General features: G+C 42.4%; 6 protein-coding genes across 12 annotated transcripts; 3 read left to right on the top strand and 3 right to left on the bottom strand.

Moving 5' to 3' along the window:
* The first annotated feature begins 3,664 nt into the window (after positions 1 to 3,664).
* SPOUT1 (SPOUT domain containing methyltransferase 1) lies at positions 3,665 to 13,074 on the top strand. 2 transcript variants are annotated; one of them, XM_074284927.1, is made up of 12 exons: positions 3,665 to 4,720; positions 5,325 to 5,367; positions 7,021 to 7,143; positions 7,789 to 7,948; positions 8,231 to 8,320; positions 8,568 to 8,617; positions 9,236 to 9,366; positions 9,522 to 9,594; positions 10,028 to 10,126; positions 10,999 to 11,101; positions 11,908 to 12,055; positions 12,703 to 13,074. In XM_074284927.1, exons 1-12 carry the CDS (start codon positions 4,661 to 4,663, stop codon positions 12,772 to 12,774), a joined length of 1,152 nt encoding a protein of 383 aa, XP_074141028.1. In that variant the 5' UTR covers positions 3,665 to 4,660; the 3' UTR covers positions 12,775 to 13,074. The 2 variants fall into 2 exon arrangements, with proteins under 2 accessions (XP_074141028.1, XP_074141029.1); XM_074284928.1 differs by lacking the exon at positions 3,665 to 4,720 and adding an exon at positions 4,941 to 5,023.
* Positions 13,075 to 18,270: 5,196 nt separating this feature from the next.
* ENDOG (endonuclease G) lies at positions 18,271 to 36,193 on the bottom strand. The gene is made up of 3 exons (XM_074284929.1): positions 35,485 to 36,193; positions 34,725 to 34,834; positions 18,271 to 19,276 (listed from the first exon to the last, which is right to left on the bottom strand). Exons 1-3 carry the CDS (start codon positions 35,983 to 35,985, stop codon positions 18,994 to 18,996), a joined length of 894 nt encoding a protein of 297 aa, XP_074141030.1. The 5' UTR covers positions 35,986 to 36,193; the 3' UTR covers positions 18,271 to 18,993.
* A 1,523-nt stretch (positions 36,194 to 37,716) lies between these two features.
* Positions 37,717 to 59,401, bottom strand: TBC1D13 (TBC1 domain family member 13). Of its 3 annotated transcripts, XM_074284924.1 has the most exons (13): positions 57,856 to 57,944; positions 55,958 to 56,031; positions 53,918 to 53,958; positions 53,138 to 53,199; positions 52,790 to 52,889; positions 51,698 to 51,780; positions 51,190 to 51,349; positions 49,188 to 49,398; positions 47,791 to 47,954; positions 46,623 to 46,783; positions 46,223 to 46,280; positions 40,995 to 41,060; positions 37,717 to 39,309 (listed from the first exon to the last, which is right to left on the bottom strand). In XM_074284924.1, exons 1-12 carry the CDS (start codon positions 57,876 to 57,878, stop codon positions 40,995 to 40,997), a joined length of 1,203 nt encoding a protein of 400 aa, XP_074141025.1. In that variant the 5' UTR covers positions 57,879 to 57,944; the 3' UTR covers positions 37,717 to 39,309. The 3 variants fall into 3 exon arrangements, with proteins under 3 accessions (XP_074141025.1, XP_074141026.1, XP_074141027.1); XM_074284925.1 differs by lacking the exon at positions 57,856 to 57,944 and adding an exon at positions 58,131 to 59,401 and having other exon boundaries at positions 37,717 to 41,060; XM_074284926.1 differs by lacking the exons at positions 53,918 to 53,958; positions 57,856 to 57,944 and having other exon boundaries at positions 37,717 to 41,060.
* A 100-nt stretch (positions 59,402 to 59,501) lies between these two features.
* Positions 59,502 to 80,927, top strand: ZER1 (zyg-11 related cell cycle regulator). Of its 2 annotated transcripts, none has more exons than XM_074284907.1 (16): positions 59,502 to 59,690; positions 65,547 to 65,809; positions 66,517 to 66,667; positions 67,800 to 68,236; positions 68,622 to 68,798; positions 69,449 to 69,563; positions 69,883 to 70,029; positions 70,662 to 70,835; positions 72,125 to 72,340; positions 72,759 to 72,800; positions 73,044 to 73,163; positions 74,458 to 74,573; positions 74,701 to 74,889; positions 76,371 to 76,468; positions 77,533 to 77,635; positions 78,870 to 80,927. In XM_074284907.1, the coding sequence occupies exons 2-16, from the start codon at positions 65,652 to 65,654 to the stop codon at positions 78,925 to 78,927; spliced, it is 2,301 nt and encodes a 766-aa protein (XP_074141008.1). In that variant the 5' UTR covers positions 59,502 to 59,690; positions 65,547 to 65,651; the 3' UTR covers positions 78,928 to 80,927. The 2 variants fall into 2 exon arrangements, with proteins under 2 accessions (XP_074141008.1, XP_074141009.1); XM_074284908.1 differs by lacking the exon at positions 59,502 to 59,690 and adding an exon at positions 60,711 to 60,793.
* A 112-nt stretch (positions 80,928 to 81,039) lies between these two features.
* ZDHHC12 (zDHHC palmitoyltransferase 12) lies at positions 81,040 to 84,994 on the top strand. The gene is made up of 5 exons (XM_074284930.1): positions 81,040 to 82,331; positions 82,659 to 82,810; positions 82,993 to 83,073; positions 83,554 to 83,720; positions 83,962 to 84,994. Exons 1-5 carry the CDS (start codon positions 82,232 to 82,234, stop codon positions 84,272 to 84,274), a joined length of 813 nt encoding a protein of 270 aa, XP_074141031.1. The 5' UTR covers positions 81,040 to 82,231; the 3' UTR covers positions 84,275 to 84,994.
* A 408-nt stretch (positions 84,995 to 85,402) lies between these two features.
* On the bottom strand, positions 85,403 to 106,228 carry PKN3 (protein kinase N3). 3 transcript variants are annotated; one of them, XM_074284899.1, is made up of 22 exons: positions 105,867 to 106,228; positions 102,601 to 102,883; positions 100,460 to 100,596; positions 97,177 to 97,291; positions 96,919 to 97,058; positions 96,215 to 96,398; positions 91,748 to 91,891; positions 91,296 to 91,405; positions 90,948 to 91,091; positions 90,258 to 90,333; positions 89,986 to 90,151; positions 89,423 to 89,549; positions 89,221 to 89,288; positions 88,821 to 88,884; positions 88,484 to 88,575; positions 88,132 to 88,308; positions 87,310 to 87,372; positions 87,027 to 87,103; positions 86,477 to 86,619; positions 86,257 to 86,364; positions 85,997 to 86,077; positions 85,403 to 85,770 (listed from the first exon to the last, which is right to left on the bottom strand). In XM_074284899.1, exons 1-22 carry the CDS (start codon positions 105,882 to 105,884, stop codon positions 85,558 to 85,560), a joined length of 2,730 nt encoding a protein of 909 aa, XP_074141000.1. In that variant the 5' UTR covers positions 105,885 to 106,228; the 3' UTR covers positions 85,403 to 85,557. The 3 variants fall into 3 exon arrangements, with proteins under 3 accessions (XP_074141000.1, XP_074140999.1, XP_074141001.1); XM_074284898.1 differs by lacking the exon at positions 105,867 to 106,228 and adding an exon at positions 104,360 to 104,455; XM_074284900.1 differs by lacking the exon at positions 105,867 to 106,228 and having other exon boundaries at positions 100,460 to 100,651; positions 102,601 to 102,845.
* Positions 106,229 to 106,541: the final 313 nt, after the last annotated feature.

The following is a 106,541-nucleotide window of genomic DNA, read 5'->3' as shown; positions in this document are numbered from 1 at the left end:
GATATTTTCCAAGATCTCTTCCAGGTCTAAATCTGTATTCCCATAACCCCAATATAAATGGTTTCTCTTAGAGGGGCTATTTTCATTTTTGTATTTTTTAATATTTAATATTTTCCCCAGTGACATGTAACTTTAAAACTTTGAGTTCCTGAAGGCATATGTGAAGTTATGCAAAACATTTCCATACAAGTCATGTTGTGAAAGAAAAGTGTTCTACCTCCTCCCCAAAACAAATATAAAAATCCACAAAATAAAGATTATACTGAAATCTGTATTCAGACATAATCAGTTCTTTCTCTGGGAATGGATAGCATTTTTCATAAGTCCTTCAGAGTAGTTGCGAATCATTGTACTGCTGAGAATAGCAAAGTCATTCATAGCTAATAATCTCAGAATATTGTGTTATTACTCTTTACACTGTTCATTTCATTTTGCTTGAGTTCATGGAGGACTTCCCAGGTTTTTCTGAGAGTATCCTGCTCATCATTTCTCATAGAACAATAATATTCCATTATAATCACATGCCACAGTTTATTCAGCCATTCTGCCAATTGATGAGCATCCAAATGGGGCTATTTTAAAATATACTGTGAACCTAATTGTCAACAAACACAAACATTTCAATATACAAAGAATAGAAAAGGATTTGTCTAAGAAACTATGGACTTTAAATAAAAAAGAAACTATGGACTTCTGGTACATTATTCTTGTTTTTTAAGAAACATATGTCAAACTTAACAAGATAGAAAAAAAATTGCTATGTTCCCTTCCACATTTTTTGTTTTCTTCAGTGCATTTTTAAAACTTTCTTATTAATGCTATAAATCACTATTGAGTAGAGAAATGTAAATTAAGACAACCCTGAAGTACTGCCTCGTACCTCTCAGATTGCCTAAGATGATGAGAAAAAAATGATGAATGTTGGAGAGGATGAGGGAAAACTATGACACTAACACATTGTTGGTGGAATTATGAAATGATCCAAATATTGTGGAGAGCAATTTGGAATTATGTCCAAAGGGCTATATACACTTTGATCTCACTACTGGGTCTATATCCCAAAGAGAAAATAAAAAAGGTAGAAGGAACCCATATATGGAACAATGTTTGTCATAGCTCTTTTTGTAGTTAGCAAGGAACTGAAAATTGAATGGGTGCCCATCAGTTAGGGAATGGCTGAATAAGTTATGGTATGAAAATTTAATGGAATATTATTGTTCCATAGAAAATAATGAGCAGGTTGATTTTTTAAAAACCTGGAAAGATTTACATGAAGTGATGCTGAGTGAACTAACTAGAACCCAGAGAACATTTTACACAGTAATAACATTATGTAATGATCAACTGTGATAAACTTGGTTCATGAGCTGACTTGGGTGGAAAATGCCATCCACAGACAGAAAGAGAACTATGGAGAATCATAGCATTTTCACCTATTTGCTTGTTTGTTTTTCCTTTCATGTGGGTTCTTTTTCTTTTTGTTCTGATTTCTTTTGAATAACATGACAAATAAAGAAATATATTTTAAAAGATTGCATGGATTTAACCTATATCAAATTGTTTGATGTCTTGGGGAAGGGGGAGGCAAAGGAAGAAAGGAGAAAAAATTAGAACACAAAGTTTTACAAAAATGTATGCTGAAAATGATCTAGCCATTTGAAGAAAGCAAGACTCAAGGCCAGATTCAAAAACCTGCCTCTGACACTTAGGGGCCGTGTAACCAGATAAATAATTTAAATTTATCTCCAAGACACAAGAGTCTAAGAGACCAACTTACAACACAGAGTTGGTTCCTTTGCATGAGAGTTTTCTAAAACAGATTCTACTCCTCTTCCTTGTTTTATCACTAACCATGTCCTTCACCTTCAAGTAGATTCCTTCTCTTTTAACAAAATGTACAATGAAGCAAAATATAACAGGATGGCTTTCTCTGAGCCTGGCTGAATTTGTCATTCTGTTCCCCTAGTCTGGAGGTATCGAACATATAACTTACAAGATACCTACAGCTAATATTTCTAGAGTGTCTATTGAGCACCAGGCACTGTGCTAAGCAAATGTTACTTCACTTGATTCTCACAACCACCCTGGGAAGCACATGCTATTATCATACCCATTTTACAGATATGGAAACTGAGGTTAGATGACCTACTCAGGGTCATACAGCTAGTACCCAAGACCAAATTTGAAATCAGGCCTTCCTGATTTCCACCCAGCACTCTACCTACTCGGCCACCTAGTCACCATATGAAGTCCAAAACACTATCAAGTGAGTCCCTCCTACCCCTTGCCAACCAAACTAAAATATAACTGGAAAACATTTAACAAATAGTTTTCTAAGTCAATCTGAGGCCTGCAACTGCCTGCCATCTAGGGAAGGGGGTGGAGGGAAGGAGGGGAAAATTCGGAACAGAGGTGAGTGCAAGGGATAATGTGGTAAAAAATTACCCATGTATATGTACTGTCAAAAAAAGTTATAATTATAAAATTAATTAAAAAAAATAAATTTAAAAAAATCTGAGGCCTGCTTATTTCTCCATCTCTTTTGCTGGATCATCCTCCAGGTCACACCTTCTGACTGTCATTGTCCCTCAGGGTTCTGCCCTGGGCCCTCTTCTTTTATCCTTCCATACTACTTGGTCACTTCATGAGCTCCCAGGCATGTAATGACCATCTCTATGCTGATCATTCTCAGATCTGCCTAACCTGCTTCAGATTCAGCTAATCTCTAACGGGGCCTTTCAGATATCTTGAGCTGCATGTCCAGCAGACATCTTAAAACTTAATGCAGTGGTCCTCAAACTTTTTAAATAGGGGCCAGTTCACTGTCCCTCAGACTGTGGGAGGCCGGACTATAGTGAAAACAAAGGCTCTCACTCTGTCTCCACCCCTCAGCCTATTTGTCAAACGTGGGCCTAGTTTGAGAACTCCTGAGAATGTATCTAAAGTAGAACTTACTCTCTTTCCCTCTAAACCCTCCTTCCCCACTACTACCTTGCAGGTTACTACAGGGGACCTTCCTCCCCGTCCCTTGGGACCCGCAAGAGGAGCCACCCTGGGTCCCCCTGTTGAGGGCGGTAGCCCCTTGATGTTCCTTGTTTGATCTACAACTTCCTTTGGGACTTGGGACTTTGATACAAGATCTGGTCAAACTAGTCTGGGCTTGTACCCAGCCCCCCACTGGATCTGAGCTGGCTTGGATAAAGCCCGCCAAAAATCTGGCCTTCTAGGAATTAACCTGAGCTCCGCCCATTACTTCTTCAAGCAGATAAAAAGAGCAAAGCTATAATCACCTTTGGTTCAGAGATTTGAAAGATGCCAGCCAAGATGCTTGCATCAGAGATTCTCTGACCCTGCCGCTTTCGGCGTTTATCTTCCTCTATCTAATGCCTTTTACTAACCAGACCTTAACCTTGCTTCCAAACCCTGCAATAAACATCTTTTACCCATCTAGGTTTTCGGGCCTATAAATTCATTTACAGGGGACTCTCGAGGCCACTAGACCTGATTTAACTTTGTATCCTTGCGCCAAATCCTAAGGGGGTTGCAATCCTGCCACTAGACCTCACTTAATCCTATTGAGGTATATACCTCATTATTAGGTATTTACCTCATGATTTGGTTCAAGTTACTTCATCACCCCCATCCCGGATCCTAGCTGTTGCAAAGATCTGTGCCACATGTCTCAAGCACGCTCCTTCTCTCTGACACCGCCCCCTCGTAGTAGAGGCCCGATGGTCTCACAGAAGGATGACTGGTGGGCCTGCCCGTCTTAAATATCTCCCATCGGTTCACCAAAGGAGCCAATCATGTCCGCCCTCTACTAAATAACCTCCAGTGGCCTCCTATGGCCTGCAAAGCAAATGCGGACTCCTCTGGTGTTCAAAACGCTTCTGCGTTCTTGCTCTTAGCCCCTGACTTCTCACACCCTCTGAGCCGCTGTCCCCGGCCTGCTGGCTGTTCCACAAGACCTCTGTCAGCTCAAGGCAGGCTCAGGAAGATTTTCGGAAAAACATCATTCCTCAGTCCTGGTGAATTTCAGCCCCTTCTTCTGAGCTTCGCAAGTAGTCCGTCCGTGCGGGCCGCATGGAGAGAGACCTATCACCAACAGGGCCCGTGTAACTCCGGCGTGTGCCTGAAGGTCTGGGGCGGTCGACGCTCAGGTGCGGGCGGTGAGCGGTCTGCCTCATTAACTGCCGTGGCCGGGCCGGCCGCCACACACAGTGAGTGAGCCTAGAAACAGTCACGTCTGGCTCTGTCAAAACTTGCGACGCCTCAACCCAGACCTCCAAGCTGGCACTCTGCAGGGCAGGGGACCCAATGAACTGATGTCCCCAGGAGGCGGCTGGGCAGCACTAGCAGCAGCAGAGAGAACTTTCTTTATTACAGCTATTTATATACAAAGCATATACACTGACCCTTGCAAAACGTTCGGTTCCAACTTTCCCCCCCTCGCCCGCCCCTCCCCCAGACGGCAGGGAGTCCATACTTTAACCCGTCCCGTCACTGCTCGGGAGGCTGGGAGTCCCAAGACCTGGTCGAGGCTCGGCCACTAATGTCTTCCTGTGATCCCGGACAAGTTGTTTCCTTCCTCTGAACCTCAGCGGCCTCCCTGGAGAGACGGGATGAGAATGCGGCCCACCCCCACTGCAATGAGGAAGAAATGAGGAAAATCTGGAAAATGGGATTTAGTTCCGACCTTGCCCACAAATACAACGGACAGGTATTCCGGAAGGCTGACGGAGGGTGGTTGGGGGTGGGGCACCAGCAAACGCTAGGTCTGCAGCCGAACAGCTCCGGACATCTGGAACAGTAGGAGAGCCGGTCGCTCCGAAGCATGCTCCTCCGACCCGGTGCCGTCCCTGCCTACGCACCCGCCCTCGCATCATCTCTAGATCTCTGATTGGGCGGCCGAAGGGAAGGGGGCGTGGCCTTCAGTATGCGCCGCTGATTGGCTGGGGGGAAGGGCTCCCGAGATTCAGTCTGGAAGATGGCGGAGTTCCTGGGGAAGCGGCCCCGGGCTCAGGTGTGCTGGTTGGCTTGGCCGGGTCCTGGGCTTCGAGGGGCCTCACGGCTTGGGGACGAGCCGCCCCCCAGAGGCAGCTCACTGTAAGGGGTCTCTAGCGGGCTTGCTCCCTTGGGGCTGTAGGTGAATCCGGGGCCCCGCGTGTGGCGGCGAGGAGCTGAGAGGGAGCGGGGCGACGGGAGGCGGGGACCGGAGACCCGAATCCGCTTGAGGCTGGGTTCGGGCGTGGAGCGGCCCGTGCTTGCCCGAGCGGATGGCCGTACGGCACGAAAGCTCAGGTTTTGATTTGCTTCCTTTCCAGGGAGAAGTACGAAAAATCGAGTGGCGGAAATTGAAGAAAGAGAGTAAGAATTTGAGGGCGGGAGTACTTTAGAGAGATGAGCTTTTAATTAGATTAAATTGATTAAACTTATTTAACTCCTTAAATTTAATTAATGTTTTTGATTAGTTCTCTCATACTATCTCTCCTCCTATCTCTCTCGGCGTCCTGTAGAATGTCAGAACTTAATGAACTCGAAGAGACCTTAAAGACATCTTAGTCTCAGGTTGCATTTTGCAGAAGAGAAAACGGGATTCTGGCAGGGCAGCTACCCCGCGGATTACTGCGGTCTGGGCCTTTTGGTGGTCTTTGGCACTTACTGTTTTTTCATTTTAATTTTTATTAATATTGATGGATTTATTTACAGTAATTCTCATTACCACCTTTTGGTTTTGTATTACCGTCTGTTCCCATAGTTCCCTTTTCCCTCCCCTTCTTCCCATCCTTTGTAACAAAGAAAAAAAGCAGCTCAGCAAAACTAACCATCATAACCAAGTCTGGTAATGTGTCACACCCGGAGCCTCCCACTGCTTCTAGAGATGGAGGGGAAACCTTACCCCGAGCTCCGTCTGTGCCAGGCAGTGGGCACCACCAGTAAGGAAAAGGAAGCTTCAGTCTGACTGGGGAAAGTGTACTGATCCATTGGAGAGAACAGTGAGCTGGGAGGCTTAGGGCTGATTAGATGACTATTTCAGTGTTAAGGAGGGAAGATGGGCAGAGAGTGCTTAAAAATGCCCCGGAACCAGACCATGATTACCTTGCTACGACTGTCTAGGCCGCTTAGGTGAATGCTCATCAGTCAGAAGCCCAGGATCCCAGGGCCAGAGTTCAAAGGGGAGGCTGGAATATAGGAGTATGGCCACAGGAAGATGGCCATCTGAAAAATCTGTGCAGATGTATATCTGTATAGAAATAGCTGTTCTTAAAGGCCAGGAAGAAAAAAATGTGGATGGGAGGAAGGATGGGAACGGAGCTAAGCTAACTTTATAGAATACTTGATTTTTTTTTTTGTTTTCCATCTACTATAAGATGGACTAAGTAACTGAATATTTGTGAAAATTCACTAATGAATAAGTTGGATTTTTTAAAAAAAGTTTATAATTTCAAAAAAACTTAAGCATTAGATAACCTGGTATTTGCTTAAGGAATCTCATGCAGGCTCTGTTAGGTTTAACAAAACCATTTGGGTTTTTTTTTTTTTTTAAGTGCTAAAGGTTTCAGTGATCAATGTTTTTAGGTATCCTTGGTTCTTTTACATTTTGCCAGCATTTTATTTTTAAGCAATTTTAAATCTGATAGTCACCATGTTAGAGTGGGGAAATTACTAGACTGGCGAGTCTCCATATTTGAGTTTGTGTCAAAAATATACTAGCCATATAATAATGGAAAAGTATGAATCTTTCAGAGTTTCAGTTTCCTCATCTGTTAAAGATAATTGTGTTTAAGCCTTCCATCTCAAAGAAACCAAACGGCAAAGCATCATATAAAAATGAATTTCTCTATTCCATAGAATTTTCATATTTGGAACTTGCTGTTCAGTTTTCTACATTTCCCTCAGGATTTTTCCTTAGTCCCCTGCTTTCAAAAATGTTACCTTTAGGCCAGTGCTACATTGGAGTGTCCCCACTCCAAACCCATCTGATTATCCTCATCCCCCATTTGAAGATCTTCCTTACAGGGAAAGAAGAGAAGAAGAGATGGAGGGAGCTGAAGATGATAAAGAAGTTGGAGAAGCAGCGAGCTCAGGAAGAGGCAGAGAAGCAGAAAGAGGAGGCTGAAGAAACACAACAGCAAGCAAATGGTATCCCCCAAGAACCTTTTTCTAGGAAGGAGTTGTGCCCCAGGAAGTCAGCCAGGGGCCTGGTCTTTAGCGCTGCCGACTTTTTGTTATCAGCGCTAGGCTGTGGCCTGTGAGGTCTCCTTCTGGGGATGTGGACAGGGTTGTTCAGTGATCACAAACATGTAATAGGAGCTAAGCATCGTCCCCACAAAATGCACCCCCCCCTTGTCCTACACTGAGTAGTCTCCAGGGTTAGATTCCACCACTAGAAAATCATAGAAGCACCACCTGTCAGGTTGGCAAAGGGCCAGTGCCTGCATTTTACCCCATTGGAAACCAAGACCAAGAGAGAGAAAAGTGGTTCACTGAGGTCACACAGCAAGTGAGTAGGGCCAGGAGTAGAACTTGGATTATAGAGTTACTACATTAAGAAATTGTCCTTGCCTAAAAAGTCCTTGAAGGCATTTTCAGTGATTAACACCTTTCCAGTGGCATAGCAAACTGAACAGTACCCTCAGAAAAGAGATTTGGAGAAGGGTCTGGAGTGGGAAGAAGGCAGCCTTGATGCATGCAGTCCTAGAGCTTCCATGAGGGGATGGTTCAGGAAATGTAGGTTCTTGGCCCCATTCAGGAATATTCACTGTGTCCCCTCTTTGGCTCCTCCAGGGCGAACGTACACCCTGAGTGTGGCCCTACCTGGCTCCATCCTCAACAATGCGCAGTCTCTGGAGCTTCGGACCTATCTGGCTGGCCAGATCGCCCGGGCCTGTGCCATCTTCTGTGTGGATGAGATCGTGATATTTGATGAAGAGGGTGAAGACGTCAAGTAAGGGGCCATCTGGTTCAGGAGAGAGGGGACAATGTTGAGAGAAGGGTGGGGGGGAAAAGGGGCTTTGCCTGCTTAGCATATATTGCAGGGGGGAGGGGAGGGGACAGATCCTAGAATCCCAGAATGTTCCATGAAAATGGAAGGGTGACTGAGTGCTATTCCCTGGGCAGAGAAGGCAAAGGATCTTCACTCTTTCCCTCCTGCTCATGGAACCAGCTGCTTCAGAAGCATTTGGAGGAACTGAATATCTGAATCAGCTAACCCTTTATTCCCTTCCAGGAGTGTTGAGGGGGAATTTGTTGGCATTGGCAAAAAAGGACAGGCTTCGGTACAACTTGCTCGAATTCTCCAGTACCTGGAGTGCCCACAGTAAGAAGCAATTTGGCTGGCTGGGAGTGAGGGAGAGGGGGAAACAGGAGTGTAGGGTGGAAAGTCTCTCCCCAGAAATCCCCCCCTTTATCCCCAGACCCTGCCTCTTTTGCTGGGAAAGGTCCCAAACCCAGAATGAAAGGGGAAGGGAGGATTGGAGAGCAGGCCCAGGAGGAGGGTAGGTGCTTAGGACTGGACTGGAGAGGAAATCTTTGCCCTGGGAATTTATTAGAGAACTGTATCCTAGGTACCTGAGAAAAGCTTTCTTCCCCAAACACCAGGATCTGCAATTTGCAGGTAAGAACTCAGCTGTGTTCCCTTATTTTCTGTGTCATCACTCCTGTTCTTTAATCTCCCCCTGCCCCTGGGCCTGAAAGTACTTTTATCCTGGAGTCATGTTCCTCCCCTTTTAAAAGAAGACTCCAACACTGCACAAATCAGGTTCTAGAACCTTAGTTTTCTCCACTGTAAAGTGAAGTATTTTCACAGGCTTGGGAGTAAAGTGCTTTGTAAACCTTCAAGCTTTACATAAAATGTGAGATTATTATTAGGATCTAAATGACAGGTATAAGGTGAATTTACTAAAGGAAGATTGGGAATGTTCATTTGACATGTTTAATTTGGGATATATCAAAGTCATGGGAGCAAATGCCATCTTCATTCATTTGTCCAATGTGAACCTCAGTTTCCACCTTGGTTAAAATGTTCAACTTGGTCTTCAGAGTTTTTTCCAGCTGTGGCAGTCTCTGGCATTTTCCCCAATCACATAATTCAAAAGTGACCAAGCAGGAACTAGAACCAGGTCTGGTTCTGCCAGTTCCCAGGCCAGGGCCCTTTCCTCCATCCCACACTTCTCTCTGGCTTCTCTCCTGGTATCCTATGGCCACCTTCAGTTCCTTTCTCCCCTTTCCTCAGGACTGCTGAATCCTTTAGACAGCCCTCACCACGTGCGGCAGGAGGAAGTTTTGGAGTACAGGGAAGGGATTGTGTTAGACCGGCCTACCCGGCCTGGACGGGGTTCCTTTGTCAACTGTGGCATGAAGAAGGTACCTGGGGCTTCCAGGCTTTCACTGGCTTAGCACAATGTCTTGCACATAGTAGGAATTTAATAAATGTTTCTTGACTCCAGGAGGCAAGGCTCTCAGGATGGGAATGGGGGAGATTGCTTGCTCAGGCCTAAACCCAGCCTCTTCTTCTATAGGAGGTGCAGATAGACAAGAACCTGGAACCTGGTCTAAGAGTCACTGTGCGGCTAGACCAGCAGCAGATCCCAGGTATCTTGACCCCCAGCCCCTCTCAAGGGACAGACACCCAGATGAAAGCAGAATCTTCCTCCTTAAACTGTCTCTTGCAATTGTCTGGATTTCCTTTGCTTCTGTTATAGTTCACCTACATATTAGACATATTAGTTCCTCCCTATTGGACTATAAGCTCAATTTACCAGTGCCTGGTACATAATGGACATTTAATCATTGATTGTTGCTTTGTGCAATGATGCCTTTTTTATCCTTTTTTTTTTTTTTCCCCCTTTTTTTCCTATCTTTTTCTATCTCTTTCAGTGACTAGTCCTCTCTACACAGGAAGCACTTAGCAAATGCTTATTGAATAAATTGACTCTGACTGGATGCCTTTCTTAGGGTTGGGCTTGCAGAAGGGGCCTATGGTTCACAGTAGGAGAGGTCCCACAGTCTCCTTTTTTCTCTCCAGAGAGCAAAAGCCTCAAGGGACGCGTTGTATCAAGCCAGGAGCCCCGCACCCATGCTGGTCTCTACTGGGGCTACAGTGTCCGCCTGGCTTCCTGTCTCAGTGAGTATTTGATCCTCCCACCCCCAGAGGCCATCGGTTAATGTGCCTGACAAGCGCTGCCAAGTTTAGTCCTGGCTGTGACCCTTGTCTTTGTGAGACCTAGGACAATTCATACCCCCACTTTGGGTCTCTATTTCCCCATTTGTAAAATTGGGAGGATGGGGTTGGAGGTGAACTGTTTGTATAGCAGAAGGAACACTGGACTGGAGTCAAGGCTGGATCTGAATCTGAATTTGGTTATTTACAGGCTGTTTGCTAGGCAAATCAGCCTCCCTCTGTTGACCTGGGTTTCCTCATTTGTAAAATGAGAGGATTTGGCCAAGTCAGGGATTCTTAACCCAAGTTCCTTGGGTCCCTTGGCCATACTGGCAAAGCTTGTGGATTTCTTTTCAAAATAATGTTTGTTACAAAGGAATCCAGTTATATTAAAATAGTTCAAATATATTTTTAAAAGTTCACAAACCTTAGATTAAGAACTCCTGGACTTACTCATTTGTTTTAGTCATGTCCAATTCTTCCTGACTCCAGTTGGGATTTTCTTGGCAAAGTTTACCATTTTCTTCAGCTCATTTTACAGATGAAACTAAGGCAACAGGGTAAAGGAAACTTGTCCAGAGTCAAATAACTGGTAAGTGTCCGAGACTGGATTTGAATTCAGGTCTTCTTGACTTCAAGTCCAAAGACCTATCCATTTTGCACCGAGCTGCCCTTCCAGCTTTAAGATTTAGTGGTTGTAAGGTTTTTCTGCTTGGCACAGGATGGGCATCACCTAGGAGTGGGTCTCAGAATTAGGTGTCCTTCTCAGAGTGGGAGGGAGAAGAAGTTGCCTGACTTGAATCCCCACTCTAGCTAAGCTGCACTTTTCTGCCCAGGTGCGGTGTTTGCTGAGGGTCCCTATAAGGATGGCTATGACCTGACCATCGGAACCTCAGAGCGAGGAGAGGATCTGTCCTCAGTCCAGCTTCCTAACTTCAAGTGAGCTACGGAAAAAGACAGAAGTATCTAGGGGCGGGCAGGAAATCAGGGGTCAGAGAAAGAGAGATGCTGAGGAGCCAGGAAATTGGTTAATGTCCCAGAATTTGAGTTACTTTTATTCCCTTCTCTCTTATCCCTTCCTACTTCATATGCAGAAAATTTGAGTTGTCTTCCTGCCCATTCTAACCATCATCATACGACCTCCAAAGCATGGACCCAGGAGTAGGACTGACATTAGTTGTCGATTGTCAGTTCCCTGCTGTGAGCCTGGCTCTGAGATAAGTCAGAAAACAGTGTCTGATGGGAAAGGTGGATGACAGAACAGTTAGGAGTTCTCAGAGGCCAACTGCTCTGATACATCCTGGAGAACCCACAATTTATCTCTTTTGGTTTTTTTAAAGACAACTTTGAACAACTTAAGAACTCTGATCAGTGTACCTACTAACTACTTCTTTCTGAGTTTTTCCTTAAAAGCCAAAGTCTGCCTTGCTGTAGTTTACATAGGAGCCTCTGGTTCTGTCCTTTAGGCCCAAAGTGAGCAGTCAGCCCTTCTTCCCCAGCAGCCCTTCAGATAGCCAAGGGCTACATTGAACTTGTCTCCAGGAAGCTTCTCTTTGCCAGTGTTGAGGCTACATGTGTAGGCGGCTTTGGTCATTTGTGAGCTTCCTGAAGGAGGGTAGCATGTGAGCTGGGCTGTGAAGGCCGAGTAAGATTTGAATAGACATTGGAAGTGTTGTGAACACTCCACTTTGAGCACCCAATTTCACCCTCCCCTAACTCTGCTCATCTTCTTTCTCTCCTTCTAGCCATGCTATTGTGGTGTTTGGGGGTCTCCAGGGGTTGGAGGCCAGTGTTGAGGCCGATCCCAACCTAGAGATCACAGATCCCAGTGTTCTCTTTGACTTTTATTTCAACACCTGTCCAGGACAAGGCAGCCGCACCATTCGTACTGAGGTAAGAGTCTTAGGGCCCTTTCTCCTAAGGCTGCCACTTTCCCAGGACACCACTTCCTTCCCCACTGGCCAGGGCCACACCCTGAACCTGTCCTGAAAGCCCTTACCTCTGAAGGACTCCTCTTGCCTCCTTTTCTTTTGAACATTATGGGCCTGCACTATGTATCTCAGTGCTCTTCCAGAACTTTGAGACTTCTAGCAGCAGCTTTTGGGGGGAGGGGAGAGGAGGGAAGAGTTTGTTCCTCTTATTACCATGCCTCACCCCTCCCCAGGTGTCCTTTGCCCATCTTAAGCTGGTACCCCTTGGCTATAGATGGAAAGATAAAGTCATAGAATACTAAATGTTAGACTAAGGAGATCCTTGAGAAATGAATTAGTCTAACACCATCGTTTTACATTTTACAAAATTGGAAATGTGACTAAAAAAGTTATTTAGATAGAAACTTGATACCTTATAGAAAATGCTTCCTTCTGTGTGAGTGGGGGGGGTGTTAGATCCCAAGAGGATGAGATTGCCATCTCCCGAGCATACTATACTTTGAGGGGGGTTGTGGGAATGATGAGGGGATGATCCCTATACCAGAGATCTGGGAACTTGGCTTCTGCCTATCAGCACTGCTGGATGGTTATTTCTACTCTTCTTTGCAGGAAGCTATCCTCATCTCCCTGGCTACCCTTCGATCTCCCATCATTGCTGCTGGGGCTCCCCAGCCTGACTGAAGACACCTCCAGACGCAGCACTGACTTGCCTGGTGCTGGCAGCTGATCTTCTGGTTGAGACCTCCGGATGTGATTTGCCATTTGCAAGATGGATGAAGAGTGACCCCAAGCTTGGAACTAGTTCTTGGGGACCTGACCTGACCCAGGGACAAGAGAGATGGAGGTCCTAACAGACAATTGATCAATCAAGTAGGGCAGTGACCCTTCCTTTTCATAGCTTGCTTTTACAAATCCTTGATACTCTGGTTACATGCTGTGCCTACCAAGAACAGCCCTTTATAAAACACATTTATAACCACATCTCGACAGCCATTATTATTTTTCCCCCCCTTAGGCTGGGGTTAAGTGACTTGCCCAGGGTCACACAGCTAGGAAGAGTTAAGTGTCTGAGATCAGATTTGAACTCGAGTCCTCCTGAATTCAAGGCTGGTGCTCTATCCACTGCGCCACCTAGCTGCCCCTCAACAGCTATTATTAAGTGCCTAATGTGTGCAGAGCACTGTGCCGGCTAGAACATTCAGATGGTCCTCATGCTCCTGCCTATGAGGTACGGGCTGTGATTGTCCCCACTTAGCAGGGGATGAGGCAGCTCTCTGCATCGCTGCACTTGCCACCACATCATACTGTCTACAGAGGCGGCAGAAATGCAGGAGGAAAATAATAGCTGCTTGTCCTGGTTCTCCAAGCCCAACCATAGAGTGGCAGCACCAGGCCTTTTAGTTAGTTCCACTTGGTTGTCTCCTGGGAGAATTTCACATCTTGTCCCAAGCAAGTCCCTGCTCCTGGGACCCTGAGGATGTTAGTACCTGATAGCAGGGGGGAGAAACTTCTGCTCCCGTCCCTATCAATCACCCCCCAGCCTGTCTTCCATTCGTTTCTCAGATATCCTCCTGACCAGGGCAGGCTTTCTTCAGTTAAAAGCCCTGGAAGGGGGGCCCAAATGTCAAACAGTTGTGGTTTTGGAGAGGCAAGTTCTGGCAGATGTTGGAGACAGATCCTTTTAATCCCCCTTAAATTAAAAGGGGATTAAAGGGAAGGAAGGACATTGAGGTAGATGATGCACTTCAGGAAAGATGCAGGATGAGGAAGTGAGGGACAGGAGCCAGAAGAAACCAGACATATAAGGGACCAGAATTTTCTCTTTTAAGATAAGGAAGCAGAACTTTTTGGACTAAGGGGCATGAAGCAGGAAAGAATTGATAATGGAAACAAAGAGGCAAGAAATGGAAAGAGGGAAGATATATTTCAGTGGATTTATGATCTCCCCAATGTCAGTACTCTTCTCTGGTGCAAGTTACAACCAAATCTGTGCCTTCCTCCTGGTCTTGGGCAATCCTTATCCGTGTCCATGAGAAGTAGCATGATGTGGTAGATACATTACAAAACTTTAAGTCGGGAAACTCTAGATTCAAATCTCATCTTAGACATTTAAGTGTGTGACCCTGGATAACTAGACACAAATTCTGTGCCTCAGTTTACTTATGTGAAAAATGAGTGAGTGTTGGACTTCCCTCAAAGATCCCTTCCAGCCTCAAATCCATGATCTTATAAGTATCCCATAAGTGGTCCCTTTACAACAGGCCCGCAGGCCAGATGTGGCAGCTGAGGACATTTATGCGCCCCCCGGGTTATGGCAAATGGGCTGAGGGGAGGAGACAGAGTGTGAGCTTTTGTTTTTACTATAGTCTGGCCCTCCCACAGTCTGAGGAACAGTGAACTGGGCCCTATTTAAAAAGTTTGAGGATCACTGCTTTATAAAGTAACATTCTGAGAAGCTGGCCCTAAAAATTATTCAAATATTTCTCCACAGGATTTCTGTAAATCCTGGATGGATAATTTAATGAATCCCTACCAAAACAAAAGGCACCCCAATAAATCCTGAATGAGACCACCATGGTGTTACTTGGAAATGGCACTGATTCCCTCAAGTGTCTCTAGGTTCTCTTCTTTTCCTGGGCTAGGCCCAATTGCTCCAACTGAACTCAATTCAACAGGTTGAGGCAGCTGTAATCATGGGCAGTGGCTACTTGGATTCTCACAGTTCCAGGGACAGTATAGTGTATGTGAAGTTCTAGGGCCCTGCACTGGTGAGTTTACAATTTACAGAAAACCAAACACCATGACACCACTGACTCTTAAAGATAGAACTTTTACAAGTGACACAAAAGCAAGAATAATCAGAAAATATCCAACAGAAGGCAAAAGCATGCACAATCATAACATTTACTCAACAGAAAGCAAGATAATCAGTATTTGATCAATTAAAGCAGGAGCATATGTGACTATAACGTAGCAGCCCAACCATAAACTTGAGCCACACTTTGCCACCAATGCATACAAAAACTAGCAGGGAGGTATATGAGTGTTTAGGGCAATGCATGACTCCAGAAGGCAAGTGTTGATGTCCTTGGGCTCTCTGAGGATGGTGGCATCTGCACTGTGGGGCAAAATTACCTCCCTGCTATTTGCACCCTGTCTGGCCCTCACAGGTGGGCTTCTCTGCGCTTCTCAGCCATTGAAACAGCGAGGAGCTCTACAAGCTTATATCCTCATTTGTTTGGGTGCTAAGAAAGTCTTCATTCTTTTAGTTCCCTAATGCCAGAAATCTGCAAAGTTCTAATAGATCTGTTCTAAATACTTTTTCCTCCCTCCCCTCATAGTGTAAATAGTGAAAAGATCACAGAGCATTCTCCACTCGGCACTTCACATGGCAGGGGACCCCGTTTTATCCAATTAATTCTAAATAAAAAGCCACATCTGATAGCAAATAAGACGCAGATATTGTCGTTCTTCCTCTATATCCTTCCCCCAAAAAGCAGAAACGACAACCCAAGAAATCAGTTTTCCATCTTTCAGGACAAAAGGGAGTTACATGGCAATCTTCCCTTTCTCCGAGCAATCAGCTCTCACAAAGCATTGCTTCACTGGCAGTAACACGGCTGCAGACCCTGCCTGTCAGTTTTGATCAGTTCCAGTCAGCTATTTCATTCAATCTCCTTTCTTGCCTCTATGTTCCTTGGGCCATGTCCTGTCTCTTTTTCTTTCTTTGTTCTTATGCTTCTCAATACCTCATCAGAGTCTCCTTGCAAGAAACCCAACTCAAATTGCATATTTCTGTCAGGTAAGATCAGCAGGCCTTATATAATCTTCCCATGATTCTCATTATTTTACTTATAATTTATTGGCTATGTTCTTCACAAGTCAGAAGTCACACACTTCTGGTAGATCACAATGTCCTGCAGCCATCACTACCTCAGTCAGTGCTCTTAATTTTAAACAGGTCCTTTCAGTAAATTTATCTGAAGATCAGTTCTCTTTCAGGTCCTCCTCAGATGGTCTGTCTCCTCACCATTTTATCTGTCATCTGTTTAATGACTAAGAGACGATAAATTGAAAATTCAGGAGTAGTGAGCTGGGTTGGCATTTGTTGATTTATTGATCAGAATGGACAGTGTTACTTGGTAAGTGCTTCACTTGAGAAAACTTTCAGTGTAAAACTTAGCAAAATGGCTGTTTTTATTTTTATTTTTTTTTTTCCTGAGTCTGGGGTTAAATGACTTGCCCAGGGTCACACAGCTACAAAGTGTTAAGTGTCTAAGACCAGATTTGAACTCCGGTTCTCCAGAATTCAAGGCTGGTGCTCTATCCACTTCGCCACCTAGCTGCCCCAAAATAGCTGTTTAATTACAAATACACTGCCCAGAGAAAAAGAGTTTGTGATGTTCTTTGCAATGATAAGTTGGCATCTGGAGCACTATCTTCAGTTTGGGGCAAGGCTTTTAGGACAAATTTCATGACCCTTATTCAAATTTTTTTCCCTCAACTTTTTAAGATGATCCCGATGGAAGGTATACTCCACCCCAAAGCTCCCACAGAAGAGACACACTGTGGGGTTATTCCTGGGTATGTGGTGGGTGAAGCCTGCCAATCAACTTTCCTACTTTAATCATTTCTGCTAACTTGGAGCCGGACTTCTGAAAAGTCTCAGTTACTCCATCCTTAGTATTCTATGATTCTTATATTTTAAAAGGAACGTTGACATACTGAAATTTGTCTAGAAGATCAAGAATAGCATGCTGAGAGAACTCATTACTATGACCCCTGTGAGGAAGTTAAAGGAATTGGGATGCTTAACCTGGAAAAGATGTAACTTTGATCAGTCTTTAACTTAAGGGTTACAAGAACAAAGTCAGCCTATTCCATATAACTTAAGAAAGCATAGCTAGCTAGAACTAGTGGTGGCAAATTAAAGGAAGGCCGATTTCAGATAAATGTAACATTTCGAGCTTCAAACACGAAATAGTCATATACAATATTTTTATATAAAAAAGAAAAATAACTTGTCATACTATAACAAACCCCTCATCATGGAAGTGTTCAAGGAGATTAAAATGCCTCTTATGTTTACCATCCTGGGCCTGATAATTCACTAAAGCCAAACACATCTTAATCTGATTCTGGAATCCTTCAAACAAATGGTAGCTGGATCTAAGTATTCAGAGGTCTTTGTACAATCAATTTCTGGAGGGGTAAAATAATGGGGATAGTCTTCTTCAATATTAATTAAAAGGTCTAAAAAGTTTCCCAAAATGATTCTGGAAATGGTTTAAGAATTCTGGGAATAGTCTAAAAAAGGGAAATTCTTTACCTATTGTAAAATGTTTTTTAATCATACCATAGAAGTTCCTGGTAGATTTTGCATTTCAGATTTACAAAATTCTACAATTGCTCAAGTAATCGAAGTTGTCTTTTATTTTTTATATGTACGTCATAGCTGGTTACAAATTCATCCCCTACTAAAAGTCGGGATGATGACTCTTCTTTTTCCCCTAAATTATTAATAATACAATTTTTTAATTTAACCATTTATCTACTTGGTGTTGCAGCATATGGTGTAACAGCATATGGTGTACACCTATTTGCTACCAAACTACTAACTAGTTTTCCCAGAATACTGTATTCTTTGATCATCAAAGACTAAGGCAGTATGGTTTTCCTTCCAAATCTTAATGACTATATTCTACTGATAAGGTTTTCTATATTTTGCTGATATTAAACAGATTTTTCATTGCTATTTTAATCATTTAAGATCTAGCAAAACCAAACTAACTCAATTCCTACTTTTTTCATTATTTCTTAGTTAATCTTCATGTTTTATTCCTCAAGACGAATTACATTACTTTGCTCAACTACTAAGTTATCCCTTAGATAGGGCAGCTAGGTGGTGCAGTGGATAGAGCACCAGCCTTGAATTCAGGAGGACCAGAGTTCAAATTTGGTCTTAGACACTTAACTCTTCTTAGCTGTGTGACCCTGGGCAAGTCACTTAACCCCAGCCTCAAAAAAAAAAAAAAAAAGTTAGCTCTTGGTAATATCCTTCACATACATTTTTATTATTCTAATTACATAAAGTATACTTAGTAATCTGGTCTATTGTTGGAGCTATAGATTAATTTGAGAAATACAATTAACACAATGAATGCTTGAACACTAAAATTTTTCGTATTTTCTTTTTAATGTCTTTATCAACCTCCTCATTTCAAATAGGAAAATGAAATCCAAAATGACAAAAATAACTTTACCAAAAAACCTAATAAGGATAGTGGGCAGCAGGGATAGAAACAAAATACAACTTTCATAGGTGACGAAGGTACCCAACGGAAGTGGCTTGACTCCATCAAGCTGTAGAATCCTTGGAATTTTCTGAACCTCTCCTACCTAAGTACATGCCCATTCTCCATGTCTAGTAGGCCATAAATTACAACCAGCAGCAAATCCTTTATTATAAAGCTGAAATTTTACTCCAAGGGGCACAAGGAGCATCCCCTTTAATCTATTAAAGGTAGGTCCAACAAAACACAACCACAGGTAGACTCTTCCCCATCATATGAGGTGCCTGAGAACTTCCTGAAACAATTCTAGGGAAGACAAGACATTCCCCAACAGAGATGAAAAAGTCCCAGCCTGATCTATTCCCCAGAAGCAGGAGTAGGTACTCAAAGGTAAGGCCGGACTTTTAGCCTAGCATCCTAAGAGATACCCAGGAATAAATAGGGAAGATTCAGTATCCACTAGCCCTAGAAATTCTAGCATTTTACATATTGGGAAATGATGTGCTTAGTCATACAGATAGTTAAGTATCAGAGCTATTATCCTGTCCAATACTCTGCAATGAGCTGTCCCTTATTCTGTTCCTCATCAGGTCCCTTTGCCCTGCTTTCACTTAGCTCCAGGGGCAATGGCCTTCAGGTTGCTTGTCCGTGTAAGAATGTTGGGCACAAAGAGCAACCCAGAGGCCCGCTCAATGCTTTCAATAGGAACCAGGAAGCGTTCTAGTGGGATGTTCTCATCTACAGGAGCATTGGGCATCACATATGAACGGAGCTCGATCTGCCCCCCAGGAGCCTCTAGGATCAGCACCTTGAAGAAGTGGGTGGGGACCGCTACATTGTTCTTGCCAATCACCTGGTACTTCACATACATCTTCCCATCAGCTTCCCTCCTAGGCAGAACAGAAAAGACAGGGAAAAGCAGTGGATCAATAGAAATTCATGTGTGTCACAACAATGTCCCTAGTACACCCAGGTCTTTGCCCTCAAAATTTACAATCCAGTTAAGGCTGTCAACAAGCACTTATCTGATCCTTACTGTGTGCTGGGGACACAAAATTGGGCCCCAGGGAGCTCAGAGTGAGACAGGCAAAATTACATGCCAGCCACTATGTATAAACAAGATACATCCCTAGGGTGAACAGAGAATGATTTCAGAAGGAAAGACACCAAGATTAAGGAGGACTGGGAAGGATTTCTTGCAGAAAGGGGCTTTAATATGAAACCTGAAGGAAATCAGGGAAGCCAGGAGGGGGGCATGAGGAAGGATTCTAGCCATAGAGGTCAGTCAGTGAACTGACTGAATCAGGAGACGGAGCATCTCATATGAGGAACAAGAGGGCCAGTGTCCCTGAAAGGCAGAGAATGTGATGGGCTGGAGGGTGGGGGGATACTGGGGATAAAGAAAGGGGACAATCTAAAAAGCCAAATACCTGGGAAAAACGGGGATGAGGAGGACAGGGCATCATTTGAGAGCTGAGGAAAGGAAGGAAGGGAGGGTGTCAGGCTATCACGACAGCCTAGGGAGAGATGTTGTAAACGTACAGCAGGGCTTATCAAATGACTGAATGAGATGGGTGCGTGGTGAAAAGATTGCTGGAGGATGGTAACAAGGAATAGCTAAGTCCAGAAGAGATGATCAGCAACAGGTCATGGCAATTAGGTGGCACTGGAGGATAAAATACCAGCCCCAAAGTCAGGATGACCTAGATTCAAATTAAGCCTCAGCTGTAACTGGTCACTTAGCTCTGATTATCTCAAAAAAAAATAAAAGGATTTGGGATCTCATGGCAGAATTAGAGGTGAATGACGAGGTTGTGGTAAAAATAAAGGAATTCAGAGTTACTGAATATGGAAATAAATGGTATAGCTGAGGTGGGATTGAGGAGTAGGAGAATAAGGGGATTGAGCAAGTATCGATATGTATGTTGAATAAGAGTTAAAAGGAGATAAAGACTGAGCACTAGGAACTGAGGAAATAAAGTGCCTTGGAGATTGGCAGATAGCCCGCAGAATGCTGATTAGTTGTAATGCAAACTGAATGAACTTCAAAGGAGGGGCTACTCCATGATGGTGGTAAAGTCTGGAAGTAGCAATGGGCACAAGGAACATCCAGTTTCCCAGCCATGATTAGTAAGTGGTCAAGGAAGTTGGGAATACCAAGGCTCAGTGAGAGCAGGAAGTGAGGAACAAGAAAGGAAAAGGTATAAGATGAAAACTCCTCTGTTACCTAGTAGCAGATTACAGGATGCAGTGGAATTGTTGGGTAGCTTTAGAATGGTCGAGGGGAAAAGGGATTAAAGCAGCAGTCAGCAAAGGACCAAAAATGGGATGTGAGCAACAGCATCTGGAGGTTCAGAATCAATGGGAGATGGAAGAGGAATAGATAGGGAATTAGCATTTTTATAGCACTTATTACATGCCAGGCCCTGTGCAAAACGCTGTACAAATATTACCTCATAGGTGTACGTTAATCATCAAAGAATTAACACGATCTATAAGAGTTTGGTCTGAAAGTGAAGTTGATCTAGAACATCAGGAAGCAAAGGAAGTTGGAAAGCTTTGGGACAGGAGAAAGGTACTTAAGCAGAGGCAAGGTAAAAAGTGGCCCGAGAGTGCCGGAATGGCTGTTCCAGAAGCCTTTCTGGACGGGCCCAGATTTGGAAGGCAGCTGCGCTGTAGATGGTCAGCTTCAGTCTAGTTAAAGAGATAGGACACAGAATCCTAGATTCAGAAAAGAAATCAGGGATCACTGAGCCCAACCCATCTAAAGCCAAGATTTCACTGTGTGGGTGGTCTTCTCCTTGGAAGCAGATAACAACTCACCTGTTCTGCAATAGACAACAATTTTGTAGCATCAGGGCCAAAAAAAAGGTGATTGCTTACTTCAGGTGATGTTTTTTTCTGTACTTAGCTAGACTGGTACTAAGATAGGCCCTGCATTCAGAGCCTTTCCAGTTGGATAACATCTGTCAGCACTTGTACCCCCTAAGTAGATTTTAGACATAGCAGGTAAAGAACTGAACTTGGAGTCAGGACAGAACTGGGTTTGAATCCATGTGCTGATATTTGTCGGCTATTATATTAGGCAAGTTATATATCCTTTAGTTTTCACATCTGTAAAATGGGGATAATAGTAGCTACCCTTAAAGTAGCTATGAAAGCATTTTGCAATTCTTAAAAGTGTTACATAAATGTTCAGTGTTATTATAGGCTTCCAGATTCCATGAGTCTCTTCCATGCCACGATAAGGCACTTTGAAAACTTGAAGAAATAGTTGAAACAAAATACACAATTGGGTACACAGCAAAGGTCCCAGAGCATGGGTGTGGTCTAATTGGCAATGACCTAACAGTAGTTTTAGTTAATAATAACTATAAGCTAGTAGAGTTAACAAGACACATGTGGCTTTTGAAGAAACCAAAGATCCCTTTATAAGCTTTAAAAAATTATGCATATATTTTTTTTAATCAGCAAAAATATCTTTCCTTCTTCTCATGGCAACCCAGAGTTAAGAACCAAAAACAAAATTCATTAAAAATATGTATGATCAAGAAAAACAAATTTCTGCATTGGCCACATTGAAAAAGTGTCTTGTACTGTATTCAGTCATATACTTTTGAAAGGAGGTTTCATCATTAGTCTTTTGGGATTGTGACTGCTCATTCCACTGAGCAGAGTCCCTAATCATTCCAAAGTTCTTTTTACAATATCATTGTCATAGTAGAAACTATTCTCTTGATTTTGTTCACTCCATTTTATATCTGTTCATATAAGTTATCCTAGGCAGAATTCTCCAAAATCATCCCTTTCATAATCTCTTACAACTCAATAGTCTTCTATCATATAACTTGTTCAAGCATTCCACAATTTACATCCTCAGATTTCTATTCTTTGTCACCTCAAGAACAATATATATATATATATATATATATATATATATTTATATATATATGTTTTTATACATTTAAGAGTTTCTTTTGTTTAGGTGTAGTCCCTCCTTTAATCTATTCTCCAATTCCTCATAACTTCTTTATGTATTTATGTATAAATATACATATATGTATATATATATATAAAATATATACACGCATAAATACATAGAGAGATGCATGTGTGTGTATATTTTTTGATTACATCAGATAAAGTTTGGATCAAGTGTCACCTATTCCACCCACCCTTTTTGTTAGATTTGTGATTATATGATATTATATTATGTGATTATATAGATTGTGCACCCTGATTATTTGACATCCTTTCCCCTAATACCTTACCCGTAGTATTTTTCTCTCCCCCTTTATACTTTTTTCTTAAGATCTAGATATACACCGCCACTTTGATATCTTGTCTAATTAGACTGCCTCCTCCCTCTTTGCTGATTGTAGGATTCCGTACAAGACATAGGTATCATCTTCCTATATTTGAATGTAAATAGCTCATCCTTGTTTAGTGCATTTTAACTGTTTAATCATATTCACTTTTTTATGACCTTTTAATTCTTGTGCTTGAACTTCAAGATTTTTATGTAGACCTGGTGTTTTTATCCAAAATGCTTGGAAGGCCACTATTTCATTAAGGTTCAATTTTTTCCCCATAGGATTAAACTCCATTATATGGGCTAAGTTCTTGGCTGAAAGTTTATATCTTTTGCTTTCTGAAATGGCATAAGCAATACAAACTCTCTGCTCCTTTGTAGAAGTGGCTGCTAAATCCTATATCTTTTAACTGTGGCTCTTCAGTATTTGATTTTTTTTTTTTTTCCTGGTTGCCTGTAGTAGTATCAGCCATACTGTTCCTGGGAGTTTTCATTGGGTGATTTCTTTCAGGAAATGACTAGTGAATTCTATTTTCACCTTATACACTGGTTCTAAGAGATCTAGACAGTTTTTTTTGTTTGTTTGTTTGTTTTAAAGATTTCTTTGGTAATGCCTTTCAAGTATTCCAATGATTTTTTTTCCCTCTTGGATTTGTTTCTCAAGGTAGTTGTTATTGCTAAGAAACACCTTAAAATTTCTTCAATTTTCTTCCCCCAAGCTTTTGATTTTTGTTATTTCTCGTTTCAATGAGTGATTAGCCTTTATTGGTTGTTATTTGGTTCATTCTGATTTTTAGGGAGTTTGGTGCTTGTGCAGTTTTGTACCTCTTATGCCAAGCTGTTTTATTTTCTTTCCAACTGTTTCTTAACTTTTAACTTTTTTTTCCTCTAGAGTTCTCATGTAATTTATAAAAAAAATTTTATACTCTTTTTAAAACTTATACTTTAATCTCTTCTAGGAATTAATTGTGACCATACTGTACTTTTCTTTGAGGCTTTGCTTGCAAATGTTTTATGTCATTCTCTTTTAGGTTTTGTGACTTGAGCATTCTTGTAACCATAATAGTTTATGACAGGATTTTTTCTGTTTACTCATTTTTCTTACCCTACTTTCTGATTTTATATTTGACATTAGAACTGAACTCTATGTATTTCCAGAGGGAAGGTCTAAGCTGGTCTTATGACTGCTTTCTTAAGGAATTGAGTGTTGTGTCATTTCAAGATCTCAGAGTTCCCAACATGGTCTGATCCAGAACAAAGTCTGATTGTTTTCCCTGTCCTTCATTTGCAGAGCTGGGATTTAAGTTCCTGATCTGGATTTGGGTCTGAATAAGAGCAGATTGCTGCTATACTCAGTTACTCTCACCCACCTGAGAAGCTGTTGAGTTAAGGGAACAGAACTGCAGGTTTCCTTTTGGTCTTGAATTTCTCCTGGTTATTCCTCTATAGCTTTTACAGTGCTAGAAGCTGATAATGAAACTTTACTCTGCTCCCAGGATCTGAGCTACAACAGGACCCTATGACTGTTCCCTACCATATAGAATCAGTTCTCAACATTGGTCTGTCCTAGATCTGTGACTCTTGTGAGCCAGAGTTTTCAAAGTTTTTCATTTTGTGAATTTTAACTTTGCAAGTTCTAAAAGCAGTTACATGCAAAATGGCTAATCCTTCCACGTTTGATACTGCTTCACACATGGATTTTAAAAGTTTTTCAAACATCAAATGTCTTTTTCTGCCTTTTTTAATCTAATTTTTTGTTTTTGTCTCTGAAAGGGTCAATTCTTTTTGTCTTTACATTTGGTATAATAGTTTTTCTATATACCCACTCTTCCCATTAGTGTATATAATGAAAGGAGAATGTCACCTGGGTAATCTGAGATTTAAAGTTACACATCTGCTTCATATTGAGTAACTGTAATGTATTGATTAGTCTTGCATTTGCATCATTATATAAACAGAGTTAAGGGGTAGAAGTATTGTGAAATAGTGTCATAATAGGATCAATAGGAACTCAGATCCCCTTCACTTACTCCCCATTAAAGTTTTAAAATTTAACATTTTAAAGAGAAATAAGGAGAATCACCTGGAAAATCCTTTATCTAGCCCATAAATTCTGCAGAAATCCTGAAATAGATAACATGGACTAGAGGAAAAAGAGAGAAACAAGGAGAAAGACAGATAGTGTGTGTGTGTGTTTAATCATTTTCAGTCTTAACTTTTTGTGACCCCTTCTGGGGTTTTCTTGGCAAAGATACTGAAATTGTTTGCTATTTCCTTCTCCAGCTCATTTTATTTATGAGAAAACTAAAAAAAACAGGATTAAATGACTCACAGAGTGCCAGAGACTGAGGTTAAATTCAAACTCAGATCTTCCTGACTTCCAGGCCTGGGAATTCTATTCACTAAGCCACAAAACTGCACCTTAGTGGAAAGTGTGGTTCAAAGTAACTTCACAACAAGAGGCTCCAAGCAGAACTCAGCAAGGGAGAGGCCTACAGCCCAGAAGTGGGCCTGAGCCAGTGGCAGAAAGAGAACCCTAGCCAGAGTACATGTGAGAGAAGCCCTCCCACCTTTGGGAGGAGCCCAAGCAAAGGGAGAGGGGCTTCTAGAAAAATCTAGCTCAGAGGTAGCTGAGAGCCCAGTGGCAGAAGTCATTCCCTGAAGCAAGAGAAAGGGGCAAAAACTCAAAAGTACAAGAGCAAAACTTGACCTAAGCACAGCCTCGACCCTATCTAGACACTGTGGCTGCAATGAAGAACCAAGAAAAGTGAATTGATGAGAAATTCTGCCCAAAATAGAACCAAATACCCTGAAAATTAGAATGAGTCAAATAAAAACGACTCAACAAGACGATAAAGACCATGAAAACAAAATCAAAAGATTGAAGAAAAGAATATATAATATTTTTTAAATTACCTGGAAAAAAAGTCAAGGGAAAATAATCCAAGAATTATCAGATTATTATGATTGCTCATGGGAAGATTTGGAGGAATTATAAATGAAAACTCACTGCTTACAACTCTTAGAACACAAAGGGGGAAAAATAGAGAGACTTGACCAGCTATTTTCTCAACGAAACAACAAAATGAAAACTTCCAGGAATATCGTAGTTAAAATGCAGAGCTTCCAGGTCAGGAAAAAAAATACTTAAATTAGTCAAAAAAGAAAATATTAACACCATCAAGGAGATACAGTAAGGCTTACAAAAGGTTTGGTGGCTGTGATTGAAAAGCTAGGACTATTCCAAAAGACAAGATATGAAGGTTCAAAATCAAGAATAAACTATACAGAAAAATTAAATATAATACTGTAAGGAAAAATGAATCTTTAATAAAATAGAGGATTTGTGAATAAAAATAGCAATCTAATCTTTGACAAACCCAAAGATCCCAAATTTTGGGATAAGAATTCAATATTTGACAAAAACTGCTGGGAAAACTGGAAATTAGTATGGCAGAAACTAGGCATGGATCCACATTTAACACCACATACTAAGATTAGATCAAAATGGGTCCAAGGTTTAGGCATAAAGAACGAAATCATAAATAAATTGGAGGAACATGGGATGGTTTACCTCTCAGACTTGTGGAGGAGGAAGGAGTTTGTGTCCAAGGGAGAACTAGAGACCATTATTGATCACAAAATAGAACATTTTGATTACACCAAATTAAAAAGTTTCTGCACAAACAAAACTAATGCAAACAAGATTAGAAGGGAAGTAACAAATTGGGAAAAAATTTTTACAGTTAAAGGTTCTGATAAAGGCCTCATCTCCAAAATATACAGAGAATTGACTTTAATTTATAAGAAATCAAGCCATTCTCCAATTGATAAATGGTCAAAGGATATGAACAGACAATTTTCAGATGATGAAATTAAAACTATTTCCACTCATATGAAAGAGTGTTCCAAATCACTATTGATCAGAGAAATGCAAATTAAGACAACTCTGAGGTATCATTACACACCTGTCAGATTGGCTAAGATGACAGGAACAAATAACGATGAATGTTGGAGGGGCTGTGGGAAAACTGGGACACTGATGCATTGTTGGTGGAGTTGTGAAAGAATCCAACCATTCTGGAGAGCAATCTGGAATTATGCCCAAAAAGTTATCAAAATGTGCATACCCTTTGACCCAGCCATACTACTACTGGGCTTATACCCCAAGGAACTACTAGAGAAGGGAAAGGGTCCTGTATGTGCCAAAATGTTTGTGGCAGCCCTTTTCATAGTGGCTAGAAGCTGGAAGATGAATGGATGTCCATCAATTGGAGAATGGTTGGGTAAACTATGGTATATGAATGTTATGGAATATTATTGTTCTATAAGAAATGACCAACAGGAGAAATACAGAGAGGCTTGGAGAGACTTACATCAACTGATGCTGAGTGAAACGAGCAGAACCAGAAGATCATTATACACTTCAACAATGATACTGTACGAGGATGTATGCTGATGGAAGTGGATTTCTTCAACATAGAGAAGAACTAATCCAATTCCAATTGATTAATGATGGACAGAATCAGCTACATCCAGAAAAGGAACACTGGGAAATGAATGTAAACTGTTATTTTTACCTTTGAATCCAATTCTTCCTGTGCAACAAAAAATTCGGTTCTACACACATATATTGTATCTAAATTATACTGTAATATATTTAACATATATAAGACTGCTTGCCATCTGGGGGAGGGGGTTGGGGGAGGAAGGGAAAAAATCTGAATAGAAGTGCAAGGGATAATGTTGTAAAAAATTACCCATGCATATGTACTGTCAAAAAATGTTATAATTATAAAATAAAATAAAAAATTAAAAAATATATATATAATAATCAAAGTTTAAAAAAAAAATAAAATAAAATAAAATAGAGGATTTGCAAGTATTATGAATGAAAAAAGTAAAACTGAACAAACATCCTGAAATATAAACAAAAGACCCAAGAGAAACATAGAAAAGTTCACCTATTTGTACAAATGGAAAACAGCTGGGAATGAAAAGTCTTCTTCTTTAAAACCTACTATCTTAAAGGCTATAGAGAAAGATAAATATGACAAAAAAGACTTTATGTAGTTCTTCTCTTCCCCCTTCCCCTCCATTAATGGTTGCAAAAGAACATAATTGGGAAGGACAGGGAACTATTCTAAGTGGTGAAAGAATCACTACCATATAAAATGAAAAGTATTTAAACATGAAGGAACAAAGAGAAAGGGTACCCCATTTTCTTCTAAACAGAATAAAAAATTAGTTATACAAAGATTAGGGTATAGAAAGTCATTAATCTCAAAGGGATAATAGGAGAAGATAAGAACAAGGGAGAAGAGAAGTAAGGAAACAATCATAACAAAAATAAACTCTGATATCAAAGAGAGTTGAGGGGGAGAAAAGATTACAAAGAAAAGAAGAGTAAAACCTTGGGATCAAAGATGCGGCAAAGAAAAGAAATGCTGCAACAGGGTGGGGGAAAGGCTCTCCCTTTTATAGAAAACAAATACCAAGCAAACTCAGTTTCTTTGACCACATTCCTCTTCTTTATAAAAATGGGAGTGGAGACAAAAAGAGGAATAAGTATAAAAGAACAGAACAGAGGAAAATATACAATTAAGCATAAACAAGAATAGGGTTAACTCAATCATAAAATGAAAAGAGAACAGAATGAATAAGAAAACAGAATCCAAGAACAGTTGTTTACAGGAAACATACTTAAAATATAAATGTCCACCTAGAGTCAAAATGAGGGATTAGAATGAAAATAATTTTGCTTCAGTTGAACTATAAACAAATCCACCAGTAATAATCATGATTTCAGGTAAAGGTAGAGGAAATATAGACGTGAAAAAAAAGAAAGATTACATTTAAAAGCACTGTAACAAATCAATGGCAACACACATACTATATAGTAAAGCATCTAAACACTTCAAAGGACAAGATAACTGAATTAAAGAGAGAAACATAATAAAATTATAATACTAATACAACATACTACTTATAGGCCTAGACAGATAAAACAAGAAAAAGAATAAGTATCTGAAGAGAACTTTGGAAAAATTAGGAAAAACATCTTCCCAGGGTTGTAATAAAATAAATTTCTTCAGTGAAATAATATTTGTAAAACACTTAGCACAGAGTTCACATATTAGGTACCATAGAAATGCTACTTATCACTGTAATTATTAATCTCTATTACTCAATGAGAATAGAAAGTAATTTATAAACTTCATCTGTGCATGTTACCTTTACAAAAGTTGACCATATATTGGGTCAAAAAGACTTCAATAAAAAATGTAGAAAAGTGCTAAACATCATTTGCTGATCACAACTAAAGCTTTTGAAGAAAGGTAAAGAACTGAAGACTAACAAATTATAGAAACCATAACATTTCACAGAAAATCATAATAAAATACTAAAATTCATGAAATGTAGCAAAAATATTTCTTAAAAGAAAATTTATATCTTCAAATGCAACTGAAAAAAGAGAAAGAATAAATGATTTGGACACAAATCTAAACAACCTGAATAAGAACATATCGACCTCCTCCAACTCACCAAAACAATAGAAATTTTAAGAATTAAGGAAATGATTAATAAAGTGTAAAGTTAAAAAATATCCAATTGATAAATAATACTAGCACTTATTTTTTCTAATAACTAATCTGATGTAAAAAGGAGAAAGGGAAATCAAAACTATTTTTGTTTACCAAAAACATTTCACAATTGAATAGAAAATCAAGGGAATTATCAGAAGCTATTTTGCCTAACTTTAAGCTAATCAAACTGATCACTTAAAAGGAACATGGATGAATATTTACCAAAAAATGTAAACTATGCATATAAATCAACCTAAAAATAGTTTAAATAACTCAAATATAATAAAAAGAAATTATACAAGCTATAAAAAACTCCAAAAGGAAAAATAATCAAAATTAGATGATTTGATATATAACTTAAATATAAAACATATAAATATAAATAAACAAATTAGAGGGGCAAAGAAATTACCTCTCAAATCTATAAATAAGGGAAGAGTTCCTGACCAAACAAGAAACAGGGTGGTTCGTATAAGAAAAAATAGACAATTTTAATTATAAAAATTTTAAATTTTTTTGCACAAATATAAATCAACTAAAAAAATCCCCCCTGCCCAGGCAGGCTGGGGTTAAGTGACTTGCCCAGGGTCACACAGCTAGGAAGTGTTAAATGTCTGAGACCATATTTGAACTTGGGTCCTCCTAAATTCAAGGCTGCCCCCTAACTGTGCCACCTAGCTACCCCCTAACTCAACTAAAATTTGAAGGGTAATCCGTAACTGTGAAAAATAAAGATCTCATATCCAAGAAATGCAAGGAATTGGTTCAAATTTATAAGACTCCCAATAGAGAAATGGTCAATGAATATAAACAGTTTTATGAATATAAACAGTTTCAATGGACCCAAATTATCAACCACTTTATGAAAAAATGCTCAAAATCACTATTAGAGAAATGCAAAAAAGAAAAATGAAAACCACTGGCAGGGCTGCAGGAATATATGCACACTAATATACAGTATTGTTGATGAAGTTGGGAATTGATCTAACCATTCTGAAAAGCAATTTGTAACTATGCTTCAAAAGTTACTAAACTGTGCTAAACTAAACTATTATTATAACACTATTAGACCTATATTACCCTAAAGAAATCAAAGAAAAAACTAAAAGATTCATCTGTTCAAAAATATTTATAGTCAATCTCTTCATAGTAATCAAAATTTGAAAATTAAGTGCATGGCCACCTACAGGAGAACAGTTAAACAAATTGTGAATTATAAATGTAATAGAATATTACTGTATCATAATGATGAAATGGACACTTGAGAAAACTAGAAAGATTGATATAGACAGACATTGGTATTGAGAATTAATTTATGCAATGACAACAACGTTATGAGGAAAAATAAATTGAATTAATTTAGAATTCTGATCAATGCAAAGATAAATCCTAGGTCCAGAGAATTTTAAGATGAAATATGCGACGTACTTCTGTCTCAGAGGCAATGGACTGAAAATGAAGAGATGTATATTTTTTGGACATGGCCAACATGGGAATTTATTGGGCTGGACTATGCAAGTCTCTTACAAGGTTTTTCCTTTCTTCCCCTCTCCCCCTTGGTTCATTGTTGGGGAGAGGGAAAGGAACAATGAAAGGGAAAGATAACAAATGCTTTTATGTTTAAAAAAAAAAAAAAAAAGAAGCAGCACCAGCTATGTACACCTTTTGATCCAGCAGTCTCACTACTGGGTCTGAATTCCAAAAAAATAATAATGAAGAGAAAAGGACCCACATTTGCAATGTTTGTAGCAGCTCTTTTTGTTGTAGCTAAAAACTGGAAATTGAGTGGCTGCCCATCAACTGGGGAACAGCTGAATAAGTTTTGGTGTATGAATGTTACACAGTATTATTGTTCTCTAAGAAATGATGACCAAACTGATTTCAGAAAGACTGGGAAAACCTTACATGTACTAATGCTGAGTGAAGTGAGCAGAACCAAGAGAATATCGTATACAGTAATAAGATTATATGATGATCAATTCTGATGGACGTGGCTCTTTTCAACTTTGGCATGACTCAGGCCAATTCCAAAAGACATGGGATTGTTGAGACTGAATGCAAATAAAAACATAGTATTTTCACCTTTTTTTCCCCCTTTTGTTTGCTTTTTTTTTTTTTTTTTTTGGTGACGCATATGGAAATATGTTTAGAAGAATTGCACATATTTAACTTAATTTAATTTAATATTTAACATATTTATCAGATTGCCTGCTGTCTTGGGAAAGAAAGAGAAGAAAAGAGAGGGAGAAAGATCTGGAACACAAGATTTTGCAAAGGTGAATGTTGAAATCTGCCTGTATTTGGAAAATATAAAATACTATTTTTAAAATATTAAAGAAAAATAAAGGACCCCTAAATTCACGCTCTTTTTGTAGTGGCAAGGAATTGGAAATTGAGTGATTGCCCATCAGTTGGGGAAAAGCTAAATGAGTTTATGTAATGGAATATTGTTCTAAAAGAAATGATGAGCAAGCTGATTTCAGAAAAGCCTAGAAAGACTTACATGAAGTGATGCTTAGTGAAGTGAGAACCAGAAGAACAGTGTACACAGTAACAAGATTATGTGATAATCAAATGTGATGGACTTGGCTCTTTCTCAACAATGCAGTAAATTCAAGGCAATTCCACAAGACTTGAAATGGAAAATGCCAATTGCATCCAAACAGAGAACTATGGAGACTGAATGTGAATCAAAGCCTAGCATTTTCACTTTATTTTTTTCTTTCTCATGTTTCTTTTTTCCCTTTTGGGCTCATTTTTCTTGCACAACATAACAAATATGGAAATATGTTTAAAAGAATTATACATGTTTAACCTGTATCAGAAAGGGAGAAAAATATGCTATACAAAGTCTTACCAAAAAAAGTTGAAAACTGTTTTTACATGTATTTTGGAAAAAAAATACTATTAAAAAAAATAAAATAATATCCTTATTGTGAATACCGATTTTGTGTAAATGGGAAGCATGCTGCTTGGGGTTCAAGAGCTACAGGGGTAAGAAGAATGTAATCTCCCCAAAAGTTATCCCTAGCCATATTAAGAATCTGAATTGTAGAATCTTTTTCAGGAATACTCCAGAAAGTGGTTAAAACAGACAAAATAATTTGATGGGGAAATCAAGAAAAAACAGACAAAGAAGATGGTCAATATGGACTAAATTTTTAAGAAAACTAGAGAATCTAAGAGGCAGGGAAGGGGAAGAAGCGAGTTCAAGCAATGTGGTGATAAAGCCTGGGAGAACCATGGAAAATCATTTAGTAAGGAGGCCATTTTGGTTGGACCACAGAGAGTATGAAGGGGAACAAGGAGTAAGGCTGTAAAGGTATGATGGAGCTATGATATAGTTTTATATGTCAAACAGAAAAGGTTAAATATGTTCCTAAAGGCAAGAGGGAACCACTGGGGCTTTGGAGAAATGAAGTGCCAAGGTCATATCTGGGCTTTAGGAAAATGACTTTGGAAACTAAGGGGAGGATGAATTGCAGAGGAGAGACACTTCAGGCAAAGAGATTAATTAAGAAGATGCTGAAATAATAGCTGACGTTTATATGGTACTTTAAAAGTTTATAAATATTGTAAATGTTTTATCTTATTTATTTGATCATTATAACCATCCTGGGAGGTAGGTCTTATTATCAACTCCATTTTATAGATGAGGAAACGGAAGCTGATAGAGGTTAAATGACTTCCTCAAAGTCAGACAGCTAGTAGACATCTCAGGCAGGATTTTAACTACAGTCTTTCAGTTCAAGTCTAGCAGTCTATTCACTCTGGCACCCAGCTGCCTCAAATTTTGTGGAGGTAAAATCGATCAGTCTTTGAGATTTTGTAGCAAGGTACCTAGAAGAAGGGGGAGCCCTCCACAAGGCTAATGAATATACACAAGTATCTGGCTTCTCAGCATAGAAGCTGGGCTTACACCCACAGTTTGGGGTCAGGACCTGGATGATGCTCTAGCAAAGGAAAGTGAGAAGCATCCAGACAGTAGAAAAACCAGGAAAGACAGAGTCCAAGTCCCAAAGATCAGAAAAGATAATGTTCAACAAGCCAAATGCCATAGAGAACTCAAGGAAAAGCTGAAGCAATTTAGAGACACCAGTAATCAGATGAGAGGGTTTTTTTTTTTTTATGAAAGGTTAGGTCAGTAGCCAGATTACAAGGAATTAAAACATGAGAAGAAATGGAAAAAGTTGTAGAGCTTTTTCCAGGACATTATTGGCCAAAAAAGGGAGGAATACTTCACTTGACCGCTATGGAGAGGATATTTTTAAGGATGGGGGAGATACTAGCATGTTTGTAGATAGAAGAAAGGGAGTCAATAAATGAGATGACAGACAGAGCTTGAGAGGGGGACAAAACTGTTGAGGGGAGAGAGAGGAAGAAATGGAATCACAGGTACCAATTTCAGAATTGGTCTTTTCCAGAAATACCACTTCCTTAACCAGAAGATTCAAACAAGAGCAATAATGACACAAGAGCTGGCTATACATAAAGGAGAGAAAACAAAACTGAGAGCCAAATGGGTGGGGGAATGGTAGGAAAAGATTTGGAACAATGCTCAAGAGGGAGAAAACCATCCAAGAGGGAAGAACAAAAAAAGGAGGGTAAGTACGGCCCAAGTGAGTTAGAATAACAGATTCATGGTGGACTCAGAATAGCTGAGAATGGGGAAAAAACATAAGGCTGGGACACAGCAAGGCAAGAGCATCACACAGGGGAGGAGGGACTGAGAGGACACTGTCTGGTTCAACTAGTTAACTTTTGTTGTTGTTCAATCATTTCAAACTCTTCATAACCCTATTTGGGGTTTTCTTGGCAAAGATACAGTGTCAGTGTTTGAGGCTGGATTCAAACTCACAAAAGGGGAATCTTCCTGACTCCAGGGGCAAGACTAGGAGGGGAAGACAGTGGAGGTTAAACAGGAGTGGTGGTGATGTGGTGGGACATTGAGGGACTAAAAAGTCACAGTAAAGATGAAGATGAGAGAGAGGCAGAGAGAGAAAGGGGGAAACAATAGGTTATAATTCAGTAGAGCAGCTTCTGAATTCTTGATTCTGGAAGTGGAATTTATGAGCAGTGGTGAGATTGAGGGTTTAACCATTTGTGTGTATGTGGGTGAAGCGGATGGTTTGACTAAGTCCATACCCACAGCACAATCTGGCATTCTCTATAAGCAGTCCCTCCATCTGGGCATTCTACAGGATTGATCAACAAATATCCCCGGGCAGACCTACCTGTTGACTTACAGAGGGCACTGTGGACTAGATACTCAGACCAGCAAATGACACCTGCATGTACTACAGGGTGGTGAGTTTAGAGGAAAGGGGAAGACTGGGGATAGTGGGGAGCCTAAATGGGACTGGATGCAAAAGGTCAGCATCTCTCCCCCTTATTTGAGACAAAGTCACCTTGGCTTCCTCCTTTCCCCAGGGAGCTCACCTGGGTAGGAAGAGAGGACCAGTGCAGACATAGACATTGTGATAAGTCTGGGTCAAACTTCTGCAGTACTTTTCCAAATTGTTCCAGGCGTTCTGATTTAGGTGGGGGACCTAAAAGAGAAAAAACACAGAGAGGGAGCCAAGTTGGAATGTCCTACGATTTCAGTCACATCCCCATTTCTTGTCTTGAGCACCGAAAGAAATGGCGAAGCACTACTTGGTACTTGGCAGGTCTGAGGGTGAAAATGGTCTTGCAGACGTCCTGTAATTGGAAGTATTCCTGTAATTGGAAGTATTATTTCCAGTTTATCCCATGCAAAGCTTGTCTGTAGGCAGCTGCTTGCATGCTGACTTAGCACTCCTGCTTGTCTTTCTTTTCCACGAGTTTAGCAGTGCCTGGCACACACCTAGCTTACAGTAGGTGCTTAATAAGTGCTCGAAGACCGACCCACGCAAACAAACATAAACCAGGGTGATGACTAGAGTCGCTCCACTCTAGAGCAGAGCCAAGTCCTTTCACCTCTGCATCCATAATCCCCAGGAAATTCTGGGGCACTGGCCTCCTCATTTCACCAACGGGCAAACCCTAGGAAAAATGGGCTTTTGTAAGGGTCCGCGGTAAAGACCGACCCGTAAGCCCAGTCAGGAGCTTAGATCCCGGCCGGCCGCGCTAACTGAAGTCCCTGAGGAAACCCCCCACCCCCTTTCCTGGCGTTGTACAAACAGGGCTGGGGGCGGGGCCCCGGGCTCTGGTCTCGGACCTGCGGAGCCACGTTGCTCAGGTAGAAGGTGTCGTCCATGGCCTTCTGGCTCCACCGGTGGTTGGCGGCTGCCGCCAAATGGCCGCGGTCGAAGCCGCTGCCCCGGTAGTCGGCGTTGGTCGCCCGGTGGTAGACGTGCACCGAGTCGTCCTCCTGGAAGCCGCAGGTCTGGCGGTCGCCGGGGCCCCGCAGCCGCTCGGGCTTCAGTTGCTCGATGACCCACAGGGCGCTCCGGCTGCGCGAGTCGTAGCACAGCACGTAGGACTCCCGGCTCTTGAGTTGCGCCAGCCCCGGCAGCCCGTACTTGGCTAGCTCGCCCGGGCCCCCGGCTGGCACCACGGGCCCCGCGGCCGCTGCCGCCACAGGCAGCACGGGTAGCCGGCTCCAGAGCCCTCCCACTCCAGGGCTAGTTTTCCTGTTCATCCAACCCACGGCCCCCGCTCCCAAGCCGGCCCCGAGGGCCAGGGACAGCCCCGGGACCAGCCAGCGGCCCGCCAGCATGTCTCCCGCCAGGCGTCTCAAGCCTCTCCAACAGCAAGAACGCTTCGACCTTCGCGGCTCTGCCCGCGCCACGGACGTCGTTCTTAAAGGGGCTACGGCCCCTGGCGCCTACCTATTGTGCGTTCCGAAGGGGGTCGCTCGGCAGCCCGGAAATTCCGGGATCCTCGAGAGGGAGGCTGACTCTAACATGTCTCTTACTGTTGGGTGTTGACCTTTTAAGAATTTGGTTTAGGCTCTAGTCACCTGCTACCTAGAGGAATTTGATTGGTAGTTCTAATTTCCTGCCTTGGGGCATGGCTCCAGGCAGCCCTAGAAAAGCTGGCGTAAATCTCAGCTATGCAAAGATTCTTGCACTTAGGTCCTTTCGACTGGAGGGTTACAAAGTTACAAGGCTAGATGATTAAAAAGCTTAATAAGCATCTGTTGATGGGTATGTAGATAGCCAGGTGGCTTTAGTAACTGCAGAGCAAAAGGATACCCACAAATGTAATTAATAATCAAGGTCTATTATTTCCAACTCCAGCTTTCACAAGCCTCTACACTTTACCCGTTTACTAAAAGTAACCCCAATGGAAAGGAGCCAAGCTGAGTATAACTAAAATCGTACTTTGATCACTGCTCTTCTATTAAAACATTGATCCACTAGTTGTGAATCCTAAAAATAGGTAATACATTTTGAAGCTGTTACCTTTAGGCAGACAAGGTCCCTTTTAAAATTCCCAAAAGATCATTAAAAAGGAAAAAGAATCCACGTGTACAAAAGTATTGACAGCAGCTCTTTTTTTGTGATGGCAGAGAATTGTAAATTGTGGTATACCCATTGGAGAATGGCTGAACAAATTATGGTGTACGGATTTAATGTAACACTGTTATTCTATAACAAATGATGAGGTGGATTTCAGAAAAAAACTTAAATGAACTGATATTGAGTGAGCAGAACCAGGAGAACATTGTACACAGTAACAGCAACATTGTGTGATGATCAACTATAATAAACTGAGCTTTTCTCAACATTACAGTGATCCAAAACAATTCCAAGAGACTCCTGATGGAAAATGCTGACAACTAGAGAATGGAATTTGGAGTCTGAATGCAAAACGAAGCATACTAGTTTTGGGTTTTTTTTTTTTTCTTTCTCATAATTCTTCCCTTTTGTCCTGGGTCTGCTTTCATAAAATGTGGAAATGTTTAACATGATTATACAAGTATAGCCTATTATCAGATTGCTTGCTGTCTTGGGGAAGGGAAAAGGGAAGGCAAAATCTGGAGCTCAAAATCTTACAAAGATGAATGTTGAAAACTATCTTTACATATAACTGGGAGGGGGAGGAGAAATACTGTTAAGTGAAAAAAAAAAGTCCCTTCTCTTAAAAACCTGAGAATTTGCAAATTCTGTTTATTCTGAGGTAAAAATTAGTCATTAGCCCTGCTTGATTTCAGTCATTTTGTTTTAAATATGGGCTCTCAGTAGAGAGAACCAACAGTTATGTTAGGCCAGAATTAGCACCAGTGAATATACTAGTTCTGAAGGCCTTGCTTCTCCTCTTTGGACCTTGGGGAAAAAAGGGGGTAGGGGAATGGGTGAACTAGATAATTCGAAGTTTGAGGCATCTCTTAATATTATAAAGAATTTTGATAATCCAAGTCTTTTTCACAATAGTTCTCTGACCTAATCACAAGATCTCCCATTACAGAACTGTTTTAGTACAATTCAATCACACCCAATGGGTCTGTTTCAAAGCAAAGACACATGATTTATTAAGACAAGTTGTCATGAACAGCACTGATTAACAAGCAAAAATTTAAAAGAAAAGATATTCTGAGCAATCCAAAGAAAAGTGTACTGGATATTATAAACACACACACACACACACACACACACACACACATACACACTCACATACATACACACCCCTCAAAAATTGGAAAAAGTTTTGTGTGGGCTGGGGCCTTAGGTCCAGTTCTTGAGGAATTTCTCCAATAGAAAGGCTTGCCTCTAGCCATCCAATGCTATAGGTACCAGCTTGACCATTTTCATGAGTCTACAATTTGAATCTGAAGGCTTAATCAAAGGGAAGGAAAACCAGATGTGCAAAAAATAAGACCAATGATGGTTTGGATACTTCCCAATTTAAACCTCTGTCAGCCTGTCTCATTGCTAACACAACATCATCTCTAATATCCCCAGTCTTCCTTTTATGGGCAAGAAAGCATGAGGGCAGTAGAGTGGTGGTAGGCTTCTATTTGTTAGAGGACTATACATACACACACATATATAGAGCGCACAGCATAGCCCTGGAGAAGGCAAGAAGGAAATTTGTCCGAGCATATCTGGGCAGTCTTGGCTGGACGCCTGAGCCAAAGTTCTCAGGCCATAAAAATATTGAGGTACAATCCTGATATTGTAAGGTAAAACAGAATATTTTTCCAGTCTAGGGTCCTTGGAAAAGGAAAAAGAAAACCCAGAGAAGGGACCACCTACTCTAATACTCCATGAGAAAAGCTGGTGGACAATCTTAAGAGGGTCAGACTTGGAAAACATAACTCAGTTTCCTTCCTCCTTTCTTCAAAGTTTTATAGAGGGTCATCCAGGAGGAAAATTAGTGAGAGAATAATTAAGTTTCTTCTAACCCAGTAAATGGGAAGAAATCTCTAATTGCTAACTCCAAAGTACTTCAAGTGCATGCCTTATTCCTTGAAATTCTCTAGGACGGCAGACAGAAGGTGACAATGGGGTGGGAACTGGAGAATATTCTCTACAAGCTGTTATATGTTCAAATTGCCTTCTTACTGCCTTAAGAGTAACAGAGACTCCAGAGCTCCAATCAGAATTAAAAGGAATGATCTAGGACACTACCTGGACAAGTACCTTGAGGTAGGAAGTCCAAAAGGAAGGAAATCATCTATATATTTTTTTCCTCTCCTTTCAGAACCAAGACTACAAAAGAGGCAGAGACTGTCAGAAACTGTGATTGGAATGCTACAAAAATAAAACAAGGGAAGTGCTAGGATCTTCTGGGAACTGACAAGTCATAAGGGTCATACATTCAATTCCATCACCAAACCTACTCATTTGCAATAAATAATGGAATTTTAGTAAAGTCTCCCAGATACCAATAGAGCTAGAAGGGCAAAAGCAGAAGAAAGAAGCTTATGGAGAAGACCATAGTAGAAACAGATTGAGGACCCTGGACCAACAATGGGGAACAGCAAAAGTAATTGTCTTCTTATCAGGAATATGGCAGAATTCAAGCTTGAGAAACACCTGTGGAGGCACACAATGGGGAGAAGGTCTGGAGAGTCAGACCCAAGACCCTGGTCCTGCTGGATGGCATGTGATAGAGGAAAGGGGAAAAAAAAAACAACAAAATTTAGTACCTTTCCCATAATAATACCTTTTTCTTTCTATTGTCTCCTAACATCATACATACAAACTCTAAAGAGAAATAACATGCTTTTAGACAAAGTAAGTCACACATTCACCCACTGCGAGGGGAGAAGTGGCTTCCAAAGGGGCCAAGCTAGAGCCAGCTGACCAGCAAAGCCTTCTAAGAATGTCCTGCTTTGGTGTCTATGCCAATAGAGTTGGCTTGTTCCCTAAGTAAACAGATTTCTCTGTACTAGCACCTTCAGCTCCTCAGTCCTTAGCATTAGCATCAGGAAATCACTTTGGAGATAAACTCCAGTGTAAATACAGTAAGTGCCTATGAGCAGTTGATTGAAGTCAGCAACTGATCCCAATGGGAACATTCTACTGATTCCAGTTTCCTCATTATCTGACTCCCAATATTTCCAATAATATAAGCTAGTAATTCTAATCCATTTTCCTATTAAGAACTTTTTATTTCCAGTTAAAACCCTGGATTTAAACTGAAGAAATGAGATACACTGCTTTCCATGGTCCACCAGCCCTTTCCAGACAAGTGGTACCATTTTAGGATCCTAACAACAAGAACTACTAACAGAAGAGAAGCAACAAAGGTTTTCTACTTGGAATCAGGCTCAAAACATCCATAGGACAAAACTTAACTATCTTGATCTCAAAGACAGAGATCTTTAATTGGGCAGTGAGGAATCCTAGGCCTGCCAAATTTAGAAAACACTTTGTACCTGCCAAAAAAGGTGGGCAGATTTGAAGGTGAGGGACTTTAGAGTAGAAGAGACTTCCAAGGTCCTAAACCTGTGTAGTCATACTGACTGCATATTGACATAGTACTGACATTGTCCTGGGCTTCTTGGAAATGGGTTTTTAGTGTCATCACATGATTCACTTTCTGGTGATACTATTCTTCTAATTCATTTAATCATATTGGTAGGGAAAATAGCTCTAAAATAAAGCAAAAGAGAAGGAAGAAAGAAACAACAAGAGCATAAAGAAGTTCCTTGTAATCAGCCTCTTGGTGATTTCTAGTGTTGCTTTCTCAGAGGAGGTGTTTTCGAAGTCCCTGCTAAGAGGAGGAATGAAGGGCCTCTGGATAGTTCTTTACTTTCCCATCCATTCCCAAGATAGAAGGTGAGGCAGCTCCAAAAGCAGGAAAAGCAATAATTATGATCCCCAGCAGCAGGACCAAGGGAAGAATAGGGAGGTAGAGACATGAACGGACCCTTGTCAACCTCCACACAGCCCAGTCACCTAATGGAATCCTCCTGAAGAAAGTAAACCTGGCTGGCTCCAATCCTGAAATAGCAGGAAAGAAATCATTGATAAGATGTGGAGTGTGTTGGGAGTAGGGAGATTGACAAGGAAATAGATAGCAGACAGATAATGAAGAGTCAAGCTAAGAAAATAAAAATTATAAAAGAATGGAGCTGCTTCAGAGGTGCTGATTGGGTGATGTGGATGAATGATACTTGGAGCAGGGTATTCAATCAGCTTGAACTGTACTACTGCTCCAATAGCTCCAGGCAAAGCTGAGCCTTCTGGTAGTCTCCAAGGGCTGATATAGACTCAGCCCTGACCATAGGGCCTTTCCTTAAGTAGTTGGAGTCCTGAGCTCTCTGCTACCGACCTACTTCGAGTCTTGGAGTTCCTTGGCTTTTTGTAAGATATGATGAACATCTGTGATGGGGTAATCCTGGAGAAGGATGAAAACAACAGAGGTTTATACATGGATGTAATCCTTACCATCAACAAAAAATTCAGGGGCTGGAGGAAACTGCTGCTAAGATAAGGAATACTAATAAAGATTTTTTATAAAATGCAGCACACAATTTAGATGAGCACCAGCTTTCTTAAGTAACTCATCCAATTGAATTTCACACTAAATGGACTCTGTTTGCACCTCCATTCAAGAGATGGCAAAGCTGATGTCCTCTGACATCAAGACTTTGTTTCCTCTATAACATAAATGAACATGACCATAGCCTCTCTTCCAACAGTCAATCTGGCACTACACTCTCTGCTCTGATTTCCAGTTTTTCTGTAGTTTCAAATGAGTACTGTTTGCTTACTATGCATATACTTATATAGGTACAGCATGTACAGTGCACCAAATAATGAACTATAGGATAAAAAAAAAAGGCCCCCTCCTTCTAAAAGGGTAAGGAAAAAGTGCCTACTCAAGACCAAAAAGTGTTTAAAAAGTTATGAGAAGAGAGAAATATCTGGCTATATTCAAAAAAATTAGAAAAAAGGATATAACCCAAGTAACTGATTAACAATGCTTGTATATGGTGCTATTTTTGGACATCTGCCAATCTATCTGGTCAAACATATTTGAGCATGTATTATCAGTCTGACAAGGTAATAAGAGAATTGTAGTTGGAGGCAGAAAGTTTGCTTCAGACACATCACTGGGAAGGTCACCCACCTGGAGAAGAACAGATACTTAAACTAATCACAGAACCCATAATGGAATGGGGAACTGGCCAAAATAGGGAAAACCCACTTCTACTTCTAGAACATCCTGCCTCACTTTTTTTTCCAGGACACTACACAATTCAATGAGATAATATTTGTAAAGCACTTAGCACACTATCTGGCATATAATAGGCATTTAATAAATGCTTTGTTTTGATGAAAGAAGCAGGCCTTATCATCTGCCTTGTCCCAATAATCTGCAGTTCCTGGATATCTTGGACTTGCTCATGTAACCTAAGGACTTCTGGGCTCTGTCATTCAATCCTTAGACCTTTCAGGTCTTTCTAGTCAACCAGTAGTTGAATTTTCTTATGACTATGAACTCCTTAAAAACAGGGATTCCCTTGCCTTTTGCATTTGTATTCCCAAAGCTTGACACACAGCCTGGTGATTAATGTTTTGTTCATTCAGTCTTGAGCAAGTCCCTTAACCTATCTCAACCTCAGTTTCCTTATCTGTAAATTGGTGATAATAATAGCACCTACCTCCTAGGATCATTGTGAAGATCAAGTGAAATAATACACATACAGCACTTTGCAAAATTTAAAGTGCTTACATAAATGTTAGCCATTACTGCCTTCTTGTCATCTACTCTGTCATTATTTATTTTATACTAAATTCAAAATTAAAAAAAAAATTGCCATGTACACAGCAGATCATAAGTTTTAAATCTAAAACAATAAATTTCAATTTCAATATATTATATAATAGATATATAATAATATTAGATAATGCACATTGTTTGCAAAGCTGTCCTGCTTTTTCCTTTCTTGTTCTCTGCTGTGCATTTTAATTTTACTTTTTCCGCCTCCTAACCCTTACCCCTTTAAATGATTTAACTATTCTTGAGTATATATATATATAGATAGATATAGATAGATATAGATAGATACACAGTTATCTAGACATACATATAGATACTTATACACATATAAGACCATACTATGCTTATTTTCTCATTTCTCTGGAGGTGGATAGATTTTCCTAAGTACAAGTCTTTCCACGTTTTTCTATATCAACCAGTGCCTTCCCCCTCATCTATTTTTCCTGTATATACTTTGCTTTTATCTATTTGTTTCCATGTTGTCTCCTTTTTAAATTGTAAGCTCCTTGAGGACTGGTTTTGCTTTTTTTTTTTTTTAAATAGAATTTAGCACACTACCTGAAAAGTTTGTTGTTCAGTTTTTTCAGTTATGTCTCTCCTCTTCTTGACCCCATTTGCAAAGACACTGGATTGACATTTTCTTTCCAGATCATTTTACAGATGAGGAAACTGAGACAAACATGATTAAGTGACCTGCCCAGGATCCCACTGCTAGTAAGTATCTGAGGCCAGATTTGAATTCAGGAAGATGAATGTTCCTGACCCCAGACCTGGCACTCTTATCCACTTCACCACCTAGCTGCCCCTATACCTGGCACTTTGTAGTCATTTAATAAATATTTATTGCGACTTGAGATGGAAAGTGCCATTCATATCCAGAGAGAGAACTGTGAAGAACACATAGTAGTTTCACCTTTTTGTTGTTTTTTTTTTGCTCTTTTTCCTTTCTCCTGTTTTTTATTTTTACCTTTTGAGCTGATTTTTACTGTACGGCATGATGAATATGGAAATATGTTTAGAAGAATGGCACAGGTTTAACCCATATCGGATTGCTTGCAGTCTTGGGGAGAGAAGAATGGGAAAGGGGTAGGGGAGAGAGGAAGAAAAATTTGGAACACAAGATTTTGCAAAGGTGAATGTTGAAAACTATCTTTGTATTTATTTGGGAAAATGAAATATTATAAAAAAATAAATGTTTGTTGACTGATTTTAGAAAACAATGGTCTAGGATTTAAGGGGGCCAGAATGGGGACAAATCCTAAGAAGAAATATGTGTAGTGGCAATAGATTATGAAAGCAGACAGTCTTGTTTCCAGGAGCAAAGTAGACATCACAGCAGCAAGTATGAATCCATGAACCAGAGCATTATTATTGGTAAAAGACTCCCAAAGGGGAAACATTGTATTAAGGGGCACACACCTATATGTCACTATTAATTAGCTGTGCAACCTTAGGTAAACCACATGTCATCACATTTATTTTCCTTTTATTCCTTTTGCCTTCAATCAGTAACCTATACTCCTTTGAAATCTACTCAATCAAAATCTTCCACACAATCCATATTAAATGGTACTGAGGCTAGGAACCTGAGTTTGGAGTCTAGAAGATCTACCCAAGTTGATACCCTGTTTCAGATGTATTGTGCTGTGTAATCCTGGCTAAATAATTTCACCTTTTCAACCTCAGGCTCCTCATCTGTAAAATGGGTATAATAATCTGCAAATGGGTAATCCATCTCCCAAGGTTGTTGTGAAAATCAAATGAGACGATATATGTAAAGCATTTAGAAAATCTTAAAATGCTACATAAATGCTAGCTATTATAGGGGCTGTTGCATCTCTATTTCCAGGTCAATCTATACTTCCCTTATTGGAAATTCTGACATTTCCTTTCTGACTATAACTTCTTATGATTCTACCTCTCCCTATGCTTTACTCCTCTTGATCCTCATCACTAGGTTACTTCCACCATCCACTTCCTTAAATTAATTTAATTGAATTAAATGAAAACTGGAGGAAGTATCACAACTGTTTTATCATACATTAAAAATTTATGTTAGTGTATGAGACTGTCTGCCATCTAGGGGAGGAGGTGGAGGGAAGAAAGGGAAAAGTTGGAACAGAAGTGCTTGCAAGGGTCAATGTTGAAAAATTACCCATGCATATGTTCTGTCAATAAAAAGCTATAATAAAAAAAATATATAAAATTCATATTAGCCAATAAACTAGACCCTCACTGCAGCAAGACAGACCTTTTCTTCTCTCCAGCTAACTCCTCAACTACCTACAGAAGCTACATCAAGCCTCTTTCCTTATCAAGCCCCTAATTCTTCCCTCCCTAGCAGGTGAGGACTTTGCCTCCTATTTAACTGAGCTCTCTTCTCCCATTCTTTTCATCTCAAAACTTCTTGACATTGCCAATACTCTGCTTATTGCTCTTGATCACATTCCTTCCCATCTTCTCCAACAAGTTACATTTTCTGTCATTCTGGAACTCTTTCTCTCCCTCTCAAATCTTCAACCTTTCAGTTTTCCTTCTTCTTGGTCTCTCAGCTTTATGTAACACCCTCTCCTTTAGAAGACTCCCACCTCTAAGGTTTTTTTGTTGTATTTCTTTCTCTTTCTACCCATCTGGTTTCTCCTTCTCAGTTTTCACATTTGACCCCTTCACTTTGGACGTTCCCTAAGATTCTATCTAAGTCTGGTTCTTGTCTAAACACTTTCTCAAGAACTGCATTGGCTCACATGGCTTTCACTATCTTTCTCTCCACTCACCCACCCCTTAGTTTAGGCCTTTATCACTTCTTGCCTTATTTATTGAAATACTCTCCTACTTTACTGGCTATCTCCAACCTCTGGTCCATCCTATACTACTTCCACCAACATAATTTTCCTTAAGTACTGATATGACCATGTGCCTCCTTTACTCAGTTCGAGTAGCTCCCTACTGCCTCTGGGCATAAAATATATACCCAGGTCTATCTTTCCCACCCTGTTGGACATCACTTGGTCTCATGTACTTTGAAAACTAGACAAACTAGCCTTCACTCTATTCTTGTCATATGACACTCCCTTTTCTTTCTCAATGCCTGCAGAAATATGCTTTTTCCTTACTTTCATCTCACAGAATCCCTCTTTTTTTAAAATCAAGTGAAATCTTCTGTATGAGGTCTCTGCTAATCTGTCCCTCCACAAATGCTAGTACCCTCCCTTTCCAAACTACCTAGTATTTAACCTGTTAGTAAATATTCACTTTATTATTTCCATTCCTACCCCAAGCAATTGGGATTAAGTAATTTGCTCATGATTACCCAGCTAGTAGGTATCAAGTATCTGAGACCACATTTGAACTCAGTCCCTACTGACTCCAGGGATAGTACTCTATCCATTGTACCAGAGAGCTGACCGAATTTATTATTATGTTGTATGTATTTACATGTGTACCAATTGTCTCTCCCACACAAATGTAAGCTCTTTGTGAAAAGGGAATGTTTCATTCTTAGTACTTGGTAACTTAATTCCTAGCACAGATTTAATACATATTTGTTAATTGTTAAAACATATTTGTTGATTAACCGACTCTTCCTCCCCTGTTTACCTATGGTAGCTCTCACAGAAACTGTTCTTATTAATCTTCAAAGGGCAAAAGTTCTCTGGGGCACCCCAGTCTCCCTATCCATAGTCTCCCCGACAGGTCTCCTTAGAAGGAACAGTTCAACAACAGCTGTGGGCCCTATCACATTCTTCCCAGCCTGAATTTCCCCAGATCCTTACCTGAAGCAGCCTCATGTTCAAAGTGAAGTCTCCTCCCAATAACTGCTCCCGGATCAATCTAAAGAAAACAAGTTCCAACACAACTTGAACCTTCACATTTCAAAAAAAGAATACATGGACTATAGATACTTATCACTAAGAGCCAAGACTCTGAGAAAGGATCCTGCTTGACCAATAATTTTTTTCCTTCCACCATCAATGAGGAGTTTTATGGAATGCTTTCCCCAAACAATACCAATGTCAAATCAGTGCAGTGGTTTCTCTATCCAAAAAAAATCCATTCAGGCTAAATAAGAGAATTCTTTCTTTCTTGTTCTGGCATTCCTCCCAGTTCCCATCCCATGGCATCCCAGAGATTGCCCAGCTAAGGGAGGGCATTCCTGATTCACAGGAGACTCACACCAACATGGCGCAACAGACAAGGAGGAGGAAGTCAAATCGGTTATCATCAGCGAAGAGGGTATCCCAGATGCGGATGACATCAGGAAGCAGGAACTCCTGGGACAGCAGCAGAGTCAGCCATCGAAAAGCAAAGAACTGTGGCTTGATGTTTTGCTCTTGCTGTAGGTTAGGTGAAGGCAATTTGGGATTAGGACAGCAATCACTGGGTAAATAGTACTTCCAATATCCTTTTCCAATCAAGGGTTTATTTAAGCCAATTCTCAACTAAGCATCCATTTGCATGTCATATTTTAAATTAACATTTCTCTGAACATTTCTCTTACCAGAACTGCTGTTGGAAAGGAACAAAAAAATCAAGCAGTCAACAAATATTTATTAAGTATGTAGTATGTACCACACATGATACTAAACACTGACAACACAAAGAAAGACAAAAAAACCCCAGTCCTCAAGGAGCTCATACTGTACTGGAGAAGACAGCAAGCAAAAAATTATATAAATACAAGATATGTGCAGGGTAGATAGAGAAAGTAATTCCATGGGAAAGGGAGAGGTAAGGAGAAAGAGAAGGAAGAAGAAAAGGAAGAGAGACAGAGGGATGGAAAAGTCTCTTAAAGGTGGGATTTGAGTTCAATATAAAGGAAGCTAGTGTATAGCAATAAGACAAAAAGAGCATTTCAGGCCTGGTGGCATGCAATGAAAAAGCCAAGATTTGTGCAATTAAGTGTTATGTGTAAAAAATAGCAAGAAAGCCAATGTCATTATATATTCTATATATATTAGAAGAAGAAGATATAATATATATATATACATATGTATTATAGGAGAAGAATGAAGTGTAAGAAGACTAGTAGGAAGAGAAGGTAGAAGAATAAAAGTAGGAAAGAGCCATTTTGTGATGGGTTGAAAATAGTAGAGGATATCATATTTATTCCTGGAGGCAACTGGGAACCACTAGAGTTTATTGAGTAGAAAGTAAAATAGTCATACTTGTACTTCAGGAGACTCACTTTGGCAGTTAAAAGGATAAATTCCAATTAAGACTTGATTTAGGAAAAAACAACAACAACCAGAAGCCCTAAAATTCCAAGCTCTCTCTCAATCATCAGCTAACAAGTACTGATAATAGCAGGAACAGGATCAAATAGCCTGAAGGCCTTCCTCACCAGCTTCAAGTAGAGCTCCACATCCTTTTCCTTCAAGGTGGAGTACACCTTTTCCATCTTGTAGGTGATGCCACACTGGGAGTCATCCAGGCTCTTGATGAAGTTGTCCCGGATCTCAGACATCAGGTTGGTGAAGCAGAAAAATGTGTCTGCCTCAGCGTGTTCTGGAAGAGACCCGAGGGGCTGGGGCTGGGGGCTTCAACCGGCACAGAGAAAGAGCAAGGAAGCAGTTATACTTCTTCCCCACCAAATTCCTCCAGTCGGTCTGGGGCACCCACTACAATTCTTTCCTCTTCCTCTGCTCTGCCAAGACAAACCTTACCCATTCTGTGGGGCCTCTCTTAAATCCTTCCTCTGTGAAACCTTTCTTGACCATCCCAGACTACAGGGACCCTATACTCTACATGCCTAACCATGTCCTATAATGTTCAAAGGAAATGATTGTGTACCATCTAACATTTTTAACTGTGTGGTTTTTCCTGGTGTGTTTTTAAGACTATTATTCTTATTTAAATTTTTCACATGTAGGTTTTCTCTCCCTTAAATTAATCTCCTTGAAGGTAAGGGCTTTTGTCTTTGTCTTTGTCTCTCTCTGTCTCTGTGTGTGTGTATATATATATATATATATATATATATATATATATACATCCCTTACTTTATCTAATGTCAAACATCCAAAACACAGTAATAATACTAGCACCTTACATTAGTATAACAACTTTTGAGATTTTCAAAGCAATTTTACAAAAATGAAGTTCTTTATACTACTCTTAGGGACTAATTGGCACTATATCTATTTGTTGAGTAAGCTACAACTGGGATTATGCCTTATTTATACTTCTATCAACCGGAGAAGATGTCTCATAAATATTTGCTAAATGTATATACTTCCCTTGATCTTCACAATACTTCAATAGAATCAACAATGATTGGGCAGATGCTATATAAAGCAATACCAACAGGCAAAATGGGCAGGGACTACTAATAGTGCAAGAAAATGAGACCAGGGCTCTTGCCCCAGTTTATCCATCAATAATGAGCCACAGAACTGAGGAAAGATAATTTCATCTCACTGATCTTTAGGCCCTGATCAGCATAATAATGAACCCATTGGTCTGGGATCCCTTCCAACAATGACCTCCTGATTCCTATGTGACAGAAGAAGAAATTGAGAAAGACAAAGATATTGGTACTGGCAAAGCAGGATTAGAATCCAAGTCCTCCTGATTCCTAGGTTTAAAGCTCTATCTACTACACAATAATGACTCCCCATCATGTTTCTTGATTTTTCATTTGATTTCCCCATTCTTCTGAAAGGAAATGGAAATTGGATAAGCGGAGGTCCTATAGACAAAAGTAGAAACCTGATTGTGATGAGTCAGCATTGAGTCTCTCACCTTTCCATTCACTATTGGGATCAGTGGCAAAAGTGTAGTAGAGAGGGCCCACAATTTCATTCATGCCCTGGACGTACGCAATGCCCGGGTTCAGCTTGGCATAGATGAACAGAATTCGCTCCACCACTTCCCAGTGAGCTTCACAGCCATTGGGCAATACTTCATACTCACTTAGTGAATTTGGGGCTGGGCTCTTATGAGGTGAGCTCATCTGTAGAGGAAAACACTCCATATTAAAGAAGACCTTTTAGAACCCCAAGTCCTATACTCCTACCAAAGGAAGGACTACTATGTATGCTGGAGGAATGCATAGTTTAGGGCAGAAATGTCAAACAGAGAGCGCGTGGGTCACATAAAGCTGGAGACAACACTGCCCCAGATAGGTCAAACCAAATTAAAATGTAATTGGGAAATATTTGACAAGATTTAAAAAAAAATACAATAAAGCAGATATAAAATTACATTTTAGAACTAAACTAATATGCCCCTGCAAAAATCCTCTATATAGTTTGACACCATTGCAAAAACAATGCATTGCATCAAGGGAAGCCAAGAAAATTTTACTGCAGAAGGCTAAGAGAAAAGGAATGTCCTTATCAAATATTCCATTAGTTTCTTCATTAATACTATATCTTGTAAAACTGAAAGGCCTTGATGGAATAGAAACTGCGTTGACACGCATTGGCAAGAAGAGATACCCCTCAAATAACTATCAAGAGATCTCTGAATGCAAAACCAATGATCTTTCTACCACCAGAAACCAGTAGTATTAAATTTACAGGGTTATTTCCTTCAGTGACATACTTTTCTGGGTCAAATAATATTTTGCTAGACATTTATGGCACCCTTATGTTAGAGATCAACTAGAACTTTCTAAGATTTGGCATAAGCCCATTAAAAATGTCTAAATGTTTCTTTTTCTTACCAAATATATGATTATCTGGGTCTGTATGTACCAATGACAAAAATATACACACACACACTAATTGCTGCTCTTTTAGACACATGGTTGTCAGAAAAGTATGGCTGACGATTTGATTTTTTAAGTTAAAAAAAAAAAAATTCAACTGCAGAAATTAAAGACTAACAGTGATGCTTATAAAGAAAATATTTTCAGTCATAAAAGGAAGCATATCAAAAATGACATGAATAAATCTGCTATAGAAGGCAGAAGTTCTATTATTAAAAATATATATATATATATATATATAAGTCTAGCAAACCAAACTTAAGAATTCAATAATTTACCTATTTCATGAAGCTTGCCTCAGACTACAAAAAATGTTTGAATATGCTGGAGTATCATACGAACAGCTGTATACACAGCTGTTACTTAGTCCCCTGAAATGCTCACTTGTTTGGTAATAGAAGCAGTTTCTTAAAAAACATACTGTAATCTACCCATAATCACAGTTGATTATATGTTTTTAGCCAGTCTTTTTTTTCCTAAAGCTTCTGGATGAAATATGTGTAAATATGTGTGCCTGAAAAAAGGTAACCAAAATGTAATAAAACTCTTTCAGTTTACTATATTAAAAGCAGTAAGTATTGTTGTCTTGTTAGGCAACAATGTTTATCCTCCATAAGTGACTGTGTTTTATAATTGCCTTAACAAAAGTAGTTTTGTTTACAAGGGAAAAAATTAAAAACAACTTTAGTATTAAAAAAAAATAAATATATTGTAAACTTACTTTGTGAACAGCCCTCATTAATAGTTGACAGTTCTCTAGGGGAGGGGAAAAGTTGGAACAGAAGGTTTTGCAAGGGTCAATGTTGAAAAATTACTCATGCATATGTTTTGTAAATAAAAGCTATAATAATAATAATAATAATAATAAATAGTTATGACAGCTCTAAAGAACCACTTAAAAACAATAACTAAGAGCAAGAGCAGATTATCCCAAATAGTTTGGAACTGTCCCAAGGGTAGCAAGAAGAGAGAGGATGTCAGAGAAAACAATGATTTTATGAAGGTTCCCATCCCTCCCAACCTGGCTCTCACATTGGTGACTCCACTCCGATTTTTTGCCACTGTCTGTGATTTCAATGTAGTTTGTTCCACCCGCTTGCGGAGAGTTTCAAATTCATTCTGAGGGTCTAGGATAAGGAGGCAGGGGTAATCTGTAGGTCTCTGGAAAAAGGATATGTCTGGGCATAGCCTCCTAAAGCAGGGGAGAAGAAGAGAGGAACATCAATAAATCTTTGCCAAATGAATGGAATTGAGACAGTGAAAAGGATTTGAATCCAACCCAGGGGTGCCAAGTCCTAACACCACAGGCAATCAGCCTCCAGGATCCCTCTTCTCCAGCACTATCACTAATATAGTTTAGCTTTCAACTTCCTGATTATAACCCCACAAACTGCTATTCAGGCCTCCTTACCACAGGCCTTTTGAGGAAGAGGAGAAAGAAACAGGGGTGTGCCAAACAACCACACACAACTCCAAAGTGGCTTGAGTGTCTCAGCTTGGTATTCTCCCACTTCCCCAGCCTGGCTGGCTCCACACTCACCGGACATCTTTGTCTATCTGCAATAGCACTTCATTGTCCTTGAAGTAGGTGTTCCATCGACTATCAGGGTTCGGATTGAGTGGCTGAGGAGAAAAAAAGGTAGGATCAACAATCTCTTCTAGGAACGTAAAGGGATCCTGACACCCAGACAAGGCAGGCAAAGACAATAATTACAACTGAACTTGTCATCTATAATCCTGAATCTGGTCAGCCTTGGAAAATCCAAAATCTTCTTAGCTACAGAGATGGACTGTATTATGACCCTTGACAAGAAGACAGGAAATTAATTCAAACTCCTTAGTCTAGCATTCAAGGCCTTCCACAATTTAGCCAAAATCTACCTATCCACTCCCTCCTCTGCTATTTGAACCTTTAGTTTCAGCCATGCTTTTCTCACGGTCTTCTAAACATACTATGGGCATTCCTACTTGGGATGCTTTCTTTTCTCTGATTAATTTCTTCAAGAACCAGCTCAAAGAGCATGTTTCTCTAAAGTTTTTTATTCCATGGTGAGCCCTTCTTCCTTTGAACTTCCTTAGTATAGAGCTTAAAGCGACTTCACTAGCAATGTAAGGAAGGGATTCTCTTCTCTTGTTTGCTTCAGCTAGTCTGTAAACTATGGCTTATATGTCTTTTGCATCCCTAAAGCAATTAGCAATTTCTGGCATACAGAGATGCTCAGTGAACATGTATTTGCTTGAAGCCTCACCTAATCTGAAAAAGTAGGTTATATTACTTTCCAGCTCTTTTGTTCTCTAAATTTGAGCAAAAGTCAAGAGAGAAGTCTCCTGATTTAGCAAGGTCCTGGAAAAACAATGGGACAATGACTGCCTTCAGAAGTCATTCAGTTAAAGGTAATGTTTGACCATAATAGAATAGAAATGAGGAGACAAGCAGAGGCTGGGAATGAAGCAAAACAACATTCATCTTCCTTTTCTAAGGCCTGGAAGAGACAGGAAGGAGGAAGTAAGGGAAATAAAGAACATAAGGGATTCTTGAAACCAAGGAGGAATCTACCTTGATTGTAAACATCTGCCACCCTAAATGTTTCAATTTCTTAAATTACATCAGCAGTTGGCCCTTGGTACTCACATGATCTTCAAAGGTGACATCCTCTCTAGAGACACCTAGGTTAGCTTTGGCTATGCCAGGCTGAATGATCATTTCTCTTAGGAACTGGGAATACAGCTCCCTGTTAAAAGGAGAAGGAGATAAGTGAGCAGCACAGACAAGGCTGGCTCCCTCTTTACACACACACACACACACACACACACACACACACACACACACACACACACACACACACACCTTGCCCAGAGCTCTTATTCAATTCAGCATAAAGAGAATGTGTTTGGCTTTCTTCAGCTGAGACTAACTTATTTCTCCTGGGGGAAAAACTGTAACTGCATTGAGAATAAATCATCCCTTTTGGAGACTCACCTCTGCTTGGCCAGGATGGAGGTCCATAAGGCTCTCTCCAAAGGGAGGTAGTTCAAAAGAATCTGCACAAAGGGAAAAGATTGAGGTTCTGGTAGTCTGCCCTGACAGCAACCCTGGGGAAGAAATGCTGGGAGATTTCTGATAGGAACAAGATCAGAGATTGTATCCTTAGGAACATGGGGATAAGGTTGCTCTTTTACTCAGTTGCTTCCCTCCTGCCATCATCCAAAGTCATTCCTTGTCCTTGCTCTTCTCCCACTATGACACCTAAAATATAACATGAGCCCTTGTTTAAAAGATCCTCTGTTGGGCTACAGGAAAGCTTGGAGACAGAAAGTCTGGCTTTTCCTCCTAGCTTGGGTCAGAGCCATTAGGTAAATCCATAATTTTTCAACCATAATTTTTTCAACCCCATGCACATCACCTTCCCACATCCCAATGATGAGGGCTTTCAAGACTCAAAGTCACTTGAAACTTCTCAGATTGAAGAGAATTAAATTTGGAGTGAAGTTATTTTTTGATTGTCTGAAAGGGATCACCTGGTCTAAAAAGGATCAAGGAAATATTTACTCTGTGACCTTTTATGAACAAGTTTAATACAAGAAAGCAGAGAACAGGCCCCCAAAGGGCTCCTGGTGAGAGTATCAAAGAGGAATAGAAAACCAATATCCACCAGCAAAAGCTTCCCAGCCAGTAGTAGAGAGCTAGAGAAGGGCTACCCCATGCAGAAGCTCATGTACTCACAGGGGGAGCTAAAGCCAAGCCCCCAGGAACACCCACCTTCCAGCAAAGGCAGCGCAGTCCACCCTCACAGGGGATCCCTGTGAAACACATCAGGCAAAGTCACTCACTTGGGACAGGGCCTTGAGGGCACTGACTGCACACAAGGAATTAGGTTTAAACTCATGGTGGTGGCAGTGATGTCATGAGACATAATGCCAAAGGTTTAACTTATCTTTTAGAGATCTCTAAGACAAGATCCTGATTGCACACCAGAAGCAACTAGGGTTTCTGCTGAAGGCATTTCCCTATACCTAGCATCACTAGGCAGTGACCTCATTTATTCCAGTGGTAAAGATTAAAGATATTCTTGGTTCAGTATCACAAACAGATCAATAAACTTTCTGAAGCTTTGATTTTTTTTCCTCTAAGGATAGGTCCTGAATTCCAATGGAAAATGTCTATCTGTGGACTCCTAGAAGATCTTTTCCCAACAAGATGTTTTATACATTTCAAATGACTATATATCTCAAATGATAACATATCTTCTGACTTTGCATAAAATTTATCCAAAACATCAGAGGCTATAGCTCAATCAAGAAACTCTCTCTAAAATACCTGGAGATTCAATGCCTACATGTTTTAGCTTAACATTGTAGACAGAAAGACAAACCTCTATCTTGATCCTGAAGGATTTTCATTTTACAGACTATGTAAGGAAATTCAAACTATAAATTAATTCCCCAACATCTCAATTTAATTTGAGGGAAGAAAATAGCCCTTATTCTGCAAATATTAAAAAAGTAAGAGAGAGGCAGCATAGCTTAAAGCAGAGGTACAAATACATGCAGCCTGCAAAACTCCAGTGTATAGTATAAACCAGATTAAAATGAAATTGAGAAATATTTAACAAAATTAATAAAAACACAAAAAATTGCATTAATATGCATCCACAGGGATCTTTACATATAATCTTATGGCCCTATGTGACACCACTGGCTTAGAAAACACAGCGATGGACTTGGAGAAGATCTGGGCTACCTCAGAGAGTTATTAGTTTTATTGCAACTCACTTTAACTCACTGGGATTTGGATAACTCATTTGGTAAATGGGAATACTAAAAATAGCACCTATCTCACAGCACAGCTGTGTGGATCAAAAGAGATGGCATCTGTAAATCAATACATAAACCTTAAAGTACTATGTAAATGAGCCATCTTATTATTATTAAGAAAGGAAGCAAATATGTATTAAGCATCTCCTATGTGCTAAGTAAAATATTAAGTCATTTGATCTCCACAATTACCTTGGGAAGCATATGGTACTATGATCCCCATTTCCCAGACGAAGAAAATAAAGCAAACAGAAGTTAGATGACTTGCTCAGGACCACACAATCAATAAGTGTCTCAAGATGTTTGAAGATAAATTTTAACTAACTCAAGGCCCATAGTTTCTTCACCACCTAATTGTCCATTTTTATTTAAAACAAACAAAACATATTTTGGGGACTTGAGACATGATAAAGAAGAACCATTTATGTCACAAATGATATTTTTTAAAAGCCAGCCAAAGAACAGCTATCTTTTTTCTGAGTGTGCACAGTGCCAGTTAAAACCAAGTTAAACATTGATGCAATCAGTGCTTCTTAGAATTTCAACATTAACCAGAGTCTTATTAAGTTTTGTTCACAGAGTCGATCTTATGATTCTAAGGTATGAGGGAAAAACAGAAGTGATTCTAGGACTAACCAGATTAAGATATTTAAGAAGAATAAAATTAGGGTAGGCTTCTTTAAACCCCAAAAGTTCCCCAGAACATCAAGATTCCTAGGTGGGACAACTCCCAGCTGAAAATGCAGTGATAGCTTCAGCAACTTTAAAGATAAAAAGACCTGGGAGGGAACTTAAATTCTGCTGACAATGGCAATTACACTTATCATACCCTGGTTCATCACAGTCTCTACCTACTCAGTAGTAAGGACAGTAGCAAATAGCCCTGAGGACTATTTCTAGAACTACCTTAGATGTTACATGGGAATTAGATCCCTGTACCTGCCTCTATTCCTAAGGAATTCCCCAAAACATAAAATTGCCTTACCACTGAAACTGAGTTCCCGAAGCTTCCCCAGAGCAATTTTGGGTTCCCTCAGGACATCCTGGAAATCTGCAATTCTAAAAGAAAGGAATATCCCATTCAAAAGATCCATAAGTACCTTCAGCTCTTTAAGGTAAGTACTTGGATTTTTGATTTTTTTTCACTGCAACATACCTCAATCATCTGCTCCAGAGTTGTTTTCTCAAGGAAATTTTTGGAAGCTACTTATTAAATATGCTAACAACTTAAAAAAAAAACCAAAACCCTTACTTGCCATTAAATTAACCCAAAAATAAAAGAATCTCAGAGTTAAGGACTTCCTAGATCATCTAGTCCAAATCTCTCATTATACATAGGAGACTAATATCCATAAAGGGGAAATGATCTTGCCCAAAATCATATACTAAATTGGTTTAGGAGAAAGCTGCTGCTGCTTTTTTTTTTTTTTTTTTTTTTTTTTTTTGCTGAAGCAATTGGGGTTAAGTGACTTGCCCAGGCAAGAAAGCTTCTTAAACTGGAGGTTGCAACCTCATACGAACTCATGTAACTCAATGTGAGGGTCTAGAAAAATTTGGCAATGATAAAAGTTATTAAATATTTCTTTCTCAAGATTAAATTCTTTAGGTAAAAATAAACAAGCCCAACCATCTCATTAGTATGCAAATTTGCTTTTTGTCTTTAATAAATAGTAAAATCAATCAGATCCAAATTATTTTAAAATAAGTTTCTTTATCATTTATTATGAGCAAATGTTTGATTTGTATACTTGTTTTATATACTCACATAACATGGATCATTTAAAACTTTCTTGGGTGAAAAGGTGGAAAAAGTTTATTGAAAAAATCTCGAGTTAGAAGAGTCCAGGACTTGAGCATCCTGATTTCCAGGCCTGTGTTCTTTCCACTCCATTATGATGCTTCCCCTAAAAACATGTCTACTTGTGCCCAAAACCTTTTTGAATTATGCTAACTTTTTCGCTCAAATTTATGTTTGCAATCTAGCTGTGCCATAAGATGGGAAAACCCAAAGATAAATCTGAAGCATTAAGCATTACTGGGGAAACAAGGCATGGCTTCTTTCTTACATGACTTAGGACCCTGACTGACAAGTCAGAGCCTCTGACCTGACCGGGGCTTCCCTGGAATTCGGAGATTTCCCCTCAAAGCTGCGACTCTAATGGAAGGTGGCTTCCCCCCAAGAGAGGACTCTAGAAAAACTCGGATCTCCTTCTGCCTCTCCCTCTCTCATGACAGAAGAGGCTGCTAAACAGAACGCAGGGGACTGCCAGAGAGCAGGGCTTGGAGAACTAGAGAAGGAGAGGAAAGTGGTGCAGGGCACGAACTCCTCAGAAAAGCGATCCCTGGGAAAGGCAATGAAAAGTAAAGACCCAACAGAGGGAGCTGCAGGGACAAAGGCGAAGGGGGAAAGCTGTAGCTAGCAGTGAGGATTCCTTACAAGAGGGATGGGAGGGGGTGAATCAGGGAAGGGGAATGGCAGGGACGCGCAAGTTAGACGGGGAGAAAGAGAAAGGAGCTGCGATGGAAGGCGTGGAGGACAAGAGAAGGGACAGACGGATGAAGAAGGGGGAGATAAGAGAGAAGGGAAGGAGAAAAAGGGAGGCAAGAGTAGTGGCCGGGGCAGAGGACTGGAATGGGGGAAGGGGACGGAACAGAGCGGGGAACCACACTGGGACCTGGTGGGAGAAGAGCAAGGATGAGGGAGCAGGGCAGACTGCGGGGCAGACCGAGGCTTGGCGGAAGGGGTCCCCGCGAGCCCCCTGATTCCAGCCAAGCATAGGAGATGGGGTGTTATGGGATGAAGGAAGGGGCGTCAACTAGCCCGGCCCCCGTTCCGTCTCCGCTCCGACCTGCCCCAGCTCCTCGGGCCCTAGCACGGCTTACCGGTTCTGGTGCCGACTCGACATGTTGTTGACTTCCGGATTCGTTCCCCCACTCCAGCCCCCAGCGGATATCACTGAGCACAGAAAAAAAAAGCCTCCGGCCGGAAGCGCATACTCTTACGCGGCCGTTCCGACCGGCCGCCCCGCCCCCCGCCCCCTGCTGGCGGCGGGACTCCGGACATCTCAGCTCGGACTCCGCCCTCCGGCCCTTACCTTCCCAACCACTTAGCCCAAGGACGAGGCGAGCTCCCTTTTGGGTCCGCTTCCTTCTCCTACCTGGCGGGCATCCTTTATCCAGCGGCGAGGAGCGCAGCGAAGCCCTGAACCCTTGTCCCGCCCAAGCCTTCGCTTTGCTGTAGCTCCTCTAATGTTCCCCAGGGAGCACCGAGATCCCGAAGGTCCGACCTGGCTGGGACCGGAATGATCAGCTAAGGGTCCTTCTGTAGGCACCCGATTCGCGCTTGTTGAAGGAAGGAATGAAGCACGGTTATTGGATCTGGGCCAGAATCCGGGGCCAAAGGACTCCTTGCAAATCCCTGACAGAGCGAGCCTGCAGAGGCCGGGATCGCACCCTGGGGGAGGGCTCTCCTCTGCGGCTCCCGCACGGCTGGCACCGGTGTTAGAGTGGCGCGTGTGTGCAGAGGACAATGCTGGATTCGGAGTCGGAGGACTCAGGCCTGCTTCTGGTGTCTTGTTCCGAGTTCCCCTCGGGGAAAGAAAGGGGCTGGTCAGGCAAATCGCTGGGGCTCGTTCCTTCCAGCTTCAAATCTATGGGTCTGCATTCTGCCTCCACCACGTACTACCTCTCTTCCCGCTCTAAATCCAGTTCGGTTTTCCAGTACACCACGCTTCCCAATCCCACAGGTTTTCAGACTAGGAGCCGCATCGAGGGAAAGGTCTAGAGAGGGAGATGGCCTGAGGCATTCACAACCACTTTAGAGTTGCTTAGAGTAGGAAACGAAGAGCTTTGGGAGCACATTTCCCATGTTAGACAGCTAGGTGGCGCAATGGTTAGCGCTATGGGACGCAGGATCCAACTAGACGAGTTCAAATTCAGCTTAGGTACTATGTCTATTTCTTCATTTAAAAAATGGTAATTAAGCACCTACCACCCAGACTTGTTATGAGCATAAAATGAGGTCACATTTCCAAAGTGGTTTTAAGGGCCCTGTCAATTACAAAGACTATTATTTGTTTGCCCAGAAGGTGGAAGGAGGTTTGTGTGGTGGGGGCTTTGCAGCGTTCTCTCAAGTCTTTGTTCAATGCAGAGAGGCTCCAGACTGGGCTCCCCTCCTCACTTCCTGCGATTGTGGTACACAGGGAGGGAACCGTTTGATTTTAGAGAAAGGTCCGGGTCGGTAAGGATGGGGAGTGGGTCGAATATAAAAACGGCCATTTGCTGGAAGAAAGAGGCTGGGGGTTAGGGAGGCGGTAATAGGAAGACAGTGGTCAAAAGAAATGTGAAGATCACAGTTACAACCCGGGAGAGCCAGAATGAGAAGAGGCTCTGCCTCCACAGCAGAACCTTCCCTCGGCTCTCCACCGTTCCCCTCCGGACTTTGGAGCGAGGGAACCCGTTCGTGGTTGCTAAGGGGCGGCCCCGGAAGTGACGAACTCCGGGTTTGTTGACAGCGGCGGCGGCGGCGGCGGCGGCGGCGGCGGCGGCGGCGGCTGAGCTTGAGACCTAAGGACCGAGAGGCGGACGGAAGAGCTGGGATCGGATCCGGGAGGACGGGCTCGGGGCCCGGAGCCCAGAGCCAGCAGCGGGCGGGCGGGCCAGTTTTCGCCCCGCCCCAGCACCGAGGGAACAGACGTGCCGCCGACTGCCGGGAGAAGGTGAGTGCGGGATCTCCCCCCCCCTCCGCCTGCCTGGACTCTCCAGACTCCGGGATCCTTTGGATCCCCTCTTCCTCCGCTTCTAGTGGATCCTGGAAAACACCCGACAAGCTCTGGGATAACCTCACTCCCCCTTCCCCCAAACGCCAACCAGATCAAATAAATCCATTGGGATCCTTAGTCTGGGATCCACTAGATTTTCTCTCCCCCCCCCGCCCTGCTCCCTCGTGCGTCCACCGGATCTAGTAGATTCCTGACTCCTGGTGCAAGATTGGCCGCCTTCCCCACTGTCTCTGCTAGATCTTAGATCGTCCATCCTCAATTAGTCCCTCCATCCCCAGTCCCATCTCCTATCTCTGCTACCTCCCTCCGCCTTCTACTAAAGGCTGCTAAGGAAGCCAGTCCAGGGTGACTCCTCCCCACCTCCGCCCCGACTTTCTCCCTGGGTCAGCTCCACCCCGGGTTGAAATCCCTCCTCACTCTGGTTCCCCGCCCCCCACCAATATACCCACGTCCCCACCCCCTCGGTGCAAGATTCCGATTTCTTCTCCAAGATTTCCCTTCGTCTCTCTTTCCCTCAACATTCCCACTTCCCTGGTGGAATGGTTCTGGAAAGCACTGCATTCCTTTGTCCATAAGGCTGGGATAAGTGAAATCCACTTCATTTTAGAATTGGCTGTTAAATCGTTCCTCCGTCTCTCCCTCCCACTTCCACCCCCGATGAAATGGTTAAGTGACTGGGGATATTGCTAGTGTATCTGTTCTCATTTTTTTTATCTTCTCTGTGGACTAAAGTGTGGATGATGGTGAGTGCTTTCCTTTCATTCGGACCCATGCTGAGTCTCCAAGCTCAAAAGTCATGGGTGTCCTAATAAAGACTGCTTCTAAGTAATGTAATCTTTGTAGTAAAGGGAACACTTTGGGGAATCAGAAAAACGTTGCAGGAACGATCCAATTAGGCTCCAAAACTCACTGTGGCTGGTGCCTCATTTGAGGATTTTCTGTTTCTTATTTTTTGAGGTTCTGCCTCTGATTCCTTGGAATAGGGAAATGGAAATTGCCTGAGAATTTCCACTAATCGCACCAGAATCATTTCAATTCAGGTAAATCTGGTAAAAGTAAAACAAAAACAAATATAAAAAATTGCCTTGAAAAAGACATGAAATCACAAAAGTGCAACCTAAATTCTAAGGCATATGTATCAGTGGAGCAATCCTGACTCCTTTTTGTCTTGGTAATGGGAATAGGATGGGGTTGGATAGAGGGAAGAAATATGGACTTGGTACCAACCTTGTCTTCTTTACCTATGGTAGAGCCACCTCCTTTCTCAATCTCCCATATTTTTAGATTTCGATGCTGTGTTGGGTTAAGGGGCTGGAGCAGGATGTGCCAAGATTATTGGTATAGGGGATAGATTAGCGAACCTGCAGCCATAAAGATTTGAGTTTGAATTCTGCCACAAATACTAACTCAGTAATTCTAGGTAGCTCCGTATGCTTGTTTCCTCATCTGTAAAATAAGGATAATAATAGCACCTACATTAGGGAGTTGTGAGAATCAGTTGAGATAATATTTTATAAAGGGTTTTGCAAACCCTAAGTGCCACCCTGGATGACTAGGACAGATTCATAGAAATCTAAGATGAATGACCTTTGAAATGGATTTAAAAGATCACTTGTCTTTCAAATCCAAGGGCACTTGGTCAACTCCTTCAGGCCATTGACCATAAGGTCTTAGATTTTCCAAATGAGATTTTGTTTCTTGGCTTAAATACTGTGTCTTCCTCCTTGGGCTCCCAATCCCTCAAAACTCCTTTACAATACAGGACCATGAGGAGTTTTCAAAGCATTTTTACATTTCACTAGAACTTAACAATAACCCTTTGAGATAGTCAAGGCATGGATCCTTTATTTATATACATAAGGAATCCTAGGTTCACTTTGACTTATATGTGACTATGCATTTATTTCAATAATGAACTAGGACTAGAATCTAGCTATCTTTCTTACAGTGCCAAAGTTCAGAAGTAGTAATATCAGTGTCTTCTCCAGATATTGTCTTGGCCAAGGTTCTCATCCATAGTCTTATGTATGAATAAACAGAATAAAAGACTTCTCCACCCACTCGCAAGTTCAATGCTAGGAAGCTGGGAGCACATAAAACCTTTCTAGACCTCTGTTTACTGGTGCTAACTTTCTATAGTGGCTCAATTGTATGCTCTCAATAAAAATATAGATAGATATTGGTCTAAGACTTTATAGCTTTAAGTTTCCTCTATCATCAACTAGCTAATTGGAATGTATTTATCAGTTATTTTATTTAAGGCATTTTGCAAGGAATTATGGGAGAGATACAGACGAATACTTTCTAGACTTTATAGCCTAACTGAAGAGCTCAGATAAATAATAATATAAGGCAGTCTATCTTAAGTGCCAAAACAATGAATTGAATAATAAGAAGTATAGAGATTCAAAGGAAGCTAAGAGAAGCCTGTTGTCCATACAGAAGAAATTTGAGACCCACATAGAAGACTCTTTTTCTTACCCATGTTTGATGACAGAAGAGTCAAGAGCGTGCCCAGGCTTTTGGAATCCCATTCTGGCCTTGTGCATCCACCCTTTACTTCCTTGGGGTTGTGCCAACAGCCACATGCTTCCCTTCCTTTTCTCCACAATTTCTACCTCAAGATCTCTAAGTCATTCTCATTTCTGAATCTTAATGTCATGGATTTTGTCATTCTCTGCTCCTCATTTCTTATCTGATGTCCAGGCTGAAGTGCTCACTGACTCCCAGGATTCGGTAGTAGCTTCCTAAGTACCAAGAGAATCACTGTCCTATCTGAGGACTTACACTCTGACCTCTTGCTCTTTGATCTAACCAGACTTTCTGGGCTGGCTGCATCTTTTTTTCCCCTATGGGTTGGACCAATTTTGCTCTATTATTCTTTTAGTTCTGGAGACCTTCCAGCCTCTATAAATAGGGCATTTGTTTTGATTATCCCCTGAGTGTCTTAGTTAATATTTCACAGGGCCAAAGCTGCTCCAAGGCCTTGCCTTTCCCTTCTTCATCAAGAAATATTTAACTTCCCTTTGAGGTTGAATTGAATTGAATCTGGAAATACCCTTCTTCCACCAACTTCAGGCAAGTTGCTTATTCTCTGTGGACATCAGTCTCCTTTACATTCATTCCCTCAACCCTCATTAAACAGCCATTATCTTTAGTCTCTGGGGACTAGAAGAACACAAAAGATTATTACTCTTCAGTGATCTGTCATCATTATCTTTTTTTTTTTTTTTTTGGCTTGTCATCTACTGGAGGGTTTCTGCATTGGCCATAATATATGATGGAATACTGCAGAACCCTGGGATAGGAAAAGGGGGAAATGGGGCCTTGCAGTTTGCCACATGTTAGCACAAGTATTGCAACTATTGAGAATATTGATATGTTTTGGTGCCAGGTTCTCTAATCCCAGGAGAATCCTCTGATGACCTGAGAACTAGGCATCTAAGGGGCTGGTGTGCTCAAGCTTCCTCAGGCAGTCAATTTTCTTGGCCCTGAAAATGTAGAGAATGGGGCATCACTTGGTCTTTAGTCCTAAATCAGTAAGCCAAAAGTGTTCACTTTCTCCTCGAATTTTGAAAGAGCATTTAGGAGATGACAGTCCACTCTAATTAGAGAGATAAGACATGAAATGGTTATTTGATAATTCAGAGCAGATTGTGTTTTAGTGCTAAATGGTTAGTAAAGGCTATAAGTATCATGAAGGTTGTAAAAATCTGTAGATCATTAGTTTTAGAATAGAGTTGGAGAAGTTCTAAGAAAAACTATGTGAATTGAGTGGGACTAAAGGGTTAATAATATATAGGTCCAAATGGGGAATGTGTATGAACCTAGCCATGGGAGCACGATTGCACATAATGTTCAATGGATAGTGAGTAGACTGGCTAATTGGAACAAAGGGTCCGTGTTAAGTAGCAATGAGTATTCTGAAAACCTGAAATGCTAAGCAGAGTAGTTTGGATTTCATCCATCCTAGCAAAAAGGTAACTCCCCGCTAGCCTTGGAGTTCCTTCTCCCTTTCTCCCCCCCAAACTTAAGGACAATGGAATTCAGACACTACTGGATATTTTGTAAGAAAATAATTAATATTGGCAAAGTGAACCCATTCCCCAGCATCCTGTTTACTGTACCATCCCCTGAGGGTGTCACGTCGCCAGAGAGACAGTTGGCACAATGGACTTATTATACGAGGTACATAAGGCTAGTGGGAACACAGGCCCAGTGCCCAGGGCTGCACAAAACCCACTCTGTCTAAAACTGCCAGAAGGTAAAGCATAAGTGGGTAGCCAAGATTTGCTTCCTGAGGCAAGGATCCCCAAGGAATCTGATTGCTTGGAATAGTCCTAGCAGTGGGATCCTGAGATAGCCTTCTTCCTTGCCAAGGCCAGCAGGTGCCTGAGAAAGGATAAATGAAATAGGGGTGGGAGAATTGAATCAGTCTAAAAAGGCTGGCTTACCATATCACAAAGCATAGTAGGGGAATAGAACACATCCAGGGATATCTAAGATAGTGAGATCTCTAGCTCAAGAGACCTAAGGTCTGTTGGGTGAAGAAGACATTCCCCAGAAAAGAAATGTGCAGTTTTAAAATCAGGTTTTTTTTTCAGATTGATAAGTGATAGAAGGTGATATAACACAGATTCAAATATCCAGTTACTCAAAGTTCACCTTGTGACCAACTTGGAAAGGAGTTTGACCAGACCCCAGATGAAAGACTTAGAATCCATGACCAGGAGTACAAGAGATACTAGGTTCCTCTTAGTAACCATCTAATATATATGATAAATCAGTATCCCTAAAAGTTCTTAGCTGGGATCCTACGTACTTTTCATTTACCCACACTCATCAACATATGTATGTATTCATCCCCCCACAGAACAAATATATCCCATTCATGTACATCACTTCCCAAAAACTTCTTACCTAGATGACAAACCAAAGATCCCAGCTTTTCCAAATCTCCCAGCCACTCAGATTCCTCTCTAGCTTTAGATCTTGGTGGTAACAACTAACCATCAAGCTTCCAAACCAGAGGGGAAAGAATCCAAAGAGAGCTGGGGAAAACAGGGTCCTGGGATGAGAATGTATTTATACATCTGGCAGTTAGGAACTGGACCGGTCAAGAAAGCCATCTCTAACCCAGAGGGAACAAGTAAGCCACCCTACTTGTCCTACTTAGTCCTATTGTGGACCATGTTTTCCACTATCGAAAAGATAGGGAATAGTCTAAAGCTACTTTCCAGTGTCCTAAAATGTTTAGTTTAAAAGTTGGTGAGAATTGTAGGTACAAGAAAGACTCTTTCAACAAATAACATAATAACACATGCAAAATGTATGTGATTGCCTGTCACCAAGGGGAGGGAGTAGAAGGAGGGAGGGGATAATTTGGAAAAATGAATACAAGGGATAATGTTATTAAAAAAAATTTACTCATGCATATATACTGTCAAAAAAAATTATAAATAAAATTAAAAAAAAAACAAAAACAAATAACATAAGAATGTGTGTGTAAAGACTAAAATGAGGTCTGTATGTTGATGGCTCATCTTATTTCTGTCGAAGAACTCCATCACAAGCTCAGATTCTTAGCTTGGTCCCAGTTCTAGGACAATAGGAAACTCTTGTCATTAAATGCTTTAAGATCCTTTGCCTAGGCTCCACAGAGAAGCCTGATCTTTGATCAGTTGTGTGTGTGTCCATATTTGCTAATGGGACTCCCTAAACCCAGTAGAGGAGATTATTTCAATTGAAACAGGCCAGGTTTGTTGCTCATTTCCTTGTTTTCTTTGTTACCAGGCTGTCTCTACCTCAAATGTTTCTGTGACGACCACTAGGACAGGATTCCCTATCATCCCTGGGGCACCCACAGCTCAAGCCATACGCCTGTGCCCCAGCCCCAGGATGGCTTCGGATAGCCCTGAGTCCCTGATGGCACTCTGCACAGACTTCTGCCTACGAAATCTAGAGGGGACCTTAGGTTACCTACTGGACAACGAGACCTTGCGGCTGCACCCAGATGTCTTCCTACCCAGTGAGATCTGTGACCGGCTTGTCAATGAGTAGGTCAGGGGTTAGTGGAGGTTGGGGGTAAAATATACAGGTGCATAAGGTTTTGTTTATGGTAAATAAATATATATATAGAGAGAGATGATTGTGGATGAATGAAAGTATTCAGAATTCCAGTTGAAAACTCCTGGGTATTATAATCTCCCACCTTTTTTAAGATGAGTATCAAGAGGAACCTATTGCCTCTAACTATGGTCTTGGTCATGGATCCTAAGTCTTTAATCTGAAGACTGACCAACCTAAATGAAAAATGGCTTATTTACAGGCTGGTCAGAAGCCCAAATTGTGTTGGTCACAATTTTTCAGCCATAACATCTCATGAAGACCTTCTATCCACTAAGGTGTAGTGAAATTACAGTAAAAGATAATTTTGCTACATGAAAATCGGGGATTAAATTATACTATGATGAAATGGTAATAATAATACTCTGTATTTGTATATAGTTTACAAAGTACATTCATATCTATCATTATATTTCATCTTCACAACAATCCAGGGCCATAGACAGGGCAGAAGTTATTTCTCCCATTTGACAGATCAGGAAACAGGCCTCCTGGAAGAGATGAGACTTGAACTAGGTCTTAAAAGAGAAGAATAGGGTTTGTATTGACAGAGAAGAGCTGGGAGGACATTCCAAGTACAAGATATTGCCCTTGTTCCATCTCCTAACCCCAGGACTAAGCCATCCCTCTTCCTCAGGTATGTGGAGCTAGTCAATGCTGATTGTAATTTTGAGCCCCATGAGAGTTTCTTCAGCCTTTTCTCAGACCCCCGAAGCACCCGTCTCACTCGTATTCATCTTCGAGAGGACTTGGTGCAAGACCAGGACCTGGAAGCCATTCGAAAGCAGGTAGGCTGGTATGAGGCCTATAGATAAGATTGATCCAGGCAGAATCTCCAAATAAACTCAAAGAGAATTGCGACATAAGACCTATTAGGTCTCATTTACTACATTCTGAAATTTTAAAGCAAAAAATGAGAATGTGGGAGGGTAAGATTTAGATGATAACTGGAATAATTTTAGAGAAAGGAAAAATTATTGTATACAAGTGGCTATCAAATTTGGAATACATTACCTCTGATGGTGTATTCTTAAAACTAGAAATAAGAACATTAGAGGCTTGTCTAAAATCACTGGATATCTCCATACCAGAGTATTTATCAAGGGAAATTTGGGGCTTGACCTTTACCTTTTGAAGTTGCTATCAGGGCAGACAACCTCCTCAGACTTTATCATAAATAGCTCCTTAAACTAAGGGGCCATGGTTATATTACTGATATTAACATCAATCCAGTCAGATTAAACTCAGCTCAGTGAGCTTTCAGGATGGGGAGGCGACAGCATAGGGAAGGGAAAAGGAATAAGAGTGGAGGGCAATATTAGATGACATGTTTCTTCTTGTTCAAGTTGAAGAAATAATATGTATGGCAATATAGGTTGGTTTTTTTCCCTAGATTTAATATATTTTCATTTATTTTGTTAAATGTTTCCCAGTTACACATAAAAATTGTTTTCACTTTTTAACATTTCTGTTTCAAATTTTCTCCCTTCTTCCTTCAAAAAGCAAACAACTTCATATCAGTCATACATGTGACATCATGTGATATACATGCTACAAGCTAGAAAGGTTCCCATGTTTATTCTGCCTCTTATATTTTTGTATATTTTGTAATAGTAATAATCCATATTTGTGTGCAGCACTTTATTTACTTTTTTTTTTTGAAGGACTCTCACATCTGTAATCTCATTTGAGCCTCACAATATCCTCAATGATATGGTTAAGTCTCTAGTTTTATAAATGAGGAAACTGTGATGCTCAACAAGGATGAAATGACTTCCTCAGTCTTCCCACAAGTGACAAAACTGAAATTTGAATGCAGGCTTTTGATGCCTGTTCCATCCCATTACCTGCTGATGCCATATGGAAAGGGGGAGGACAAGGAGTAGTTATAATTCTTACACATCTCCTTGGCTTTCTTAGGATCTGGTTGAATTATACCTGACCAACTGTGAGAAACTGACTGCCAAGAGTCTGCAGACATTGGGTAGTTTTAGCCCCACCCTGGTGTCCCTGAGCCTCTTTGGATGCCGAAACATCTTTTATGAAGAGGAGAATCCTGGGGGCTGTGAAGATGAGTGTGTGGTCAATCCCACCTGCCAGGTACTGGTTAAGGACTTCACATTCGAGGGCTTCAGCCGTCTTCGGTTCCTCAACCTTGGTCGAATGACTGAGGGAATTCCTGTAGAGTCTCTTCTTCGACCCCTCCGATCCCTGGCTGCCCTGGACCTTTCAGGCATCCAGACCAGTGATGTGGCCTTCCTGACTCAGTGGAAGGATAGTTTGGTGTCTCTAGTTCTCTACAACATGGACCTATCTGATGAGCATATCCGTGTCATTGTTCAGCTTCACAAACTTCGGTGAGCCTTTTTTTTTTTCCTTTCCTCATTATCCTTTCATCCATATACTTTAGGACAGAAAAATAAACTTTCTGGGGACCCCCAAAAAAGGACCTTCCTGGTGACCTATAGTTTTCTTAGGGTACAGATAAGTCAGGGACTCTGAGTCATCTTTGGAACTGGGGGCTGTTTCAGAGATAACTATATTCTCTGGTCCTTAGGTAGGGGACAGATGCTCATTTTTGAGAAACTTTGCCCCTCCATCGCAGACATACAACTGAACCTGATTGTTCTGGAGCATATCCAAGTCCCAGCATGTTTCTTCCCAGAATGGTCTGGATCAAGGGAGTATCATGCACCCACGCAAACCAGCCCCTGACCTCTTGGACATCCTGTTGTCCTCCAGGCACTTGGACATCTCTAGAGACCGCCTCTCCAGTTACTATAAGTTCAAGCTGACAAGGAAAGTGCTGAGCCTTTTTGTTCAGAAGCTGGGAAATCTGGTATCACTGGACATCTCTGGCCACATGATGCTAGAAAACTGCAGCATCTCTAAGATGGATGAGGAAGTTGGGCAAACCAGGTAGGAACTGGACAGGCTGGACTAAGTAAAGTATTCCCAGTCCATTTTCTTCAAGGGTTGGCCTCCTTTTGGGCTCTGCCAAGCCATGGTGTTATGAAGAAAGTCTTTGCTCAAGCCCAGGGCTCACTCAAGATAGGATACTAGATTCCATTTCCTGACTCCTGATCTCCTGAGTCTCTCAATGTCCTGTGATCATCCACTGGAAAACAACTTTGATTATGCAAGCACAGGAGGCTTAATGCTTTGACTTGGATGGAATCTTTCATGAAGGAGTTTGGGTAAATTCCCAGGTTCATGGAAAGGGTTTCTAAGAGGTCAAAGCTATTCTCTTTACTCCTTAAAAAAATACAGAAAATATAGCAGATTCCCAGCATTCCCTCCCCCTACTTCCCTGCCTCATACTGACCATCAATAAGCAAATGTCCAGTATATTTCCAGGAAATCCTTGGATCTGGCATTCCCTTGTAACTCATTTAAACACCCAATAGGTACTAAGAAGAGGGGTTAGCATTGCCACACTGTGTAAAATCTACTTTCAGCTTTTCAGTTTGAGCAGGGTCTAAAGTGGTTTTTTTCTTAGTATGGAGAAGAATTTGCATGTTCCCATAAGTACTGCAGCAAGTGACTTCTTGGGGGGCATCTCTCCCCAGCATCGAGCCTTGTAAGAGCAGCATCACCCCCTTTCGGGCCTTGAAGCGGCCTCTGCAATTCCTTGGGCTTTTTGAGACGTCCCTGTGCCGTTTGACACACATTCCAGCCTACAAGGTAAGAGTCGGAAGAGAGGTCAAGGTAGCTTATGGTTTTGTAAGGGATCCCTCCTAACTTTCCCCTAGTCCCTGGCACTAAAACCCAGAGCAGGTTTGGCAGGAAGAAAGCCCTGATTTGCCAGAAAAAAGTAAGGACTGCTCTCTTAAAACAGGAAACTCAAGTATAAAGAAATCTACCTCATCGAGGCTAAAATGAGTAGGAAATCCTAAGATGTGAAGATTCAGTTAATGCAGGTCCTTGTGATTCTCTCTGCTTTACTCTCTGGGCAGATCATTGAACTGAATGCCCCTTTTCATCTTCCCCTGCATACCACCAGGTGAGTGGTGACAAGAATGAGGAACAGGTGCTAAATGCCATTGAGGCTTATACAGAGCATCGGCCAGAAATCACCTCTCGAGCCATCAACCTTCTCTTTGACATTGCCCGAATTGAGCGCTGCAATCAGCTACTCCGAGCCCTGCAGGTCAGCCCATCCCTCAGCCCAGAGTCTCTCCCCACATCCAGCACTTTCCATAGCTTCTTCTACTGCAGGACTTCCCTACCCTGAAGCCACAGTGTTCTGACACAACTATCCTAGTGTCCTCCTCTTGTCATTCTATTGGAAAGGATTCTGTGCTTTATAAAGTCTTGTCTGTCTTGGTCCTAGAGAAAGTCTGAAGCACTCTTGGTTTCTTAGATCTGTCTGAAATTGGAAAGGAGGTCCTGGGGTTGTTTGTCATCTCATGGTTGGGGGAGGTTTCTGGGGTTCAGTCACCAACTGAGCCAACCTTGCCATGGGATATGAGAACGAGGTGTAATTAGCACAGGCTCTGCACTGCTGACAAGGGAGGAAAGAATGAATGCACCTGAGTTATGGAGGGCCTGTTGGACCAGCAACCAGGAGGTCCAGCTCCCAACCCCCAGCTGCTTGTTTCCCAGAACTGCCTTTTCCCCTCAAGTTTATCAATATTCATTATGCCCCTGAGCCTTGCACATAGTTGCCATATAATAGTTGAGGTGAAGGAGAAGGAAGGCTTACTTACAATGACTGTTTGCTTCTGGGTTCAAATTAAGATGGGATCTCCTCTCCCTGGCTCTCTTCTTCTCCCTGAACAGCTGGTCATTACCGCCCTCAAGTGCCACAAATATGACAAAAATATTCAGGTGACAGGCAGTGCCGCGCTCTTCTATCTGACCAACTCAGAGTACCGCCCCGAGCAGAGTGTCAAGCTCCGCCGGCAAGTCATCCAAGTGGTACTCAATGGCATGGAATCCTACCAGGAGGTGACGGTGAGAACCCTGATCTTTAGTCATATATCTGTCAAGGTTGGGGATACAGGGCTTTGAAGAGCAAATTCTGATGGCATGAATTGAGTTCTCTCCACATTCCATCATATGTTGGTCTGCACTAAGGGAATTTTCAGTTTAATGGGGAAGATAAGACAAATATGTGATATAAAAAGGCATTTAACAAAAAGGTGATACAAGAGAATGCCAGCACACTGGTCTGCTCAAGATTCCCTTAGTTCAGCATTGGGTGGCTGGTTCCCATCTCTTTGAATAGACTGCCTTTCTTCCCTCATCTCTACCTTTAAGAATCCTTAACTTTCTTCAATTGAACACCTACCATGTCTAAGGAACTGTGCTAACAAGGATAAGACAAATTGAAACATGGTTCCTGCTTTCAAATATCTTCTACTTCTTTAGCCAAGATGCTCCTTCCTCTGCAGGTCTTTCCTATGTCTCCCTCTGGCTGTCCCTCTTCCTTTTTATGTAAACTTTTATTTACTTAGCTAATTACATGTCATATATATTAGTAGAAGCCAGGAACTATTTTTCATTCCTCTCTTTGTATCCTCTGCATCTATTAATGGTGTTTTGTATAGCTGGTGCATAATAAATGTTTGTTGAAGTAAATTGAAAATTGCCCTTTTCCCTAAGAACCTAAGAAATGGTATTGCCTATTACAGTATCTCCTCTATTTGTCTTAATCTCCAGACTCCATGTTTGTCCTTGTTATAATAAATATGGCCTTACCTCTCAATATTTCCTGCTCTATCTCATTGTATCTTCCTTCCTCTTTACTCAAGTGAAACTATGCACTGTCCTTGGCACCTACTGTTCTCTTAGTTCTTCTACTAGCCTTTATTCATGGTTATTCCCTATATGAATTGCCTTCCAATCACCCTCTACCTGAGTCCTCAACTCCCTCAATCTTCCAGGAAGACTTCTCCAACCACCCCAAGCCACAGTTCTCTCTCCTTCTTAAGTCAACACTACATAGCTTAGTATCTAATTTTTTTAAACATTCTTTTGTGATGTTATGTTTCATAGCTAGATTGAGCTCTTTAAGGGGCAGGGGCTTCTTTCTTTTCCTCCTAGCATCTAGCTGCTGGGGCTTGAGAAAGACTTGGCTAATTTGTGATTGATCTATGTATGTGTCTGAAATAGGGTGGCAAATAGGGTTAGTTCTGGAAAGTCTTCATGGAGGAATTGGAGTTAAGGGAAAGGGAGGGGTAGAAAAAGAGTCAGGGTGATGGGACATGACTGAGCACCACTTTCCGGTCCACCCTCCCCAGGTTCAGCGGAACTGCTGCCTGACACTCTGCAACTTCAGCATCCCAGAGGAGCTGGAGTTCCAGTACCGGAGGGTCAATGAACTCTTGCTCAGCATCCTCAACCCCACTCGACAAGATGAGTCAATCCAGCGAATCGCTGTGCACCTCTGCAATGCCCTTGTCTGCCAGGTGGACAATGACCACAAGGAGGCTGTGGGCAAGATGGGCTTTGTCATGGTGCGTGAAATGACCGGGGTTGACAACCTAACCTCCTTAATGCAGGTCCTTTTCTGCCAATCGGAAACTTCTCTGGACTACATGAATTCCCTCCCTGATATCTAACTTGTACTTCTTCCTGCCTTTGGTAGAGGCCAAGGGAAAGTGTTTTGGGGAAATAATAGGTTGTAGTGTGTCATTTAGCTTAGATAGCGGGATTTTCTAATTATGAACATTTGGTAAGTATTGCAATGGATGAACAAAAGATGTTTGGGGAACATCTTCCATTAGAGTGCCTTCAAAATAGACTTGATACTTGCCTGATTGAGTTGATTTAAACAGGACAAGACTAAATAGTCATAGAGATCCCTTCCAGTTTTAGGATTTGTTGGGGTCATGATTGGATACCTATTTAGTAATTCATTTTCTCTGCCTACAGACCATGCTAAAGTTGATTCAGAAAAAGCTAATGGACAAAACAGTAAGTTCTTAGATAATAATTATCAGCTCTTCTTCCCTCCAACAAGTGGAAATGGTTTGTTCCATGGGCGGGATCGGTCCCTCCTCAGAACTCCTCATGGGGAAGTGGTATGATAACTTAAATGTCATTTCCTCTGTGCTATATAATCGGGTATCTGTAACCTCTGTTCCTTCTATCCTGGTAATATGAGCATACTTTATCCCTGGGAAATAGCAGAGATTGAGCCATTGTTTCCTCGTGCAGTGCGATCAGGTGATGGAGTTCTCCTGGAGTGCCCTGTGGAATATCACTGATGAGACACCAGACAATTGTGAGATGTTCCTTAACTACAGCGGTATGAAGCTTTTCCTGGAATGCCTAAAGGTAAGCGCCCTCGAGCCAGCCTGGCTGAGCATATGTCATCCCAAGGGCATTGTCGCTCTTTGAGACTTTCTGGGAATTGGGGTTTGGATGTTGTAATTCCAGCCCTCTATTCCTAGGTCCCACTTAGCCATTCAACCAGGCAACAGCTATGACACAGGTACACTGGGCTGCCATCACTGAGTCCATGCCTTTGGGGGAATGATGTCATCATCAGTCATCCTATAGAGATTTGTTTTGGCTAGGCAGGGTGGCTTTCCCTGATAACAAGTTTAAAGGTTAGGTCTAAATTTCTCCTAATATTCATATCTTGGCTCAGCTATTTAGAAAATGTGACCACTTTTCTTTAACGTTCTGGTTGAACATTCCCTTGTAACAAAGAAATGAAGTTGAACAAATGAATGAACACCTGTGCCACATCAGAAAATATCTGCTTCATTCTGTATTCTAGCACTTCTGAAGAAAAGTCAGCAGACTTGCTTTATCATGACTTGTGAAGTCTCAATTGGTCACTTCAGAGTTCAGAAGTCTTTCATGTGTTGTCCAAACTCTTTTTCAGATCCATTTATATTTCTGGTCTCTTAGTGTTATGAATTCTATTATGAGACTTAACTGCTCATTGTGAGCAGTTTCAAAAGAGGCCTTTTCATTCTAATATTTAGAAAATATTCTATATTTGCCTCTTCCCATGCTGTTTCTGCCTTTGTATATCTTAATTATGTTTTTTCTTAGCATTCATCTTTATAGGCTAAAGAGAATCAGTTTTTCTAATCTGTGTCTAATGTTAACCTATGGTGGGGCCTGTGAGGAACATGAGAGATATTACATAGTCTTATAGTCCCTGCCCTCAAAAAGAATTATAGTCTAATTGTGAAAATATGACTCATGCACAAGAAACACTGTGCTAGACGATTTTACATTACTTAATACTGAATTATGCAGTACTCACTTTCCTACTATCAAGGTTTACAGAAGGGAGGACCAATGAGCTTGAAAGGAACACTTGATTCAGACTGAAGATTTGGACAAGGGAATAAGATGAAAAAAGGAGCAAAAGTGGAAATGAGCAAATATATTGTAGAAATACTTATATGGACTTTTTTTTGGTCTGAACTAATTTGGGTCTTTTCCCTAATTCTTAACGAGGGACATGGAATCCCTGTCAACTTTTTATTGAGTTTTCTGTACATTAGGGGAAACTTTTGCCTTTATTGCTTTAATAACTACTACCAGGTCTCCTCATCCCCTCTAGCCCACATCCCTGTATCTGCCTCTCTGTCATTTCTCATTTTCCCAGGAGTTCCCAGAGAAGCAGGAATTACACCGAAATATGTTAGGACTTCTGGGAAATGTTGCAGAGGTGAAGGAACTACGGCCCCAGCTAATGACTTCACAATTCATCACTGTCTTCAGGTTGGTGCTTCCAGAATTTGGCTCCCTCATGTCAGGACTAGTGACTACACTGAGTCAGTCCTAGTTCCTACCAGATTCCAGTTATGTTAGCCAAAACTTTAACCTCTTCCTGTCTCCTCTTTGGTAGCAACCTGCTGGAGAGTAAAGCAGATGGAATTGAAGTATCCTACAATGCCTGTGGTGTTCTTTCCCACATTATGTTTGATGGCCCAGAGGCCTGGGGAATCTGTGAACCTCGGCGAGAGGAAGTAGTAGAACGAATGTGGACAGCCATCCAGAGCTGGGATATCAACTCCCGGAGAAACATTAATTATAGGTAAGTTGGGGAAATGGGGAGGAGGTCTCCCCATTTTGATAGTATGGGACATACAGAAAGCTAAGAAGAAAGAAATTAATGAGTCGTCCAGTGAAAGATTTAGATAGAGCTTATTCAGTCCCTTTCTACTAACCCTTTACCTTAGATCACTTCATCCCAAGACAGATAGAACTATTTTCCTTCCTCGACCACAAAAGTTATGTCTTTCTCCTCTTCCTGAAGATTAATGTTTTGCAAATTCATAACCATGTAGTTTTTACTTAAATCTAATGTATTTCTTTCCTCTTACTTGATCAACTCATCACAGTGGATTAGTTTGATTTTCTAATTTATTTATTTTAAACACAAATGCAAAATTAAAAAAGGAAAAAAAAAATTCATGTACACAGCAGAACATGAGAGGATTAAAAATAATAAAGCAATTAAATTCTATTCCAAGAAAGCCTATATAATAAATCCTACACATTGTGTTCAGAGCTGTCCATTTTTGGCTTCCTTGTAAGTTTTCTTTTGCTTTCTGCTGTGCATTTTTTACTTTATTTCCCTCTTCCCAAGGACGTTACAATTAAGCATAGGTATATTTTATATATAATATATATGCATACATGTTTGTAGAAATATATACACATGGACAAACATATCCATATATTTATATGCATCTATGTGAGACTGTACTATACTTATTTCCATTTATCCTCTGTTTCTCTAAAGGTGGGATAGCATCTTCTTTCATAAGTCTAGGTCTTTCCAGTTTTTCTAATCCACCACTTCATCATTTCCTATACCACAGCAATATTCTAATCTTATACTATTTAGTTATTTTAAATAGTCTAAAATTTAAAATTAATATAGCTGACATACGTAGTTTCCCTGTGTTTCTCTTTTGAGTAAATCATTTTAGCTTTAATTTTGTCTGATAATCATGATTACTACTCCTTGTTTTTTTTTAATGATAAATTCTACTCCTGATTTTTATTTTATGTTTCTATATATCTCTCATTTTTATAGCATTTCCTGAAAGCAACATATTTTTGTGTTCAAAGTTTTAATCTACTATCTGTTTTCATTTTATGAGTGAATTCATCCAATTTTTATTCTAAGCTTTAATTACTTGTTCATTTTCCTCTTTCCTATTTTCCTCACTATCCTTCTCATCCTATTCCTATTTCTCCTCACTCCTCTTGTTTCTGTCCCTCACCTATTCCCATCCTTCCTGACTTTTCTACTTTACTTCTTTACTCTTCTATTACTTAGCCTACCCCAGTGAGTTAATTAGTTTGAATCCAAGATGTTGGATATATATATTGCCAGCCTACTTAAACGCTGTCTTTCCAATGCCATCACTGTGAATAGCTGGTCCTCTGTAACATAAAAGTCTTCTTCCTTTTCAACCAAATGCTTTGGAACTTTCAAAAGTATATTAAAAATGTAAGGAGAGCTGATTTAAATATGGCAGAGGTCACAGTATTTTTTCTTTTCAGGTCATTTGAACCAATTCTTCGCCTACTTCCCCAGGGCATATCCCCTGTCAGTCAGCACTGGGCAACTTGGGCTCTATACAACCTTGTGTCAGTTTATCGTAAGTATCTGTTCATCTGATATTCAGATAGACTCATCTTGTTCAAGAGCTTGGGAGGAAACCCTAAGGAAAGATAATCACAAATTATAGCCATCATCCTTGTCTTTAGAGCACCTAGAGTTGAGTTAGAAGGTACAAGAAGACATGCATCTTAAAAGTAATTTACAAACCAATAGGTTCCAGTGCTGCAAACTGGATAATTTGGGGGACTTGAAAATAGGGGACATAGCCATTATCTCATATGTATTGTAATTAGCCAAGAACTTGGAATCATTTTCAAACCCCCCTTGGTTTTCCATCAAATGAAAAATCATAGTTCTGCCTCGTTGACAGCTTTCAGTTGTTATTGTCAGTAGATGGAGTCAGAACCAAAGAAGACATTGCTTGTCCCAAAATGGGTATAAAAGAGTTGGGTATTACTGCCTACCTCATCTCCCCAGGACCTTTACATTGGCCTGAATCATGCTGATAAATCATCCTAGGAAAGATAGGTCTTAGCAGATAGCAAAGCCTTAGAACTTGCAGTCTGACTCATAGCAAGCCACTTTCTATGATGGATCTGCTTTTTCATTTTGCCAGAGCTCTATTTTCTCTTTTAGATAAAAGGAAAGTATATGTTATTGAATTGCTTGCTGTCTGAGGGGAAGGGGGGAATGGAGGCAGAAAAATTTGGAACATAAGGTTTTGCAGGGATGAATGTTCAAAACTATCTTTGCATGTATTTTGAAAACAAAAAGCTATTATTTAAAAAAGAAATTGTGAGTAAAGCTGAGTTTTCTGGGCCAAGAGACCTATCTTAATCTGTCTGCCTTTATCACCTACTTCATAGGATATAATAATTCATAACTAAAAGTAAAATAATGTATGTAAAACACTTTGTAATCCACAAAAACATTACTTAAATATGAGTTATTGTTACTAGAGCCTCTAGACTGTAGGCTCTTAGAGGCCAAGAACTGTTTTTTTGTGGATCTTTGTATTACAGTGCCTGAATCAAGGGCCCTTTATTCTGGTGACACTATAGATTCTTGTTGCTTTATCTTTGTCTCCCTCCCTTCACACAGCGGACAAGTACTGCCCCCTGCTGATCAAAGAAGGCGGCATGCCGCTTCTGAGGGACATGATCAAAATGGCTTCTGCCCGCCAGGAGACCAAGGAAATGGCCCGGTAGGAAACAGGGGAGATGTTTTAATACTTGACTGCATGCAGCTATGGTTTGTAGAGGTGGACTGTACTGGGGTGCTTTGTGAAAGGGCAGGGCAGGATGCATGAAATTCATGTCCTGGAGACCCCAGGCAGCCGAGGATGTTGATTGAATTAAGACAGAGCAAAATTGGAGTGAAATTATAAATATGTTAACCAATAATAACTAAAATTGCTTTATTTCTGCCGCCTTAAATGGCTAGAAACTCTAAAGGTCACCTCTCTGCCAATGCCTGTGCCAGATGAGGAAATTGGCCTTTCTGGTATTCCTTAGAAATAGTTCCCTTTAGTCCAGTGTTGGAGTAGATGAAGAGCTGAGCTTGTTTTAGAGCTCAAGATATGAAATTAATTCCAACTTCTGACATTTTGGCTATGTGAATTCTGGGAAAGTCACTTTAAAACCTTAGTGACCCAGGCAACTTTTTAAAGTTCCACTTGCAGAGAAGTTAGTGATTTCTACTGGTAGAAGTTCCTCACAAAGAGTTTCCTTTGTGGATGAAATCACAGGTCTAGACAAGAAAAAAAAAATGAATTTAGCATTAGTTTAAGCATTAGAACCTTGGTACTTGTTTCAGAAAAGACATTTTGCACCTCCTGTCTCACAGTATTCATTCTTTGCTCAGATAAAGGAACAAATGAGATCCCTATTTTAGCTCTTTCTCTTCTGGGGCTAAAGCAGCACTGACTGTTTTAGATAGGAAAAATTGATAGATGTGAACAAGAATTGAACAGGTAGAGAGCTGTGCTAGCCAGAGGAATAGTAGACAAGGAATATGAGCATTTAATATTAGTCAGTGGCCAGCCTGACACTGACCAGATGTATGTGCAGAATGGAAGAGCTTGGTGAGAGGACATGAAACACTGAGGAATGCAAGGCAATCCCAAGTAGAGGGAAAAAAGAAGATGGTCAGTGAATAAGAATGACTAAAGGACGATTGGATAACAAGACTAATGAAATGCTTGTCTGCTACAGCATATAATAGCAGTGGTCCTTTGGGGATAGAGAACAGATGCCCATGGCCTAGTGCCATCAGTCTGATCTTGCTGACTGATATATCTAGGCATATGTCTTCGTCCTTCTGGGAAATAGGAGTTGTAGAATCCTAGCACCTGGTGCTTATTCATGGTACCTTGAAGCCTTCTTTTTCTAGGCCCTGCAACTAAATCATACCTCCCATTCTCCTTGTGTCATCCTCAGGAAGGTGATAGAGCACTGCAGTAACTTTAAGGAGGAGAACATGGACACATCCAGATAGAGGCAATGGGCCCTCCCGATTCTGGCCCGCACAGGTCCCAACTTCTCTCTAAATTACTGTATCTAGGGAGGAATTCTCACCAGCCTGGCTGTCGGAAGGCCCCCATCCTGTGCGTGTGGGACCCCAATGAGATGAAGGTGCACTGGGGGAACTTTTGCACAACCAATGCTTTTCCTTAACATTAGTAAGATATATATATATATATTATATATATATGCGTATATATATATATATATATATAATTTTTTTGTTAGGAAGTGTGAATTGAAGTTTTGTGTGTATGATTTCTGTACAAAAACAAAAGAAACATCCCCCTCTCCAAGTCCTTGCAACATTCTTTGGCCTTTTTAAGCCCACAAAGAGCCTCCAATATCCATTCCTTTTTCCCCACCAACCACCCACTGGCTCAAAGCTTGGGATTGTGACTTTCAGCTCTCTTTTATTATTTCCACTGTCCCTCGACTGTTGTGCAAGGCATCAGCCACCCCTGGTATCCTGCACTAAATCCCTGAGTTAGCTGGGAGACTAGGCTAGGCTCTTGGGCCTGGTGGAAGCAGACTTGGTGGGGAGAGGGGTTTGAAGGAAAGCAGTAAAAAAACACAGTCAGTCTCAGAACAAACCCTGAAGAGGTCCTAGAAAGCTCAGGGTCTTTGGCTGTTGACTGTTAAGAGGCAGGGCACAAAGCCATTCACAGTGTCAAGGCATAGACAGTGTTGATTAGGAGACTCATCATGGACAGAGGTCATTAGCCTTTGTAAGCTCAGAATCGCCCCTTACCCCTTTGAAGAGTCTTGTACCCTGTTCACTATTCTCCATGGTGATTTTTTGCATTGGTTTTTATAAGTCACAGCCATGCTGCTAAGATAGCATTAAGCTACTTCTCCCTCTCCTGCTATGGCCCAGGCCTCTCTCCTCTTCAATTAAGAGAGGAGTGAAGGCTCTCTTCTTCCCACAGAAAATAGAGCAGGGACAGATTCCTCTACCATCCCAGCAGATGCACATGCTTAAAATGTCTGCCTCTAAGGCCCTGGAACTACTAAGTGCTTGTCTGTCTTAGAAATTCCTTCCAGGATAGCTGAGCTAGCCGAGCTTCCCTGTTCCCCCCTCCCCCCACCCAACTAACCCTTGGCAGCTGACAACCCTGTCACTGCTTCCTTGCAGCGGCTTAGAGCCTGGAGGAATGACTCAGAGCAGCTGGAGGAGACCTGGGGACTGCTGGAGGTGAGAGCTTGCTAAAAAAGCCCTCCACCCTAGCATACCTTTTCCCACTCAGATTTGCATTAGAAACTGCATCTAGAGTGGGGCAGCCCCTCTCCCCCAGGCCAACACTGTGGCAACACACATTTCTCCAGACCAGCACAACAGACACTTTTCAGTGGTACAGCCTAACCCGTCCCATTGGGAGCAAGCAGTACCATGGGGCATTGTGATCTCTTGACTTTTCCTTTGGAACCTCTGTGCTTTGTTTTGGACAGTGTGAGACTTGTATGTATTTTTAAATATTTTGTTCCAAACCCTCTTTTTTTTTTTTTTTTTTTTTTTTGGGGTGTAATTTTGAATTGTTTAAGTTTGGAGGGGGCCCTGGGAGATTGTCAATGAGAAGTACTTAGAAGCCAACCACTTAGAAAATCTTTTCTCCTCTTCCTCCTTCCTGGTCCCTCCTACTAGCCTTTTCCCTGAGTGTTTAACTGTGTTTGAAACAGGATGGTGTAGGAGAATTGAAATGTCCCTTTCCTCCTTGGTTTTCTCATGCTCAGCTCTCAACAAGGATGAACCTGTGTTGGGTGAGCTCTGAATTTTCCAGTCTTTGTAGTGGGGCTGAGTTTGAGCCATTTGCCAGACCATCCACCAGGGACAGAGCAACCCCACCCCCCCTCCCACCTGGACCGTCCCTGCTATGAGGACCTTGGCACAGCCTTTTGCTTTGAAGGAGCATCCAGGTCCAGTGTAAGCGTCTGTAACTTGGGATGTCACAGAAATACATTTTTGTGCAAAGAGGAGGGGGTGTCAAGAGTCTTTATTGGGGAAGGATGGGACTCCTCAGGGCCAGACAGCCAGACAGGAAATAGGGATTACTTGTCCCATTTTTAAGTCATCCACTCTTATTTCATTGATAGTTGCATGGATAGGGAGGGCTGGGCGCCCCTGACGATGGAACAATTTGAGAAACCTCATTTCTATCAAGGAATAGCAACTAAGGCATTAAATGCATACAGAAAGATCCCAGGTCCCTGTGACCAGTTTATGTCCCCACAATTTGTTTACATAACTTCTAGAAAGTAGTCCAGCTTGTGGAGCCCCGGTAGTGTGAGCCCCATGCCTGCTTCTTAAACAAGCCCCCTGAATAGGATGGCCAGGGGAGCCAGCGAGCCTGGGCTGTCTGGCAGTCAGCCCGCCCCCTACCCTCCAGGTTCGGGGGCTACTCCGCCACGAGTAGCGACCTCTCACACAGGCGAAGTCACCGGCAGATTCGGTGATGGTCCTCTCGGAGCCAGGCCTGGGGCCTGAGGAGACAGTCCAAGGCTGCGCTCTGAGCTCGAGGCTCGGCTTCTGGGAAGTTAGAGAGCACGTGGGCACCAATAACCGCATTCATTGGCGGACTCCAAAAGATAAAAAGTTGGGTACTCCACTAGTCCGAGACAAGATGAATTTGAAGAGGTTTTCTAGACTTAACTCCCTTTAGGGGAAGGAAATGACCGGTGGGAGTCACCCAGGCACGGGGAATGCACAAATAACACACTAGTAAACCTAGGGAGAAAAGGGCATTGGAGCTGGAGGTTAGTCAGCCCAGGGCTCCTGGGAAGAGGGCGGGTGCATCTTCCGGTCCCGCCTATCACTCAGGCAGATCCAGTCAGTCACCAAACTTCGTATTTAAGATCCACGGCTGTGTGTCCTTAAAGTCCCATCTGTGTGTGAGGTGTCTGTAGGCACCAGCTACTGCGGGGGATAAGAACAGTTCCCGCTTGCAAGAACGCCCCTTGGGGGCCATCTTCCTTTAGGACGATTAAGTTCCGGGGTGGGGCCGCTGGGAGAGAGGGCGGAGAGTGTGGCCACGCGCGGGGGCGGGTACTTTTCAAAGAAACCTGGAGCGCTCGGCCCGGCTCCGCCCCCGGCCGCCCCTGCACCTGTCTGTCCCAGGAATCCCGCCTCTCCGGCCCTCAGCCAATCCTCACTCCAGGCGCTTCCTATAACTCCCGCCTTCCTGTCCCGTCTCCTCTAATCTCCAAGCACCGAGGCGCGTTCGACCGCCTCTTCCGGGTTTACGGTTGGGTCGGGTGGGGGGCGGGGCCCGGGGGCCGAGGCGATGGGGCCGCGGGCGCTCCTCAGCCCCGGGGTCCTGGTACGAACCGGGCACACGGTGCTGACCTGGGGGATCACGCTGGTGCTTTTCCTGCACGAGACAGGTGAGCGTGGGGCCCCACCGATAGCTGCCGGACTCCCGTGGGAACCGCCCCCAATCTGGGCATCCCTTCCTCACCCCATCCCTGAGAACCCCCATCTGGTGGGTGCCAGCCCCTCCCCGCCCCCCAGCACGCGCAGGTCCCGGCCTCAGCCGCTGCTAGCCCGGCGCCCGCTCTCCTGGGGTCCCTGGCTGCCCGGGTCTTCTCTCTCCTCGCTGTCATTCCCTTCCGCCACCCTCCCGAGCATCCTCGGCCTCTCCAGCCAGCTGCCGCGGCCCGTCTCCCCCCACCCATCCCGGTCTTTGTGGGTCCTTGTCTTCCCTGCCTCAGAGCTGAAGCAGCAGGAAGCCCGCGGGGAACTGCTGCAGCCCTTGCTCTTCATCCTGCTGGTGCTCTGCTCGCTGCTGCTCTACCTGGCCGTTTCTCTCATGGATCCTGGCTACGTGGGGCCCGATCTGGAGCCCGCCCTGAGCCAGCTCCAGGTAAGCCTGCTGCCCCTGGACATGTGGGGCAGGAGAGGCTGGGGGGGGGGGGTGCAGAGGTGAAAGCAGGGCCGGATTCCCACTCCCTGTGTTTGGCTTATGTGTGGACAGTTCCCAAACCTTGGGGGTCTGGAGCCCCCCACTAGGCGACAGCTTCTGTTCCTCTCTGGCTTCCCCCCCAGAAAGAACCTAAGGAGGAGCAGACAGCGATGATCCCCCCAAGGACGCTCCGGCTCCGGCGCTGTGGCTACTGTTTGCTACAGGTTGGTGAAGGAGACACCAGGGGACTGAGGCCAGAAGGGACATCGGAGGCAGAAGGGCCTCTTTAGCCGGAGGGGCTGTTTGACCTCCCTCAGAGCCAGGAGCTTGTGGAATCGGAGGGCGAAGCCGAGGGGCCACTCGAGTCCCCTCCTGCCCCCTCCAGCTTGCCCTGTCTGGATCGGGATCTTCCCACAGAAGCTTTCCAGACTCTGCTAGTGTCACCTCCTCCCAGAAGTGTTCCCAGCCTGACACCTGTCCTAGTCTTTGTAGTCTGAGCAGCCACTCAGATCTAACAAGCTGCCCTCACGACCAGCACTGACGGCCTGTTTGGCATTTTTTGCCCATACTATTTCTCCTCTTTCCCATTGGGAGCTCTTCCATTCCCCTTAACAGCCCTGGTGTCCCTAGCTTCAAAAGTGGACGAGCGTTCATCCCTGCCCCTGTACTAACGGGCTGTCATAATCCCCTTCCCAACCCCACAGCAGCCCCTCCGTTCCAAACACTGCCGCTCCTGCAAACGCTGTGTCCGTCGTTTTGACCACCATTGCCCTTGGATTGAAAACTGTGTGGGGGAGCGCAACCACCCCCTCTTCTTGGCCTACTTGGCAGTTCAGCTGGTGGTGCTCCTGTGGGGCTTGCACCTGGCCTGGTACGTACCCTTGTCCCTAATGTGGAGATTCGCCCTGCCTCCTTGCCCAGACACTTCAGGAGGGGTAGGGTCTAGGATAGCCCTACCATGTGGAACTATCAGGAAATGTGTACCCATAGCTTTCTAGACCCCAGAGATAGTCCATATGAAAATAGGTGTGTCTGTTTCCTCTCTGAAGGATCTCTTTAGTTCAACTGAGAGTTCTTCCCCAATGCTCCTCCTTCCACCCTGCCCCCTGCAGGTCTGGCCTCCATTTCCAAGAGCCCTGGCAGAGCTGGTTGCAGCACAACGGTCTCCTTTTTGCTACCTTTTTGCTGCTGGGCATCTTTTCAACTGTGGTGACACTGCTTCTGGCCTCTCATCTCTACCTGGTGGCCAGTGATATGACCACATGGGAGTTTATCTCCCCACATCGAATCGCCTACCTCCGCCACCGATCCGACAGCCCCTTTGACCGTGGCCTTGCTCGAAACCTGGCTCGATTCTTCTGTGGCTATGGGGCAGTGCCCTGGGAGGTACTCTATGCCCAAGAGGAAGAGGGTGAGGCTGTGTAGAGCCTCTAGGAGAAGGGGATAGTAGCAGGCAAGCTCTGGTGGCTGACATTCAGACTAACATGTGCCTGTCAAGGTTCCACTTAGATTTTATTCCATCTTGTCATTTCTATCCCCATAAGGTTCTAGAAAAGAAGGACCTTGACCCATTTGTGCCTAAACCCTGGATTCTTTCCCATTCTCCATTCCTGTGGCAGGTTGCTGACCCCCTGGGAAACCACTGCAGAACAATGCCCCCTCCTCAGGAGACAGAAGCTTCATCCCAGAGGCATATTCAGTTGGATCAGGACTAGGGACTTAGACAATAGGGCTTTTTAGGGCCAACTGGAAATGGTCACAGAGGTAGTAGTGTCAAGGAGGCCTCGGCTGGCTCAAGGCCCAAGGAGGGAGAAAAGAGGAACTGAGGCTCAAGTATGCACCCCCACACTTACCCAGTTTGTTTACATGGGAGCCCTTGTTTAGCGTAAAGACCTTTGAATTTTAGTTCCCAGTGCAGCCTCAGAACTTTTATATTTTTCCTTCCTTCCCCTCAGCATCCCTGGCCTTCCCAATTCAAACCAGTTCCCCTAGGGTTCTGCAGTTTACAAATTTAATAATCCAAAAAGCAGGTAGCTTGTTTGAGGGGGGAAAAAAAAAACACCAGTGCACCCTGCTTCCCACCGCAACCCTTCAGGGGGTGTGTGCTTTGTACAGATATGTTCAATAAATCCTGGCTGCTGACCAGCCTTGGCTCCAGCTGCTGTCACCAGCTCACTCCCCAACTTCCACATCATCCTCTCATCCTTTTCCAGTCTAGACCTCACCTGGGAAGGGCTGTAACAACTAGAGAAGCCTCTTCCTCAACCTTCCGTGCTTGTCTGCAAGGGAACAGTGGGGAATTAATTGGGACCAGAATAGGACCAGAAAAGGGAGATAATAATTCCCTTCCTTGGAGTTGAGATGGCTAATAGCTTCAATTGGAGGAAACAGTGCAAAAATTGTGAGAGAAAATTCCTAAAGCTTCAAGGTGAGTGGAAGATCGGGTCTGCCCACTGAGAAGAAAAGGACCTACGAGGGGTATATATATATATATATATATATATATATATATATATATATATATATATATATATATATATATATATATATATATATATATATATATATATATATATATATATATATATATATATCCTACCAAGCTTTCCTCTGTCCTCAGGCTGGCTTTGTAAACCCAGCTGGGTAAAGAAGTAAGGAATATGGCATACTGTTCAAGGATGCCCTCCTCCCCCCACTTCCCCAATAGCTCAGACCTCCAGGAACCGGTCTGAAACAAAGTCAAAGCCTCGAAAAGCAGCCTGTTGTTGGGAACTGAGTGGACAGTGAGGATCAGGAGGTGTCAGGGCTGGGGGCAGCACAGTAAACTCTTGGTCAAAGTGGCGTAGGTCAGCAGGTCCACGAATCAGCGGCACATAGGGAGGCTGGACCCGGCAAGAAAGCAGAGCCTCCCAATCTGTTGACTGAGGTTGGGGGTAGGGGGAAGGGAGAGAGAAACAGAAGAGGTTAAAGGCAGCAATAGTTATTGATACCTTTGCATTAATCTACTCCCAGATTTAGTCCCCTTTCTACTGACCAACCCAATTCCTCTCCCTTTCATAACTGGCCCAGAAGTACTCATTCCCAAAGCAAGGCACCAATCCACAAGGATTATGTACACATACCCTCCTGGAGGTACCACCATCTTACCCTGAAGAAAGGATGGACTTTTATTTCCTCTGCATCCTGTCGGCCTGCCCCCAAACGCTTTTCAGGACACTTCTGGAGTAACTATGAAGGCAAAGGGGACAAGACTCACTTTAGGCAGCCCCAGGCCTCTTCTCCTTAATCACAACAGCTGCTAGACAGAAGTAGGACGCTTAGTGACTAGGGGATGAAGATGGAAGAAAGGGCCAAGTTGCTGTGCACCAAGGGTCCTGGTACAGCATCCTGCCTGGCTGTGTGCCCACCTTCTGAATGAGTGCAAGTGCCTCCACAGACAAGAAATGGGGATAGGGAGCTTCTTCATTGACGATGCAATCAAATACCTCCTCCTCTGTGTCCCCAGGGAATGGGCACTGTGAAGACAAGCATTTCAGGTGAAGGGAGTTAGCTCCTATCAAGTCCCTCCTGCCTGGCTTCATGCCTCAGAGAAAGGTGCTCTGGCAGGACAGGGAGGTGTGGACTTACCTCACCCACAAGCATCTCATAAAGCAGTACACCCAGCCCCCACCAGTCTACTGCTCTTGTGTACGATTCATCTATCAGCACCTCAGGTGCCAGGAACTCTGGAGTCCCACAGAATGTGCTGGTACGGTCTCCAAAGCCCATTCCTGCAAGGCCAACATACCAGACCAATGGGTCAAAGGAGTGGAGCTCAACATCTACATAAGCACCTAAAACTCTTAATTTCCAATATAAAAACCAGGGCGGCTGGGGAGGAGAGCAGGGGAGAGTCATTTCCCACTACATTTCACATCAAAGTCTCCATCTGTTCTATGTACTTAAGAATTCTTGTCTAAGAATCCTTTAAGGAATATGCATATACCCCACAAAGACAACTCTTCCCAAGTGGAGCCAAACTGAGTCTGAGTTCCTCTAAAGAGAAATCTGAACAAATGATCACTTAGAATTGACATTTGGAAGCTAGCTACAGGATTTACCCTAATCCTGAAAGGTGCTAAGGAGGCTGTAGTGAGGACTACTGGATTTCAAGCCTTTGCCCCCAAACTAAGCTCACCTTCCTTACACAGCCCAAAGTCAGCAATCTTGAGAAAACCTTTGGCATTCAGGAGGAGATTATCCAGTTTCAAATCCCTGATGACCAAAGGGAAAATTGAAGTAAGGCAGCAGAAGAAACTAAAGAGATTGGGTCCTAGCAACCTCAACTTTAACGTTCTTCACTTGGGAAAAGCTAGAAAGGAAGGGGTCTTCAACCCCCTACCAGGGCATCTCCCAATGAAGAAGCTCAGACTTGAAGCAGAAGGGTCTTTCACACTCCCTTCAATAAGCTGAGGATTTACCTGTAAACAATTTTCTTCTCATGCAGAAACTGCAGGCCTAGGACTACACAAGCCAGATAGAACCTGAAGAGAGATCATAGCAATGGCATTTAGGAGTTGGACCTGAAAGGAACCCTAGAAAAAGTCTTTAAGATGAGAATGCATGGCCACAGGGATCAATAAGCCAGAGACAGGGCAAGTGAGAAGGGACCCGTGGAGCATGAGGGACAAATGAAGAAGGGATAGATTTTATTCTCAAAGACCCTCTGTGCTCATGCTCCCAAAGTCTTGTTTAAATCCTCCTCTTCATGGTGATTAGCTCAAGTGCCACCTTTTCTATCAAGTTTGCCTAGAGCTCCACAGCCAAAAGTAACTCCATTTGAAGCATTCTATATCTCTCCTCTGCTATCACACACTACCTCATATTACACTTAACAGTAGTAGCATTTGTACAGTGCTTTTTTTACGTCATGGCACCTCTTTTAAACCTCAAAATAACCTTATGAGGTAGAGGTGCTATTACTAAGTGAGGTCAGATTTGAGTTCAGGTCTTTCTGATTTAGGCCCAGCACTTCATTTGCTGCATCACCAAAATGTTTGTGCCTATGAATAGTAATAAACTGAACTGAGGGTAGGACTATAGAACAATTTGCATCTTTGAATCCCAAAACCCAGCACAGTATCTTGAACTTGTCTTAGTTGAATTGAATGAAAATTTATATGAACCAACAACTGGCCTTGGGTTGAGAAGCCCAGAGGAAAGGGCATGTTGCCAGCCTGGCAGAGGAAAGGAAGATAGGGAGCAGTGTGGGGGAACATAAGGGGGGAAGGGAAGATGCCCACCGAGCTTGGGGCTCCGGAAAGACATCAGCATGGATTCGCATCATCAGGTCACCTCCAGGCACAAACTCGGTCACAAAACAAAAATGGCTAGAAGTCTGGAAGCACACCAACAGAGAAAGCAGGAAGGGGTGGCCAGAATGGCCCACCATCTCCAGGATCCGCTTCTCACAGTATAAGCTGCAAACAAGGATATAGGGTATAGGCACCAAAGTATAGGGTAAGAGGCCAGTTCCAAAGGGTATTCTTGATCTGGGGCCAACTGCCATCCCTCTTCCCCTCTGTTTGCGTTGGTGATAGCCCTGGTTAGTACTATAGCCACCCCTCAGGATAACAGATGCTCCCATCCATTCACCTCTCTAGCTCATCCCGGCTCAAAACATCCTGTTTCTTCAGCACCTTGATTGCATAGAATGTCCCAGTCTTCTTATACTGAGCAAGGAGAACCTGGAACCCAGAGACAGGCTGGGATTCAGAGGAAGGGTGGAATTAAGAAGGAGCTTCCTATACTATCCAGTGAGAATAATCCAGGGGCATCCTAATGAGTACCTGCATTTGTCAAATCCTATCCCCTTCTCCAGGGAATGGATCCTTTTCCATCTCCTAAATCCTTCCCTTCTGCCACCCTTTTTTCCTCATACCCACGAGGGAAGTCCTCTGTGACCCAAAACCTCTCTGAGGTCCTATAATACCTTCCCAAAATGGCCACGGCCCAGCACAGCAACACAACAGAAGTCTTGGAACTTGGGAGGTTTCCTACAAGAAGGAAGAAGGGTGGGTGCTAGAGGAAGGGGAAGGACAGCCTGCAGAATAAAGGAAAAAATACCCACCAGGAGCACTATATTCAACCTCTTTGGGCCCTGACTTCTCTTACTGTCTAAATCTTGTACCTCCAAAGATTAAAGCCTAGTTAGGGACAAAGAAGCAACAGTGGAGCCTGGGGTGGAACATCCAGATGCCTGCCACTAGCCCCTCCACTTCTGCCTTATCTCCCATCTCCACACAACCCTAGCACACAGGGATGCCCTAGGTAATTGAGTTATTCTCATTCTGAAGGTTATTCCTGTTCTGATCTTGAGGTGTGGCAGTTACCTGCTGGGGGTGGTACATGACCCCTGTCTCAGACTGTTCTGGTATTCCATATGGGGACGTTTGGTACACTGTAAAGAAATGGGATTGAGGAAGAGCTCTCAGGACGAGACTGGCTTTCCCTCTCAGACACCATTCAGAGGGTGCAGAGGAGGAAGAGAATACACAGCTCTGCCCTTCACCCACCACCTCATGGCCCTCTTACTGGTGATCCCACAGATGCTGAATCCAGGGGCAGGTGGAGACGTGGGGGCTTTGGTGGCAGCTGTTCCCCCATCCCAGTCTTCCGTGGCAGGACCTCCTCAACCAGAGGCTTTGTCAGAGGGAAGGAACTATGGAGGGATGGAGCATGGAGATAAGGTTTCCATGAGAGCATGGCATTTTAGAACTTAAAGGGTCATCTCTCATCAACCGCTTCTTTGTACTGGTAAGGAAACAGGCTCAGAGATATTAAATGTTCAACTTCACACAGTAATTGGCAGAAACAGGATTGGAATACAAGTCTTCTGCCTCCAAATCCAGTACTCTGTCCTCCACACTATGAATCCCTAGCTTGGTGAAATAGCAAAGCTCATAGGGCATAAAGGCTTGATTTCTGCCATTTGCTACTTAGGTGACTTTGGGCAACTCAACCACCACAGGCTGCCACAGTTTTCTTACCTATAAATGAAGGGGTTTCTTCATCCAGTCCTAAATCAATTACCCTATGATTCTGACCTTGAACAACAAAAGCTTTTTTTTTTCCCCTCCAACTCCCCTAAACCTTACCTGGGGGAGGAGGAGCCAGGGGAGTCATGTGGGGGGTTTGGGGAAGGCCGCCCCCCAGGAGGGCTGAGGGTACTCAGGGAGCTACAAGGAGGTATCAGGCTCATGACCAGTCTGCCCCAAGCAGCCATGCTGATATTCATCTGTGAGGCCCGGAGGAAGTCTTGACCTGGAAGAAATGAGCCAGATCAGCTAAGACCCTTCCCTCCCCCCCCCCCCCCCCCCCCCCCCCCCCGTCTTTGGCAGCTCCTCCCCAGCTTCACCAAATTCCTCACCATGGTGTTTGGAAAAAATGCACTTCTGCCTCTGAAGCCGTGGCCTCCTTTCGATAACAGGGTCACAGAACATCACCTAAGGGCACCATGGAGGGAGAAGCCATAGGGGTTACAAACATACATGGTAGTTTCTCTGTGTAAGCAGCTCTCAATCAAGAACTATCTGTCCATTTTTTCCTATCTCTTTTTCATTTTTTAAAATTTACCTTCCTAAAACAAAGGGTTTTTAAATATTCATCTATTCCAATACCTTTATTTTCAGATACAGAAACTGAGGCCCAGAAAAGCTAAATGACTCCTTTAAGGTCCCCTGGGATTAGGAAATAAAGCTGGGATTGTGACCATTATTCTCTGCTCATGAATTTAGTGCTCTATCCACCTTGCCAGGAGTCCAACATATATCAGTTTCCAAAAGATGTAGCCCAAGTTCCATAACAGGCTGATCATCAAGCTCAGACCAGGACCCAGCTCTAGCCCTGAACAAGAGAGAAGATGGCCTAGGGTCAGTCCTCAACAGGAGAGCTTGGGGGTGCAGGGTAGGCCATGTGAGCCTTTCCCATTTATGAATAGTTTTTCCAACAACTCCTGCCCTATAACCTCTATCAGAATGACTTTCAAGGATATTTCTTGCCCATGATGAAAATTAGGAAAGGGAAAGAGTACAGCAGACAGAAGAGGGAACTGCATTACCTCCACAAAGAGCTGGCCCTGAGGCTCCAATGCCAAGGACAGTGTGTGGCGTGCATTGTCCAGAAAATCCTCCAGTCTCAAGAAAGCTACACCACAAAGCTCCCGCCAGTCTCTCCACTGGACCCCAATCTCCAATTCACGAGACTACAATGGAAGTTGATTTTGGGGAGATGGTTCTCAATCCCGGGAACTCAACTCCTTCCCAGTGAAGCTGAGTTGAGGGGCATGTTAAGTTTTGGGGTAAGGGGCCCATACCCAGCCTGGGGAAGGGTGCGGAGGTAGAATTTTGACTCAGAAGAGTGTTAGTTCTACTCAACTAAGTGATGATAGGGCCAGTGTCAGCCTTACCCGCTCTAGAGGAATCAGAAAAGTCTGGTCCCAGGCCTGAGCACTCACAGGCCCCCAGCCTGTCTGGCCCACCACATGATTATCCACCTTCAGCACTGCCAGAACCTCCTCTGTAAGGATCAGAGCCAGTGAGAACAGGGGATGGGGTACCAAGGACACCAGCAGGAGTGTCAGGAAGTAAATGAGCAGGGAGACTCTTGGTGGAGGTCCTGGCCAATGAGATGGGGAAGAGCATACCAGGGAGCCTACACAGAAGTGCGGTGAACTCAGCAGGCAGGGAGAGGCTAAGTGGAGTATGGGAGAGACAGATGGTCACAGAGAGATGGAGAGTCCCCTGCCATGGGCAAGACTATGGGTTGGGGCAGGGATATACAAAGTTCCAGAGGGGGAAATATCAGGGAGAGAAGGGTTACCTACCCCAGAGGACCCACTTGGTCCCTTCCCAAACTTACTGGTCAGTTCTTCAACACGCTGCTGTTTGCCCCAGCCCCATGGCCGACTTTCTCCTGGGCTACCCACCAGTGTGGCCACACGGGACCGGCCAGGAACCACTTCTAACAATGCCTGGCATCCTGTGAGCCGAACCTCCAGGGTCCCTGTGGGGTACAATGCCGGGTTCAGATTTAATCTTTCCCATTATCCTTGAGCTCAAAAGACTCAGAACTTAGAGCAGAGAAATAAAGTTCTTCAGGCAGGACAAATTGGTTCCTATCTTCCTCTTATCTTTATTTAAAACTAATAAGGAGCCATATCTGCAGTCATGGAAATCAGAGAAAATATGGGAAATGATGACCACTACTCAGAGGCCAACCCTTGCCAAGCTGTTCTATTACCGCCTCCCTCCCTCCCTCTTGGCTGGGAGGAGGCTGAGCGGGAGTAGCAGCCCTGGAGGACCTCTGTCTTGAGCTCCTAGAGCCCATGAGATCTGAACCATTCAAAAGTATCAGACAGTTTCATGACTAAAGGAACTTCAACAGCATCTAGTCTAACCTCTTCCCACAGCAGAAATCCATTCTATGACATCCCTGAATAGTAGTCATTCAGAAGCTGAATCATTAAAAAATGTTTATTTTAAGCCAAAATCTGTCTTCAACTTTTATTTGTTACTTCTGGTCTTACCCTGTAAGACCAAACAGAAAGAGTCCAATCTCTTTTCCATATAACCACCTTTCAAAAACATTTGAAGGCAGCAATCATGAGTGATTGACTGATCACCTCCACTTTCCTGGTAACTATTTTCTGAATTGAAAAATGAAACTCACGATCTGATAAAGGCTATATCTTTTGCTGTCTTATCAAAAGTATATTTCTTTTCCTAAACTTGGGACATTCCTAGGGAATTTAAGATGTGGAGTTGTTCTATCCTAAGTTATTACTAAAAATGAATGCATTAACTTCTCTTACCAAGCATTGTGTTAAACCCTTGGAGATTTTTAAAATTAAAGACAATCTTTGCTCTCAAGGAGCTCATGTTCTAATAATACATCCAGCCTTGTTGACTCTTATCCCAAGCCTTAAAGGGGCACAGGAGGAGAAATATGGCCCCTGACCTCAAGAACCTGACACTAAGTTGAAGAGAAAAGAATGCTACTATGGAGGATCTATGAAGTATCGAACAAGTGGTAAAAATAGCAAATGCTGGAAACATTCAGAAAAGAAAGATCTCTACTCTAAACCTCTAACCTTTAAGGAAGAGCTGGCCCTTGAGATGAGAGTTGGGAGAAAAAAATCAAATAATTTTCTCCTACCTCTAACTTATCTTTATACAATGTTTTAAAGTATATAAAGTATTTTCTTCTCAACAACTCTGCAACATAAGGGCAAATATTATTATTCTTGTTGTAGAGAAGAGGAAACTGAGAATCTGTTGGTGTCAGGTATGACAACAGGAAAGAGCTGGATTTGCATCCCAGCTCCAATACTTATTAACTCTGCAACATAAACCCAGCATTGTAGCCACAAAATATCAGGAAGAAAAAGATGGTTATTCAAGGCTGGAAAACTATGCAAGAATATAGTTTTATCTATTGTGTCTTATTCTCCAACCAGGCCATCTGCCCTTCTAAGGCAGAGATCATGACTTCTTCAAACTACACAGAGACATCAGAAAATACTGATTGATTTGACAAAAAGAAAGGCTCCACAAACATCAAAGAACTGGAACTACAGTAGCCACCCAATATCTGGAAAATGGCTAACCCAGTTTTTCATACTTAAATGCAATAAAATATTACTGAACTATGAAAAACAATGAATGTGAAGAATGCAGAGCAGCACTGGAAGATTAATATGAACTGATGCTGGTAAAGTGAGCAGAACCAGTAAATGTTATTTTAGACAACTATGACTATGTGGACAACAACAACAACAACAACAAAAAGCAAGTAAAAGAGAAAGGTTAGAAATTATAATGATTAATTTGATCCCAAAGATGTGGTATAAGAAGATGCTACTCCTTGCTTCTTTGTAGAGGTGAAGTCGAAAACATGATTACTGGCCATACATATGTCAGACATCTTCAATATGTCAATTTTGTTGAACTTTTTTTCTTCTTTATTGCAAAGGATGGCTTTCTGGGAAGAATGGGTGAAAGGACACTGGGAAATATTAGGTGATGTGAAATTGAAAGATATCTATAAAATTTTATTTTAAAACTAAGTAATTTATGGCACATAATAAATAGTCAATAAATGATTTAACTAATAAATGCTAAGTGATTTCTTAACTTGGGTCACAATAAGCAAGAAAGAGGAAGGGACCCAAGAGATTCAAGTCCTTGGTGACCAGGCACCCACCCAGTCCACCCATGGATCATATAAATATCCCTATGCCTAGGGAGGAGAAACTAGGGCTACTCCTGTCTCCCTCTTTCTCTGTAGTTCAGAGGCACTTCAGCCTTCTCTCTCAGGTGATCTTGAAGTTGGACTCTCAATGATTACTCTTCCATGCCCTGGGGTTCTTGAAGTAGACTGTTCTCTGTCATTTCCAAGATTCTGGAAACACTGAGATATGACCCCTTAGGGGTCTCTCAACTCAAACACAAGAGGAAGAAGTTGAAAATAAAGACATGACAAAGGATATGAACAGACAATTTTCAGATGATGAAAATGAAACTATTTCCACTCATATGAAAGTGTTTCAAATCACTATTGATCAGAGAAATGTAAATTAAGACAACTCTGAGATACCATTACACACCTGTCAGATTGGCCAAGATGGCAAGAACAAATAATGATGAATGTTGGAGGGGATGTGGGAAAACTGGGACACTAATACATTGTTGGTGGAGTTGTGAAAGAATCCAACCATTCTGGAGAACAATCTGGAATTATGCCCAAAAAGTTATCAAAATGTGCATACCCTTTGATCCAGCAGGGCTACTACTGGGCTTATATCCCAAGGAAATACTAAAGAGGGGAAAGGGACCTGTATGTGCCAAAATGTTTGTGGCAGCTCTATTTATAGTGGCTAGAAACTGGAAGATGAATGGATGTCCATCAATTGGAGAATGGTTGGGTAAACTATGGTATATGAATGTTATGGAATATTATTGCTCTGTAAGAAATGATCAACAGGAGAAATACAGAGAGGCTTGGAGAGACTTACATCAACTGATGCTGAGTGAAATGAGCAGAACTAGGAGATCATTATACACTTCAACAATGATACTGTATGAAGGTATATTCTGATGGAAGTGGATATCTTCAACATAGAGAAGATCTAATCCAGTTCCAATTGATCAATAATGGACAGAATCAGGTACACCTAGAGAAGGAACACTGGGAAATGAGGGTAAACTGTTTTCATTTTTTGTTTTTCTTCCCATATTATTTTTACCTTCCAAATCCAATTCTTCCTTTGCAACAACCACAAAAAAATTCGGTTCTGCACATATATATTGTATCTAGGATATACTATAACATACTTAATATGTATGGGAATGCCTGCCATCTAGGGGAGGGGGTGGAGGGAAGGAGGGGAAAATTCGGAACAGAAGGGAGTACAAGGGATAATGTTGTAAAAACAGTAAAAACATGTAAAAACAGGGCAGCATATGTACTGTCAAAAAATGTTATAATTATAAAATTAATAAAAATAAATAAATAAGAAAATAAAGACATGAAGAGGTTAAATGTAGCAGAAGAAGAGAGAGATGGCAGACTTGAGGGAATCAAAAGAAGACAAGAAGGGAATTAAAAAACACAGACTCAAAGAATCTTAAAGCTGGCAAGGACCTTACAAGAGAGGATATTAGAAAAGAATTATAAAATGTCAGAGCTCAGTGTCCAGTTCAACTCAATGTCATTGCAAGATTCCCCTCTGTAGGATCATAGAGGTCATTTGGCCCTCTCTAGAGACAAGGAAGCAGAAGAGGAACTCTTGCTATTATTAAAATAGTATTAACAGTACAATAAATAATGCTACCTTGTACTTGTAGAATAAACTACTAAGTATTTTTTTTTCATCTTCACTAATATTTTGGATCATCACAATATCTCAGGAAGGGAGGCAAGGTTGAATTTGGTAATAGTATTTAACATATAAATAGAGGCCTAGAGAAATCAAATGACTCAGGGATGCCATCTGTCCCCTAGATCTTCCCCCCACTTCCACTCCATAGAGGAATAGTGAGTCGTCTTCTGACTCTCCATACAAGGTTCTCTCTTCTTAAAAGTAGGGCTTGAGAGGCTGGGGGAGAAGGGAAGGAAAGGTCAAGCCTGAAGAATACAAGGAAATCTAACACTCACCAGGAATACCATATTCAGTATCCCCAGCCCTAAATCTTGTACCATTAAGGCCAGGCAGAGGGCAATGTGGCAATAGCTGAGCCTAGGATGAGCATCAAGGACAGTGCTTCTAGTCCTTCCTCTATGCTCTGGATGAAGGTTAAAAATGAGTAAGTGGATCAGGTTCCTTACCTGTGAGGGCTATGGGTTTGATGAGAGACCCAGTGGGCGGGGGACTCCCTGGCATGCCCTCCCGTAGCTCTCGGGCCACAAGGATTCGGAGGGGGTGAGCTGGAGGAAGTTCTGTCATTAGCCGTTCCAGAGCCAGACGTAGGAGATCCAGCTTCTGCAAGGACTCTCGGAGCCGAGTCTGGGCCTTCAGGACAAAGAGAAGAAATGGAGATAGGGTAGAGACTGGTATTGTCCCCCCAAATGCCCTGCTCTATTCTCTCTCTTTAAGGTCCAGGGTTTCTGAGTAGTCCATCCAGAAGATCTTTCCTTTTTATCCTATTCAGGGACTGGGAAGACACCAGAAGAACCTGAGCAAGGCAAGGAGAGAAGAAAAGGAAAAGGAAAGTAGAAGAAGAGAAAGGATGAAGGTGGCAAGGGCAGAAAATACATTCTCTATCTGAATTAGTCCCCAAGGTTGCAGAATAACTCATGGAATTCAGAACAAGAAAAAGAAGACTTAAAATTATCAAGCCCATCTCCTTCATTTTACAGATGAGGAAACTGAGTCCAAAGCTCAAGGTCATCCAGGGAGAAAGTAGCAAAGTCAGGTCCTCTGACATTAAACTGACCCCTCTTTTCACTTACTGTTCTGCTTGCCTTCTCTCAGAGGAATGAATGAGACACTCCCCCAAACTCCCACCTTCAACCTTGGTCTCCAATCTCACCTCAGCCAGAGTCTTACGGTCTTGTAGCCTGCGGCCCCCCAGCAATTTCACCACATTCTTGGCACCCTCTGCTACAGCTGTTTCAATGCGAAACCGATGACGAAGGTCCCCAACCCGGAGCTCCCTTCTCTGTTCTGGACCTGGGACAGTATGTGGTAGCAGGTGGGGAATAGTGTGGGAGAGGGAAGAAGAGCCCCATGGGAGACCTCCCCACTCCAGATCAGGCCCTTCCCCAGCCAGGGGCTCAAAATGCTTCACCTGGCGCCAGAGCTTCCCCACAGGCTCCCAGCTTCCCAATCTGCATTCGAAGAAGCTCAATTTTCACTTTGCTGTCTCGAAGCATCTGCTGAGCAGCTGACAGCAGTCTTCGTTCCTGTGGGTTCAAGGGAAGCAGAGAGGATTAGGCCATTAGATGTCCCTGCCAATACCTACCCATGACACCTACAGCAGACCTTCAAACACAGCCTTTTCTATCAAGCCAATCTGACCCTCTTCCAAACTCTACTCAAAAATCCCCCTGTAGAAGAAAAGATTCAGATACCCCATCTGTAATAGCTTTGAGCACCCATTGGATAGGGTGTAACTAACCAACAGGATCAAGAAAGGCTTCATGGAGGAAGTGGCATTTGAGTTTTATGTCTAAAGAACTGGTTAAATGGAAATTGAATGGATGCCCATCAATGGCTGAATAAGTTATAGTATAAGAATGTCATAGAATATTATTGTTCTTTAAGAAATGAGACACCCAGCGAAAGAACTCTGGGAGACGATTATGAACCACTACATAGAATTCCTAATCCCTCTATTTTTGTCTGCCTGCATTTTTGATTTCCTTCACAGGCTAATTGTCCATTATTTCAAAGTCTGATTCTTTTTGTACGTATATTGTATTTAATTTATACTTCAACATATTGAACATGTATTGGTCAACCTGCTATCTGGGGGAGGGGGTGGGGGAAAGGAGGGGAAAAGTTGGAACAGAAGGTTTTGCTAGGATCAATACTGTAAAATTACCCATGCATATATCTGGTAAATAAAAAGTCATTAAAAAAAAAAAGTTCAACAAAACTAACCAACATATCAAACAAGTTAGACATTATACGCAATGTTTCATATTTATTGTTGCCCACCTCATCAAAGAAGGGATGGGTGTGAAATCTTGTAAAGCTTGGTCATTATATAAAAAAAAAAAAAAAAGAAAGAAAGGAAGGAAGGAAGGAAGGAAAGAAGAAAGAAAGAAAGAAAGGAAGGAAGGAAAAAAGAAAGAAAGAAAGAAAGAAAGAAAGAAAGAAAGAAAGAAAGAAAGAAAGAAAGAAAGAAAGAAAGAAAGAAAGAAAGAAAGAAAGAAAGAGATCAGCAGATTGAGAAAGGCCTAGAGAGACTTGAATGAACTGATGATAAATGAAATAAATATTGAACAAAGAGAACAATGTATACAGCAGCAACAAGATTATGCAATGATCAGGTGTGATGGACTTGGTTCTTCTCAACAATGAGGTAATTCAAGCCAATTCCAATAAATTTGTGATAGAACCATCTACATCCAGAGAGAGCCATAGAGACTGAATGTGGATCACAACATAGTATTTTCACTTTTTTGTTGTATGCTTGCTTGTTTTTTCTTATTTTTTTCATTTTTTGGCAGAATGATAAATGTTGAAATACATTTAGAAGAATCTATATTAGATTACTTGCAGTAGAGGGAAGGGAGGGAAGAGGGAGAAAGGAAAATTTGGAACAAATGGTTTTTTTTCTTGTGCAGCATGATAAATGTTGAAAAACATTTAGAAGAATTGCATATGTTTAACCTATATTGGATTATTTGCACTCTAAGGGAAGGAAGAAAGAGGGAGGGAGAAAGAAAAATATGGAACACATGTTTTGCAATGGTGAATATTGATATCTTTGCATGTATTTTGAAAAATAAAAAGCTATTATAAAAAATTCCCCCCCCCCCAGGCTGGGGTTAAGTGACTTGCCCAGGGTCACACAGCTAGGAAGTGTTCAGTGTCTAGAGACCAGATTTGAACTCCAGTCCTCCTGAATTCAAGGCTGGTGCTCTATCCACTGCGCCACCTAGCTGCCCCTATAAAAAAAATTTTAATTAAAAAAAAGAATTGGTTAAAAAAGGGAGGAGATTATGAAAAGAGAGGATATTCTGGGCATGGAGGAAAGCTTATGCAAAGGCACAGCAGTAGGAAAGCCCTGTGAAATTAACATTTTTATCTCCATAATTATCTCAAACTCTTCTATCAGTCAATTAACATTTAGTGTCCCCTAGTGCCAGGCACTGGGCTAAGTCTTGGGGAAGTCCAGGAATATTTTCTGCCCTCAGGGAGCTGACAGTCTACCAGAGAGATGACAGGCAAAAAATTATGTACAATCAATCAAGTTATCTAGAGAATAAACTGGAAATAAACAACATTGCATCCTAATTAAGGGAGACTAGAAAGAGGCTTCCTTTAGGATGGGGGATTTTAACTGAGACTTAGCTTGTTCCCTTGTTTTCTCTTCCTCCTCAATCTAGGAGCTACCCAGGGATATAATTGAATCTCCTCTAGGCCTTCTTGTGGGCCAGCGGGACATCGGTCTTGTCATCCTGAGCTCCCCAAGAGCGATGACTCTTTCCTCACTGTAGGTCCTTCTGAGGCAGGAACCCTGGATCTATCTCCTTTGCCTTATCCACAGATTTGATTACATCATTTCTCTGTTCAAGAATGTTCAACCTCTCCCTTCTCAGGGAAGTTGTAGGTCCTAAGTCTGGCATCCAATCTTTTGCTACCCTTCTTTCCCAATTTTATCTCATGATACTCCCTTCCTGGTGCTCAAGTAGGCAATAACTAAACCTGACTAGTCTCTGGTACCTAAATAGCTTCTGATCTCTTATATCATTGGGTTTTTGCTCAGTATTCCCATGCCTAGAATATACTCCTTTTCACTATGTAATTTCTGCCCATTTTTTTTTTCTCAATAGTATTTTATTTTTCCAATTACATTCATTTTTGTAAGACTTTGTGTTCCAAATTTTTCTCCTCCCCTTACCAAGACAGCAAGCAATCTGATATAGATTAAATATGTGCAATCCTTTTAAACATATTTCCATATTTGTCATATTGTGCTGCCCATTTTTTAAGGACTAAACTCAAATGTTCTTCTCCTCCGTGATTTTTGAATCTCTTACAGATCTAATTCAGCACTTCTTGTAGTATTTAATACATTTAATTATAATAATTTGGATTATGGGTACCAATGGAATCTTACCTCCCTACCAGACTGTAAGTACCTAAGGGCAGGGTCTTATTTTGGCTCTTCCCCAGTAATTAGCATTGTACACTACATACAACAGGTGCTTAATATATGTTTATTGCTATTGTTTTTACTCAGAGTGTACTAGCATTTATTGTAGGAACCACAAGACGTTTTCCCACATTAAATGCTCAGTTTACCAACCTCCTCTCACATTTGCTGAGGAGAGAATGCCCCAGGCCCAGGCTCCAAGTGTCCTTGTGCCCAACTCTAAAATAGGTTATGAGGGTCTCACCTTTGGGCTGCCATTGGCATAGGTGTTAGTCATGTTCTCTGCTCCCTGTTTCACTTTCAGCTCTATCTGCAGCTGCTTTCTCAAAGCTTCCAGATGTCTGGTCACTGGCTTTTGCTCCCTTGGGTGAGGCTCAGAGGCTGTGAAATTTATAGGAGAAAAAAAAATCCTGGCCTTCTCCTTTCTCTCCTGAACCTTTGTCCAAGAATTCAGGATAGGGAGAAAACAGCAGGAGGAGGAAAAGGTTAGGGTGGGAAGTGGGGCGCAGATCTCCTAAACTTGTCCTCTTCTCAAGCCTAGAAACTCCCTGGTCATTAGGCTACATCTCAGCCTCTCCAGCACCTTCTACAAGATAGCCACATAGGGCAGCAGAGAATAAACACGGTCATGTCCAGGAAATCAGGTGATCTCAAGACCAAAGAGTTACATACCCAATATCTCTATGCTGCTCAGAGTCATTTATTAGGTAACACTGCACAGAGAGGTTATTAATCTGGAATCTGAACTTGTTTTATTAGTTTTCTATTTCAATAATTATATTTCAATATAATGTTTTCTTTCTAATCCTATGGGTTTTTGTTTTGTTTTGTTTTGTTTTGTTTTGTTTTGTTTTGTTTTTGCATTTAAGAACATTATTCTGGGGCAGCTAGGTGGCACAGTGGATAGAGCACCAGCCCTGAATTCAGGAGGACCAGAGTTCAAATCTGGTCTCAGACACTGAACACTTCGTAGCTGTGTGACTCTGGGCAAGTCACTTAACCCCAGCCTCAGGGAAAACAAACAAACAAAAAACATTATTCTAATTACTGAGTCTGAATCCCAAGGAAATCTTATGAGAGGGAAAAGGGCGTACATGTGCAGGGCATACATGTGCAAAAATGTTTGTAGTAGGTCTTTTATGGTAGCAAAAAAATGGAAAATGGGTAGATGCCCATCAATTGGGGAAAAAAATAAGATAATGGAATATTATTGTTCTATAAAAAATAATGAACAAGCTGATTTCAGAAAGGCCAGGAACGATTTACATGAACTGATGCTGAGCGAAACAAGCAGAACCAAGAACACATTGTACACAATAACAACAATAATATGTGATGATCAGGGGCAGCTAGGTGGCGCAGTGGATAGAGCACCAGCCCTGAATTCAGGAGGACCTGAGTTCAAATGTGGTCTCAGATACTTAACACTTCCTAGCTCTGTGACCCTGGGCAAGTCACTTAACCCCAGCCTCAGGGGAAAAATAAAAAATAAAAAAAAAAAGAATATGTGATGATCAACTATGAGAGACTTGGTTCTTCTCAGTGTTTCAATAATTCAAAGCAATCCCAATAGACTGGACAGAAAATGTCATCTGTATCCAGAGAAAGAACTAAGGAAACTGAAATAACATATGTTCACTTTTTTTGTCTTTTTTTTAATCTCCCCCATGGTTTTTCCCTTTTTCTCTGATTTTTCTCTCCCAACATGATTCATAAAGCAATGTGCATTAAAAATAAATAAATTTACTAGGAAAAAAAAATAACATGAGTCTGAGAAGGGAATCATTAGGTTTCCCTAGACTGCCTAAAGGTTGCACAATCCAATTAAAGGCAAACTCTTTCACTAGAAGGACCTGAGGGTTGAGAATAATCATCCTCCATCAGACTGAGCTCCTTCAGGATAAAGGACACCCATCATATCTGGTGTTCCCCAGAAGTGGGGACCCTAAATGCTCTCAATTTTAGTTTTGCTGAACATTGGCATGGTAGTTAGAGATATAAAAGAGGATAGGATCAGAGATTTGGAACTAGAAGGAACCATTCTTAGAGATCATCTATTTCAATCTCTTCATTTTCAGAGGGTAAACTGTATCACAGAAGAGGGAAGAGATGTAGAAGTAATAAGTAACAAAGCTACAATTGGAATCAAGACCCTCTGACTCCAGATACAAAGCTTTTCCCATAAGACCACATTGCTTCCATAATAGGTTACTAAGCTGTTGGGGAGAATGCTTAGAGTGTGAGATAAAGCCTTAGAACTTTCCCCATACAGTCCCTATGCAGCTCTCATGAGCTGAAGGGATGAGGACCTGCCCTTTACTCTTTTCTCAGATTCCCAATTTCCCCAGTAGCCAGACCCATCCTCCGTGGCCAGTCAGGGCTCACCGGAAGTGCTCTGGGCCTCGTCAGGGAGCAAGATGTGGGCATGGAGCTCCTGCAGGTCCCAATGGAGCTGCTCCAGTCTTCTGGTGGAGGAACGGAGAAGCTGGTCCACATGGCTCAGGTCACGACGGGCAGTGGTGACCTTGCGCAAATTTTCAGCACCTTCTTTGAGCTTTAGCTCTTTTTGAATGGCTTTTCGGATTACCTCCTTTTCACCTTCCAGCCGATGCTGGGAACTGGGGTCTGACAAGCTCTCACCTGAGCACAGCTGCACTGTGGAACTCCCCTGCAAGAGATAGAGGAGGCACAAGTCAGATGGGGAGGCCAAGGCTCCTCCAGAATTGAGGTGAGGGGCAATAACTCCAAAAAAGGGGAAGAGCCTCTGTGATACAGGGACCCCAGTGCCACGGGGATGTGTCTTTCATCGAAGGGAGCTATTCAAAGAAATCCTGGAAGGTCTTTGGTAAGCTGTGGTCAAACTTTCTCTTTCCTCCAGCAAATCTGAAATCTTTAGTCAGAAAGAAATCTGGAAGAGCAAGCTCCTCCATCTCCCTATTATTTACTAGTTATCTTTTGACAAGGAACATAGCAATTGAACAATGTCTAAAGTGAAACCCAACTTCCCCACTCTGGGCTTCTGCTTTCCCACGGCAGCCAGCCTGCTCTCTCTATGCAACTCCATACAAATTAAAGCTTGGCTTCATATTGGCCCTCTAGCTCAAACTCAACTGAAGTCAACCACATGTGGGTGAATTCAGAGTTAGAAGAATGGGTCCTCTGACACTCATTGCTGATTCACCCCCGGGGCAATCAGGGTGATATTATTAGCCAGGGTCAATATTATTTATAGCCTTTTATAGGTAGGTCTAACTGTCTTCTCTCTGATCCTAAATTAGTTCTTGGGCAAAAAGAGAAGTCTGAAGTTCCTAATTCCTACTTTTCAACTTAAGTGGCAGAAGTAAATGCAAATTACAGCCTTGGACTCATAGGGCCATGGTGTTTAGACCATTAAGTAGGAATTCACACCCAATAAGATGAAATTCAAACATTATCCATCAGAATTTTTATCTTTCCTCTAAATCTCCTTTAAAGGTCATCAGTCCACTTTTCACTTCCTTCCCATTCCAGGTGGATTTTATCCAAGTCATTTAAAAAGTTTGGTTCCCAAGACCCCCCAGAAAGACATTTCTACCATTTATCCACTAAGTCCTACCTAATAACTACCACTAAATCAATCTATTTTTCCTCCTTATTCTCTTCAAAGGAGTCCAAGTATTAGCTCAAAATCCTCACACATGTACCCCAGTACACAACCCCTTCTTGTCTGGCCTCAAAGGTTATGTTTTCAAACTTCCCAAAGCAATTTCTCATTCCTGTCCAAGAAGGCGGGGTGGGGGGAAGTGGGAGGGGGAGTTATTCTCATTTTTCATATGAGGAAACTGAGATTCCAAAGGATAAAGTACCTTGCCTGATGTTATGCATCGAGTTAATCACAAAGGCAACACTAGAACTTAGGTATCTAGACTCCTAGTTTAGGAAGTCTTTCCACTATATCATCATCGATGGCAGGAGGAATATCTTCAGATGGGGCTCAGAGGTGGGGTAAAGATTAGTCTCACTAACTCACTCAGAGGAAAAAAAATTAGGGGCTGCCAAATTTCAAAGCTAAAATACTTTCCAGTAGCAGAAACTGACCTCACCCAGTTCAGCTACCAGCCCCAAGGAACCCTGCCCAGGGGATCCCTCCAAACTTCTGTGTTACCTTGGGGGTCACACCAGTCTCCATTTTCTTGGCCTTGGTGGGAGGAGAGAAGCCCCAACTGGTCTCTAGCTGCCCTCTTGTCTGCCCCTCCCAGCCCGGCTGGGGCCTAAGACAGGGGTGGGGGCCCAAACGGCTCAGGAAATCCTTCGCCCTCCACCCACTCCGGGCCCTAGGCCAAGCTCCTGAGCAAACAAAGATCCCATGGAGAGGGGGGCCTGGCCACTAGGGTCCTGAGTCACTCTCCCTGGTAGGGAGGTTCCCAGCCAGGAAATCGGAAAATGTGTACAAGCTACCCTTGGAACAAACCAGCCAAGCTAGTGGGGGGAGATGAAGAGGCTGAGCAGTGCCTAGAGAAAGGACAACATAGGCAAGTTCATCCCCTATGTTAGCAGGGACTGGGAACTCCCCACTCAATTTAATACCCTCTTTTGTTTAGCTTGGGGCTCTTCCTGCACTCCATTTTTACCATATTTTGTGTTTTCCTAAACCTGGACATGTGTGACAGTCTGTTGGACCTAGAGAGAGACCTCATTGATCCATCAGTATTCTGGAGTAAATTCCACTGTTTTAAGAATGGGGACCCACAGAGAATAAGGAAGCAGATCACAGAGCCAGTTAGAGGCAGAGAGGGTCCTGTAACAGGCAGAATGGTTCAGTAGGGGGGCAGTGAGTAGAAAGAGAACCAGATTTAACATGGAAAGATCCCAGGATCTGTTCCTCAGTGTCCTGACTTTCGGTTAACATTTGTGTGATCTTTTGTCGGCAAGGCTCGGGCTCTTCCCTGTAAAATGGGGCCAGGGAACTGGACCGTAGAGGTCCCATCTTGCTCCATTAAATTTAATAATCACGCAGTCCCCTCCAGAAGCCTTCCAGCCCTAAATTCTAATTCTATTTCGAGGAGCTCCAGGTCTCTAGGATCCCAATCTGGAGTCTTTCATTACATCCCATCCGCCCTAAGGAAAGCGCTAGGAGGGAGTGCTGGGGGCCGCCACCTGCGGTGAAGAGGTCCCTCATCCCCTCCAGAGGCTCCAGAGTTGGAAACTGGGCCAAAGTCTTCCTGGCTGCCTTCCTAGGGAATGTGTAAGGTGAGGCGGAGGATCTTAAACGCGCACCACGGTTTCCAGTCCACAGACCCCTGAAATGTGCGCGAAGAGCCGTCCTCTGTGGAGCCAGAGTTCAGAAATGGGAGTTTGGAGAGAAGGTCGGAGAGTGACCGCCAGGCCAGGCCCAGGAGCGCGGGGGTACGGGAAGTCTGCAGTAGCTAGAGCTGGGGCAGGTGAATCCAGACTCGCCCATGCTCCGCCCGCGGGAGGGACCTATCTGGCCGCCCCCACCCCTACCCCAGGCACACCCCTCCCACGAGTCTGTCCGGTGGCCTCCTTCCGCAGCAGGTCACCCTGCTTCCTCCGGTCCCTTTTCAGAGCTTCGGCGGTCGTCCCCTACTGCCAGTCCCGCTGCCCCCTCCAGGTATTCCCGCCCCTCCTCTCAGCGCCCCAGTCACACTCACCTGCCGCGGCTCCCCCATACTGCCCGAGGCGGTTCGGTCCCCGCAGATGCGGCTCCTCCGGAAGCCTCGGTCCCTCCAACTGCCCTTTCAAACTTGAAACTTCCCGGGGAAGCAGCTCCCGAGTCGCGGGATCCAGCGCCCCCTCTCGAGGATGGAGACCCTGCAACTCCCTCTCGGGATCCTGGGAAATCCCGTGCTCCAGCCCGAGACCCCGGGACCCCGAGCCCCCCCCCCGCCCCGGGATCCGGGAGGTTTTGTCTGCCCTTCTCCAGGAGCGGGGGATTCGGCGCCTCGTCCCGGGCTGGACGGTTGTTAGAAAGCCCAGAGCCGCAGCAGTGCGCCCAGCCCCACCCTGAGGTCCAGTCGGCTCGGGGATGTGGAGGGGTTTCCACCCACCCACCCCGCCCTTGCAGTCCCCGCCCCCTCACCTAGCTTTCCCTAGAGCACCTCCGCCCGGAGGGGGAATGGGGGCGGAGTGGTGGCCGTCTTCGTGCTGCTCTGCGGGCAGTTGGAAAAGGGCTAGGAGAGGCCAAGGAAAAGGGGACCCCTGGGTCCCGGGGCGCCGGCTGGGGAAGAAGCGGTGCCCTTGACATTGTCCTTGGCAGGTGTTCCATGTCTGGAGGCAGAGCGGTGTAATGCGAAGAGCGGTGAATTTGCAGCCGGACTTGGGCCGAG

Source organism: Sminthopsis crassicaudata, chromosome 2 (assembly GCF_048593235.1).
Source record: "Sminthopsis crassicaudata isolate SCR6 chromosome 2, ASM4859323v1, whole genome shotgun sequence".
In the NCBI taxonomy this organism is placed as follows: Eukaryota; Metazoa; Chordata; class Mammalia; order Dasyuromorphia; family Dasyuridae; genus Sminthopsis; species Sminthopsis crassicaudata.
The sequence above is the reverse complement of the archived record's forward strand: the minus strand, read 5'-3'. Positions and strand labels throughout refer to the sequence as shown.

Excerpts from the sequence above, each read along its gene's own strand:
- SPOUT1 (XM_074284927.1), top strand. The coding sequence starts at position 4,661 with ATGAGGAAAATCTGGAAAATGGGATTTAGTTCCGACCTTGCCCACAAA. Across the intron at positions 10,127-10,998 it reads CCGCCTGGCTTCCTGTCTCA|GTGCGGTGTTTGCTGAGGGT; the intron begins GTGAGTATTTGA and ends TTTTCTGCCCAG. Across the intron at positions 11,102-11,907 it reads GTCCAGCTTCCTAACTTCAA|CCATGCTATTGTGGTGTTTG; the intron begins GTGAGCTACGGA and ends CTCTCCTTCTAG.
- ENDOG (XM_074284929.1), bottom strand. The coding sequence starts at position 35,985 with ATGCTGGCGGGCCGCTGGCTGGTCCCGGGGCTGTCCCTGGCCCTCGGG. Across the intron at positions 34,835-35,484 it reads TGAGCAACGTGGCTCCGCAG|GTCCCCCACCTAAATCAGAA; the intron begins GTCCGAGACCAG and ends TTTCTCTTTTAG. Across the intron at positions 19,277-34,724 it reads GGTCCTCTCTTCCTACCCAG|GAGGGAAGCTGATGGGAAGA; the intron begins GTGAGCTCCCTG and ends TGTTCTGCCTAG.
- TBC1D13 (XM_074284924.1), bottom strand. The coding sequence starts at position 57,878 with ATGTCGAGTCGGCACCAGAACCG. Across the intron at positions 49,399-51,189 it reads ATCGGAGTGGAGTCACCAAT|ATGAGCTCACCTCATAAGAG; the intron begins GTGAGAGCCAGG and ends TTTCCTCTACAG. Across the intron at positions 41,061-46,222 it reads TGAACATGAGGCTGCTTCAG|GATTACCCCATCACAGATGT; the intron begins GTAAGGATCTGG and ends ATCCTTCTCCAG.
- ZER1 (XM_074284907.1), top strand. The coding sequence starts at position 65,652 with ATGGCTTCGGATAGCCCTGAGTCCCTGATGGCACTCTGCACAGACTTC. Across the intron at positions 70,030-70,661 it reads AGCTACTCCGAGCCCTGCAG|CTGGTCATTACCGCCCTCAA; the intron begins GTCAGCCCATCC and ends CTCCCTGAACAG. Across the intron at positions 70,836-72,124 it reads AATCCTACCAGGAGGTGACG|GTTCAGCGGAACTGCTGCCT; the intron begins GTGAGAACCCTG and ends CACCCTCCCCAG.
- ZDHHC12 (XM_074284930.1), top strand. The coding sequence starts at position 82,232 with ATGGGGCCGCGGGCGCTCCTCAGCCCCGGGGTCCTGGTACGAACCGGG. Across the intron at positions 82,332-82,658 it reads GCTTTTCCTGCACGAGACAG|AGCTGAAGCAGCAGGAAGCC; the intron begins GTGAGCGTGGGG and ends TCCCTGCCTCAG. Across the intron at positions 83,074-83,553 it reads GTGGCTACTGTTTGCTACAG|CAGCCCCTCCGTTCCAAACA; the intron begins GTTGGTGAAGGA and ends CCAACCCCACAG.
- PKN3 (XM_074284898.1), bottom strand. The coding sequence starts at position 104,383 with ATGGAGACTGGTGTGACCCCCAAG. Across the intron at positions 97,292-100,459 it reads ATGCCAATGGCAGCCCAAAG|GAACGAAGACTGCTGTCAGC; the intron begins GTGAGACCCTCA and ends TTGAACCCACAG. Across the intron at positions 96,399-96,918 it reads ACCGTAAGACTCTGGCTGAG|GCCCAGACTCGGCTCCGAGA; the intron begins GTGAGATTGGAG and ends TTTGTCCTGAAG.